This window comes from Paramisgurnus dabryanus, chromosome 5 (assembly GCF_030506205.2).
Source record: "Paramisgurnus dabryanus chromosome 5, PD_genome_1.1, whole genome shotgun sequence".
Classification (NCBI taxonomy): Eukaryota; Metazoa; Chordata; class Actinopteri; order Cypriniformes; family Cobitidae; genus Paramisgurnus; species Paramisgurnus dabryanus.
In genome coordinates, this window is record NC_133341.1 from 30,904,626 (window position 1) to 31,034,179 (window position 129,554).

The following is a 129,554-nucleotide window of genomic DNA, read 5'->3' on the forward strand; positions in this document are numbered from 1 at the left end:
GAGTTGTATGCTGAATATTTTACTTTGATTGTGATGTTTACTTTAAAACTGTAAATATGCACAAGAGCAGTGTTAAAGTTTTTTCCAAAATATGAAACAAATCGAAAATCGAGCAGGACCAAAACATTTTACAGCTGATCGCTGTCAAAAAAAAATCAACTAAATGAATATAACATGGCAAAGATGAATGGACATTTATATATTGATTCAATAGATTTATAGCATTTTGAAAAAAAAATTGTCATGAATTTATTGCATTTTGTGAAAAAAATAATCAGTTTTTTTAATAAATCTTTAAAAATCAAATTATGGATTTGAATTTATAATGTTATTATTACCTAAAAAGATGCTATGTGAAAGTTTGTAACAGAAAACCTCTTGTGGACAAGAGTGGTTTTCCTCTTGTCACTTTCATAATATAGAAAACATGTTTTTACCGAAATTACTGTAGTCAAAATTGCGTTTTGGAACCGAACTCTTAATTTATAATAAATAAACCCAAATTGGTCAAAATCTGATATGTCCCTTGAGTCCCTTGCTTGGTCCCTGGTGTAACGGGTAGCACAACCTGGGCACAGCCACCATAAAATGAGATTGCTGCCCCCACAGCTCCCAAGCACCAATAGGATGGAGTACTGTCAATCGGATGCCTACAGTATATGCCATTGGATCAGAGGGCTATGAGTTATTGCCTGATTCAAAGGTCAATTTATAAATTGGTTCAGTGCCAAGCATACAAAATAATTTTTCTCTTATAACACAATAAAAAAATATATATTTTAACTGAATTGCTTTGTTGAATAAAATGCATTTAAGATGAATTGTGTTGTTTGTATGTAACATTGCATGTAAATTATATGATATTGTTTGGGGGGGGGGTAGGTTGGGGGTGCCGATAGGGGTTTCGCCTAGTCCCTAGGCCTAGGGTGTCAAAATTGCTAGAAATGTCCCTGCCCACAAGCAATGTATATTCATTATCTGACTGAATGACTGAGTAACATTACCATTCTGATTTGTTTTAACCACCATGTATGTGTTAATTTCCCATAATATCATAAAGTTGTGCAACAGTGGATTAAAACGTAACGTTTTTCGCATAATTACAAAAGCTTGAAGCCGTTTTCGAAATTCAATTAGTTTTAGGCAGTTGTTATCTTGTAATAAAATACCTTGGAATGTCACGACTGGCCATTCAGAATCAAGCATTCTGAAATGCCATGAAATAAGACTCGAGTGCATTGCCCAGTTGCGTTAAATAATTATTTGAAACCCTACCGTACATGCTTAACCTGGACAGCTTATTGAATAAAGGTTAAAAAACATCTTGGAGGCTGGAGTAGGCTAATCCGCTTACACCTTTCCAGCTGTAGTACCCAGAGGCTATAATACAACACTTACAGTAATTAATAGAATGTTTATGTGTTTTTATCTAAAAAAAAAACTTTTTAATTAGTCTATATTGTATTGCTTATGATTGTAAAGCACTATGGTAAACAGTTGCGGTTTATAAAAAGTGCTTTATATATAAAGTTTGACTTGAATTATCCTGCTGCTATGTCTAGATCCATAAACCTTTCAGCTTCTAGGGCGATTTTGGATTTGCCGTTTTTTGGGACGTAATGCAAAGCAAACCTGTGAATTGATCTTCAATTTAAATGGACAACCTTTAATTTATTTTGGCACAATCAAAACCTCATGTCAACGTGAAGGTTTTGAGAAACTGCTTTTAGCACTGCTATGTTGTGGAGAAACCATTAACCATGCCATGCAGCCATTCAAACTGTATGAGCATTTAAAAGCCGAGATGCCTGTCCCCCTAAGCTTTAAAGTCAGTTTTGAGCCACTACTCTCTAACAACATCAAATGAGCCAGAAAGATGCTGTAGTATATTTTGAAAAAACTATGATTCATACAGGTAAACACAGCCATGCACGCAAATATTTGAGCACAAATCTTATTTTAGGTTTATAAACAAGATTCAACGTCATTCAGTTCTGATTTATAAAAGACTTTTTGGCGAGATAAATCACACTTTGAATTAACATTTTGCAGTGTAAACAATAAATAAATCAAATAATGTGTTTAAATGTTTATTAAAATGAATATAATAAAAAATGAATATTTAAACCTAAATTTTTAAAAGATTGATTTATCTTTACAAGACCATGTGTGCTGGTGGGGTTCAAAGGAGTAGTTCACCCCAAAATGAAAATTATGACTAGGGTTCCCACACCTTACTTCAAATTCAAAATAACCTTTCAAGGACTTTTCAGGTCCAATTCCCTCAAATTCAAGGAATAATGTGAGAGCAAGGTTACATTGTGTTACATTTTAAGATAAATTGTAACAGTTTCCTTTTGAGGGAACTCGTGCTGCATCACTGCGGTGACACTTTGGGGATGCCTCCAGGGGTAAGTCGGTCTGAATGTGTATATCAAATTCAACCAATGATGAGGCTGAACGACAAAGACAGGGTGACGCGGGAGCCAGGTAGTATATCGCTATCTGAAATATTGCCAAAGACGGCGTTACAGGGACGCAGGAAGTTTAGCAAGGGAGACGCAGCGTCTCGTTCCCTTCTCAAGGAACAACAATTACATACATAACCCGAGACGTTCTCATTGTGTCAAACACAACTATGCCAAAAAGCATTTTGGTATGAATCAACATTCGCATACAGAAGTTATAAGCATTTAAAGCGAACAGTTTAGCACGTGTGCTTAAAAAGTTAAAAATTTGTATGATATTATCCTACACTACACAGGAATTTTTTTTTTTCAGAAAACTTTCAATGACCTGTATTTATGCATGTATATTTTCAAAAACTTCCCAGGGCCTTAAATCCCCCCCACCCAGATTCACAAACTTTCAAGGACCTGTATGAACCCTGTATGACTTTCTTTTTTCAGCCAAAAAATGAATAATTCACCATTTTTATAGCTCCAAAAAACAAATCGATACAGTTATTTTATGTTATTTTTTGTAAGGCAAATAACTTTATAAACTACTGGGTTACAGCAACAGCGTACATGTGTTCACATGACAGTAAAGTATAATATTTTCCTTACGAAAACCCATTGCTTCATTTTGGAATACTTTTTTTATAACGGTAAAAGGACATAAAAGAGACAAACCCAGCCCATTGGGTTGTAATTGCATGTTGAATAATAAAATAAATTCTGGGTTGATTAAACCCAACAGCTGGGTTTGTCCATTTTTGAACCAATGCTATGTTGAAAATAACAAAGCACTTTTTAGAGCGCATGAATTACTTTATTAAAATACTTTTATGACCTTTAAAAATGGGGCAATAAAGCTGGCAAAAGACTATTGATATTTACTATTGGATATTAACAGCAGTTGTGTTCAGCCGAAAGAACAAAGTCATAGGATATTGTGAGTGTGATATGAATACAGGTTAATTATTTCTTTAAAGGCATTGTTAACCCAAAAATGCCTATTTGTACCATCTATTTAGTGAAAATCTTTTGATTCACTCTAGTTTTCCTTAATGGCATACTAACACGTATGATCAGGTGTTTTATCGTATACATAATCTATTAAACCAGTTGACATCTGCTTATAAATCAGATTTAATTTCCACCTCCACGATCCAACTTCAGTGCTTAACAGCTCGCATAGTAAAAAGTAAAAGAAACATTCAGTCTTTTATATAAATACTATTATACGATTCGATATGATTTATAGAAAATGTTCTACTATCTAATAGAAGAAAGTTAGATAGGTGGGAATAGGATGAGGGTGAATAAATACAATTTTCAAGGGCAAACTAACCTCGTTATATCCCTGATGGGTTACATTGTCTGTGTCAGATGTTTACAAGACCTGCAACATTGAAATGGTGATTGAGTGACTCTTTAACTACACATGTGCTTTCTTTACTGCAAATCGTCAGTATAGCGGACCGGATCTGGCCGTGAAAATTCATGAGTTATTGTCCACGGAGTGCTTGAATAAGTAGTGCGCTCACAGGCACAGAGCTGATGGGAATACTGAATAGCAAATCTGGCAGTCGTGCAACTGAAACACAAACTAAGTGACACCTTTTCTACTAAATTATTTTTAACCCAGCATTGGTTCAAAGAACAATGAACTGTTGCCAGAAAATGTTTATATTTGACTTAACAATGGGTTAAAACAACCCAGCAACACCCTTTCGACCCAACGCTGGATTGAAAATCGTTAATGCCTACTAGAAGGATAAACGGGGATATTTTAAAGGGCATTTAAATTCTGATTCCAAACTTCAGACTTGTGTTTGATCATATCCAAGTCTATTTAGCCCTAAAAACCGACCTATGCCCAAGTCTAACATATAAGCCAAATTACATATCAACCATTCTGGGAAAACCAGTCAGAAATACAAATATAAATTGAATTCTCAAAGGAGATTTTATCATTTATATATTCATCTCTCTCCTGCAGAGCCTACAGAGCTTGGCAAAAAAATCTCATCCAGAGAAATACTTCAACATCCTGTACCTGTGAAGAGAACCAGTAATTACATATAAAAATAGATGCCCTGACATTTTGAAGATGATTCCTTCAATTTTGTCAATTGGTGACGCACTGCATCGGCAGTAACGTGTGGGGTTAATCTCTATTGTCCAGTGCCGTTGCACTGTGAAGAAAGGGCAAGCCTACAATGGCTTTTCCTCAGATGTGTGTGTATATTGTGCAAAACAACTTAAAACGTGAACAAAGTGCACCGTACAATAACCAGATCCAAATACAGCAATTTATTGGAATTGGGCAGTAATAAGTTAAATGGAAAGACATTAACATTTGTTTACTGAAGTGAAAGAACGATTTTTCATGACTTTTGTAATCGATATTCGCTTTGGGATAAAGGCCACTCAAATTCTGATGTTATTCACAACGTAATTAACATGAAATCGCAACATTTATCAAAAACAAACGTTTTACCAGAGCTGCAACAAAAGATGCGATTTAATGCGTTTTTCACAGCGTAAGGCGACCGCGTGAATCGAAAGCATTTTTTTTTGCATCAAACTGAGATAATTTTATCTTTGTCATTTTATCAAGCGAGCAAAGCAATTGAAAAACATTTTGTAGCCCTTTTGTGCAGCACCTTTTACGTTTCCTGATTTCTATACAGATTTTTGCTTTTAAGACCAAACTCAGTTAACGGTAAATATCCAAACCCACCCATGACCATCAGCTTATATTTTTGTTCTCAAAGCTTTCTTTAGATCAAAGCTAAAACTACACGCAAGGCTAAATTGTATTATTTCAAACTCAGCACAATAATACAGCAGGACAATATGGGATGAGACACAAAAGTAACTTAAAGTAGAAACTATCCTCACAAAAAAAAAAAAAAACGTTTACAGTACCCTGGGAACAGTGAATTACAGTCATTCAGTAGATATGAACGAACAAATAAATACACCATTCACAGCTCACACAAATAAAATCTCATTCTGCTTTTATCAGACAGTATATGGTTTACATGTAAGTGCATTACTTGATTTGCAAAAGTTTTTTGCTTGCTCCTTTTTACAAACAACTCCCACCAGCACATTAAAGGGTTAGTTCACCCCACAAATTAAACATTTTATTAACAGTGCACACCATAAATAAATAATGCTGGGTTATTTTCAACCCAGTGTTGGGTCAAAACGGGACAAACCCAGCTGTTGGGTTAAATTAATCCAGAAAATGTTTATTTTAACAACCCAGCAAAGATTAAACTATAACCCAACGGGTTGCGTTCGTCTTTTTGACCCGATGCTGGGTTGACATTAACCCAACACTTTTTTTTAAGGCGTACTCACCATCATGTTGGTCCAAACACAATTCTGGAACAGAAGGAATGTTGACAAATTTTATTTCATACTTTGATAGTGAATGGGGACGTACATCATTTAAAACATTATTTTTTTTGATGTTTCACAATAAAAAGTCATTTTATACTTGTTTGAAACAACATGAAGGTGAATAATTTTTTTAATTTTTGGGTGAAATATCCCTGTAAATAGACCAAACCAAAACAAACAAGAAAATCATGAAATAAATAAGAAGCATTCTCTTATAAACAGGAGTGTTGTTCACATAAAGGTCGTCCACAATAGGAGAAAACCTCTGGAAGATCAGCTTTCTGTCCTGTATTCGATCGTTTTATCTCAGTTAGCGTCACTACTTCCTTCCATCTCTCAATCGACAAGCCACAGCCGTGATGAGTGCGGCACCTTTGCCACTGCCGTCCTCTGATTGGACCAGAGTAACGTCACAGTTGGGCGCCAGGTCTTTCAAAGTCTCACGCATGATGGTGGAAAAGCTGAAGAGACGAAAAGATGAACATTTGATGATACTTGATAAAACTCGTTGAATACAGCACATGCTTTCAAAACTGTTCACTTAAAAACAGTTTACAGGATTTTATTTTTCTACAGGTATGTCAAGACATTTCCCCAAAAAATTAATTGTTTTATTTAGAAAAGAAAAGGACTGTACAAAATGTTATGCTTTTTAAAATTGCTCAGGCTTCTCATTGACCTAAAATGTTAAGTTAGAGGTGTCAGGAGGGCCATTTCAAGTATGTGAGATTTACACAATGGCTCTTGTCAAAAGCAACACTGGATAAAACATGAAAAGAAAAGCATTTGAATAATGTTTAACCATATTTCTCACCAGGAAGCCAAGCGTGCTTTAGGGCTATTTTGATCGAAAGATTGCTTTCAAAAGCAAAAGATCAAAATGTTAAAAAAACTAATCGCAACATGACACGACAATTTTATTGTTAAGGCAGGTTTACTCTGATAACTTCACATTCTTAAGACCTGAAGTTAACCTGTCTGTGAAAATGGATCAATATAGATAAGAAGCTAATCTAGCAAAGTTATCCCATTGGACTGTTTAATTGAAACTCCGTATCAGACCACATCTTAAACTCTGTTGTACATCTACATCCTTGCATGACAATGTACATTGTCCACGTTTACATGACAGCAATGTAGTAAAAAAAGATTTTTTTTTTTTAAATTCACAACTTTAATGTGAAGCCCCATTTCAATATGGTGAGGGTGATACAGACATTTTGTGTTTATGACTAGATACTTTTCAAGCTAAATTTATGTTACATAAAACTTTCACGGTTTCAACCTCATTTCCATTCTATGCCTGCATGGACACTTACTGCGGGTGAAGTTTATAAAGTGTGCCGTCCACTCCCACAGTGATTTTGAGCTGATCAAGGTTACGGTTCAGACGTATCTTGTCCACTACGGCCGCCAGGCCGGCTCCACACAACTGGGCGGCGCGTTTGGAGACCACACTGCACACCTCCTTCACTAAAATACTGTCGTCACACGTGCTGGTAGTCAGGCCCAGATGCTGCAGGATGGTGCGAACCTGCCGCAGCGCCAAGCGATCACTGCGAGAAAGGATTTAATTCATATTGCGTATTAGACACCGAACAAACTGTACTGTGCAAGTACACCCACATGACACACAAGCAACAATTTACACTACGGCTTGTCAAAACATCACATATGTATGGAATATAATTACAATAAATATTGTATTAAATCAAGCAAACATTGGCAAGAGGCCTACTGTGTGAATAGTGTTTGTATAATATTAGCAAAAACAACAAACAATGCACTTTAAGAGCTAATTATGTAATTACATGCTAAATGGCCTTAGGTGCCTATACTGATTATCAATGTGCTTAGAATTTAAATATCATCTTTGTGGAACCAGAAGGATCTGGGGACTCTGTAACGATGCCTGCAGGCGGGCAGTTGCTGGACTGTTCACACACCTCTCGATCTGCGACAGGAACTTGGTCTCGAAAATGCCACGGGTCTTGAGCCTCTCTGAGAGTTTGCCACGAAACAGCAGACCTTTGGAGGTGAAATCCAGGAGAACATTTCTGACAACCTCGCCAAGATACATCCCACTGATCATCTTTTCATACCTGAAGGTGTTAAGAACAAGCAGAAAATTATTCAATGTCTATCACTTCTAAAATGAAGAGTACAAATACATAGGCAAACAGAAGAGCAAGAAAAAGCGCTGCCAAGTTGGACGGGAAACTTGCTTTAGATGTAAAAGAAAATATAAAGGCCAGGAAGGAACTACATTATATTAAAGGGGCCATGTCACAAGACTTTTTTAAGATGTAAAATAAATCTTTGGTGTCCCCAGAGTACACATGTGAAGTTTTAGCTCAAAATACCACATAGATAATTTATTATAACATGTTAAAATTGACACTTTGTAGGTGTAAGCAAAAATGTGCTGTTTTGGGTGTTTCCTTTAAAATGCAAATGAGCTGATGAAATTCAAACACTGATCACAATGATGGTGGTTTGTTGCAATTGAAACTCAATTGTGCCGTGAATAATTTTCTATTTCTCGCTTTCTCTCTGCACTAAATGGCTGCACCGTGGTTGGATAGTGCAGATTAAGGGGCTGTATTATTGTAATAAGATCTCATTATGACATCATAAGGAGATTTTTCACGTGCTTGCTGAGAATGGTTTACCAAAACTAAGTTGCTGGGTTGACCTTTTTGACATTTTCTAGGTTGATAGAAGCACTGGGAACCCAATTATAGCACATAAAGTCAGATTTTCATGCCATTGCCCCTTTAATTGTTTTAATGAGCAATATTAGGCAATATTAACAAGAATTTTGTTTAGTGCTCTCGTGAATGTCTTCAGCATGACTTTGTTAAATGCTAACTCCTAAACTAAATGAAATAACATAGGCTGCATCTGAAACCGCCTACTTCCATACTATATAGTAGGCGAAAAGCAGTAGGCAAGGCAAGTAGTAGGTCCGAATTCATAGTATTCCAAAAACAGTAGGAAAAAAGTACCCGAATGACTTACTACGTCCGGTTTGATGTGTGCATACGACAGACACTATCCCATGATGCCCCAGAGAGGAGTTATCCAACAAAGAAGAAGAGGCGTCATCATATTAGAAAATGGCGGAAAGCGGTGATGTCACAGTATGCGGTTTCGGACGCAGCTATAGCCTTCTTCATACTCAATGTTTACATATTTGGAATATTTCATTTAAACCCAATTGTTGTACATCTTGCATTTTCTACTGATTTTAAGTCTTGAAAGCATTTCTTACATACATAATCATGATGATTATTGCATGCATCTTACAGAATGTAGTATCATGTCAGCAATAACCTGCCAACACTGAATGATGTGCCATTTAATTACAGTTTAGGTGCTAGTCACCCGTGTTGCCAGATATTAGTTCGTAAAACAAACAAAATAGGCCATAAAGAAAAAAGTTCAGACCTTGTCTTTCAGAAATAATTCAGAGACATTAACTTGCATGTTCTCACTTTATACATTTCACATTAATGCTTAAACATTAAACACTAAGAGTATTTTTCACAATAGGATCTGGCAACACTGCGAATGCTGCACCCATGGTCGTCATTTTGTGCTAAACGAACTTAAATTATAATTTTTAATTACTAATTAGTCATTCAGTCCGGACATCGATGGCCTTTAACATGGATACGGCCATGCATGTCAAACATGAGGTCTTTAAGTCGAACCTCATTTTTTGCACCTCTCATGACAAAACACGTACGTGACATAGTCATCAATGTGATGCCTTGTTGCTCTGACCTGTATTTCACCATGGATGTGCAATGCATCGATTGCCAAAAAAGCCCTGTTCGTACTGCAGTTGTTTTCTTAGGGGGATAGAAGGTATTTTTAACATTTAAAGGAAGGGGCTAGTAAGTGTTTTTATAGCCGCAGGGGGTTAGTCGGTGTTTTTACTGCCGCCTGAATCCAAAATGTGTGTTTTTCTTCGATCACCAGTGTAAAAATTCCCAGCCGAATTACCTAATGTTTTTTGATAAACACCAAGGTCTTGTTTTAATTTAATTGCAGACCGAATCCACATCTCTGAGTTTAAAGAAAGGGGATTAATGCACAAGTCATTTGTACATCCTGTTCGCATTAATCTGCTTTAGTGTAGCGGCTTTCTTTGCATGCATAACTGAAATGATGAAAAGGATTTGTTTTTATTGATCTTTTATAGTTGCTGCACTACAGTGAGTGGGAGCCAATAAGAACAAAAGGGGAAGGAAATCACAAAAACATTTTAAATTGCCCATTATCATAGTATGAAATGCAATTTAAATGTGTATTCAGTTATACATGCAAAAGCCTCTAAATGCCGCCTCCATCAAAAATGAGGTAATGATATTAACAGAATTCTTATTAGATGTTCAACAAATAATTTTGCATAAAACTTTCTTACTCCCGGCCTCAGGTCAGGCAGAAACACTGTTTTGTTTATAAACCAAGTATCTGGATCATGTGAATGATTATGTGATTAAAGTATTACTCCACTTTTATTAAAAAGTGTTTTAAAGCACACAGTTCTGGTGCACATCCACAACTTTCTGTGCAGTAAATAATTTAGTTTAAGTCTTATATGCATGTTGTATAATACATTTATGTTGTATATAAGGCCTAATATTATGTAGAGTGCGTCATATAGTAGTTTGTGTTCAGTTTGTGTTTATTAACCCTTTAGTTTCACTTCATCACGCAGCTATTCCTATTAGAGGTTTTTGTAAAAAAAAACATTTAATTCATTAATCTAGTATGTGTTCATTTTTCTGTCATAGTTTCTTCAAAAATAAATTTTGAGTGTTTTTAACACAAATATTTCCATTTTCATTTCATGATGCGTACGCCCTGCCTCTTTCAAAGCCCAACCCCCAGTTAATCGAGTACTCCTTTTTCAGACCTAAGGATTAATCGAAATTAAATTTAAAATTAAATACATGCACATCCCTAGTTTCAATCCAGATTCAATCCCAACCGAGTCAGAAGGGTCTTATCTAGCGAAACGGTCATAATTTTCGCCTAAAAACAATTCTAACGTACGTCTTGCACTAGCCGTGTGACGCGCCAGCACGTTCTTACGTATTACCTAATCATGTTGAAAGGTCATGTGAAACGCACACTTACAGACCATTTTAAACAATAAACTGACACAAAGAAATTAATTAGTATCATTCCACACTTGTATCTTTTCTACACTTGTAAACACTGGGGCGGTAGTTTCGCATACGTCATGCGTGACCTTTCGATGTGATTATGCAATACGTAAGGTCACGCTGGCACATCACAAGGCTAGTGCAACACAAAAAGTTGTGGTTTAAAATGACAAACGTTTTGCTATATAAGACCATTCTGCCTTGGTTGAGATCGTTAACTCTTTCCCCGCCATTGACGTGTTATCTCGTCAATCCGAAATACTGCTATTATCCACCAGTTGGCACACTTCCACAACTTATAAAACCTGGAAGTATCGCCCTAGGACAAACAGCTGTATGTCCGTCTAAGTTTTGAGGATCGCTCTGCATCTGATCTCTATCAAAAGTCCTTTATTAAAACAAAAAATTATCTCAAAATTAAGTGTTTTTGAAGAAACCTACCGATATTTGAGAGGTGATAGAAAGAGAACTAATGAAGGTAGGATGAAACTTTTTTTTAAGCAGATGGTCTGTTCTTTTATTTAATATATTGTATGTTTATACATTTAAAGAAGAGCATTTTCTGGGAGGCATTAAAGTTTTGTAAAAATCATGAAAATACTGGCGAGGGAAAAAGTTAAGAGCCCTTTGAAGCTGCATTGAAATTTAAACTGTAAACCAGTTCACTAAATGAAAAAAATCCTGGAATGTTTTCCCCAAAAAACTTGATTCTTTCTCGACTGAACAAAAAAAAGACATAAACATCTTAGATAACATGTTTTTATGAAAGTGGACTATTACTTTAACCACATGAGAAGCACATTTCCAGGTATGCTTTCAGGTGAAGATAAATTCACAAAGAATATGTTTTTTCACTGCGGAGCCATGCAAATGTATTTTCCAGACATCCTCAAAAGAAACAATTACCATCTGAATAGGGCTTTAGTTCAAAATGTTAATCATTTTCTCTCACGAACTAATCGTTTCACTTCAGAAGACATATATTAACCCATTGTAGTCATTTGGATCACTTTAGTGATGAAAGTATGCACTTTTTGGACTAGTATAAGAAGATAACCAAATATAATGTTTTTTCACTCAAAGTCATACAGTAGGATATACATCTGGATTTGCATAAGTGTGAGAAAATTGAGAAGATTAAAATTTTTGGCCAAATTATTACTTTTATTAAACAAAGTGATTTTGGATTTAAAACAAGTAAAAAAGACTAAAAAATCATGCACCTCGACATCTTGTTTAAAACCTGCATCATTTAAAGAACATTTTAAGTTCATAACAGAAAACACAGATCAACAAATGCTTCACACTTGATTGTGTCTATTATTGAGGCACATCCGACATCCTCAGTAAGCTGCAGGTGTCAGCTAAACACAAAATCTCATCTCATCACCTCACTAAAATGTCTCAATCCTAATGATCTGCTTTACATTTTGCAGACACAACCATCATGCAATATAAAGTAGTAATGGCACTTTAATACAATCAATTCTATATGTTTCTTGATGCCATTCAAGCCAGCATAAAACTCAGCACTGCCTACATGTAGCTCTCTTTTGAACGAGCTGCTGCTGTCTAATGGCCTTGGCAATGAATACAAACTGACTTAAAGGGATAGTTCAAACTAAATTGAAAATTCTGTCATCATTTACTCACCCTCATGTTGTTCCAAACCTGTATAAATTTCTTTTTTCTGATGAACACGAAGTAAGATATTTTTAAGGAATGTTTGTAACCAAACAGATAATGAAACTTCTATAATAGGAAAAATAATATTATGGAAGTGAATGGGGCTCATGAACAGTTTGGTTACAAAAACATTCTTCAAATGATGAAGAGTTTGGTTCCAAAACGCAATAAATTCATTTTGACTAATTTGGGTAAAACTGTCTTTTCTATACCCAGAAAGTGACAAGATGAAAAACACTATTTTCTATTAAAAAACTTTCACATAGCATCTTTAGGTTATAAAAACATAAAAAAGTCAAATCCATAATTTGATTTTTAAAGATTCATTATAAAAACGGATTTTTTTTTCCCGCAAAAATGCAATAAAAATCCATACGTTTTTTTTTTCAAAATTCTATAAATCTATTGAATCAATATATAAATGTGCATTCATCTTTGCCATGTTATGTTCATTTAGTTGACTAGTAGTATACACTGATTAAAAAAATAAACATTAAATGGCATTAATTAAAACACTTACATTGTCATATAAGAACACTGTCATTGCTGCTGTCATCCTTGGGACGTCATCCCTACATTTTTTGACAGCAATCAGCTGTAAAATGTTTTTGTCCTGCTCGATTTTTGTTGACTTTGAGTAAAATAATGGAAAGTTTTTCATAAGATCCCCTGGGGTCAATGTGATAGCATGACAGAAGCTTGATGCTGTCGTGTGAGAACAAGCAACAACCGGCATTTTTCCTTCACCCGAGTGCCTCTCACGTAAATTATTAGATTTAGATGGTTTACGTTTCTTCCCGCCACAGAAAACCACCACAAGTTTATCAATGCTATCAAAAGTATTATTTTGTCTTTGTTTGTTTGTTGATCATGAAGTACAAAGTAGATGAGAAAAACTAGGATCTCGTGTATTTAAAGCACAGCCATTATTGTTTACAATGCATAGAATGGTGCGCTGTGATTTGTTGAGCGGATTTATTGCATTCTGGAAGACTGGCATGTCACTGTTTGGGGAAAAAATGGAGAAAACATGCCGTATATTGGATTTTGCGTAAAATTTAGAATTTACCTTTTAAAATTAACCAGATAAAATACTGATTTTGGCGGTAACACTTAAAAAAAGGCATTTATCACGTTTTGGAACCAAACTCTTCATATCTTTCTTTGTTTTCATCAGAACAAAGACATTTACACAGGTTTGTAGCAGAATTTTCATTTTTGGGTGAACTGATCCCTTTAAAATCAAAGAAATCTACAGTCCCTCACACAAATGGTCCATCTGCTGCAAGTCTTACCGCTGTTTGCCTGGGTAAGCGGACTGTTCATCCACACCTCGATCGAACTCTGTGGACACGTCATCCAGCTCCCCGTGGTCCCCGAACGCTCCCCACTCCATGTTCACGCACATACGACCCTCGTCTCCGTCCACCAGCTCAACGTTAGACATCTCCTCCATATAGCATGCATTGGTGCCTGTACCTATAGCATGCAGACAGAGGTGCATTGGTTTAATCTATATAGCCTGTGGTGGAGAATTGTATCAGCAGCACAAAAGATCAAATGCATGAATGTAAATGTGGACCACAAATGAATTTGAGCCTTTCTTTACAAAATAAGACGACAAATGGCGCTAGACCTTTTTGAAGAGCCTTTTCTAAAATGGCTAACTGGTCCCAGTGTGATTTTTAGTGGTCACTTACTCAGTTCACACAATTGTCCTAATGAATGTAATAAGGCAATCGAATACTGCTTGCCATTTGGCTACTACAGGAACATAATGGATGGTTAAAGTCTATTCTCTTTGTTATAATAGGTTCCCGATAAGCGGCATGAGTTCTTCAGTCCTCACGCAGGCTTGGATTCAAACCCACCTACAATGAGCCCAACTTCACACTGCGGGTCTTCATGGCCACACGTCATCATAGTGCCCACGGTGTCATTCACCACAGCGACCACATCCAGATCAAACTCCTGTGAGAGAGCGAGAGACCGAAAGCAATTGGTATTAGCCAGAGCAAATCTACCATGACATTCTTTCAGGACAGCTTTTGTCTGTCTGAACATCTACTAATTACATCTTGCTATAAAAGGCGCTGTAATTGTGGTTAATAAGTGCAGAAATTGCTTTCGCAGCACTTTGGGTGCAAGCGGTAGAAACATTTGGGCTTCAGGGGTGAGGGGGGCGATGCTGACCTCATGGCGGTGGATGGCATCTTTCAGAAGGGTGGCTACGTCCTCTCCCTCACAGCCTGTGGCCTTGAAGCCCTTCGTCCACTTTATCAAAATACCCTATGAGGCAGAGATGTGTAGTTAACATGGATAAAGCTCTATAAAATTTATTCTTTACGTGCTTTTTGTGATAACTGTGAACCAACCTGATCGAGTCTGGTCTGATGACAGGGGAACGAAAAGGTGAAGCCGAGAGGCAGGGATGCTCCCTTCATACCCATGTACTCCAGGAAATCAGCAATACAGTGCACTATATGATCAAATAACTGTGGAAATACATATGCACTCAGGATCATTCATGTGCAAGAGCAATATATCGTATGTGCCATATCTTCTCACAATCACCTGTCACCACAATACATTAGGCACGCTTGCATTAAAAAATAAAACTAGGATATATGCCAGCAACAAGTACTCGGCTGCTCAATTCAATTTTGCGATTCGCCGACTGTACTGACCTCTTTCAAATAAATTGCAAACAGGTGAGAGCACTTCAGGTTTAAAATCAAGTGTATCTTTTCCCAAAAGGATGCAGAGTAGCATCATTGTGATTATCTTGCAATTCAACAAACACAGTGTTTTCACTATTCCGTTTTCATTTCATTTTCCAAAAATAAATTAAATTGTTTCGGTTGTAGATTCTACAGAATCCTCGTTTATCAAATTGACATCATTGAATGAGTTTAAATCAAGTACCTCCTCTCCGGTGCCCTGCATGATGTCTTGAGGGATGGCGTAGATCTTGTTATGCATCTCAACGCTCCGTCTCTTCCCACTCCGAACGCGCACCAAGAGTACCCTGAAGTTTGTGCCACCGAGATCCAGCGCCAAGAAGTCACCACGCTCTGTAGAGCAAGCAAATTAGTTTAAAAAAAAAAAAAGTAGCAGCTTGCAGACACGGTCCAAAAAAGAACTGGTCTATCTCTCGAGTCGAGATGCGCATCCACATACCAATCATCTATCAACTTTTGTCTCCATGCGGTTTAGAAAGTCTTAGGAATTAATGGGTCACGAATTCATGGGTCACTAGTATTGCAAAAGCTACTTTTTGGTTAAAGGAATAATTGATCCAAATATGAAAATGCATCATTTACTCCCGCTCATGCCATCCCAGATGTACAGTATATGACTTTCTTTAATCAGATGAAGAAAATAACATTATGGCTTTGTAAAGACACAATATGTAAAATTTTGGTAATAAAATATAAATTAAAAAAAAAACACTTCCACAGTGTGATATTTACCAAAGTTCCCAAGGATTTGTAAATCCATAGATAATCATATTTTAAATAATGTCTCATCCCTTGTCTCCATTGTTATTGTCTCCCTTAATGCCGAGTTCAGACTGCATGATTTTTAAACTAGTCGGGTCACAGATGTTTTCACATTGCGTGACTATTTGGGGTAGCATCTAACATACAGCTGTTGTGCTTTGCAGGTAATTCATTATGGTCGCAATAAAAATGTGATCAAACGTACAGGTAAAAATATTTACTCTTTCCCCACCAGCGTTTTTTTAAGCGAGCGGCAGTATTTTTTATAATTTTCACAAACGTTTAATGCCTTCCAGAAAATGTTCTTCTTTAAAGGTGCAGTGTGTAAATATTCAGAGCATCTATTGACAGAAATACATTATTATATACATAACTATATTTTCAGCACTGTATAAAGACCTTACTGTTATGTTTTTATGACCTTAGAATGAGCCGTTTCTATCTGCGTACACCGTGGGTCCCTTTACATGGAAGTCGCCATTTTTCGCCGTCATGTTTCTACAGTAGCCCTAAACGGCTTTACAGAGCCCATTTCGTCACAATGTTTGTCTTAAGGCGGCTACCGTAGCTTATGCGTTTCAAAAGGGAGGGGTAAGTTGTGGACTAACCATTTGGTTCTCAATCTTATCTCTAGATGCCAGTAAAATCTACACATTGCACCTTTAAATATAAAAAAACCTTTTTATCCTATCATCATTTGTTCTCTTCTTATAACCTCTCAAACATAGGTAGGTTTCTTAAAAAATACCAACTTTTGAGCAAAAAGCTAAGATAATTGCATTTTTGTAAAGGACTTTTGTTAGAGATCAGATTTGTACACATACACAGTTTTACTGTTTTTGAACCAGTTGATGCTTCAGTGTTTTAGAAGTTGGATAAAAGTGCCACCTAGTGGATAATAGCAGGAATATGGATTAAAAACTCATTATTGGCATGAATGCATTTTCTCTTATTTGACAAAATAACTCAATGGCGGGGAAAGAGTTAATTCATTACCTCACCCATGAACAATATAATTAAACTACATACATCTCTGGATGGTGAATAAAAAAATCTCCCATCAATCCACTCTCTATTATTACGTTATTAGGCTTTGCCTTTATTATTATTATTATTGTGTTATTGTGAAATAGCAACCTCTAGTGGTGAACATCCTACATATTGTGGCTTTAATTAAAAATTATTTGTTTGTGCTCAACTGAAGACATAATCACACAATAATGAACTAATTTTACACAAAATCTAACCTGGGAACTTTAATTATAAATCATTTTTATAAACGTACCAGTGCAAAGTTTTAATAATCAATTTTTCATGTACTTAATAACAGATATTTATTGTTAACCAAAAAAGTTACAAATTGCAGCTTTAGTGTCAAACTATGTGTCCCAAAGGAAAAAAATCTACATTAGGAAAAGTAAGTAATGAACTATTGCTTTGTTTTGCAAACTCTAACCTGTTCCATCCGGTGTGGCCCGGACAAAGGTTGGCAGCATTTTGACGGCGGCCGTGTCATGCGTTTCTTTCGCCAGACCTCGGCACATCTCTTCCTCCATCCTTTTCTTCACTTGCAGGAGCTGATCGCGGCTGAGTCTCAGGGTGTCCAGGGTGCGCTGACGCTCCGCATGCTGCTTAGCCAACCGGTACGCCACAGCGGTAACCATGGCAGCACCTTTACCGCTGCCATCCTCAGAGCGCATAAAGCGCACGTCACAATCTGGCACCAACGACCTCACCATCTTGTGAAGTCGCCGAGCAAACCTGCAGGAGAAGAACAGAAAAAAATGAATTTATGAAATAAGTGGTAGCATGCTGAGGTTTATTTAGAGTACAATTACTCCAGATGTCAAACCAAAAAAAACAGCTGTTCTTTGCTCTGATGAACACAAAGGAAGATATTTTGAGGAATGTTTGTAACCAAGGACCCATTGAGTTCCATAGCAGGACAAAATACTATGGAAGTCAATAGGGCCTCAAAAATGCTTACAAACATTCCTCAAAATATCTTCCTTTGTGTTCATCAGAGCAAAAAATAGGTTATACAGGTTTTTATAACAACAGGTAGTGCTGGGCGATTTGGCCTAAAAATAAAATCTCCGATTTTATTTTTTTTAATTCGACTTCCGATTTTTTCCGATTCCCCCCCCCACTTATTAAGAAAAGCAATAAGTACAAACGGCAGACAACTTTTTGCTTTTTTTTAATCAAAAGCAAGACAAATGTATCCCCCATTTTTTAGATGAATAATAAATAAATAAACTTCCCACTCTCGCCGGTAGCCATGTTGTCGCTTGCTGTTGCCGTTTCGTGTGTTTGTGCTATGATGATGATGTTGTCGCTTGCTGATGCTGTTTCACGTGTGCTATGATGTTGTTGATGTTGCTATAATAACGCTACGGAAGCCCCGGGCAGCCAAAAATGCGCCATTACAAAAAAATCGAATTACTTATTTTTTAAATCGCCCACAACAAAAAATTCGAATTAATTCATTAAATCGATTTTTCGCCCAGGCCTAACAACAGGGAGTGACAGAATTTTCATTTTTGGAGTAAACCATCCCTTTAACCCTTAAAAGGGCACCTCTAACTGGTGTTGCCAGCTGATGACTTTTCCCCCCAAAACCTGTCCAAACCCACTGAAACGCAAAAAAACCCTCCTAAAATGTTTAATCAGTTTTAACTTTTACGGTACATTCACACGGGGCGTAAGTGTTAATGCTTGTTTGAAGCGTGGCCAACAGCCAATCACAGTGGCCGCAACACATGTCTCGGTTTTTCATAATTGGCTGGCTCTACCTAAGTTATTTGGATAATGTTATCTGATTGGCTGACGCTTGCGTTGCCACTTGAAAAGTTTAGAAATGTTCAACTTCTTCCGCGAGCGAAGGCAGTGACGGGGTGCAGACGGATCCACAATTAAGCTTGGCAACGCATGACATCACCCATTAAAAGTGAAAGGGAAGCATTAATGCTTACCATGTGAACGTACCATTAGTTGGGCGTGAGAGATTTTACCTTTAAATGCAAAACAGGAATGGGATGTCACTGGTAACTCGAACAGGATGCTGAAGAACACCGCATCGAAAGTACTGTACATGCACACTTGGGTTTTGTTTACCAATTAACTTGCATAATCTAAGTGTGTGAAACAAGCCAAACTAATCCCAAACCAGCCCAAATTTTTTCCACCTGCCAAACTAATCTTTAAACACACAGTCAAAATTCAAACCCGCCCAATCTGGCAACACTGCTTTGGACAACTTAAAATCAACCCATTAAAATTTTCTGGAATAAAAACAATCAAAATGCATTGTTTCTGAACTTCCCAGGGAACACAAATACTGATAAAAAAATGTTACCCAGTCTGTGAAAACCCAGCTAAAGTCATTTTTTTTGCGATAAAATCATCCTATATAATGTAAAAAACATTCTGTGCTTTAAGTCGCTTTAGATAAAAGAGTCTTCCTACAGCATAAATGTGAATGGGAACTTAATAAGCACTGGCAGCTGGAAATAACATTCTGCCAAGCATAACAATTTAACACTTCTAAAACGAGAAAATTGTAATCGTTTCAAATGCTTTAATTGACCACAATCTAGCTCTAATTAAAACCAGAATTATATATCCTAAAGAAAGCTTTCCTTGAAAATAAACCCTGAGGACAGGAAACTACCACTAATTGAAAAATAATCACTCTCCTACAGCATCGCACTGTAACAAATCAACTGCATTTAAATTTGACATACTGTACATGACAGCTCTCTGAAAGCAAATACAATGTGTCACTTCCTCAACCAATGTCACACCGCGCACATCACACGCCAACACGTCATTCATCCGCCCCACATGCAAACTCAGGTGTGTTTGGAGACAAAAACATGAGAGTTCAATCCACACCTTCAGGAGATTTTCGCAACGTGATCAGTTTATTTCTGCAAGTACACCCTGATGTTAGTTAGCAGCCTAAGTGATGAAAGGTGTGCGGGACTAAAATAGCACACAGCTAATTAACTTTGATGCCAACTGACTGCTTTCATTTCACTGAATATGAAGCTCTGACCTGCACTTTCTGTAAAATGACAAACTTATTTTCCATGTACTGTAGGTAGGCGACATGAATTTTCAGCAGTGACAGTAATGTCTTGTAAAGTGACATGTTATACTAAAGATTCTTTTAGAAGGCATCTTTTTCAGATGACATGAAACATTTGCACTTCAAATCTGCAAAGCCATTCAGCCGTCTAAAAAGTGAAGGAGGTGAACTGTAAACACACTCTGAGGTAAACATGACACGGAAAAAAAAAATTATACACAAAATTCCTTGTGTACCCATTAAGGTAAGTGAGTCTGTGCTGTGTCATGAAATAAGTCATGGCTTTAGTGTTGTTAGGCATGATGAGAATCGACTTATGTGACTTATTTACAATACAACACTAGCCTCCAGTACCTTAATGATTTAATAAACAGTTACCGCACAACACAAATATTAAAGGTCACGTTCTCCCTGATCCCATTTTTAAACCCTGGTTAGTGTATAATGTTGCTGGTAGAGCATAAATAATACCTGTAAAATGATAAAGCTCAGAGTTTACTGCCGGGCGATAAATTTTCTTTAACACAGGGGTCCCCAACCTTTTTTTCACCACGGACCGGTTTCAGCTTTAAAAAAAAATTCGCGGACCGGGGAGGTGAGATTGGGGGGGGGGGTTTGGGGTCGCTGAGTTGCTGTTCAAACGTGCTGAAAATCCTCCTTTTCGAAATTTACGTTTTAAATGGAAGTAAAGATAACAACCATGCATTAGGAAAATTAATAATTGCTTTATTTAGGCTATAGTATATTTTCTATAGACATGTAAAACCATATTTTGGCGAATTGTTTTTTACTTTCATTGTTTTTACTAGTTTGCCTGCCCATTTACTCTTAATAATTAATGGAACCTAAATGAACTTGGCTTGCTGTTCTCGAAGGCAGCTCGAATCTTGGTCGGGCTCGAGACCAAATTCCAAGTAACAGAAGAGAAGAAAAATGCAGTGAAGGAGGAGAGATGCCAGAAGAATTGCGGCTGGGTGCAGAGGCACGGAGACTCACGTTTACCATGATTAATGATGATTGACAAGTTTAGGTTCCTTTCAAACCTACGTTAAAAGTGTAGCTGTTAAAATATTATTAGCCTAATAGTTTATTTTGATCATGGTGCTACGATCGATGGATAATTCAGAAGTTGTTTTAAAGAAGAATAAAATAATTACTTTTCAGTCATTTGCGCTGTCACACACTTAAACGTCTCCGCTTAACTGGGTTAAGCTGGGTCGCGACCCGGTGGTTGGGGACCTCTGCTTTAACAGAATTCGCCTTTCAAAGCCTACGGCAATGGCCGGTTTGAACTACAGCCCTCTACTTCCTGCTTTAATGACGTCACTAGAACAGTTTTTTTACTAAACTCCGCCCACAGGAATACGTCAGTCAGCAGCTAAGCTAACGGGAAGCTAAGCTGCTATCGAATCAAACCAAACTAAACAAACTACACAATCAGAACTTGTTACGTATTTCTGAAGGAGGGATTTCACAGAACAAGGAAAACAGCGCTATACAGATAAGTAAATTGCGTGAAAAATACCACGTTTTTTACACGTGGAACATGAACACTTTATATTGTGCACTGTAAACACAACCAAAGCTTCAAAAACACAGAAAGAACGGGACCTTTAAAGAAAAAAAGAAAAATAAATTATATTTATAAAATCAAAAGTCTTCCTTTGTTGAAAAAAATTGTCCCTGAGTATTGTTAAAATTGCTAAGGGTGCCGCATAGCGATACACAGAATCGTTGGGTGTGAAAAGTTTATTATAAATAAAACGCAGCTACTAACCAATCAGAATCAAGGAATGAAACTAACCGATTTATAAATATTCATATAAACTGAATAATTGCTGCTCATAAAATACATTATGGGATGCTTTTAAATGATGCCTTTTTACTTAAAGGATTAGTCAATTTTCTTAATAAAAATCCAGATAATTTGCTCACCACCATGTCATCCAAAATGTTGATGTCTTTCTTTGTTCAGCCGAGAAGAAATTATTTTTTGAGGAAAACATTCCAGGATTTTTCTCATTTTAATAGACTTTAATGGACCCCAACACTTAACAGTTTTAATGAAGTTTAAAATTGCAGTTTCAAAAGGACTCTAAACAATCCTAAACGAAGCATAAGGGTCTTATCTAGTGAAACAATTGTCATTTTTGGCAAGAAAAATAAAAAATATGATTTTTTAAACCACAACTTCTCGTCTTCCTCTGGTCGTGTGACGCGCCAGCGCGACCTCACGTAATACGTCATCACATCAAGAGGTCACGAGGTTTGATGTATGCGAAGCTACGCCCCAGTGTTTACAAGTGTGAAGAAAAAGGACAGTTGATACCATGTCATTCGATGTCGAATGATACTAATGAATGTCTGTGTAAGTTTATGTTTATGTTTAAAATGGTCCACAAATGTGTGTTTCATATATGTTACACGTGACCTTTCGACATCATTACGCAATTAAGTGAGGTCGCGCTGGCGAGCCGGAGGTAGAAGAGAAGTTGTGGTTTAAAAGTGCTTTTTTATTTTTCTTGCCAAAAATGACAATCGCTTCGCTAGATAAGACCCGTATGCCTCGTTTGGGATCGTTTAGAGTCCTTTGAAACTGCAATTTTAAACTGCATTAAAACTGTTAAGTGTTGGGGTCCATTAAACTGAGAAAAATTCTGGAATGTTTTACTTTAAAAAACATTTTCTTTTCAACTGAACAAAGAAAGACATCAACATTTTGGATGACATGGTGGTGAGTAAATGAGCTGGATTTTTTTTTTAAGAAAATGGACTAATCCTCTAAATTCAGCAGGAGCATGGTAATGTAATCCAACCAATCAGCGTGAAGAGGTGCCTATAAATAGCCTTTCCTCACCTCTGTCCCTTGACAGTTTTTGCAGCATCACTCCACCCATCACCTCACTCTCAGCTAGTACATGTATCACAAATAAATAGGGGGAGTACTCTGGATTCGAAGCCCTCCCCTCGGACAGCACGCCAATTAGGCTTTAATTTATTCCATATTAATTACATGTTAATGCGAACTTGTGAAATCAGTAATGAAGAATTTCCCATGTGACACTATTTGGGGTGGTTTCCGTACAGGGTTTAGATTAATACAGGACTATTAGTAATATTAGGACATTTAAGTCTTTTTTACAAACAAACATTACAAAAAACCAATACTGGTGTGCAACAATGGCACTGAAATATGTTAAGCTATGTCAGTACAAAGTGTTTTTAAATTAAGGCGGCTCAAACATTCATTTTAGTCTGGGACTAAGATAAGCCTTAGAAAACTGCCATAGTCTTTTTTTATTCACTATAATGGTCAAATATTCATACATCGACAATTGTTTCTACTACTGTACATAATTATCTAATTTTAACCATAAAAAATCTAAAAGGTTAGGATCATAAGAAATATATTTTACCCAAACTGACTGCAACATGACAAACCGTACCAGCATGTGTGCTAAAAAATAAAAATAGCAATTGAAAAATTGTAAGGTAGACGGGACACTGTCATGGCACCAGAACTCACAGTGGGTGGTTTTTGTAGACGGATCCATCCACTCCGATGGTGGTGCGCAGCTTCTCTGCGGCTTTATTGTCTCGGATCTGTCTCAGCACAGCTGCCAGCGTGGCGGCACAAAGATGAGCGGCACGCGTGGACACAATCTGACAGACTCGCTGCGTGGCCACACAATCTTCAGGGGACGGGTCCAACCCCAGGCCTTTCAGCACCTTCTCTGCATACACCAGACCTTCATTATTCCTGCAGAGGAGATACATCTCAATGTTAGCATGATGACCGTGTACACGTCACCTGGAGAGGCCGGATATTTTAAAACAAGAGATATGCTACTTTATACCACAATACTTTGGATACATAGTAAAAAAACATTTTAAATATAAGGGCCAGGCAATATATCAAAATGATTGAAATACCGCAAATTTGCATATTGTTGTGGTTTCCAATAACAGATTATACATAACTTTGACGTAATAAAAACAACGTTTTTGGTAGATGCAGATAGCAAAAAAACTAGCGAAACAGAAAGAGCGATGCTTTTGTTTCCCAGCAGGAATGTGAAACATGTATGATGGTTTTACTTCTCATGTTATTGCTTGCCTTTGATAAATCGCTTTGCTGTTTTTTTCCACTCTTTTATAACTTGCTTTGGATAAAAGCGTCTGCTGAATGCCTGCATGTAAATGTAAATATGTGACCCGTGCTGTTTAAAAGAGTTTCTGAGCTACAGGCAAAATAAAGTAAAACTTTTTCTTAAAAATAACTAAATAGTCATTAAACATCTCAAATGATAAGTCCAGTAAATTACTTCCCTCTTTTTGGGACCAACGAAAAGTTGTGATAATTTGGGTCAAAATGTTTACTTCAGAATCTGCTACAGCTTAACAATAAATGTCATTCATTACAGCTTCATTATGAAAGACGACACTAACAAAATACAACTACTTTAAAGGGTCAAAAAAGTTTAAGCTTGTCAGAATAAGACAACTGGACTAAAAAGCCAAAAGCGTTCCAAGTTAAGGACCTCTCAAGCGAGTTTTAAGGCTTACACCGGTAATTGTGAAACGCACTGTCATTTTAACAGAGACCACAGGTGTGCTGCCATCAGCTGTCTCGGTCCTTCAGTTCCGCGGACAGAGGACTAAATATGTGGATGTTAATTGATGAATTGAAACAAGTCTCCACTGGATTCCAGCTGTCTGTTCTCACATTGAGCGCCACATTTTAATAAGGCCACAACGGATGGGGCCGCTGATAAAAAGCAGAAACTTACAGTTCTGACTTCTGGCAAAAGGTTATAAAAGTCACAGGAACAGGGATGCACATAATTACAAAAATGCACGTTAACTTACTGTAGCTAAAATGTCGATAAAGCGACGAATAGATGTTGATAAAGGAGATTTTTTACTACAGACAAACAAAGCCTAAGCCCCATAACCTTATTCTTGGTCTAAAGAGTCACCTGAAAACTACAGGCAGGCAAGGTTTTATCAGGGTAAGAGCTAAAATCTACAGGACAACGGTACTCCAGGACCAACGTTGCCTACCCCTGAACTATTCTATTCTATATCTCATCTATACCTGTTCTGTACCTATATCCAGTCTCTTCTGTACCTATATCCAGTCTCTTCTGTACCTATATCCAGTCTCTTCTGTACCTATATCCAGTCTGTTCTGTACCTATATCCAGTCTCTTCTGTACCTATATCCAGTCTCTTCTGTACCTATATCCAGTCTCTTCTGTACCTATATCCAGTCTCTTCTGTACCTATATCCAGTCTCTTCTGTACCTATATCCAGTCTCTTCTGTACCTATATCCAGTCTCTTCTGTACCTATATTCAGTCTCTTCTGTACCTATATCCAGTCTCTTCTGTACCTATATCCAGTCGCTTCTGTACCTATATCCAGTCTCTTCTGTACCTATATCCAGTCTCTTCTGTACCTATATCCAGTCTCTTCTGTACCTATATCCAGTCGCTTCTGTACCTATATCCAGTCGCTTCTGTACCTATATCCAGTCTCTTCTGTAACTATATCCAGTCTCTTCTGTACCAATATATCCAGTCTCTTCTGTACCTATATCCAGTCGCTTCTGTACCTATATCCAGTCGCTTCTGTACCTATATCCAGTCGCTTCTGTACCTATATCCAGTCGCTTCTGTACCTATATCCAGTCTCTTCTGTACCTATATCCAGTCTCTTCTGTACCTATATCCAGTCTCTTCTGTACCTATATCCAGTGTCTTCTGTACCTATATCCAGTCTCTTCTGTACCTATATCCAGTCTCTTCTGTACCTATATCCAGTCTCTTCTGTACCTATATCCAGTCTCTTCTGTACCTATATCCAGTCTCTTCTGTACCTATATCCAGTCTCTTCTGTACCTATATCCAGTCTCTTCTGTACCTATATCCAGTCTCTTCTGTACCTATATCCAGTCTCTTCTGTACCTATATCCAGTCTCTTATCCAGTCTCTTATCCAGTCTCTTCTGTACCTATATCCAGTCTCTTATCCAGTCTCTTCTGTACCTATATCAAGTCTCTTATCCAGTCTCTTCTGTACCTATATCCAGTCTCTTATCCAGTCTCTTCTGTACCTCTATCCAGTCTCTTCTGTACCTCTATCCAGTCTCTTCTGTACCTATATACAGTCTCTTCTGTACCTATACCTAGGGATGGGAATCGAGAACCGGTTCTACTTAAGAACCGGTTCCCAGTGAATCGATTCCTTTGAACCGTAAGCATGCCTGCTTAACGATTCCGCTTATCGGTTCCGCTCGTTGCAAATGTGTCATGACGTCACACACACGCTGTGTTGTTTTGGTTTAGAACGCCAATAAGACAACTGGGTTAAAAAGGCAAAAGTGTTCTAAGGACCACTCAAGCGAGTTTTAAGGCTTACACCGGTAATTGTGAAACGCACTGTCATTTTAACAGAGACCACAGGTGTGCTGCCATCAGCTGTCTCGGTCCTTCAGTTCCGCGGACAGAGGACTAAATATGTGGATGTTAATTGATGAATTGAAACAAGTCTTCACTGGATTCCAGCTGTCTGTTCTCACATTGAGCGCCACATTTTAATAAGGCCACAACGGATGGGGCCGCTGATAAAAACCAGAAACTTACAGTTCTGACTTCTGGCAAAAGGTTATAAAAGTCACAGGCACAGGGATGCACATAATTACAAAAATGCACGTTAACTTACTGTAGCTAAAATGTCGATAAGCGACGAATAGATGTTGATAAAGGAGATTTTTTACTACAGAAAAACAAAGCCTAAGCCCCTTAACCTTATTCTTGGTCTAAAGAGTCACCTGAAAACTACAGGCAGGCAAGGTTTTATCAGGGTAAGAGCTGAAATCTACAGGACAACGGTACTCCAGGACCAACGTTGCCTACCCCTGAACTATTCTATTCTATTCTATATCTCATCTATACCTGTTCTGTACCTATATCCAGTCGCTTCTGTACCTATATCCAGTCGCTTCTGTACCTATATCCAGTCGCTTCTGTACCTATATCCAGTCGCTTCTGTACCTATATCCAGTCGCTTCTGTACCTATATCCAGTCGCTTCTGTACCTATATCCAGTCGCTTCTGTACCTATATCCAGTCGCTTCTGTACCTATATCCAGTCGCTTCTGTACCTATATCCAGTCGCTTCTGTACCTATATCCAGTCGCTTCTGTACCTATATCCAGTCGCTTCTGTACCTATATCCAGTCTCTTCTGTACCTATATCCAGTCTCTTCTGTACCTATATCCAGTCTCTTATCCAGTCTCTTCTGTACCTATATCCAGTCTCTTATCCAGTCTCTTCTGTACCTATATCCAGTCTCTTATCCAGTCTCTTCTGTACCTATATCCAGTCTCTTATCCAGTCTCTTCTGTACCTATATCCAGTCTCTTCTGTACCTATATACAGTCTCTTCTGTACCTATACCTCAAGTATCATTCCTAGCAATATCAGCCTAGAAAAATCGCAACTTTTAATTTTCCGTCTGTCTTAGTACACGATGTAAATACAGAAGAGCCATGTTTTAAATAGGAACAATATCAAAACTCTTTGGTTATTCTTTAGCGCAATGCTAATTGTCTAATCAGATTCAATTAATTGTGCTAAGCTATGCTAAAAGTGGTACCGCCAGAAATGGAGATCAGCTGAATGGATTCCAAAACGGTAAAAATCCAATGTTTAACTCTAGGGGAGCTGGAAAATGAGCATTTAAAAAAAAAAAGTGGAGTGTCCCTTTAATATCTTTAAATCTAGATCAGGTGTGTCAAAACAATTAAGGCTGAGGGCCAGATTGGAAAAACAGTAATAAATAAATAAAACCACTCTCTTTTTTCAAAGAAACATTTTGAACACATTTTAATTAATACAGTCAATTACCTAAGGGAAGAAAATGCTATGACTGAGTTTGCTCTGCATTACTTAATAATTATAATTCTCTCTCTAAAATGTTAATTAAATATCTTGACTCAATGTTGCACTGTGACAGTCTTTTCTCTTTTGGTAAAATGTGACAGCTGTTTCTACAGTAGATGCTACTAGATCATTTTTGGGGTTTTTTTTCTGTTTGGGGACGTAACCACAACAACGCACGTGCATCCAATGAAATTCTATTTTATTGCTGTTTTTATATAATATGGTACCAACCTTTCATTTTCAATGGCAGAGATGACTGAGGTCTGTAAATGTCCGGTGGTGAGCAGGTCTGGTGTGGTGTGACCCTGAAACAACAGACCGTCTTTGGCCATCTTCACCAGAATAAGTCTGACCAGCTCCCCCATGTACAGTCCACTGATCATCTTTTCAAACCTACAGTAAAAGAAACAAAATATCCAGCATTTAGAGCCAAAGGATGTACATGCCCTGATGCAATGAGGTGGTACGGGGGGACGGTCGTACAACAATTATTGATCCTTTCCTGGGGCACCCCATGAGAGTTTTTCAATCATTATTATACTCTTGAATAACACACTTAATCCCTGGTCGCTTTAGGGAGATTGTCCAATCAGGAGTGTAGGAGCAATTTGAAAAGGAGGAGACATTCACTAGTGCATGCATGAAGTACCATCATGATTATTTCTGGGATGGAAACATTTCTAAAAACTTGTACCCGAGTGATTATAATGACTGGTGTGCTTTTAAATGCAATTTAAATGATTACTAAAGAAACCAGAACTGTTATTATTGCTCATATTTGATTATTTTCAACCTAAAATAACCTAGTAACCATTCAGCAATGCTCTACTAACCTCTTCTGCTTCTGTAAAAGCTTGTCTTATTATTGGGAAAATTAAGAGGTTTGCACTACTCTGGAAAATGTATCACATATCAGAAGGCAGATATGAAGGATAACAAAATTTGACAAAAAAAATAACAAAAATATATACTTTCGAATATTAAATATTTTCTGTGCGAAATAATAAAGTGAATACTTTTAAAAATTAAGATTAACATGCTTAAGACAAAACCAACAGGCAATTTACTCCCTCTTTATACTTAATACTTTACATCTCAAGTATAAACCATAAGTCGTCAATAACTCAACTATTTTAGATCATAAGGTAAAAGTTCAAAATTAGAAAACATATTGAGAAATCAGATTTTTTTTAAATATATTGTCTGCAAAGGTTATGGGTTAATTAAACACACACTTCAAGATGCTTTGCTTAAAAGCACAAAAGTGCAAATAAGGACCACAATGGAAATGGTTATTCTTTTACGTTATTGTGTTATCCTTGAAAAAACCGTGTTAATTTCCAATAAAAATCAAATAAAAAAAATCAAATAAAAATGTAACTGACTTCATAATTGTAAATTTAATTCAAAAAAAAAAAAAAATTGTGCGTATAAAATTGCAATTTCAACTGTCCTGATTTATTGAAAGCAAACTCAAATCAAATAAAACTTTTGTTATTTTCATCCTCCGGTGCTGTCTAAAGATTTACATTTATGCTTTTGCAGATGCTTCTATCCAAAGCAAGTAACAAATTTTAAATTTTGTCTAAGGAGCCCACAATAAATGTTGCTGGATCCCTAGACAGGAAAAGCCATACTTGTGCTATACTACATACACATCAGAAATGTTTTTAAAGATTCATGAGCATTCAAAAACTATCAGAAAATTAAAAGTGTTTATGAAGTTAAAATGATGATGGACAGGATCAATGGCATTAAATCTAAAGACCTGTGAGAGTCCAAGATGGTGTCGTTGCCGGAAGCTAGTTATTATAGTGTATTAAGTTTGGATTTTTTCTTACAAAATTGCTTCGATTACCCACAGAAGACCTTTATTGACCAATTGGAGCTGTGCGGATTACTTCTGTGAAAGATGGATGCACTTTTTTTGGCTTTAAAGTCAGAAGTTGCTTGGAAGAGCAAGGACATTTACTAAATTAACTCCAAATGTGCTCATTTGAAAGACGATGGACATACAGTCATGTCCATAAAGTCATGGCCAAAAGTGTTGGTACACTTGATACACACAGACACACACACACACAGGATTATTAGGAACACCATACTAATACTGTGTTTGACCCCATTTCACCTTCAGAATTGCCTTAATTCTACGTGGCATTGATTCAACAAGGTGCTGAAAGCATTCTTTAGAAATGTTGGCCCATATTGATTAAAAAGCATCTTGCAGTTGATGGAGATTTGTGGGATGCAAATCCAGGGCATGAAGCTCCCGTTCCACCACATCCCAAAGATGCTCTTTTGGGTTGAGATCTGGTGACTGTGGGGGCCATTTTAGTACAGTGAACTCATTGTCATGTTCAAGAAACTAATTTGAAATGATTTAAGCTTTGTGACATGGTGCATTAACCTGCTGGAAGTAGCCATCAGAGGATGGGTACATGGTGGTCATAAAGGTATGGACCGAAACAATGCTCAGGTAGGCAGTGGCATTTAAACTATGCCCAGTTGGCACTAAGGGGCCTAAAGTGTGCCAAGATAACATCCCCCACACCATTACACCACCACCACCAGCCTGCACAGTGGTAACAAGGCATGATGGATCCATGTTCTCATTCTGTTTACGCCAAACTGACTCTACCATCTGAATTTCTCAACAGAAATTGAAACTCATCAGACCAGGCAACATTTTTCCAGTCTTCAACTGTCCAATTTTGGCGAGCTTTAGCCAAATTCTAGCCTCTTTTTCCTATTTGTAGTGGAGATAAGTGATACCCGGTGGGGTCTTCTGCTGTTGTAGCCCATCCGCCTCAAGGTTGTGCGTGTTGTGGATTCACAAATGCTTTGCTGCATACCTCGGTTATAACCAGTGGTTATTTCATTCAAAGTTGCTCTTCTATCAGCTTGAATCAGTCGGCCCATTCTCCTCTGACCTCTAGCATCAACAAGGCATTTTCGCCCACAGGACTGCCACATACTGGATGGTTTTGCCTTTTCACACCATTCATTGTAAACCTTAGAAATGGTTGTGCGTGAAAATCCCAGTAACTGAGCAGATTGTGAAATACTCAGACCGGCCCGTCTGGAACCAACAACCATGCCACGCTCAAAATTGCTTAAATCACCTTTCCCATTCTGACATTCAGTTTGGAGTTCTGGAGATTGTCTTGACCAGGACCACACCCCTAAATGCATTGAAGCAACTGCCATGTAATTGGTTGATTAGATAATGCATTAAAGAGAAATTGAACAGGTGTTCCTAATAATCCTTTAAGTGAGTTTCACAAGAGAATAAATATTAAGAAACACAAAATCCATCATCACAGTGGATAAACTATAGTTCAGATGTGCAGCAAAAGATTGTTAAGCTATGCAAAATAATACCATTTTATATAAAACTTAGTTCCTGGAAATCTTGTTAGGACGCATTACGTCATGGATTATATTAAATACCAACAGATAGAAAAGTCAAAACCTGAGTTGCTCTGCTAGAAATCTTATAAATGGGTCGTGATTAAATCTTTCTTCACGACATTTGTTCAAAACAAACATAAAAACAAAAATGGGTCACTGAGCACAAAATCAAGGTTCTGCGACAGCCATCCCAGTTTCCTGACCTGAACCATACAGAGAATGACTGAAGATGAGAAAGCAGCAACATATGAAGGGTCTGGAGAAATTCAGTATGAAGGAATAATCTAAAATCACCAGCCATGAATTCTTTAACCTCATCAGACAATATAATAAAAGACTTTGAGCTGTTATCCTTGCAAATTAAGGTGGCAAAGAGGATTAAATGAAGGGGTGCCAATAATTGTGTCTAGTGTGTATAAGAGAAAAGCATTTATTTCATAATGTAATTCCACCCCCACTTTGTTTTACTTTAGTAAAAAGAATCACAAAAATATGATGTTTTATTGAAGCTTAAAAGAAGAAACATTCTAGATTTGTTTTATAGCTTTCTTTGCTCATATTTACCAAGGGTGCCAACACTTTTGGGCATGACTGTACATGTCTCGGATTTCTTGAGGGTGAGTAAATCATTGGGTAATTTTGATATTTGGCTCGAGTATCCCTTTAAACATACTCCACAACGGTATGTTGTCGAAAAGAGGCGGAGATCGGTTTAAAACTTTTTTTTGTTTTCCACAAAAACTTTAATATCATTTCGACTTTTAATAAATGATTGACTTTAAACTATCATGAAAGTTTTGTTTTAAAGCAAACTACTCCATAGTACCAGGTGTAAATGGCCACTTTGCCTGACAGGAAACAGGAACATCTGGTACTCTTAACAACGTTTACACTTTCCTATCAAAAATGATCCCGCAAGATCTGGTATAATGTGGCCACGACTTGCATCGCCATGGTTACAACCTTTCTTATTCTCTTGCAGTTGCCTAGTTGTAGTCAACTCTATGAAAAAGACTTCACCGGATTTTACAGTCTCAGCAGAAGACTTCTTGGAAGTGGCACTAACTGTCAAAAGCAGGAACGGTCACTCACAGCTGTTTGCCTGGAAAGAGGGAGCCCGCGTCGATCTCTCGGTCGAACTCGGTGCGCAGATCGTTAAGGCTCCCGTCGTCTCCGAAGGCCCCCCACTCGATGTTCACACACATACGACCCTCGTCTCCATCCACCAACTCCAAGTGTCGCATCTCTTCCATGTAGCAAGCATTGGTGCCTGTACCTACAATGTGTCAAAATGCAAAGGTGTCAAACTCATTAAAGGTCAAAAGGCTGAAGAGGAAAAAATTGCAGTTTTCTTTTAAAAGGGTTTGGAGGTAAAGAAATTCTTGGAAACATAGAACAAATAGTAACACTTTTAAAGGTGCAATGCATTATAGTGGCATCTAGTGGTGAGATTGCCAATTGCAACCAAGCTTAATTTCAAAACGCAATGAGAAGCTACGATAGCCGCCACAAGACAAACATATTGTCGTTTTTTAAGACAATGTTTTTTGATTTTATTTATTATGTTAATAAAATGTTTAATACATTTAAAAATGTTAAAGGCGCCCATTCAGTCTATTGTCTGGTTCCGCAAATGCCCCATGTTAAATACAACCTTATAAAACCATGTAAATTATATATATATATATATTTTACAATTTCCACTGAAGTACAAGTTATCACACCCTGCGATAAGAATGACTGTTAAGATTTTTCGCATATTTAAACCCCCTCTTAAGGTGATTGCAGAATGAGAAATTCATGAACATTCCTGGTGTGATGGATCACAGTGGGAGATTACTACTCTTGTTAATAAAACCTTCATATTTTTCATTTGATTATTATAAACAGAGTTCTCACACCTAATGACCAATGAATTTTCATATTAATATACTTGATTACTGGATATTAAGCAATTTCAGAAGCTATTTTTAAGAGAATGGACTTAAAATGAACAAAACATCACTACAGAAATTTCCAATAGACTTTTACCGCATTTTCAGATTGCATTCATTCCATTTCTTTTCCAGATCTACAGTAAAAATCATCATTTCAAATATCCTGATAATCTAGCTTTTCCATAACTGTTGATATCTTCTACAAAGGATCAATGTGGCACATTCATGGCTATGGTTGTAGAGCTATTTTCCATTATGCTCTAATTAACATATTGCAAAATCCTTAAATATTAAATGCACCATTAACCCTGACTTTGTATTAACCAAAACAAATAAATACGGCACAACAAACCTAAACCCTGAAATACACCCTCAATTACACAAGTGTTTCAGTTAAATGCACAATTTCTGTTTTTCTGTTTTTTTTCTGTATTTACCCAGACATAGATGAATAATAAATGCTCTGTACACAGTAATGACATATCGTGAGCCTCAAACACTATTGTTTCCCCTTCTTATGTAAACCTTGTGCATCCAAAAGTACGCTGGAAAACAGGCCAATCTCAACATAACACCAAGATTGACGTTACAGTCAAGATGTACGGCCCCAACATTAAATTACACATTAAATTAATTACAAAGTTGTTACAATTTCGTTGCAGAATAATGTGAATCTCAAAAGCATATGAAGTGTGGTCTTGCGGTAATTTCAAAACGCTGAATGGCTTGCGTAAAGCCACTGTAGTTCAAAATTGACTTTTGTGTAAGCGCTATATGCTAATTAATGCTATATGCTAACATTTAGGCTGAAGTCCTACAATCGATGTTACGGCGCATTCACACGGGGCGTCAGCGTTAACGCTTCCCATTCACTTTTAATGAGTGATGTAATGCCTCGCCAAACTGAATTGTGGATCCGTCGGCGCCACGTCACTGCCGTTGCTCGCGGCAGAAGTTGAACATTTCTCAACTTTTCAAGCGGCAACGTGTGCGTCAGCCAATCATATCGCCTTAAGCAAATAACCTAGGCAGAGCCAGCCAATTACGTTTATGGAAGACCGGAGCTTGTGTTGCGGCCACAGTGATTGGCTGTTGGCCACTCTTCAGACAAGCCTTCCGTTAAGCGTTAACGCTTACGCCCCGTGTGAATGTACCATTACAGTTATTTTTTGCAGGTCCATACTGCCACTCAGAAACGTGCATTAACAATTTCCAAACCATTTATTATTCCTCAAAATCTTTATTTTGTCTGATGCAGGCTCAAGCATAAGGTCTGTTGGCTCAAACACAGAGCTACTGAAATGAGCCACAGCCAATCAGAGCAGAGCTCAACATTATTATGCATGGCCCTTTCAAATAAGGTAATAATAGACAAATCCTAGGGTTGTAAATGGACATGGAAAACGGTCTCTGGATCATTTTTGCACTTAATAAGGTCACACTTTTAGAGAACAATGTAACATATTGTATCAATGCATTCTTTGGCACCTTTAAATCTGTGGATTTGAAAATTTCACCTATCATGCACTGTAGCATACATAAATTAAACTGCTAATGTTTAGTACTGTTTAATACGGGCATTTTGCTGTTTGCTGTCTTTATTAATACATGGTGCACACCACTGCGGTAAGATCAAGTTTAGGGAGATTCATTAATTATAGCGTCATCCTCTGCTTGCTTGGATTTTATTACCCATTAAGTTTAGACTCTCTGGTATTTGTTAGATTGTTAGATGCACTTGTATGTTTATACTTTGCAACGTGCTGTGAGCACAGAAAGTAAAAAATTAAGTCAATATTATTATAGGATGCACTTATACAAAATTTATTTTTCAAAATTATTTAGAACAGAGCTGTCAAAACAGGACTGTCATAATTTACTTACTGTATAAATGTATTTATTCTGATGAACACAAAGGAAGATATTTTGAGGAATTTTAGTAACCAAACTTTTGGGTGAACTATACCTTTAAGAGGGCCGAAGTTTATTACGCTGACATTAACCATACAAACTAAAAGACAACTAAAGAACTGAATTTTCTTACTTGATTAAGCCATCTTAAATTAAAAATGAACACAGAAATAAATAAAACCATTAACTTTTCTTTGCAAATAAACATTTTGAACACATTTTAATGAGTACAATCAATTCCCTAAGGGAAGAAAAGGCTATTATTGGGTTTGCTCTGCATTACTTAATAATTATATAATTTTCTCTCAAATTTCTTTTTATGCCAAAATGATTTCATTGTAAATTAAATATCTTGACTCAATGTTGCACTGTGACATTGACTTTAAAGATTCACAGTCTTTTCACATTTGGTAAAAATGCTACGAGATCGCTTTCCTTTCCCATTATAAGCTGGCATACTTATTTATACCTGCAAGCGTCTCATAGTGACAATTAACACTTTCCCTGCCATTGACGAGTTATCTCGTACATTAAGAGAAAACATTTGCATAAAAAGTGTTCCTGATAATTGTTTATGTTAATCTGCAATACTGCGATTTATGAAAAAACTGAAGCAATGTATGTTTTGATAATCGTTCTGAATCTGATCTCTAACAAAATTCCTTCACAAAAATGCAATTATTTCAGCTTTTTGTTAAAAAAATATTTTTAAAGAAACATATTTAAGACTTTATAAACAAAGGAAAAAATATAGATAGGATAAGTTGTTTTTTTCCGTTTTGTTTGTTTATTTATTGTTTGTCTGAAAGCAGAGTGTCTGTTCTTTCATTTAATATATTTGTATGTTTATATATTTTTAGAAGAAAATTTTGTGAAGACATTTTGGGAAACTTTTGTGAAAATCACAAAAAAATGCTGGCAGGGAATGAGTTAATGATGAACATACCAGTCACTTCACAAACAAAAACATATTTTCTATATCTCCTGAAATTTCCGCCTGTCAAGTTCAACTTTTCATTTATTTTTTTCGACACTTTCAAGATCAAATAGGCCAAAATGAAAGAATATAACATTAAATCTTCTATTTTTTTATCTTTAGAATCAGATTTATGTAGGCTAATCCAAACTCGCACCTGACATCAACACCCTACTTTTATGGACAACTTTGCTCCTTTTTTCTGGCTGACAGCCACTAGCAACCTAACACGTTTTTGATAATAAGGAACAGTGATGCTGCTGAAACAGTATGTGCTGTCACTAAAGCTGAAATCCTGACAGTGCGTTGAACAACTGCTGTGTTGTGCAAGACACAAGCTGTCTCGACGTTCAAAGTGCTTGCTGGGGCTTGTAGTACAATGCTGCACGTTCCGAACGGAAGTGGGCCAAGATCAGTTTGGATGCAAATGCACATCGGGCCTGATTTGGCACATTTGACTCAGGGAGACATCTACAGATACCGACAGTTGTGCTAGAAATCCTAGAAGTACTAGAGGTCTTCTCAGGTCCAAAGAAATCTACCCAAACCACTTTGGATCTGTGCATGCTTCAGATGTGTCAGTCAGTGCGAGGAAGATCGTTTCCATGTCTTAATAATAATAATAATAATAATAATTAATAATAAATTGCTTTAATAACTCTTTTGACATCAATCAGGTCCTGAACTTTATCTCTCTTTATAACTCAGGGTTCCCATACCGTAGTTAACCTCAAATTCAAGGACCTTTTAAGGACTTTCCAGGTCCAATACCCTCAAATTGAAGGACTAAATGTGGGGACACATTTCAAGTGAAAGCAAGGTTACATTGTGTTACCTTTAAAGATACATTGTTACAGTTCCCTTTCGAGGGAACTCGCACTGCGTCACTGCGGTGACACTTTGGGGACACCTCCAGGGGTAAGTGCGTCTGAATGTGTATATCAAATTCAACCAATGGTGAGGCTTAACGACAAAGACAGGGTGACGCGGGAGCCAGGAAGTATATCGCTATCTGAAATATTGCCAAAGACTGCGTTACAGGGAAGCAGGAAGTATGGCAAGGGAGACGCAGCGTCTCGTTCCCATCTCAGGGAACAACAGTTACATATGTAACCCGAAATGTTTTCATGTGTCAAACACAACTATGCAAAAAAGCATTTTGGTATGAATCAACATTCGCATACAGAAGATTTAGGCATTAGTTTAGTTTAGCACGTGTGCTTAAAAAGTCTAGAATTTTTATGATATTATCCTACACTACACAGGGAATAATATGATTTTTTTTCCAGAAAACTTCTTGCATAAAATAGATTCAAGCACTTTCAATGACCTGTGTCTATGTATGTATATTTTCAAAAACTTCCTAGGGCCTTCAATTTTTCCCCCCTGAATTCACAAACTTTCAAGGATTTCATGGACCCGTGGGAACCCTGAACATCAAGCGAGTCCTGCACTATTCCTGCATGTTTTAAGACCGAAACCAAAATGTCAGGAGCATGTGGATGGACACGCATCTTTGTATTAAATAAAGCATTTATAGGACGGTACACCTCTCAGAAAACGTACAAATAAAGATAATTTTAGGTGTTTAATGACTATTTAGAGTATTGAGATCGCCAGTTTTCATATTTTTATGAAAACCTCAATTTTGACATTTATACTTTCTTTTGCCTCTAGCGCAAAAATAGACGGTGCGCATTCCGACTCATTTTGCCAGCACGGGTCTCTCAAGCGTATTCTTAATGTCCTTACTTAAATCTTAGCAGTAAATTACAGTGCATAATTGAGTCCTTGACTCTTCTTCCTTTTGAGCACCACTTCAACACCTCGATGCCAAAGACCTTCTTCAGTTTTTCACATTAGAAAGATTAAATTTAGTCCACATTAAGTGTCACCTATTGTGAGAGTGACGGTAAAATGATGTACGAATTAGTAAGCATAATAGCGGAGGCGCGACCTACAGAGTTTGCGAACGTCTCGAGGTCTTTTATTCAAACCTCTGTAATTGCTATATCTGAATGACTGTTGTTAAGAAGAAAAAGAACCAACAACCATTTCATTTTGTTACAGTGTATTCCCTAGCATTCATTGAACCAGCGACCTAAACAAATAAGAGAACAAAAGGTTTATATAAAGCACAAAGGCAGACCATTAGCCCGACAACCCCACTGGCACCCCTGACTGCCTTTCCCAGCCGGTGAGCGAAAACACAGAAAACTGACTCACCGACAATGAGGCCGATCTCGCAATGATGATCGTCATAGCCGCACGTCATCATGGTGCCAACGGTGTCGTTAATCACGGCAACAATGTCAATGTCAAAGTCCTGCGGAGAGAACACAAGCTTGTACATCAAAGTCATGTAAACCATGTCAAATAAAGCAATTGTGGCTTATTATCATGCAAAGTGAAATCACTATATAACTGTATGGCTTGCATATCTGCCATTAAGAGCAAAACAAGAGGAGACGAAAGTCATTTGATTAGAAATTAGGATTTCGTGCAGGTTTAAGAGATCCTGCTTTTGCTCAAGTGTACGTGGAGCCCACACTAAATACAAAATTATTAAAAGCTGATTATTTAATGGTTTTTTTAGTACTGCATACAAATTCCTTGTATATGCAATCATTATACCATTGCAAAAACAAATCTAAATCACGATGGCTAGCACAGTATAAAGTTATTTTACTTTGTGGCGTTTTGTGTGAGCTGTTTTTCTCTTATTGTCAACAATGATGTATTTAAAGGAATATATCATTTTCTTAAAAGAAAAATCTAGATAATTTACTCACCACCATGTCATCCAAAATGTTGATGTCTTTCTTTGTTCAGTCGAGAAGAAATTATGTTTTTTGAGGAAAACATTGCAGGATTTTTCTCATTTTAATGGACTTTAATAGAGCCCAACATTTAATACTTAACACTTAACAGTTTTTTTCAACGGAGATTCAAAAGACTATAAACGATCCCAAACGAGGCATAAGGGTCTTATCTAGCAAAACGATTGTCATTTTTGACAATAAAAACAACAAATATACACTTTTAAAGCACAACTTCTCGTCTAAATACGGCCCAGCGCGACCTAACGTAAATGCTTAGTGACGTAGGGAGGTCACGTGTTACATATATAAAACGCACATTTGCGGACCATTGTAAACAATAAACTGACACAAAGACATTAATTAGTATCAGTTGACATACAACAACGTAGGAACGGTCCTCGTTCTCAACACTTGTAAACACTGGGGCGGAGTTTCACGTTCGTCCTCTGTGACCTCTTGACGTCATGACGTATTGCGTGGGGTCACGCTGGCGCATCACGACCGGATTTAAACGAGAAGTTGTGCTTTAAAAGTGTATATTTGTTATTTTTATTGTCAAAAATGACAATCGTTTTGCTAGATAAGACCCTTATGCCGCGTTTGGGATCATTTATAGTCTTACTGTTACGTGTTGAGTTAAGTGTTAATTGTTGGGCTCTATTAAAGTCTATTAAAATGAGAAAAATCCTGCAATGTTTTCCTCAAAAAACATAATTTCTTTTCGACTGAACAAAGAAAGACATCAACATTTTGAATGACATGGTGGTGAGTAAATTATCAGGATTTTTCTTTTAAGAAAATGGAATATTCCTTTAACCCACCTATCTGACATACTACACAACCCCAGTGACATCTGAAAACATTCTTACCCCTCTTTTGTTAATGGCCTTTCGCAGAAGACCTACAACGTCTTTCCCTTCCACTCCACTCGCCTTGAAACCTTTGGTCCACGACACCAGAAAACTCTGGACAAATGCAAACATTGTGACATGCTTTGAGAAATCCCTCATTTTTAATTTTCATTTAATCTTTCCCCTTCCCATCTCACCTCGTCCAATTTGGTCTGCTGGCATGGAAATGAAAAGGTAAAGCCGAGAGGCAGCTTCTTGTCTTTGATGCCCATTTTTTCCAGGAAATCGGCCAAGCATTCAGCTATGTGATCGAAAAGCTGGAAAAGCAACATAAAAGGATTCAGTTTAATGCCGACTTAATTGCATTTGTCCGTTTTTGAGGACTTGCATTTAAAAAAGACACATACAAAAACCTTTAATTATTACGGATGAATAATTGTCAAAGGCTAAATGAAACAAAATGGTGCCGATAAAGCTTCAAATGTACAGTCAAATGCGTTATTATTTTAATCTCTTAAATAGGGATTCTTTCTTTTTACAGTTGATAAAAAAATTATAAGCACAGGTTAGGCAAGGTATAGTAACAGAAATAGACATTTCTTTATTGATTGAACTGGTTAAGCTGGTGAACCAAATGCACAAACATGCCCAAAGAAGCTTTGAAAGTAAAAACATACAAAAGAACCCAAAAGGGAGACAACATAAGTGGTTTGGTGTTCTTGGGTCAAACCCAGAGAGGGAGAGCAGCCGTGTAATAACTGAAAGTGACACGGGAGACCCAGCCAAGGCATCCCCATTTCTAGATCATGAGGCCAGTATATGCATGCATCAAAAACCCGAATCATCTTTAAAGGTTGAAATTATGTATCCGTGAGGCCAAGGAACATAAAGTACCAGGTGCAACCCATCAAACACTGCCTGCAGGACATCAAATGTGCCGCTCACACTTTGGTCACGTCCTATCAATAAAGGACTCATATGGTGGGGGTGGTGAACAAACTTCCATTCAAATAAGCACATTTATGCTTTTGGCAAATGCTTTCACTGTGGGTGATCTGTGAGTGCAAGAAAATGTGCATTTATATTTCGCTCCACAATGTATTTTATGTGCGCTATGTACTATAATAATGTCATGATTTACAAAACATGATTTTTTTTAGACCAGGAGGAACAATTTGTCTCGTTTTTATCTGGGAGAAAAAAATGGTCAAAATGTAAAATGATTCAGAATGATGTGGAGTAAAAGGACATTCATTTTCATTCAAATCCAAAGCTTGTGTTAGCAGACAATTATATGCAAATCAACTTGGCATATAAGTAAAAACATTTTATTCAGCATAACTTCATACCAAAGAAAGTTTTATTGGTTAATTTTAACAGAGCATTTAGTAAAAAATTAAGATGAAATAAAACACTGTAAAAGGCTTAATGCTGCGTTTACACCAACCACGGTAGAGGCGTGAAGCGCGAGTGATTTCAATGTTAAGTCAATGTGAAGACACGCGTCTGGCGGTCCCGCGGCACAAAAGAGGCGTTTGGCTCGGCGCGAAAGACGCGTTTCCGCCTCATACGCACGTCTAGCTCGCACGAAAGGCGCGAATTGGGCGTTGTGCACGGTACGCGCGAATGGTGCTTTTTGAGCATTTTGAGGTTCACACAAATTTGAACTTTGGCGGAATTTCACGCCGCGTTAACCAATCAGGAGCCTGCTTGCGGAGTCACTCATTCAACCAACGCTTGATATTGTCCACAAGCAGTCACCTGGAGCTATACGACAAGTTCTTATTTCTATAGAGAAGACAGAAATAAAAAAGGACCTCGCTTGAAAGAGTGTCAGTGAGGACATTGGGCATTGGCAACCTGGTGAGTTGTAATACACAGTTCACTTTTGAGTCACGTGACGTTTATCGACCCGCGCCGTTTATTTTCCCCCTATAGTAAGGTTACCAAATACAAACTGGTAACTCTCTCGATAAATGCACAATCAACATCAGTCATCTTACAAACAGACAACCGCATAGCACTTAGCCCCTCCCACAAGAAGCGGAGTTTGCCTCGGATGCGTGTCAAATGCTTGGTTTTTCCGCGCGTCTACTTCGCTCTACACGCGCGAATGCATTCAAACTGTTTAAGCTAGGCGCCGTAACTAACTGTTTTAACTAGGCGCGGTAGACGCGATTTTGATGCCTGAAACGCAGTTGATGTAAACTTAGCAAAAAGGCGCCAAAGAATGCATTGATACAATACGTTTCAATGTTCTTTGATATCTGACTTTATTAAGTGTAAAAATTATCCAGAAACGGTTTTTCATGTCCATTTACACCTCTAGGATTTGTCCCCAGAATTTAATGGTCGATTATTACTTAATTTGAAAGGGTCATGAATAATAATGTTGAGCTCTGCTCTGATTGGCTGTTTCTCAGAGCGGCTCATTTCAGTAGCTCTGTGTGTGTGCATCCAGACCTTATGTTTGAGTCTGCATCAGTCGAAGATACAGATTTTGAGGAATAATTAATTATTCAGAGATTGGAAATGGACGTTTCTGAGTGGTAAGTTTATGTTTTCTCAGTACGGACCTGCAAAACGTAACTGTGACATCAATAGTAAAACTTGGCAGCCTAAACACTAGCATATAGCATTAAGTGGCATATAACGCTAACTCAGCAATTACAACTTTGTTTTTAGCATTGTAACAACATTGTACCTAATTTGATGTGTAATTTAATGTTGGGGGTATATCGCGACTAAGTCACAGTCGGTGTTATGTTATGATTGGCCTGTTTCCAGCGGTCTTTTGCATGCACAAGGTTTACATTGTAAGGAGTTTGATATTGTACTGCACCTTTAAACACAGATTCCACAAGTTTTACAGATCAAGTATGTAACTGTACTAATGAAAAAAGCATTAAGCATTTAAAGGGACACTTCACCCAAAATGTTTTATTCTGTTATCCTGAAGTTTTTACAAACCTGTATTAATTTTATTGCTCTATTAAACACAAACTGAACAAAGAAATGGATACGTGTTTGAAACAACTTGAGTAAGCTAAATGATGACAGAATCATAATTTTTTGGCGAACTATCCCTTTAAGTGTAAAAAAATCTTAACGGTGAACAAATGTAAAAGAAAGAAAATGAATCAAGCCATTGAAAAACACATTACAAACAATCTTTACTCATTAAACCTTTAAAGGTCAGCAGATTAGATCCATCTACGGATGGAAATTAGCATTGTGCTAAATCCGGTGTATTTACGTCAATTCTTATTGTACGTTCATTAATATGCATTGTCCCATCTAAATAAAATTAGAGTTGTCTAAAAGCAGATGTTAGCAGATAAGAAGCATATTTTGTCATGCGCTGTGAGAACACAAGTGAATATGTTAACGCTCATTAAGGTAAAATATATAAAGCTTAACGTACAAGAGAAATAAACATCAATAAATAAACGTCAATCAAAGTTTACATGAGGGAGATGTCAATCAACTGTGCAACAAGAGAAGCAATGATTATATATGTTATATATGTTTCCATTATAAAATCAAGCATGGCAATTTAAACAGCAGTTAATGTCGTCTTCTGCATTATTGTTACTTATTTTAACATACCGGAAAAGAGATGGTAAAAAACAGAAAGGCAAATAACACACACAGACACATTCAGAAAAACATACTGTACACTGTACAGTACATGTGTTACATTTTGGTGAATGTCATCTTGGTACAGCAATCAACAAAAATATAGGGTGCAGCACCATATCCTACAATGCAGTGTACTCACTTGAACTTTATTTTCTGTGTGACGAAAGAATGGAGAATTCAGTTTTACAGAACTGAATGAAAATTGCAACATACAGGCATGTGATTGGCCAAGGACAAAAAAAAAGGAGGAAGGAAGGCCGCAAAACCGACATGCACACAAAAACACATATACAAAGAAAATACTTGTTCCAATTTACTAGTTATCTAATTAAATGTGTTGATTTACTAGTGATTCTCTACTAATGGGTGATTCACTACTAATTTAATTTGCAGTAATCTTTACAAAACTGAAAAAAACTGTGGGCTTAAGAAAATTCCAGAAGATGGTGCAGCAAATCTATACAGCACTATCAGCGTTTAAATCACAATAAAACGGAAGTGGAGTTTGTTTTATTTTCCGTCATGATGTATATCCGAGTGAAATGTTTCTAAAATAAATAAACGTAGGGCTATTATTTGTCTATTGAGAATTGATTAGATCGACGGAAGTTGGGTCATGATGCTATTTGTTAATCAGCTGCGATCTTTAAAGGGATAGTTCGGCCAAAAATGATATTAAACCCATGATTTACTCACCCCCAAGCTGTCCGAGTTGCATATGTTCATCGTTTTTCAGACAAACACATTTTCGGATATTTTAGAAAATGTTTTAGATCTTTCAGTTGATTAAATGTAATGTTACGGGGTCCACGACCTTCAAGTCAAAAAAAGTGCGTCCATCCTTCACAAAATAAATCCAAACGGCTCCAGGATGAAAAACAAAGGTCTTCTGAGGGTAATCCGCACGGTGTTGTTGTAGAAATATCCATATTTAAAACTTTATTAACGTAAATAAATACCTTCCGGTAGCGCCGCCATCTTAGTCGCGTCCGCATTCAGGATGAGAGCTTACGCAGCCTACGGAGGCTACTCTGCTGCTGCTCTGTGCCCCCGCCCTCCGAATTTGTCATACGTCACTAAGAAAAGTGCGTACACTACGCTATTACTCTCTCCTGAATACAGAGGAGTCTAAGATGGCGGCGCTACCGGAAGGTAGTTATTTTTGTTAATAAAGTTTTAAATATGAATATTTTTACAACAACACCGCGCGGATTACCCTCAGAAGACCTTTGTTTATCATCCTGAAGCCGATTGGATTTATTTTGTGAAGGATGGACGCACTTTTTTTGGACTTGAAGGTCGTGGACCCCGAACATTACATTTAATCTACTGAAAGATCTAAAACATTTTCTAAAATATCCGAAAATGTGTTTGTCTGAAAAACGATGGACATATGCAATTCGGACAGCTTGGGGGTGAGTAAATCATGGGTTTAATATCATTTTTGGCCAAACTATCCCTTTAACAGACCTTGCATTTAGCCACCAGAGGGCGATCAGAGAGCCAGCAGCTTCACTTTTTAGGACGTATGAGGCACAACGCATAAAACACAGAAAAGGGGCATGTTGACTTCACAAGGCGGCACAAGAACCCAAAGGAAGATGACATCAAGGCACCGCGAGAGCGATTCGAAATCAGACACTTTTGTATGATTTCTCGAATCGTTCTCATGGTACTTTGATGTCATCTGCCCGTTCTTGCGCTGCCGCATGAAGTCGAACAAGCCTTGTGACATGAGCATGTGACGTCATTGACAACAAATGTCATAATCGATTTTTAACGATTTTATCGATTAGTTGTTGCAGCTCTACTTCAGACAACAGGGACAGCCATATAAGACACCCTTTTTATAGACAATACTGTATTGTTATGGCCTGTAACATCTTGTGATCATGACAATGAGTGACAAATTGTATAACCCCCGCACACACACACACAAACACACTCCTCACCTCTGTCCCATGCCCCCTCATGATGTTCTCTGGAATTTCATAGATTTGGTTCTTCATCTCCACCTTTTGCTTTCCATTACTGGACACCTTCACTAGCAGAATACGGAAATTGGTTCCACCCAAGTCCAGGGCCAGAAAGTCACCCGTTTCTAAAAGCAAAAAAATACAATGTACGTTATATTTGACAGCATAACTGACATTTCGATTGTTGTGGTTTGTGTTTCATTGTTATGCATGCGTGACAATGGTCACACTTAAAACAATGCTTATTTGCTTTTATATTAACATATATTATATGAGCTGGTTATTGGTTTTTTAATAGATTACTTCACAAACAGATTTAATGGATAAACTTAAATGAATGTAACTAAATAAAAAACAATGAATACCTACAATTAGGACTGGTTGGTATGACAGTTACATTAACTTGAAATAAAATTAGAGACGTAATTTTCTATTCTGTGAATACTGTGTGATGTAAATAAGTGGGTGTGGCCAACTTTGCACTCCAACATGTTAAGAGTCAGTTAGACTGAATGTAACAGAAAAACAGGAAATAATCCACTCATAACAAATGAAAGTGATTTCTAAAATGTCATAATGGGCAGCAGCGAATCCACCGCAGGTCTCTCCTCCCCTCGCTCGTTCATACGTTTTTTGAACTTTAAGCAAGCCAAGAAAAAACTCCCGTTTATATCAGTGACGGGTGGGCAGCTGGAGCGATGTAGTTTGACGCACCGTTTGCATATAGTACAAACATATTTGATCAGAAAGAAGAGAAAGAGATGCAGCGGTTATGATGCAAGTCTATGAAAGTAAAGAGCGACAAGACCATCTCAAAACAGATTCCATGATCATCGCCTCAGAGCACCTGTCTTATTTATAATCTCCATATTTAAAGATCTCTTATACAAGTATTTTCCCTGCTGGTTTGTGCATATTCATACTTGTTCGCTTTACATGCCTATTTTTATGCATGAATAAATACAAAATATAATGCATACTATATCTTCTATATTCTACTAAATAAATAACTGATTTAAAAACAAGATTCTGTCTATCAAGGATTACCTTTTGGTATCTTTAGTGCATTTTCACTTTAACACAAACTTTAACTTCTTATATTTTTAAAACTGTGGTGAGCATTAGTTAAAAGCTAATTAGTTAGAGGCACATTTGTATATTCCAAAAAATATATAAACAAAGCTGAACATATATACCATGAAATATACCGTTACTAGGGATGGGCATTTGATAAAAAATTTTTAGTCGATTGTCGGGAGAATTAACGATCGACTATCGATTAATCATTAATATTTTTATAATAAAAAATTATTATTTAACTTTTATAATTAAAAAATGTTGAATACAAAAATACAGCGTGTTTTTCTCCATGAGACCTTTATTACAAGATCAACTTGTGGCAAACAGTTGAACTACATTTAGTTAGACAAACAGAACATAAATGCGCTTGAATATGCGGTGCTCTAAAGCAGCGGAACCTGCAGCTGTGAGCCGCATTCTTAAACAGAGACCTCATTTGTTCCAAAAAATCATGACCTCTTCATGATTATTTTTTTTTTATCAAAACGGAAGGTCACAGATAACGGAGTATGGCGTCAAATATTGCACCCTGGTGGTAAAATGTTGAATTGCTGCCACACAGTGAAATTCATTTAATTGCTTCAAGACACACGCTACGCTAGGCAACGCAACCTGCATTAGATAAAAAAAGTATTCGATTAATCAATAACAAATTAACTTCATCGACTAAATTCTTAACGATCAATTATCGATCATCGATTAATCATGCCCATCCCTAACCGTTACCGTGAAATAAAATGGCTTATTCCGTGAAATTGATTTTTGGTAATACCGCCCACCCCTACCTTCAATGCACTGCAAGTTGCTTTGAAAATAATTTCTGCCAGATGCATGAATATAAATATAATGTACATTTTCTGACAGTACAACAAGCTTATTTATTCCAAAGGACAAGGTAAAGTTCCATTTTTCACGATACGGCAGCTTTAAACTTCAATGCTTATATTCAAATACATTTTCCTCAAAAGCCTTTCAATACACCTGTGCCTAAGACACTTGACTCTCCACTTTACAGATTTGAACATTTAGATAGGATAAACTTAAATGAATGTTACCAGATGAAAAACAACATACCTTCAATGCACTGCAAGTTGCTTTGAAAAAAAAAAACACTTTCTGCCAGATTTTATGAATATAAATGTAATGTACTTTTTTATGATAAAACCAGCTTATTAATTTCAAAAGACAAATTACATTCTTCAAGATACGGCAGCTTTATAACTTCAATGTTTACTTTCTAGTAAATTTTCCTCAAAAGCCTTTCAATGCACCTTTCCCTAAGACACTTGACTCTCCACTTTACAGATTTCTCAGGCCATTTCAACACTTATAGCATGTAGGCATAAAGCAGATGCTTTTATCCAAAGCGACTTACAGAACTAAGGAAAACAATAAAGCGATTTCGTCTTTCAGCTTTTAAACACTTAAGTCTTCTCTTTGGGCATTTCAACACTATTTGAGTGCAGCAAGAGGCAGCCAAATAAACTATGGCTCTGCAATTAATCATTTTTTAATTTTCAATTTCGGATTTAAACATTATAATTGAGGTTAAACAATTACTGTGCGATTAAAATATAAATTGCGTGCTGCTGGACTGATGTGTTTGTAAGGCACTTCAAAAGCACCACTGCTTGACACATGTAGCCTATTGTAGGGCCCTATGGAAGCGTTTAACTTTTTCTCAAATTCCGTTTTATTTATTCTCAAATTCCATGTTTGCGGTTTTCATTTTTCTGGATTCTGGCTTTAATGGTTAAATTAAATTGATCAAAAAGCTTATCTTATCAACTGAAAAAATTAAAAGACTACAATTTAACAACAATTTATTGAAAGTTTTATTTAAAATTACATAAAGGCCGATGTATTTTGGCTATCAATACAACTATGCTACTGACAAACAACTAAATCTTTAGTTTTTTTTTTTATCACAAGACTTTACTCATCGTGTTTTTACCTTTTCAGGGATCTGTATTAAAATGTAAAAAATTTGTCATAAAAATTGCCCGTCAACATTCTATGATTTAACATTAGCAATTAGGGATGCTCAGATCAATCGGCCACAAATCGGTATCGGCCGACAAAGGCATTAAATGACTCGATCGGTACTTGCTAAATTTGTTGATCGAACCGAAGCATTTTTACGTAGCGCGAGTATTTTTATAACCTGTTGCTCATGTGCGACGTGCAAATTTGGATTTCTCTTTGTCTTTACAGCGATATGTGTATTTTCTATAAGGACGCACTTCGGTCACGACACGTCTTCACATCCCCATCAAACAGTGTATTCAATACATATCTACCGTGGACAATTGCATGCTCATGCCGAAAGTTTATTATTTGCATGCGTTTTACTGTGGGTTCACACCAGCCGTGGAAGAGGCGGCAAAAACGTGCTATTCGCGCGTAGTTGGACGCTTGAACATTTGAGTTCACTCGCTTCATTCTCGCGTGAAAGCCGCGGGAGAAATTCTAGTCATTCGAGAAATTCACGCGGAAATCCGTGTCATGGGAGGGTGCTTCTGCGACTCCGCGGAGACTACACCACTCCGCTCGCTTCCTGTAATCACGTCACTACTACAGCAAGCTCCTGATTGGTTAACGCGTGGAATTCCGCCAAAGTTCAGATTTTTGAAATCGCGCGTTTCCCGCGGCAACGCTCAATTCGCGAGGAACGCCCCGCGGCTACCGCGTGTACCGCGCCGCGGCTACCGCGCCGCAGGATGCCTAATCGCGTGTTTGCATTGACTTAACATGTAAATCATCCGCGCTTGCCGCTTCTTCCGCGGCTGGTGTGAATGCACAGTTAGAGTTTTGAAAGTTTTTACCTATTGTGTGAATGCTTTGTAAGCCCTCATGTCTAAGGAACACATACGAGCTATACATACTGGTAAATAAGAAAATGTCAAAAAGCGTCGCGTTGGGCCCTAGGGTGTGAACACAGTTTATTCACTGCATTGGTGGATCCGCTCATTTTCTTCATCTTTTCTAAATTTGTGAATGTTCTGTAAATATACTTTCAAAGTGATGCACGCGCACACATCTGCAAGGTGGACGTGGGAAGAAAGTATACTGTAAGCTCTGTGTCCTGGGCTTTGACGAAACATGCTTGCGCTCTGATGAAGTGCTTGTAATAGTTTGCAATGTATGACGAGAAACGGACGTATAGACCTTTCTTTAAGTCCAACCCAAAAGGAAAATCTTTCCTCACATTTCTGTCCTTTTATTTGCCAATTAATGAGTTATAATGGGTTTTAAAAAGAATTGAATCCAAAATTTGCCAAATTCCATGGCATTCCGTATTGAACAGTAAATTCCATTTTTATGCTTGGATTCTGTGATTACGTCCAGAAATCATAGGGCCCTACTATTGCAACACTTAACTGTGATTATGATTTTGTCCATAATCGAGCAACCCTAGTGTGTAAACCATAAAAAAAATGAAAAGAGATGACCTAGAACTGTAAGAAGTATAACTGCAGTCGAGCAAACAACTTGTCAAGCGCCACATCATACAAATAAAGTCCTGAGCAAGCAAGTACAGCAAACATTTATCATGACACGCGTCCACCCTCGCCTTGCAGATCAGTACGGTTCCCTTGGCAACACTTCCTAGCAGCTGTCTATCCGTGGATCACACCCACAAGACCTATTTAAGACTACAGTTCAGTGTGAGGGCATTTTCCAGAAAATGAATTGCTCATCATAGATTGCTTGAGACAACATGTCATATGGCAAACACCCTCAGAGACAATATCATCTGCAATTGCGGAGTCAGTCATAGAAATAAAACACACACACAAACACGCCAAGCGGTGATAATACCACACCTGTAGAGTTAGATCAATAATCTCTCACCTAACAACTCAAGACATTCAGGAACAATACCAGGACAAAGTGTCTTCTGAGGCATACAATACGTGATTTTTCTGGGTCAAGCTAAAGACAACACTACATTTCATCTTCGACAAGTTCCTTGATTGTCCTTCGACAATTCAATTTCCTCAAAAATATCATTTTTATTACAATTACTATTACAATATTTTATATTTCCCCCGCTGTTTGCCCGCCTAATTTGTCACACCACATAATTATTGTTTTGTGGAAGAATTTCAATAAATGTTGGAAAATTGGACACTTAAGCCACACTTACGAATATCTGGCTGTGCAATGCTGAAATAGAAGTCAGTAAATCGAACCAAGTTACTTCGATCATAGTTTAAAAAAAGTATTTTATTTATTGAAAAAAAACATTCATATAAATTATTCAAAATGAAGAAGATAAAGTAGTTAAACTAGTTTTTTCAGCTGAGCGCCAGCTTTCTTGCTTTGGTAGCTGTGATACTTAAGCTGTGAGCCGGTTGGTTGTTGTGATACTTGTCCCGCCCCTCCTCCGCTGTGATTGGACGGGCAAGCGGAGCTTTTTACCCAAAGTTGGTTTCTTTAAACTCTCGACATTCAAAGCTGAGCGTGCAAAAAACGGTAAGCGGCGGCTTTCGCCACGAAAAAAAAACGCTAGCTGCTGATTTATTTAAAAAATGCGAGCTTCCATTGGAAACAATTGAAAACATGCGCCGGCCCCGGGCGTAAAAGCTTTGGTGTGCACGCCCCCTTAGGGTCCAGCAACCACAGAGGCAGCTGTCCTGTCAATCAAATATTGAAACGTGAGCGCTCTTTTGACCGTGATCGAGGGTGAGAGGTGCACAAACCCAAAGGAGAGTGAGTGCAGTCAGGTTATTCTCTTTAGCCCCACCCACCAATTTGCATACGTAATAGGAGGTTAAAGACACGACAATAATCTCTTTTATTATACAGTATATTGAGACAATGTAAATTACCGGTTCCATCAGGTGTGGATCGAACGAAGGTGGGCAACATTTTGACGGCCGCAGTTGGGTTAGTGTCTCTGCCTAGACCTTTGTCCATCTCCTTCCTGAAGCGCCTGGAGACGTCCATCAGGTTCTCTTCAGATAACCGCATGTGATACAGGTACTTGTCCACCTGGAAAGAGAAGATGAAGGGTCAACATCTTATTCACACAGCCAGCCAGTTTACTTAAACTTGTCTGTTTAATCAATTCATCAATTTAATGCAACAAAATATTTACTATTACACGGCTGTACCGGACTTGAATGCCTCTTCAGCTTGTTTTTATGCAATGACCGCTAAACTGTAATCGAACTTACCCGACAACCAATTTTCTACCCTGCGCCAGTTTCATTTCTTCTCAAATTAGCAAACAACTTCAACCTGAATATAATTATTTCATGCATATTTATTGATCAAGCAAGTAGCCCCATAATGCACCAGATAAATTAAACTCAGTCATTTTTACAAAAAGTGGGTCGCTGTGCATGATCACTTACTAAATATTGTGGGCTATGACACGGATATACTACTCTAGAATGCTATGCTATTAATACACTATTGCATTATGAATATACACTGTGCATGGTAAGTACATTTTTCTGTATGCATGATATACATGATAATGTTTCCCACAATGCAATACAATGCACTGAGTTTATCCTTTCATATTTTATTCAGAGTGATTTTTAGAAAGTAATGAAGCTTGTGTCCAGTGCCTGCCTCACAGCCCATCTATGAAAAATAAATAAATACGAGTTGCGTAAGAAAAACGGATTTAAGAAAAGCTTTCAAGACACTAAATTCAGGTCTAATGATCTAAAAAAAAAATGTAGCAAATATTTATTCTTAGTTAAAATATTTTACTCAAAAACTATGTTATGGCCCTTGGATGTAAATCGTGACCTTCACATATTGAACTGTCTACATAGAAGAATAAAGGTCTTCATAAATATTCTGGTTTATAAATGCAGTACTAGTTTTTTACACTAAAATATTTAACATTGTATTTTGCATACTTTTTAGATAATAAAAAAACAAGTATACAAGTATGAAGTTTACTTTGCATTCTGCCAGTACAGAATGCAATCTGTTCTGATCATTTGTGTGCACAAAGTAAAAAACATCAACTTGTGGATAAAACACAATATTTAGCATGATAAAGTTATATAAAACAGTTTATAATAAAACAGCAAGACAAGTTAAGATTGTGTCCCCAAAGTATTCATTAAAGTGTTGGTCTGGTACTGCCAGTCACAATGAGCTACAGATCTGCTGTGAAGGCCGACGGTAACCGGAGAACATCAACTAGACTTCACATTACAAGAAAGGGAAGCTGGAATGTCCCACATTGCAATAAAAGGTCAGATGGCCATTTCATCAAAAGCTCATGAGAGCCATTATATCAGGTGGGAAAAGGCCTGCTTTCGACAATGTCCAATATAATATTGTGTATTATATAAGTAAGAAATAATTGACAACATGCCGTCAAATTATTCAAAAATAATGCACACCCAATGTGGCACCCACACCCAAACAATTATTTTCAAATTATTTCAAAGGGCCGGAGTCAAACACTTAACGCAGACATTGCTCTGGTGGTTATTTTCCGTTTTTGGGTCAACTACTACCGAGTATTCTATACCTTGTAATTTGAGTTTAAAATGGTTCAATTCTCTTCTAAGATATCACCCTGGGGAGTATCATCCAAAGAGGAACATAAACAAGACACCATTCAAACCCACCCACAGGCAATGTTCACAATTCTCGCACAAATATTTCACCTCAGCAGGAGAAATGACTTTTTCAACGTAAATACTCACAAATACCCGGAGAAGTCAAACCCGCAAACCTGCTTCTAGATTGACATTTAACACCACAGGGGGATGAACACATTACACAACTGCCTGACATAAGAAAGAAGGCCAGGATCACACCATAAATAAATAAGCTATGAACTCATGCATACATGAACATGTGTGGAGTATGCCTGCCTTCAGGCATTACATTAGGCAGTCTGAAAATGATTTCCTGTTTTAAAGCCCAGAAGTTGTCGGAAATTGAAATTTCGGAGAAAAAAATTGATTATCAAACTAGATGAAATGGGCTTGATTTTATTCCGCATTTTTAAATCATTTTTTTCTGTGTATTTTCTGTAATCTGTGTGAGAAAAGGGCTAAAAGAAGGTGGCCAGCATCAGAATTTTTAAAAAGCCTTGAAGCCAATTTTTTTTTTGCACATATAAGATTAATGTCTGAACTTACTATAAACATTATTTTTAGAGGATTTAAAAAATATTTCCTATATAATTATTTACATTTTTTATATTATCATTATTAAAAATTATCATTACCGCAACATGATATTACATTAAATATATGCATTTACAAACTCATGTTTCGGTAATGAGAACTAAAATGTTGTCTAGGTACTACGACAAATAAAATTTCAACTTTTATTTGGAGAGAAAAATAAGAACTGCTTACCTGTTAGCCATATTGAGTGTCACAGTCAATTATGTCCCTTCCAACATTTATTTTTTAAATCTTAGTTCCTTTAGGGCTTAAACAATGATTGAAAATTGTTGCGGAGGATGAGAAAATTGGTCTTGGACACATTTATATTCCTTATTATTGTCTCTACATTTACCAATGATCACCAAATACCACATGTTTCTTTACTGTAAATGTTTATAGTATAACATGCACTGAAGCTTTTTATTTTTTAGATTTGTTAATTGTTTTCCATGTCAAAGAACCCAAATCCAGTCATGGACATGTTGCGGTAATGAAAATTTTCCCCTTAAATGTGGAAAAAACTACAAAATTGGTTTATATCAGGGGTTCTCAAAGTTTACATTCAAAGGTCCGAATCTGAATTCTCATAATTTTCATAGGTCCGGAAAAACTTTATGTAAATCATTTGTTTATATAACAAATCAACACGAACAGTTTGGGAAAAACATAAGTGTATTTTGCATTTAAAGTAAAAAAATTTTTTAAACATAAACACAAGAAATATGCAAAAAGTAACCAGGTGCAAAATACAAAGCAATCTAATTAGAGAAATGGCACAGTTTGTTCTCCATCAGATGCATAAACCATGGCAAAAAAGTGTGGTTGGTAGGCAGAGACACTGACCAAAATTAGGGGTGCACCTATTAATTGGTTTATGATGCTTGCCATGCTTCTCATGAATTACGGTGAAATGCCGCTACATCCAAAAGCCAGGGGGCGCTCTCGGGCAGAAACTTATTATGCGCTGCAGACGAAGAACAAGACACACGCAGCTCCAGGAAATGTCTTAAGGATATATTTATATTGCTGTTCTTCAAACCTTTTCAGGTATTTTCATGATAATAAAGAATATGTATAAAGATTATGTTTGACGATTGTTTCTTTTTCAAATGCATGTTTTAAACGACTCAAACCAACAGTGATTGCAGATTGATAAGGACTTACTGATCAAAAGCCGTAGTACGTGAAGTAGCTGTGCATAATTTCTGGGTGTGATGGCTACAGCGTCACACAGGAAAATTTTAAATAACTCGTTTTATTTTCGGACCAAGAATACTCTTAAATCTAAAAAGAAAACAAAACTAAACGAATGGTTTACAAGTTCAATATGCATTTGTAAAGTAGCAAATGCTCTCGTTTAATCAATCACATAGAAATTAATGCACTTGTAATATGAAGTGGACGCGGGTCCGGATCAAGTTCTCATCGGGTCCGGATCCGGACCGGAGTCCGGACTTTGAGAACCCCTGGTTTATATGATGTCATTTTGAAATCATGTGCAAAATAGTACATGAAGAGATGTTTGTAACTGTATGCTTCTTATTTTGATAGCATTTACTTTTTTATCAAAATGTTTCACGAGAATCACCAGGGTGTTGGTTTCAGATTTTTCAACTCTGAGACCCGGTTTAAAAAAGCGAATATACGGGTCAAAAACACCGTAACCGTCTAGACAAAACGATGATTCAATAAAAAATTTGTACATATACAATCAAATGTGTTTCCGTTTGAACAGGCTCTTAGTCACTTGGGATAAAAACGTCTGCCGAATGCACAAATGCAAATGTTAAACGCCTTCAATCCTCATAAAGAATCTATTTAAATGCATAGGCATGCTTTGAAACTGCTTGCTGTAAAACTGATCTAATGCTGTGAAGTGATTCAGCCTTCCAGAAGTTTAGATTCCTTGAAAATACAGCATTCCGGCATTGAACATGTAAAAAAAAAGAGCAGGACTGTATGTACAGACTAAGTCACCTTGAACTCAATGTCCTTTCCCTGCTATAATGTCTCACTCTCAATAAATATCTGACTTTATAATAAACCTCTGGTACAGGAACAGGAATCAGGTGCATGTTACATTAGACGGCGTGAAGGCGAAAGTATGTAAATATGGGCCACAGACAGTCCGTGCGAAGATCACGGACATAGAGGTTATCTCTATTAACTTAAAAGTAATACAGCACCTCAGGATCTAAATATCAAAAAAACATGTGCACTGAGACCCTATGTGGGCCCCAAGAGTCCCATGTTATATCCCAGCACAGAAATATCACATCGATGAAGATAGACTCAAGGCAGTGCCTCAAAATTGCAAAAGTGTTTGGGGTCATTTGTATGAACGTGATTTCCTTTGAATGGAAATTTGAAGACCATTTATTAAGCATACTCATGACCATTTGACCCCAAAGCATGAAAGGGGAAACAACACGCCTATGAGAAAGGAGCGATCTTCATTTGCACAAGATGGTTTTATGACTCTAAAACTAACAACAAGTGTTACAGCACCAGGAACTGATCGAAGTCAGAGGGCAAGAACTGTAAATCTGACTGCATCCCAGTGCAGGCAGGGCTCATCTTAAAGGACTGCAGATGGCCGGAGGCCAGCGTGAGAGACGCTCCGGGCAGTAAACAATATATTTTATGCCTGTGGCCTTTTGTCTCTATGTATTCTTATGAAATGTTACCACCGAGACACATTTTAAGCATTGCGAACGTTAACTTCTCAGCAGTGTCATGAGGTTTCTTCTAGCTTTTTGGTTGTTGTGGACACTGTTGCATGTTACATCAGGTGGTAAAACAAAACCTCGAAGCTCAGGAGAAAAGCTGACAAGCACATAGCCTGCATGGTGTCTAAAAGGGTTGCCTATACCTTTCATCTGGTCCACTGAACATCAGTGCCGAGATGTATGAATTTTTTAAGCGCATCGAGAGACATATCAACACAGCATATTAATAACACTGTTTTATTAATACTGGTTTATTATCTTCCTTAAAACAAGATTCCTTTGATGAATTCTCCATTTCTGTGCAGTGTAAGTCCTGGTATACCCTGAACTTTTGACCCTGATGAAAGTATTGTGACATTTCAGAATTAGTTTTTACATTTAAAATTGCCAATTGTCTTAAAGGAACACGCCCACATTTTGGGAATTAAGCTTATTCCCAGTGTGGAGCAGAGAGTTTGGTCAGAGTTGTGCAAATCACTCCACCCAATTATCAGTGCTTTGCCTTCTGAAAATATAGTTCCCAGTATGTATACTGTTAAAAGATGTCTGTATGATCTTGTTATTTGTACAAATCACAACACATAAATAGGAAAATTCTCGTGTTATTTTGTCACTTATTGGGAGCAGTTTGCTAGATGGAGCCATTCACTTCCAGTCTTTGTGCTAAGCTAAGCTAGCGGGTCTGCGTCAGACAGAGTTACAGCACGCACAGAGATGAGAAAGGTATGTTTAGACTTATCTAACTCTGGGGGATACTGGGAATAAGCTAAATTCCCAAAATGTGGGGGTGTTCCTTTAACAAATGATGAATAAAAAGTATACATATACAATTGTATTTGTTTTGGAATTATTATTATTTTAAATGTGTGACATTGAAATCTTTTTTGATGGGGCTCCATGCTGAAAAAAACAGCATACCAGCAAGACCAGCATATGTTGTGTTTTGGTGCTGGTTTTCTAGTGAACACCAGCTAAACCAGCTTCAAACCAGCATCAGCACCAGCACCAAACCAGCATCAGCACCAGCATTAGCACCAGCTAAACCAGCACCAAACCAGCATTAGCACCAGCTAAACCAGCATTAGCACCAGCATCCCATGCTGGTCATACCAGCATATGTTGTGTTTTGGTGCTGGTATGCTGTGACCACCAGCTAAACCAGCATAGACCAGCATAATTCCCATGCTGGTTTGATGCTGTTTTTTTCAGCAGGGCTAGTAAAACTTTTGGCAGAGCAAGTTAAAACCTGAACCACTGGTCCAGCTGGGCCAATACAAAAAAGTATTTGCATTGAGCCCTGCAGTGGATTATTTACTGCCTCCTGTACATAAATATCCAGAAATGCAACAAGGACACAATGCGGCGACATAAATCAGTGGGGCTCGGACCACACATAACTTCCAAATTTAAACATCATGTTTGGGTTACTCAGACAAGGCTTAGCTAAAGCCTTAGTAAAATTAAGACGTTTAAGCATTTTTGATAAACACGCCTTAGAAAAAGATGTTACTGGTGTGTATCCTAAGACTAGAGATTAAAATTAATGCAACAGGCATATTTTAAAATCAGTCAGTGCTTGTTATTTTCAGTTGAGACAGATCAAACGTGTTTCGTGTAGGAGTAAGCTTAAGCTTTGTTTGTGAAATCAGGGGAATATCCACTATTTAATAAGTAATAAGGCAAAAAACAATGTGAGAAATCAAACTTTTTTTAAGTGAATGTCACTTGTATTCAACATTTGGCATTAGTGCACGAGGACAGTAGCACATCTCCTAAAAGACGACGTGCCTAAAGTCACAGAAGTCACGGCACTGTGTTGTAATAGCAAAATTATGCGTCATTAATGCCGCGAGGGAGTGATGCGCGTCACCGGTGCCAGTGTCTCAGGTTACAGATGAGTTAACGCGCCTCAGTTAAAGATACATCGTGGCAGGAAGCAACACAGATTACTACTACTGAACCAGCTAGTTTACCCACAATAGCTTGTGTTTGTTCTCAGTTAACGTGACAATGTGTGTCACGTCGACGGCCCGACAAAGGCGGTACTAGGTCGTATCGTATTTGAACAGTATTTATACGCAGTTCTCTTATGAAAAATAACCATGATTTTACTACATTAGATGCAGTAACTATGTTACATTTTTGTCAGACTAATTACCAGTTTTATTACAAACATCATGGATAAACTATACTTATTGTAGAGACATAGTAAATAACATAGCTAAGGTAATAAAACCACGGATCGTTTCAGTAAGGGGAAGTATGCTAGTAAATCTGCATAGTGCATACTTAAAAATATGCGGAAACGGGGAGCCAGCACACTGACGTCAATGAACTCATTGACACAAACCCCTAAACCCAATTCAGTGTGATTCACATAATGATATCTCATATATTTAACATCTAAGTCCCCCATCCAAACAAGTACCAGATCCTGTGGCCTGGTATCAGTGTGACTTATCTTTTAAGATGTATTCGACCTTGCGAGCCCACGTCACGTGTGTAGTTAAGGGATGCGAACGACAAATACAACAGTACCGCTAACAACAAACTTGTATAGCTTAACTATTTACAAACAATGGCTTCCATTATTCGGATGTTGATTCAGATAGATTACATTGATATAATCTTGATCAGCCGGCTTTGGGTACTTACTTTCTGAACGTGGTCATGGTGTAGCTCAGTGAAGTAGTACGCCAATAAATGAGAGGCGATCATCTTCTTCAGTCACCTTCGATGTTTCGTTCAAACTTTCTTAACTTTCAAAGTCTTTGGATTCTGGTCTAAACTGATACTGAGTCACTTTGGATGCGAGTTCATGTTCTTCAACTTTTTCTTTGACTCGCACGACGATGATGAGAAGTGATGTCACGATTCTTTCGCCCCACCTCGCGCAAGTAATTTGAGCGTATTGCGTCATTTGCATCATCGCCGATGATTGGATGTAAAGAAGGTGTGTCCTGCCTCCAAACCCAAGCCAGGTTGGTGAAGCGTAATGCATACTGAGCATAAAAATAAGAAGTTTTTACCAAAAGTTTTCATTTTTTATTTAATAAAAGATAAATAACGGAGAAAAGGGTATAAAGTATCAAAACATTGCTTACATTTTGTATTGTATCAGATAACGGCTGTAACTTTCTCTAAAATGGTGGTTAATTCATTCAGGCTTTTTGGTAAAAATCTAATGCCATTATTGTCTATTGATGTATTTAGAAAAATGTGAAAAGATTGCATAACACCAAGGCTAATGACTCAGATGTGTCCAACAGGAATTTAAAAGTAATCCACTTATATTGAACACTGCTGACTTAACAAAGAAAGGAATGAAATATTAAAAAATATGAAATATCTGAAAGAACAATTTTGCAGGTAATTGGTATTGAGTAGGCCTATGCACCTTTTTTAAAAGTGACTAGATAAAGCACTGTCTCCTTAAATCTAATACAGCAGAATGAGAAAAACGTTTTTTTTAAATGTTCTGCATTTTATGGGAGCTGTTTTTCAATTTCAGACATTCCTCTTTTGCTCTCACATATTTGAGAGTAAAATGTTCATAATGCTTAAGTGTTCAAAAGGTCAAAGCCTGGGTTTGCCTTTTCAGTATAGTCAATATTTCTATGAATTCTTAAATTTTTTCATAACCCAAGAGAGCACACAAACCAGGCATTTCTTTGTCAAGGAACTTTGCTTTAAGTTTCAAATGTCAACTGGGTTTCTGTTTTCAATGCACATTTAAAATACCAGCATTGCAATCTTTTGCACATTTGATTTTCATTCTTATTATAATTTGGATTAAAGCAGAAATAAAATAACAATGTTCTTATACAGAGTTGGTTATCAGATTAACACGGGGTTGAGTTCTTGACATCCTACGGGATGGGTGAATGTAAGATTGTAATGTAAGAGAGCAGCTGATCGGATTTCAAACCTACGATGGTGCCTCAATTGTTCACACAAATCTAACATTGATTCGAAACATCAATGAGGACACCTACGGTTTGTCCGATGAACAATCAAAAGACAGACTCAGTTTTTGAATTGTTTTCAGTCTCTGTGCTATTATGTCAACAGGATGATGTTCAAGTTATTTCTTTAATCATATCAGTCATTCATCTATCCAAACTAGTTTATGTCAAGTATTTCAAGTATCTCCCAAACTTTGTGATGTCTTTTGTTTTGTGCTTCAGTTGATACAATAACTGCTAAGTATATTAAAAATGTTAAATGATAGAAAGAAAGTTATCAAAAGTCATCCAAGTTTTATTAAACAGAAAGTGTTGCGAAACTACTAATTCTTTCTAGAATGTATAATAAATGGCCTAATATAAATAAGTGAATACACATTTCAGATATAAAAGAATAAAACTAGTGTCTTAACATTTGTCTTTAAGGGAAACATACTTCAATTCTTCAGGCAATAGGACACTATTAAAAATAAAGGTGCTTAAAGTTGCAATGAAATTAAAATGAAAATCTGTCATTTGTTTTGGAATATTGTGGTATTTTTTTACAAATGACTTATCTGTGAGCTTCATTATTTTTACAAAATCCATGTGCCCTCACAATCCTTAATAAAAAACGCAAATTCCCTCCCTTCCTCCAAACGATTCCTCTTTACTTCCGGTGAAGAAATTAGCAAATAAGCGATTAGCAAATGGCAACATGACCCAACTTCAAATGAATTTAAATCCAGGGCTGCGTTCAGCCCCAACAAAACGTTGCACAACGTTTTTTAAACAGAAACAGTGATGTGTTGAACACCCTGTTGTGATGACGCAAGAGTTGCAATTACGGTAGCTGAGAGGCCATTCTTTGTGTTCCTTTTTTAAATGTTTCTGGAGTCTGATGAAATCAATATAAATTAATAAATACTGTTACGCTCAATGTTACAGTCACTGCCTTTGCCGTCCAGAATGAAATAAAATATTCCAACTTGAAACCATTGTGCGAGTTGTCTCTTTAGTACCGCGTGATTTATTTACATGTTGCTGCTGATTGGACTGCAGTTCTGACATCCACCAAACAAGAGAAATTATCACATCGGTGCACATCGTTTCCAGGAAACATGTCGTTCAATCCAGAAACCGTTTTGATCTTGAACGTGCCCCAGCCCTACCTGTTTTTCATTTGAGAAGCCGTTTCACTCAGATATCACCTCAGGGAAATAAGACAATCGCTACTTACGTTTCATGCCAACATTTTGTTTTCTCAAAAAAAAAATTAATTCAGTCAAAGGTTCTTCGAAGAACCATTTTTTCACTTTAACAACTTTATTCACTACAAAATAAAAGTTTTTTTTAAAACAGAAAGGGTTTTTTGGTGTAAGGGTTCTTTATAATTTACCATCCAGCCAAAAATAGTTCTTACTGTATATGGCATTGTAAAGGTTGTTTATTTATGTACCCCAGCTGTCACTGGGGCTGTGCCATTTCAAAAAGTACAGCTTTGTACCTAAAGGGTTCAAATTAGTCCCACAGAGATGCATAAAGGTACCAATAAGTGCCTCTCAAACAGGGCCGAGGCAGAGTAGGCAAATGCCTAGGGCCTCAAGCTTGGAGAGGGCCTCCATAACTCCTAAATCCATGTGCGCTAGTCTGACAATCACTACTGACAGCAATAAGTAAAGTTTTAAGGTGAGTTCGACTTTATGCAGAACCGACGCCGCAAGAACCGCAGCCGCAAGAACCGCAGCCGCAAGAACCGCAGCCGCAAGAACCGCAGGCTGATGACATCAAAGTAACGCGAGAACAATTGATAAGCAGACTCCTCTATATGATTTCTTGATTCGCTCTCGCAGTGATTTGATATCATCCACCTGTCGGTTCTTGCAGTGCCTCGTGAAGTTAAAGAAGCCTAGATGAACAGCATTCAAATCTCATGACCGACTTTGAGTGACGCTGAAAGCGGCTATCACATCCTTTGATTCCTGCTTAGCAAAAGCGGCATGCAAAGACAGTTCAGCGCATGATGCATGCAGGTATTTTGAAATAAAAATAAACTTAGCTTTGTTCTCTGTATCAACGTCATTTCAGGACAGATCAAACTTGAGCGCTGTTGACTCTGTTTAGACACTTTGAATGCATGTGCACGATAGCATCACGTGGGAAGCTGACTATCAAAATAGTCAAGTTAAAAAAGTTTGTATTTAAAGTCAAACAGCAAACAAAACAGCATACCTAATGTAAACTGTCTATTTTTCCCTGTAAGTCCTCTACACTTTATTTTAGTTTTTAAATCATGAAAACATATTTATTGAAAAAAAAAACTATTTAATTATCCTGCTTAGTAGTTTGTTTAACTTCCAGTGGCAACTGATGGATATTTAAGGTATAAAAAGGTATTAAAATACATATGAATATATACATAGTCTAATAGATAACTTTATATATTGGTTCAGTAAGAGGGGAATTCCTCTTCATACCCAGTTAAAATAAAAAACAACAAAGTTTTCAAGGAGGTGTTCATCTGTACACTGTAAAAAAACTTTGCTGCCTTAAAATTGTTTGTTGAATCAACTCGGATTTACAAAGTCATTTCAACTAACTACTATTTATCTAGACTGGAGATGAGTTGTTATAACTACAGTTGAGTTGTTATAACTTATAAAATGGGGTGGTGATGGCGCAGTGGATAAGACACTTGCCTTTGGTGTGAGAGACTCGGGTTCGAATCCACTGAGACACACCATTGTGTCCCTGAGCAAGACACTTAACCCCTAGTTGCTCCAGAGGCGTGCGACCTCTGACATATATATATATAGTGCAGTTTTTTACAGTTAGGGTTTTTGCAATGTTTTTTCTTAGTGTTGTGTTTGTGTTATCATGTGTTATCACAAAAAGGTGGTGTTTTCAATAAGTTACTGCATCCACAACAACAACAAATTTGACCTGCCTTAAAATTATTAACACATGTAGTTTTGCATCATTTCTAATTAAATTTTAACATAAATTTAATCAATTTGTTAACTTTATAAAACAGAAAAGTAATGGGGAAAACATGTTTAATTACTGTTGTGGTCAAATTAATTCTTTCAGGGTAGAAAATAAAACACGTCCCATCCAAATTAAAGGGGTGTGAGGGAACCTCCAACATAAATTTTGCCTAGGGCCTCCAAATATCTAGAACCGGCCCTGCTTTCAAAGATACATATTGGTACCAAATGCAGACATATGACTATAGCTTAAAGGTCACGTTTTTCCTGATCCCATTTTTCAAACTTTAATGTTGCTTTTAGAGCATAAATAATACCTGTAAAATGATAAAGCTCAAAGTTCACTGCCAGGCGATATATTTTCTTTAACAGAAATCCCCTTTTAAAGCCTACAGCAAACTAACCCTATAGCAAACTAACCCTAACCCTAACCCTTGGACTACAGCTCTCTACTTTCTGCTTTAATGAAGTCAGTAAAATAGTTTTTTGACTAAACTCTGCCTACAGGAATACGTTCTGCTAAGTTAAGCTGCTATTGAATCACAACACACTAAACAAACTACACAAGTGAAAAAAGCGATACAGAGATAAGCAGTGTTGGGGAAAGTTACTTTTAAAAGAAATGAATTACAATATTAAGTTACCCCCCCAAAAAGTAACTAATTGCATTACTTAGTTACTTTTTATGGAAAGTAATGCATACATTACTTTTAAGTTACTTTTGCTTTACTTTTTCTTACTTGGCTGAGGTTTGATCTTTTTCAGTCCTTACAGGTGTTTTTTATGATCGCAAAAATGTCAAGCTCTGGCCTGCCATCTCCGTTTCTGACTCAAACTGTTCCCGCTCAGGCGCAGAGAGTGTGTAATTCTACGATAATATATTCAGTTAAATTAAGTACATTATTTTATTTTTAAATTGAATTAATTAAACTGAAAAGTAACTCGAAATTACTTTTTAAAAAAAGTAACTCAAATATTAATGTGTACATTTATAAAGTAATGCTTTAATGCGTTACCCCCAACACTGGAGATAAGTAAATTGTGGAAAAAATAATACGTTTTTTTTTTCGCGTGAAACATATGCACATTATATTGGCACTGTAAACACAATCTAAACTTTGAAAACACAGGAAGAACGGGACCTTTAATGTTACATATTCAGACTTTTTCTCATTTTTTCTGACAGTGTATGAAGACTGATATTATGCAAAACAATAGATGTTTTGAGAATATAGGTATATAAAAGCATAATAGCATTTTCAGATTGTTTATAGCCAATTTATTCTCAAGTGTTGGGGTTCATAGGTGTGGTTTCATGACTGTGAAGAAACAGGAAACCAAATAAGCTGATGTCGATTATTTCTACCAAAAAGATCCAGTTGTTTGATTCAGAGGATGATGTGTCATCATAAGCATTTTCTTTAAGAGGTAGTGGATTCTCAAGAACAAGCTCTAATCTTTTTTTAAGAATCAACACATTACATGTTTCAAAAGAAAGATGAATTCCTCTTAATCTGATCATAAGGGAGGATTTCTTAAGAAAAAGGCTAAATAAAGATGCAAAGCAGGTGCACGAGTTCAAAGTAATAGTGCAAATAATTATCATCAATGCTTTTAATTCCATGACCAAATAGGTAGGCTATTTATGGTGCTTATTTCCACTGAATGAGAAAATGGGAAGAGATTTTGAATGAAATACTCCTGACTATAAACATAGAGAGAAGGAATAAATTGATGCATAAATGAAGATGCATGTTCAATGTATAATGTCAATGCATGATCAGAAATAAAAGATTATTAAAAGATTGTTAAAAAAAAATAAAAGTTTGCCAAAATATAGTCCAATTGTTTACGCAGTTGTGTACTGCAAATATGCCCTTGGGTTTAAAAAGTATTAGCGGGACTTTATTTACTTCGTAAATATTTTTCATGGGTAGGTTTATATTTTAAAGGTGAATAAGAGCTTGACAATAAAGCACATCACCTAAAAGAGACAGACACTACGCCATCTAGCGGTGAACATTCATATAGCACCTAAATCCGACAGGTGCTCCACGTGTGCGCTATCATTAAAAGATTATTAAAGTGGGCGGGGCTTTAAACACAGGTGAATTGAATTTGAGACGTTTATTATCACGTGATTGGTCAACTTTAAGGACTATACAGTCCAAAACAGTGTTAGTACAGTTTGCACATCTTTATTACAATAAGTTAAATAGCGAATGCTGCAATACAGACTACACACATCGTACACAAAATACAGTAAACGTTGCAATGACTAATAGAAAATTCAGGGCGGTGTTGGGTCTAATGAAAGTCCCCGAGCGCGAGCTAATGGGTGACATTTTATTGCGCGAGAGCACTGAACCGTCACTCCCTGTGCACGTGAGCATCGGCAAATTCGTCCGGTTGGAAGACGGACGATATATTGATACAGAAGACAGGGATAAAGCTGTTAAAAGACGACAGCTTGCCAATGCCAAAGAGAGATTGCGGGTGAGAGTTGTGGTGTAACAAATTAGTCTTGAAATTTGTGGTGTAGTCTTGAAATTTGTGCATTGTTGCCCCCTTGTGAACAGTAAAGGGTGTTGCAGGGTTACAAAGTTTAGCCAAGTTTATCAGCTATAGAGGTTGTGCTTTTCATAATTACACTTTTTTTTTTTATTCCTGTACCTAATTCTGGTCCATTAGCGTCACAAAGGTTAGAAATTTTTAAAATCTTTATTGACTTCCTTAAACCCATTGATTGAAATCTAACTGCGTATGATGTTAGGAATGGCCTGTTTGCATCTGTTAATGAAATCAGGTGTTCCTCATTCCTTATTCCTTTGGCTTTTGTTTCCCTTCCTGGAACTCTCTTTATACCTCTTCCGTCTTTGAAAAGCAATGATGTTTCCTGGAATGCTAGACGTAGTTCCTGGTATTAGAATGGAAATAATGGGTTCTGATAGATGCTTAGTCCCATTGACAGTCTAATGAGAGGATTCCAGATATGCAATGTTGTCAATGAGTTTAATAAATATATTGATAAAGTAAAATCACCCATGTCAATTTGATCTGTCACATAAGTGTTTGAGTTCATTCAATGTAATAAGCCAAATAACAGTGATTGACATCGATTCCCTATTGCACATTTAGCTGGAGAATCAAGGACAATTGGTTCTTTGTATTATCCTTTCATGCCAGATTCCTACTTTCATGTTTCACGTTTGCATGAATGACAGTGGCTCTATACTGTAAAAAAGAAACATAATTGACTTTCTTGTTAATTTGCATAAAGCTGCTGTATGGATGGAGTATGCAAAAAACTTAAACTATGTATAACAGTAAAATGGACTTCTGTCTCCATTCGCTTTCATGGAAGAAGAGCAAAAATGTATCTATTGTTTCACTCAGGTGAGGAGCTTGAACAGTATGTTCTCGTACCTTCGGCGTATCGTGCCGGTGATGCCGCAGGACCGAAAGCCCAGCAAAGTAGACATGCTTAAGGCCGCGACGGAGTACATTCGGCTCCTCTCGGCTGTCCTCAATCACACCTCATCCAGCGTAAGTGCGGGGCAGCATTGCCTCTTGTTCTGATCTGAATAAACTCAATTCCACTTCACAATGTCTCAATATGTGCTCTTTACAGGATAGTGGGAATGCAGATGTTTTCCTAGAGCCTGGGTTCAACTATTCAAACATCGAGACTGACTGCTCTGATATATGGACTATGGAAGATGTGAGGGCTATGTAATGATTTCTACCTATTTTAAGAGCATTATATCTTTAATATTGACTGTGTAAGGTCATGTCAAAGAGTGAAATCAACTTTGATGCTTCTAATCGCAATTAGATTTTTAGTGTTTTTGTAGCTTTTAGTAAAGCATAATGTCAAGATTTGAAGTCTGGGAAACGCAAAATGTTGCATAAGTCAAATTTGAATTAAAGCATCTGGCCACAACATCTAAATAGTGAATTAAAGGTAACTGGTTTTAACCTTTTCATGCTGTCAACGCACCTGTTCTCTACTTCAGGCGCTGGAGTCAGATTCCAGTCCATTTCTGTCTGCAAGTGTGACTGCCCCACTGGTAACCACGGCGACCGGAGCAGATGATGATGACGACATGGATCTCAACAACATGACGGTGCAGTGTGTCGTACCAATGTACATTGTGCAGGTTGGCTCAGACCAAACTGTGGTAACAGGACAACTTCCCTCATAGACACTTGGTATCCTGAATTAAGTTTGTACTTTATTTATTTCTTCTGTGTGTGCCTTTTAAGATAAACTTTATCCTATTGGTGCAGTCACTGTTTAATATTATGGAAATATTTGGTTTAACTGTTGATGGTTGGCTGAGCTGCATTTTTTTTTTCTTAATGCAATATAAATTTGAACTCTCCTGAGAATATGAGAGGCGAATGTATAAAGTTTATTTATTTTGAGGCTCTACAGCTCACTTGTATTATTTACACAATGTAATAAATTGTAAATGGTGTTATTGGTGGTGTTTGTTTCTACAAATGAGAAATATACTGGTCTAATATATTCCTTATGTCTTCCGAATATTATTATATTATTTAATTATATTTTAATACTATATTTTAATACTACATTTTATATTTTATATTTTATATATTATATTTTATGTATTATATTTTATGTATTATATTTTATGTATTATATTTTATTATATCTTTTATATATTATATACTACTTTATATATTATATTTTATATTATTTAATTATGTTTTAATATTTTATATTAATTAATATTTTTAAACTATATATTTTATACATTATATTTTAAATTATGTATTTTATATATTATATGATATATTATAGACGGTTTCATCGGACGCACGTGATACACGTCTGGATCCGAACCTTACTTCCTGTTACGTTTTTTAATGGTCTGACTAGTTGCTAAACTAATCTCTTGAACAAATGCCTCGTCGAAAATAACAAATGTTTGGTTTCCTATATAATCTATGTTTTGTTTTGTTTGCTTGTTATATAAATAAACTATGTTTAAAGAACTTTGTTGTTATTTAACATTAGCGGAGTTTACCGGAAGTTACGTGCGTACCGCGACAGCGGCTTGTTTATGTTGTTACTGCTGAAACGGTCTATAAAATACTTTATATTTTATATTAATTAATTATATTTTAATACTATATATTTTATATTATATTTTATATTATATAATATATGATATAATACTTTATATATTACATTTTATATATTATATTTTATATATTACATTTTATATTTTTTATATTATATTTTATAAAATATTATATTTTTTATCATATTATTATTATTATTATTGTTATTATTATTTTGAAATGCATTGTGGTCCCAAATTTTGGAAGAGGTTCTTGCAGTACATTAAATCCACCAGGAGATGGAGCCAGTGCAACGCCAAAGTAATCCGCATCTGCATCATTTTGTAAGCAAAGACATCCAGAATAAATCATTCGTCATCTCACTGTTTTCAGCGTTTGATAGTGCTAGACGTTACGTTGTCGTTTAATGGATGCTTACTAGTGCTTTACAACACTGCTAGAGAACAAACACGGTGCATTAAAAAAAATCCCAACAGGAGCTGAATGTAGCCAGTAAAGCGCGGAGGTCCTGATGCTGGCAGGCGTGGTCGTGGGCTGGTCTTGCCCGCAATAAACGTCAAACCGAGGGAATGCGAAGGTCTAAGAAAACACAGACCCAAAACAATACTCTTCATACTGGAAAGCGAGATTGAGCGTCGATTGCGTGGTGCGCCTGCTTGGTGTTTTGGAACGGCTACATTGCGTTGCAGTGTTACATTGTGACTACGCGGATAAAGGACAAAGAGGAGATGTTGTAAGGTGAGCACCTCTTGCTACATTTATTGTTGCGTTTCCATTGTATTGTGAATAGTGAGATTAAAGCTTGTATTCACCCTCTCGTGCCGGCAAATGAAGGAATTTTGGACTCCTTGCATCCATATTAATTGTGACTGCTGGTTATAAGAATGTGCACTGCCATTGCATGTATTTACCACACGGTGCAATATTACTAGTACGTTTTAATTGCGCGAACAGCGTACAAGAAAACATATGGTTGCGTTAGAGGAAAATCAAAAGTGAATACATTCCTCTACCCATGAATCGTTTACAATTGAGATGCTTTATGTGTTCCTGTTTTGTTAAACTAATTTGGAGGCCCCGAGGCCTTATTTTCATGTAAACGTTTGTGCATGTGCGATATACATTTTCACACGACACAATTCCAACTTTCAGATTCATCTGTTGTTTGAATCTAATGTATACTTGTATTTACTGATGCCTGGAGGCTGAGCCCGGCTGCGCGGCTGGTGCTGATGCAGCGGTGCGCGCGGTGTTGCTAGGCAGCCGAGTACAGGCCGTGCCGCGTGGACACTTGCTGTGCTGAGCCACAAAACTTTATAATAACACTACGTCGATTAAAGAGAATAACATTTTTTAAAATCGTTATTGTTTTAACGGTTACCAAATGAATATTCTCCCGTTCTCACATTAGTCTTGTTGTTGTTTATCTGTATAAGAAGTGGGCGTGGCACCTGCACATTTCCCCCCGGAAAATGAGCCATAACGAGAAAGGGCGGCACAGCCCTGTCTTCAGCAATCCAAATAGTGACCAGATAATAACCTGACACTTTTTAATTGAGTCATCAGTTCCTGTTCTCATTTAAATTTTTGGTAAAATAGGGTTGTCACAAATGTATTCATTTAATTTTGTGTTTCTGTGAGATCTGGTAGTTTGTTCTGTGTAGTAAATTAGTAAAATAATATTTAATATAACTTAAAAAAAAATGCAAATATATGACATTCAAAAATAAATATTCTTCAAATTATTAAAAAAAATATTAATCTTGCTTTGTGTAACATTTATGCACGTAGTTTTGGGTGTCTATCGCATCTTTTGAGACTGAAAAATGCTGACACTTTTGGTTTATGGGTTTAGTTTGACAAATTTTTTTAAGTGGGTGAAGACACGCCCCTCCCATCACTTGTCCAACTGCAAATGCATTGTTTTTGGCATCTAGCTATAGTAGCCTGGCATACATTCAGATTTTTATCCCAAGAAAGGCTAGATTTGTAAAGAAGTTTAAATATGTAGTTTATTGATTGGTGTTACCGTATGTAAATTTTACTGTATGTGAGATTTTTTCATGGGTCATGATGCATCCACAGCCACACATTAACTTAATTAAAAAACCCATTTAAAATCAATCAAGCATTACTTTTAACCATTATGCATTCCTTTCAAACTTCTCTCTCCCTCTTTTCCTGCTTCTTAAAAGCATCAGGATCTCTTAGTGGGCTAGAAAGCCTTCATCCGGTCAGGAAAGCATTGTTTCAGAAAGATCAATAACTGACATATACGTGCATGTGTGTTTTTTGCAACATCTTTCTGTATCTCTTCTCTTCCCAGAAAATATCAAAAGCTCACTTTAGTAAAATACAAGACTGTGCATCTTTGAGATTACAGACAGGAGTGGATGTACACAGGGAGTGGATCACTGTAATAGCAGTGGAACTTGATTAAATTGGATTCACTAGAGTAGAAAGCTGTGTTTGAAACCGATCCAAGGAACGGCACAGGACGGCGCCAGTTTGGTGTCTGGATCCAGAGTGTCCCCAGCCATTATGAAGCCTCCCCGGGGAGACGCCATCTGAGTGGGGCTCCCAGAGCACCTGAGCCCCTGCTAGACAACCAAACACAAGGATGCTGTGACTGCTAGTGCATTAACTCATAGACTTATTGGATGCATTTATGAGATCATATTTCAAATGAATATGTCCTCTATGACCCAAACAGAACGTAGCATGTTAACTTGAATACTTAAGAGAAATATGATTTATTTTGTGCCAGCAAGCAATAGCTGTCATTTTACCATCTAGGTATAGACCTATAATCCGGCTATAAGTAACGCACTTCTTGCTGATATAAACTTAAATTTGGTTACATGTCGTTTTTGCCAAAATTACTTGTAAGATGTTTGATATCCCATCATGTAAGCCAACAGTGATTACATGGCCATTATTTATTTATTTCATTTTTTGGGGCTATGTTTTGGTTAGACGTCTATAATTTTCCCTGACAGCCCAAATTTTGCCTTATTGTTAAGCCTAGCTGTCTGGGCTGTAAAATGTTTTTAAACACAAAAATGTGTGCTGGGTAATAGCCTTACTTTTCTTCACTCCTGTGTAGTGTAAACAGTGTTCGATAAGTTTAAAGTTTAATATGGGAGCGAAAAGTCCATTTTCCTACTGGCTCGAGGAACGGTTGTCTACTTTACACTTGGACTGAACTTGTCCTAAGACAAGAACAGGTATTGGTTTTAAGTCAACTTTTATGAAAGGTTTTGATCTACTTCAAATGTTGACTAGATACCTCTTAAAAGATAATATTGGACAGTTTCACAAAATTTTGGACCCTTTCAGGCAGTTGTATTTCCAGCCTGATCTCACGAGAAATTGTATATATTTTACAAGCTGGCTAATTCGTATCAATTCATATGAAGTTAACCGTGCAAAATTGTACAACAAAAACAACAACGAAACCGAACCCCTAGCCCCGCACCTTACCCCATCGTCACTGGGGTCAAGGCAAATTGTACCAAAGCTTACAAATGTGGTTGTATGAATTAATACGAATTAGAATATAAGAAAATTATTCCTGGATTCTGTTATTATTCTACACTCAGGTTTTTAAAGGTTGTTCGTTTAAAGCAACACCAAAGAGTTTTTTTTACCTTAAAATAACGTTTCCAAAAAAGTGTCAGTCGTTCATCCACTCGAAACAGGCTGAACGGCACTTTCACATTCGCTTTGCAAGCCCTCTATCGGCCGAAACCGCACTAAAGAAGTTTCCAACCGTCGGGTCGCGGTCCTGTAGTTCGAGTGAAACTACAAAAACTTGCTTTACGGCAGACCTACAATCCAATCAGAGCAAGCTATGCTTGCAGTATTTAGGACAGTGGTAATGGACAATTATGCTTCTAACCTGTAGGGGGAGCAAAGAGCAAAAACTCTTTAGTGTTGCTTTAATGCTACACATTTGTTTCAGTTTTTTTGTTCAAAATAAATTTCAATCCATAAAACTGCCATAAATATAGGTAACTCTTTCACATAACTTAATATCTTCTCTAGTTAAGACGATTAACTGCTCAGTTTACTTGGGCTACACTGCAAAAAAAAAATTCAAGAAAATATTTTCTAAGTATTTTGTCTTGTTTTCAGTAAAAATATCTAAAAATTCTTAAATAAAGATGCTTTTTCTTGAGGAACAAAACGAAGTCTAGTTTTTAGACCAAAAATATAAAATGTAATTGATTTTGTGCATAAAACAAGCAATAAAATCTGCCAATGGGGTAAGCAAATTTTTCTTGACATTATTTTGAATTTAGTGTTTAAGAAAAATGCTTGTTTTTGATATTTTTACTGAAAACAAGACAAAAATACTAAGAAACTTTTTTCTTGAAAATAATTTTTTTGCAGTGTATATTTACCCATGGCGGCTATTTTCATAAACGGACGTTTTTAACCTCTCCGGCTTCAAAAATAACATTGTGCACACATGTCAGTTTTTAAGAAAAGTGTTAATTTACAAGTACCCATGTATATATGCCGTCAGGAGCATGCCAAACCTGTAGGTGGCAGTGTAACGAGAAGTTCAAGCACACATGAGCCAATCAGATTTCCGAAAATAGCAACATATCACTTCCTCTTCCACTTTTGAACAAGTTCGCACTGTTGACGTAGGTGCGAGCTCTGGCGCATACTGTGACGTTGGCTCTCTAAACATTCGTCTGTTTACATTCAACCATGCAAACGAAGATTTTTAAAATCTCCACTCTGGCCGGAGTTTTTAGCAAGAAACGGTTTCAGAGGCAAATTCTCCGTTTGTGTCTAAACGAAGGGTGCAAACGAAGGGAAATGTCACCGTTTTTTTTTTTTTTTTATAACCATGTATGTGTAAACCGGGCCTTGAATAAGATTTTCTCAATTTAGATTTTTACAATCCTCCAGCTCATGTTCAAATAAATCAATTTAATTGTGTGAAAATAGGTCTCATAATTTTATTAAGTTAAACCAACATTCTATTTTTTTTTTAAATCTATGATTATTTTAAGGTTGAATATTTGACACAGAGCCACATTGCATCCACTTTTTGGGATGTCTGCCAATAAATAGTGTACTTGTAGCCATCTGCACATTACACTGTCAGATAAAATGGTCAAAAAATGGTGCCTAGCAATCACTAGGGCAAAATGCACACCGTTACACCTAAAAAGTTTATATTAGTAGTAGTACATCAGAAGTACATTTTGGTACCAAAAAGTGCATATTAGTACTTCATACTGGTACCAAATGTACAGTCTTGTGCAAAATAATAGCAGAACAATGTGACTAACCAGAATAATCAAGGTTTTTAGTATATTTTTTTATTGCTACGTGGCAAACAAGTTACCAGTAGGTTCAGTAGATTCTCAGAAAACAAATGAGACCCAGCATTCATGATATGCACGCTCTTAAGGCTGTGCAATTGGGCAATTAGTTGAAAGGGGTGTGTTCAAAAAAATAGCAGTGTCTACCTTTGACTGTACAAACTCACATTGAATATCACATAAACACACATTGTACTGCTATTATTTTGAACAAGACTGTATATATCTGTACCTAATTGGTATATATTGATTTATTTGCTGAACAATCAATCACTTTTACTAATGGACGTAAAGAACTATATGTCTTTGTAATTGCAGTGCACTATATGATACTATTAAGGGCACTTGTACTGAGTGTTTGACAGTTAGTCCAACTCATCACATTGCTCTGGGTGTGGTGTGCAGTATTGCTTATCTAGTGTATGCAGGACTGTCAATGTGTGTATTTTTCATGTTTGAACGTGACTACTGTATACTGTATCCTCATTCTTTCAATGCAATATGTTCCAATAACATTTTGGTACTCCGTAACTAACTAATTAATCTTATCTTTTTGTGTTTCCACCCCATCTAGCCATCTCACCTGATTCAGCTTGGCCTATCCTTTCTTTTTGCTCTCTTTTCCATCTGTCTTTCCTATAACCTATCACACTGGGAGAAAAAAGATGAGTACCTCCCCGAGCCCTAAAGGGACCCCGGTACAGCACAGTCCCGTAGACGGGGAGTGTTTGGAAGCGGATATGGTCCAGTCTCCCCAGCAGTCTACGCCATCTAGCAGCCTCAAGAAACGCGTTTCCAGTCTCCTCCAAAGCCCTGTGAGTGACGAGTCGTACGGTTTCGTAATAAATGATGCCCATATATTTGCTTTGAGACTAGGTACATATTTAAAGCTATTAGAAGTCTTGGCTCTGGAAGTATTGTTCTTGTTCATTCCCTTAATAGGGGTTTTAATAAATGCTCAAGAGTGCCAAGCCATGAACCAAACCAACCAGCTCTAAGATTAATTATAAACTTGTAAGGTAACTGGAGGAAAAAACTAACTAAAGTGAAGTTTAAAGGTTTTTACAAGACATCAAACCTATCCGAAAAGCATTGAAAATGATACAAATAAATCAAAAATGACATTAGATTTAAAGTCACAGACTATAAATCAGAAAACTGTATTTTTTATTTTATTATGAATTATTAGAATACAAACGTAGTGTAGAGGGAATGACTTGATTTTGGTTAGGTAATCAAGTTAATGTGATGCATTTAGCATCAGTTGCAATGCATTATGGGAGGGTCTGCAGTGAGAGGATTGGTGGACCTCTCCATTTTTACTTTGGGAATCCTGCTGTTGTGCCCTGATGTGTGAATAAGTCGCTTATATATGGTTTTAAAAAGATATCATATCTCTCATCATCAGAAAATCCGCTTTTGCCTGCTTGCCCCTTTATATGTTCTGTGCCCCCTTTAATATCCCGGGCCAATCCTTATGTCCTCTGTCCCCTGCCCCCTCATAAGGTTTCCAAAGATATGATTATCTGAACAGCTCAGATATAATCTGCCCTGAATCACCACTGACAGCTGCAGCTGGAGAGAGAGAGAGAGAGAGAGAGAGAGAGAGAGAGAGAGAGAGAGAGAGAGAGAGAGAGAGAGAGAGAGAGAGAGAGAGAGAGAGAGCTGTGTAATATAAAACAGAGATAGTGCCGTAAGTTTGAGGTGGTGGTGCAAAACAAAAAACACGCGTTCACAATGGAGTAATATTTTGAATGACACAAATGAGGAGGTCAGTGGGGACGATCGGTTCATTCCTGCACTCTTGTGGATGGATTTGGAAGCTGTAGCTCAACTTTAGCCACTTGATTTTGTATGTTTAAAAACATTTTTTTATTATGTATTAATGTAGCAAATGTGTGCTTGTGTGAGTGCTCCATTCAGCTGTTAACATTATTGACTTATTTAGACTTTGTTTGGAGATGTGCTGTATATCAAAACTTTAAAAGAAATGGCAGATGCAACTTTAAAAAAGAAAATGTGTTTACAATCCACAGCAGTTACACCAATAAATGTTGAATGTTAATTAACACCAATTTTTGTTTTCTTTAAAGTGCAAATCTAGTAACACATGGAGTTATAGAGACTACATGAACTGGTCTTTTCAGTAGTACACAGTGAAAAGTTACAGTATTAAATAAAAAGTTACAGTATCTAACATACAATATTTTACTGTAAATAAAGCTTAATATGTGTGTAATAATCATTTAAAATGTAAACATGTCATATAAAGCTATCTTTGTGTGTATATGTGCTAAAGTCTTTCAGAGAGGAGCTGGATGTGTTGATTCAGGAGCAGATGAAGAAGGAAGGAAGCTCGTCCAGTCTGTGGGCTCTTCGACAGATCGCTGACTACATGGCCACTCATGGATCGCCCGCCTCCCTGCCCGTCACCCAATCTAGTATGTAATACCCAATGCTGATGCTGTTTCGCAGCTGTTTACCTGATGGTTAAACATCTGCTTTTTATCCCATATGGGGTGAATTATAAATGATCTTTACCCACTCCTGTTTGCATTGGGGTGATTGTCCATGATAATGGTATTGGACGTAGTTTTTATAAAATAATTTGCTGTACGGCAGATTTTGTTGTATTTTAGTTAGGGCTGTCAAAAGATTAATTGCGATTAATCACATACAAAATAAAAGTTTGTTTTTGCATAATATATGTGTGTGTGAACTGTGTGTAATTATTTTGTATATATAAATACACACACGCATGTATGTAAGAAACCTTTACATGTATATTTTTTTATTTTATATGTAGATAAAAAATTAGGGCTGTCAAAAGATTAATCGCGATTAATCGCATACAAAATAAAAGTTTGTTCTTGCATAATATATATGTGTGAGCTGTGTGTAATTATTATGTATATTTGTACATACTCACATACATATATACATTTCAGAATTTATATATATATATCGTGATTAATCGCATACAAAATAAAAGTGATTTTTAGCAAAAATCACTTAATAAAAGTGATTTTTAGCAAAAATCACTTTTATTTTGTATGCGATTAATCACGATTAATCTTTTCCCAGCACTAATATTTATTTAGATTTTGATATATTTTGTATTCTATATAAATAAAAAATATGAAGAAAAGTTTTTCTTAAATTTATGCATGTTTGTATTTATATATAAATAATATTTACACACAATACACACATAAATATAATATGCAAACACAAACTTTTATTTTGTATGTGATTAATTGCAATTAATCTTTTGAGCCCTATAAAAATATATACATAACATTTTTCTTAAATGTATACATGTATGTGTGTTTTCATATATACAAAATAATTACACACAGTGCACACACATATATTATGCAATATAACAAACTTTTATTTTGTAAACGATTAATCGATTAATAATTTAATTATTTTCAGACATTTATCTATCATATTATTTCTTTAAAAATAGATACCTTTACACCATAGTTCACTTTAAAGTCTGCGTAAAGAACCTGAATGGATGCTCCTGATTGTGTTAGGGGCGGGGCTACCATTTTAGCCCCACCCAAATAAACCTGAACACAGAATTGTGGAAAAACAAAAATTCAGTTCGAAACGCATTTCAGTATTACATTTCTAATATTTATAATGTGTTTAGAAACAATTTTTCTCTCTCTATGCATTTAAAATCACCTTATCTTTTATATTAGAGACGGATAAAAGTAAATTATATTCAATCAAATGTGATTTTGTTGAATCTAGTCTGTCACTTAAACCCTGATAGATAAACCAACTTTGTATCTTTATGTAGAGTCATTCATGACTAACACACATTATCTTGTTTTTGTGTTGCTCTTACGAATGCCTGTGTAGCCATTACCACGGTGACCCCCATTAATGATCTGCAAGGATGGGAACCAGGCTCCATGGTGAAGGGTGAGAGATTGATGCGCTGTAAGCTAGCTAGTGTACATCGTCTGCTGGATCTATACGGCTGGGCTCAGATTGCCAACACACGTCTTACAGTAAGCAAAACCTGGGTTTGGATGCTTTCTGGTAAAAAATTGTGCACACTGTTTTCTTCCTAAATATGATTTGGTTAATTTACAAAATGCCTGTACAAAATATCTGTTTAAGCTCTATGTTGTGTGGCCATGATGAAATTGTGTTTTCTCGTAGAGTCCCAGACAGCAGACGACAGCTGTCTGGGAGTGCATTTTAAATGCCTTCGCATAGTGGGCCTTTTATCCATCAGTAGGCCTACGTGTGTATCTGGGATCGAACCCATGACTTTTGTGCACCTGCACTGTATGCCACATTTAGATAAATAGATACATTTCAGATCCAATATGCTACTTTTGATGTGGTCAAAGCTCACGGTTGGTAAGCAGAAGGTTATTAGTTGTAATCCTGCTAAATCCTACTTCTACTCGCTCCAGGGGTTTGTTGCAGTAATAAACGTATCGTAATTCACTTTGGATAAAAGCATCTGGTGAATGACTACTTAGCTTCTCTCTCAATTTCTCTTGTTCTCTGCAGATACGCGTTAGTAAAGAGCAGGAACATTTCCTGGTGATGCCGAACGGTCTCGCTTACGGGGAGGTGGCTGCCTCAAGTCTGGTGAGATTTTACATGCTATCTAAACTTTTTACATGCACTTTTTGTGTCTTGTGCAAACACCTTCAAATAAAAAAACATGACAATGAAAGGTTTTATTGTATTCAGGATTTTACTGGACACATATTGTGCTAAGAGGATTTATTTAAAGGGATAGTTCGGCCAAAAATGATATTAAACCCATGATTTACTCACCCCCAAGCTGTCCGAGTTGCATATGTCCATCGTTTTTCAGACAAACACATTTTCGGTTATTTTAGAAAATGTTTTAGATCTTTCAGTTGATTAAATGTAATGTAACAGGGTCCACGACCTTCAAGTCCAAAAAAAGTGCGTCCATCCTTCACAAATTAAATCCAAATTTAAAACTTTATTAACAAAAATAAATACCTTCCGGTAGCGCCGCCATCTTAGTCGCGTCCGCATTCAGGAAGAGAGCTTACGCAGCCTACTGAGGCTCTGCTGCTGCTCTGTGCCCCCGCCCTCCGAATTTGTCATACGTCACTAAGAAAAGTGCGTACACTACGCTAATACTCTCTCCTGAATACAGAGGAGTCTAAGATGGCGGCGCTACTGGAAGGTATTTTTTTTTGTTAATGAAGTTTTAAATATGGATATTTCTACAACAACACCGCACGGATTACCCTCAGAAGATCTTTGTTTATCATCCTGGAGCCGTTTGGATTTAATTTGTGAAGGATGGATGCACTTTTTTTGGACTTGAAGGTCGTGGACCCCGTAACATTACATTTAATCAAGTGAAAGATCTAAAACATTTTCTAAAATATCCGAAAATGTGTTTGTCTGAAAAACGATGGACATATGCAACTCGGATAGCTTGGGGGTGAGTAAAGTTTAATATCATTTTTCGCCGAACTATCCTTTTAACCACGATAATTTGCACAAATTTCACAAGGTAATTCATATGAATTTTGTACAAAGTAAATCATACAGGAACTTAAGAGTACTCGGGAAAAAAAACATGAATGATATGGAGGACTGATCCTGAAAAATTATAAATAAATGTAAAAATATATAAATTCATAAAAAATGTATAAAAGAATAAATAAAAATGTATATATAAGTACATCAATAAATAAATGTGTGAAAATATTTATTATAATACAAAAATAAATAAAATACAAAAATAGAAATGAAAGTAGCAATCTTCATTTATGTTTGTTTTTTATATTTCTCTGTTGTTTTATATATTTCTTTGTACATTTATTTATTTATTTATATTTCTCTTGATATTTGTTTTTGTATTTATTTATATTTTTTGTATATTTCTTTGTACATTTATTTATTTATTTATATTTTTTATCTTTCTCTGCATATTTGTATTTGTATTTATTTATTTATATTTGTTTTTGTATATTTTTTGTACATTTATTTATTTATTTATATTTTATTATATTTCTCTGCATATTTGTTTTTGTATTTATTTATTTATTTATATATTTTTTGTATATTTATTTACAATTTTTGCAGGATCAGTCCTCTATAAATAATATCGTAATAACACAATCAACTTCAATCAGATTGTCCTAAAGAATCACATAAAATCAAAAGTTTATTTAAAAAACGATAAAAATTCTACTTACATACTACCAGTGGCGCCTCGTGACTGCTCATCCAAGGGGCACTAATTCAAAATAAGTGTTCATGTGTGTTGCTTACGTTTTCAAAATATGTGTTTGTTGCGTCATGTAAACCATGTGCATCACGTGTTTTGTTAAAATAAGTGCATGGTGCACACGCGTCAAAACCGTTTATGATAAAAGAGACGCTCACGTTCACAAAATACACGGAAGACACTCACTTAACAGTAAACTCTGATTACGCATAAGATTATGTGAGTATCTGGCAAACGCAAGCGTCTCTTTTATCATAAACCCTTTAGACGCATCTGCAGCAGGCACTTATTTTGACAAAACACGTGATGCACACAGGATCTCTCAACGCACAGAACACATATTTTAAAAAAAGGAACCACACACATGACGGGCGGCTACATACATGTTGTGACAAACTTTGCATCGAGCACCCTCGAAAAAAGAAGTCACCGGCGGCCGCCACTGTATACTACTGTATTGATGTTTCTTATGGAAACAAGATATGAATGTCAATATTTTTGCTCCATTTTCTCAGAAGAGAAATATGTATGTCTGCTAAAAGTTTATTTGGTTAACGTTTAGAAATGCCTTTAAAATGCCTTTAGAGAAAACTTCAAAAACCATAACACTCATCCACTGGAAAAAAGTAAAAAGTTGGATCAAACAGTTGGATCAACCTAAAAAGTTTATTCAATTGGTAACACCTAAACAAGTCAAAATACTTTTTGTAAATTTTTAGGTGTTCCAATTGAATAAATTTTTTTGGTTTATCCAACTGTTCACTTCTTACAGTGTGATGGTTTAAGGGCTCATTAAAGTATGTTTGGCATGTTTGAAAAGCTTTAAGCGTGTTCTCTGTATACTGTGCAGGTAAAGGTGAATATTCTTGGTGAGGTGGTCGAGAGAGGCAGCACTACACTGGGAGTGGATGTATCTGCATTCAGCCTGCATTCTGCCATCTACTCCGCACGACCAGACGTCCGATGCCTGCTACACCTTCACACACCAGAAACCGCTGCTGTACGTCTCTCTTTCTCTCATATAATACATATCAGCTAATAAAGCTTTTTTTACAAAGTCTGTACAGTTTTTCAAATAAATATGTAGCATTTATTCTAAATGTTTAAAATGGCAAAATAAATACTAGAAATTAAATTATATAATTGATTTTTTAATTTCTTCAACAATTAAATTCTTGCTGCATTCTCTCATTCCTTTTTGATTTCAAGATTTTAACGCACTACGTGTTGTTATAACTAGAGCGGTCAACAATTAATCGCGATTAATTGCGATTAATCACATATAAAAGTTTATGTTTGCATAATATATGTGTGTGTGTCCTGTGTGTAATTATTATGTATATATTAATACACACATTCATTTATGTATTTAAGAAACATTAACAGCTGTACATATATTAATTTATATTTTTCGATATTTTATAATATATATGAATTAAAAATATGGATATATAAATATAATTTTTCGTAAATGTATACATGTATGTGTGTTTTTATTTATACATAATAATTAAACATAGGACACACACATATATTATGCAAACACAAACTTTTATTTTGTATGCGATTAATCGTGATTAAGCGTTCGACAGCACTAATCACTACACATCACATTGAATCTTTCAAAGGTATCAGCCATGAAGTGTGGCCTTCTACCACTATCCCATGAAGCCCTGCTTGTGGGTGATTTGGCTTATTATGACTATAATGGAGTCATGGAGGAAGAGGAGGACAGGGTGGAGCTCCAGAAGAGCCTGGGGCCAACATGCAAGGTTATATAAAACTTAATATTTTTGGTTATTATGTCACAAAACTTTGGCAAATTTTATAACTATATGGCTGATGTTTGTTTTAAAAAGGGGTTGAAATATTTTCATTCTGCATACGACCACCATGAGAGCTCTGTCTGACTCCAATGTGTTATACAGGTGTTGGTTTTGAGGAACCATGGGATTGTGGCCCTGGGGGAATCAGTGGAAGAGGCCTTTTACACAATTTACCACATTCAGAATGCCTGTCAAATACAGGTAGGCATAAGATCAAACCCTGCATTTTACACTTTATGCATTTGGCAGATGTGACTTCCCACAATGCAATGCACTCTGATGTTTCGTCTAAAATTGTATGCCAATTAATTTGCACACAGAATTAGATTAACAAAGAAGAATAATGATTTGTATTTTAAAACTGGATGCCACTCACTGAATTAAACAATACAATTTAATTTATAGTGTTCCTGTAGCTCAATTGGTTTAGCATTGTGTTAAAGGAAAACACCACCATTTCTCAATATTTTACTATGTTCTTACTACAACTTAGATGAACGTACATACTTATCTTTTTTCAATGCATGCACTTAATCTTTGTACAGCACGTAGTGAATGTGTTAGCATTTAGCCTAGCCCCATTAATTCCTTAGGATCCAAACAGGGATTAATTTAGAAGCCACCAAACACTTCCATGTATTCCCTATTTAAAGACTGTTACATGAGTAGTTACACGAGTAAGTATGGTGGCACAAAATAAAACTTTTTTTTGGAGCCATAGGAATGATTGAGGCTAGGCTAAATGCTAACACATTCAAGAAGCGCTGTACAAAGATTGAAAGTGCACGCATTGAAAAAAGATAGGTATGTATTGATTCATCTAAGTCAAGGTAAAAACATAGTAAAATATTGAAAAACTGTGGTGTTTTCCTTTAACAGCACATTGGTTTTGGGTTTGATTCCCAAGACAAATACTAATAATGTGAATGAACTGTAAATGGCTTTGGATTAAAATTTCTGCCAAATGGATGAATGTAACATACAGTATACAATACAAAACACAGTATTCAGTGAGTAGTAAGCTAGTTTTTCATTTCAAACACAGGCCACACTCGCACCCAAGTCGTTCACACTGAGATATGTTGCAATACTCTGATGTTCTGGCAGGTGGCAGCACTGTGCAGTGCCGGAGGAGAGCAGAACCTAATCATGCTGGACCGCAGCATTCACAAGCCTGTTGCTACTGGTACTGTGGGCTGGGCCGGATCCACCTTCGGCCCATTGCACAAAAGCAGGCTTGGAGAACACGAATTTGAAGCATTAATGAGGACGCTGGACAATCTGGTTAGTCTAGTAACTGTAACTCTACTGTTTGAGGTTTAATAATAGCCCAATGTAACTGTTTTCCTTAACGCTCTCTAGGGTTACCGTACAGGATATGCCTACCGTTTCCCAGTTCTACTGGAACGCTCGAAAACCAGAAGAGAGATTGAGGTTCCTGCTACTGTCACATCTTTTTCCTTCCATGAAGATGGCACTTATCCACACCCGCGTTTCCAACCTCACACCCAGCGGCAACAGCAGAAGACCAGATGGCTTAACACCCCAAATATCTATCAGAAAGTTAACCAGGACCAGGCCAGCCCGGGACATAGGGCTACGGTAAGAGGAATCCATCAACAGCTGCCTAAAAGCATGCTTAAAGACCCATTGAAGTTTTTTTTAAATGCACAGCTTTGTGACAGACTGGTCTCGAGACCGATTTCTGCTTTCATGGACTCGTCTCGGACTTGTTCCTTCTCGGACCACAGTGGGAGGAGAAGAACTCATAATTTCAGACTGAGTCCTCGAGACCAACGCATTTTTATGTTCATATAAAAAAACCACACAACACACAACAACAATAATAAAATGCAATGTTGACGGGCATTATTTGAAAATGACATGGTGCAATGCAAAGATACTCCCATCAGCGCCGTTTATTTATTTGTAGAAAAATAGGCAGAAGATGATGCATGTGGTAGGGATTTTTTTGCTGATAGTAAAAGCATAGTCCATATTAGGACGTAAAAACTGCTCCTCTAAACAATTCCCAATCTAGCTTAGTCTGTAGGCCTAACTGTTGATTATTAACTGGTTTTTAACATGTTTTTATGGTCTTGGTCTCGACTCAGTCTCGACTCCTAGAGGACTCCTTGCTTCCTCAAAGACTCGGTCTTGACTCGAACTCGACTGTATTTGAAAATCAACCGACTCAGTCTCGATTCGGTCTCAACCCTTCAAAGACTCGGTATTGACTCGGCATAGGCGGTCTCGTCCCCATCACTAGCCAATAGCGTCACAGCCAGGAATCTGATGTGACGCTGTATTGCAGAGTGATGTCATAAAATCATTGATCCCTACTAACCTTCTACTTCCGGATAAATATTAACGTGTGCATTCCATGGACACATTTCTATTCGATGAAGCCATGGAAGATTATCATGTGACCTACAAGATTTACTATACTTTTTACTCTGTCTCTCTCTCTCTCTCTCTCTCTCTCTCTCTCTCTCTCTCTCTGTTCCACCCACTGCTTTACTCCCTCTCTGCAATGCAGGGGAGATATTTCATTGTCATAAAACTCACTGCAGTGCTCACACTGCCCTCTGCTGGCTATTTTGTATTTTTCACATGTTCACCTGTAATTTCCAAACTGCTGTCTGCCTTTATTTGTGAGATATTTGACATGTTATTATCTAGACACTGAATTTTTCCTGTACTGGTTTCATTTTTTAAGTGGTTAAAGGCAGAAGAAATGACCCAGGGAAGTGGAAAAGGAATCAAGATAGAAAATCCAAACCAGTTTGTCCCTCTATTCACAAATCCGAAAGAGGTGCTTGAGACTAGAAATAAGGTACAGTGAGCTTTCTCTCTTTAATATTTGTCCTGTTGTTTATAGAGTCACAGTGGATGTCTACATACTTTGAAACAGCAGGTTGTGTTGATCATAGATATGTATAATGAAGGCTAGATATCTCAGCCGCGCTGCTGGCCAATTGAGTGGAACGTCCGCATTTAGCGGCCATCTTACCACAGGGCGTTCGCTCACTCCTAGCATTGTGTTTTAATGGTGCATGTACTTTTAAATGACCATAACATGCATAATTTTTTACCGATTGTTTGAAACGTTAAAGATGTACCTATGACACTGCATACTTATTCTAAAAAAATATTCATGAAACATGTTAAAGCATCCAGAATTATAGCCACATTAATAACGTTTGTAAGAAACCAAACCATTTGAAAATCTGTAGAAAATTGAGCAAGTTATGGTCATTTACTAAGTACATGCACCATTAAAACACAATGCTACGAGTGAGCGAGCTGCCTGTGGTAAGATGGCCACCAGGTGATGACGTTACAGACTCCGCCGCATTATACATATCTATGGTGTTGATGACATTAAAATATATAATAAATCATGCATTTAAAAAAAACTTTCACGGTTTCAGCAGTAACAACATAAACAAGCCGCTGTCGTGGTCCGCACGTAACTTCTGGTAAACTCCGCTAAGAATAATTAACAACAAAGTTCTTTAAACGTAGTTTATTTATATAACAAGCAAAAAACAACACATAGATTACCTAGGACACCAAAACATTTGTTATTTTCGACGAGGCATTTATTCAAGTGATCAGTTTAGCAACTAGTTAGACCATTCAAAAAAGGAAACCGGAAGTAACGTTCAGATCCAGACGTGTATCGCATTAGCGCACGTGCGTCCGATGAAACCGTCTATACTGTTGTGTTTTTTCAAGAGAGATCATTTTAGTTCTTTATAAGAGCACTGTCACAAAAAATTGAGGTACAAAATTGTATATTGTTTTGTCGATGTGGTGGTACCTTCAAAGGTACCTATGGGCATACAACACGATTCACGCGTTGAGTACTTTTCTCCTGCGGATCGGATCACAGATCGAGTACACCACCCCCTTCAATACGATCCAAATTTGCATCCAATCGAACTCAATCGTATTGATTAAGGTGTTTACATGAAGGCTTTTCAATACGATTGGGCCATCAATACGATTACAAACGGATTATTTGGTTGCATGTAAACGTACCTAGTGAAATATTGCAAGTTTTGGGGTGATATATTTTATTATACTCTAAGGACATATTGTAGACATTAAACACATTCACGGCAGCCTTTTTTTTTTAAAAATTGCCCGCCAGCATTTTTTGTGATTTTCACCAAAGTTTCGCAAAATGCCTTTCAGGAAAATTTTCTTCTAAAAATATATAAACATACCAATATATCAAATGAAACAGCAGACTCTCTGCTTTCAAACAAACAATAAACAAACAAACAAAACAGGGAAAAAAATGTTTCATCCTATCTATATTTTTTTTCTCGGTTTATAAACGTTTAAATATGGGTATTTTTCGCATATTTAGAGATTAGATTTAGAACGATTATCAAAACATACACCGAGTTTAAAATTAGTAAATAATTTTTGCTTCAGTTTTTTAAGAAATTGGGTAAGATTATCTATTGGATAATCGTGGTATTGCATATTAACATAAAACCTCATCAGGGACACGTTTTTTCATGCAAATGTTTTCTCTTAATTGACGAGATAACTTGTCAATGGCAGGGAAAGTGTTAAGGACCTATTATGTGGCAGTTAAATGTTAAGGGTATGGCAGGTGACTTTTTTCAAGGGTGTACGATGCGAAGCTCATCACAACATGTATTCAGTCATGTGTATGGCTTATCATGTCAAAATATGTGTTTTGCTCATCATGTCAACTCAAAATATGTGTCTGCTGCTGACGCTTCGACAGGGTTTATGATAAAAGAAATGTTCACGTTTGCCAGATACTCACTTAATCTCATGTGTAATCAGAGTTTATTGTTAAGTGAGTGTCTTGAGAGTATTGTGTAAACGTGAGTGTCTCTTTTATCATAAACCCTTTTGATGAGTCTGCAGCAGACTCGTATTTTGACAAGAGACGTGATGCACATAAGTGTAATGTGTACATGATGGGCCGAACACATATTTTAGCATGACGAGCAACACACATGACACTTCGAACACATATTTTGAATTTGTGCCCCTCGGAAGAGAAGTCACCGTCCGCCATTGGCTACAAAACATTTAACTGTTCATTTAAAGGTAGCCGACACAATAGGTCCTTAAGGTAGAGTAATGAACACAAAAAAGGTACAACATTGTATTATGTTTTGTATACCTGTAACAGACCCTTAGGGTACCACCCCAGTGACAGAAAAGGTACAGTTTTGTGCATAGGTTACTATGCCAAATATCAGTTAAAATAACAGCAGATAGAGTACATTTACTTCTATAATTAAGCAATGTGAATGGAATTAATGCAACGTGACAACCAACAGATTTTTCCCAAAAATATCTTCACACTACATCTCGCCAACTGTGAGCAGAAGTCACGAAAACACCAGAAGTGTGGCAACATGTTGAGTGTTTTCAGATATGCAGAAAAATATGGCTGTAAAAGTACAATGCATAAAACATTCATTATTAACACGTCCAACAGTAAATTAAGAATGCAAAACCCTCTAAGTGCATCTGACATGTTTTCTTGTAAATTAGCATATTTTTATCAGGCTCTTAATGGATTCTGCCAGCTAAGCAGTATTTCAGAATGATTTAGAATTTAAGCAAAAGTATTTGCTGATGAATAATATGTGCCAAAAGCATTTGATTAATATGATCTCATTTTTGACGGCAGTGGCATTTAGAGGCTTTTGCATCAAAAGTTTATGCATCACATTAGCCAAGATCCTCTTCTCTAAGTGGTTTATACAGAATATGAGTGCTTGTGGAAGTTGAGAATAATGTTTCTCTTTCAGATAAGGGAGCAAAATCGTCAGGACATGAAAACAGCCGGACCACAGTCTCAAGTGTTAGCTAGCGTCATAACAGACAACAGTCCACCGGTAAGACTACAGAGCGGAATTTAGTCACTACCAGAGTATGTGAGTGGAGCGGAGCAGCAAGAATTTCCTCTTCATTTCATAATTCTATCCAGTTCCGCTCTGGGTTTACCATTTACTGCTCCTTGCTTCCATATTTGCTTCCCATGGTTGCATTATGGGCAGTTGTGCTATGATTTAGTGGAGTTAAACAAAACCAACAATGCTTTAACTTTCAAAAAATCCACTCCTAGCTCCAGGCAAAATCGCGCCGCCGCTCTGCAAATATACTCTAGTCACTACACATACCCAGTGTGTTTGTGCAAGGATAAGCTCTGGACTGTGTGAAAATTAATTGTGTGTTTTCAGTCTCCAGAGAAGGAGGAGCCCAAACCCCCAGCCACACCTGAACCTGAGCCTCCGAATCCCTTTAATGAGCTGACGGATCAGGCGCTGGAGGAGTACCGCAAAGAGGTGCAGCGCAAACAAGACGGAGAGCAGGACGGTATGAACTGACAGTGTCTTAACATGACATGCGTAGGTAGTGTAGTCTCACTTGATCTGACTTCTGGCCCAAGCATCGACATTTTATTGATTTCTGCACTAGATTAGAGAAGTGAACTCAATGTGTGCCTTGTGCAGAAATTGACAGGACACTTTGTTACAAAACACCTTGAGATAAGATTTTTATAAGCCTTTTAAGTGTGAACAGTTACAGTTTTTAATTCAGTGGGTAAAATGGGTAGTTGATGTATGACATGCTATATTTCCTATGGATTTTTCAAAATTTTGAATTATTATAATACATGCATTTATAAAGGCATTTTTTATGATTTCATATTGTAAGAGACTATGTGGAATATTTTTGTACTTTTTAAATTATGAAATTAGACAATTAGTTAAGTACATTGCACAAAATGCTAAAATGTGGTTAAAAACATTAATAAATTCAATTACTTTGTAAGTCGACTACCCAAATTCAGCATGCATTTATTTAATACTTTGAAGTGTGACTGGCAATAAAGTTTCATGGAATTTCAGTATTTTTCCCGTAGAAACTTTAAGGTTTAGTGTCCTGTCTTATCTTTCTTCTTTATATCCTGTCTGGGCCTAAAAACCTTTCAACACAAACACTAAAATTCAAGAGCTCCTTCACAACTCTTCTTCACTGTACATCAGAGTCAGAAATTAACCATGGTTTGCAAAAATGTCTCCAAAAGTGAAAATACTCCTAAATCTGGGTATTTTTAAATTACTCTAACATTTTATACACTCCCATAAAGGATTATTAGGAACACCAAACTAATACTGTGTTTGACCCCCTTTCGCCTTCAGAACTGCCTTAATTCTACATGGCATTGATTCAACAAGGTGCTGAAAGCATACTTTAAATATGCTGGCCCATATTGACAGGGTAGCATCTTGCAGTTGAAGGAGATTTGTGGGGTGCACATCCAGGGCACGAAGTTCTCGTTCCACCACATCCCGTAGATGCTCTATTGGGTTGAGATCTGGTGACTTTGGGGGCCATTTTAGTACAGTGAACTCATTGTCATGTTCAAGAAACCAATTTGAAATGATTCGAGCTTTGTGACATAGTGCATTATCCTGCTGGAAGTAGCCATCAGAGGATGGATACATTGTGGTCATAAATGGATGGACATGGTCAGAAACAATGCTCAGGTAGGCTGTGGCATTTAAACGTTGCCCAATTGGCACTAAGGGGCCTAAAGTGTGCCAAGAAAGATCCCCCACACCATTACACCACCAGCCTGCACAGTGGTAACAAGGCATGATGGATCCATGTTCTTATTCGGTTTACGCCAAATTCTGACTTTACCATCTGAATGTCTCAACAGAAATCGAAACTCATCAGACCAGGCAACATTTTTCCAGTTTTCAACTGTGCAATTTTGGTGAGCTTGTGCAAATTGTAGCCTTTTTTTCCTATTTGTAGTGGAGATGAGTGGTACCCGGTGGGGTCTTCTGCTGTTGTAGCCCATCCGCCTCAAGGTTGTGCGTATTGTGGCTTCACAAATGCTTTGCTGCATACCTCGGTTGTAACGAGTGGTTATTACAGTTAAAGTTGCTTTTCTATCAGCTTAAATCAGTCGGCCCATTCTCCTCTGACCTCTAGCATCAACAAGGCATTTTCACCCACAGGACTGCCGCATACTGGATGTTTTTCCCTTTTCACACCATTCTTTGTAAACCCTAGAATTGGTTGTGCGTGAAAATCTCAGTAACTGAGCAGACTGTGAAATACTCAGACCGGCCTGTCTGGTACCAACAACCATGTCACCCTCAAAATTGCTTAAATCATCTTTCTTCCCCATTCTGAAATTCAGTTTGGAGTTCAGGAGATTGTCTTGACCAGGACCACACCCCTAAATGCACTGAAGAAACTGCCATGTGATTGGTTGATTAGATAATTGAATTAATGGGTAATTGAACAGGTGTTCCTAATAATCCTTTAGGTGAGTGTATATATTTATACTATTTCACATAAATACACCATTTATGGTTTTCATTTGGTTTGATTAAAATATCTAAAGGGCAAAAAACTTCTGACACTGTGGTACACAACCCCTCTATCTCCCAATCTTTCTGTTTTCCCTTCCTGCTTTTCACCTGTTCTCTCTCCTTCCCTTTCCCTAATGTTATATAAAAGGTGTAGAGGAGGTGGTGAATGACACGGGGACTACATCCCCCAATAAGACCCCACCATCAGGTGAGACCCTGTGGTGCCGTATTTAAGACCTGTGCATGTGAACATCACACTGCAGAAACACCTGCTATGGTCCCACATGCTGATTCATGTGCTGCATCATCAACTACTGGTTGACAACCCCTGTTACTAACAAAACTAATACGAATGATTTGTTATTCAAAAAGCTTTTCCCTTTCAATGGGCTCACATTGATCAGTGCAGGTAATTTATTCCTACCTTTAAATGTAATCTTATTATTTGACCCAGAAATGTAAAAATACTGTCCCTTATGTAATTTTAACAAGTAAGAAATAAACAATTTATGGTGGGGTTTGTTTGTTTTTTTGGTGGGGGATGCTTTACAGACCTGGTCTATGAGCCCTTGTTGTATGGAAAGGATGTGATAAAAAACTATCCTTTTGAGTATGTTTACAGAAAAATAACAGCATACAGGTTTTTGTAAAGAATGACAAAATTTTCATTTTGTTTCTTTAAATGCAAGGGTGATGTAACATGGGATGTCCGTATTCAAGTCTGTGTCAGTGTTTTTAATTTGAAAGTTCGTGTTTCTTTATGTGTGACATTTTCAACTCTGTACTGTGACCTCCATCTGTCTTCACATCTTTGTGCTTTCTGTGTGTTTCTGTCCTATTATGATTTGTAGGACAAACGTTTGGTACTCAGATCTTGTCTCACTAGTGAGTATATGGAAACTAAAACATTGCACACAACTTGGATAGGCATGCTGGCCAAAACTCTCATGTCATAGCAGCTGCTTCTGTGCCATGGATTAAACATTTGAAATAAAAAATAATTAACCGTTTACCTGTTTTTTTCCTTTTTGTTTTGTTATACTTTTTTCTTAAATTTCATTTACATACAGATGAACAAACCACAGACATTGTGCAGAACGATAAAGGCGAAGAGAAGAAAAAACTGGAGGAGCTTGAAAAAGAAATGAATGCCCTGACGACCACTGACACTTCAGAAACCACGCCCTCTGAACCGCCCACTGTCCTGCCCACCAAACCTACAGGCAACACCCCAGAGGGCTCGCCTTCCAAATCTCCCTCGAAGAAAAAAAAGAAGTTCAAAGCCCCTTGTTTCTTAAAGAAAAGCAAGAAACAGAAAGAGAAAGCAGAAACCTGAACTGTTCTTCACTAATATTTTCACAACACGCTCCAAAACATAGAGCACTCGAGTGTTTGTAGACTCTCAGCCAAGAGAGTTAAACACAGATTCACTCTTCCAAACAAAACACACACACACACATTCACATCTATTCACTGTGTATCCACTTACTGATCATCACATACCACACATGTTTTTGATTATAGGTTTGAAACACGTTCTCTCTTTGCAAATAACACGACCTGCTCTTGTGACCCCGCCCTTGCTTTGAAATGAAATTGCACTTAGCGAATGCATAGAGAAAAAAGAATGTGGCATTGATTGTTCATGTCTATCGATTCTGATTGTTGTCCTTATCATCATCAAACACATTAAACTACATGTGACAACTGTGTCCAAGTTGACTAAAATCTGGCATAATCATCTAACACCTTACATTGTTATAATAGCAGGGATAAAATAAAACAATAAAGCCCAAAATAAGCAAGATAGTGGCTTGTTGCTGCAAAGAACGTCCAACTTTAAATGCACGAATTGATTCTTTGTTTTTTGTTTATATTGTTATTTATGGTCTTTGTTTTGTATGTATGCTGGAAACTTCTTTGCAGTTGTAGGCCTATTTATTTTTATGATCTGTATGTTATTGAAATGCTTTTGTGTGTATATTAGCTGGTTTATAAACTTGATTCCATGTCAATATTAGAATGTATAATGCTAGGATGGGATGTACACTCAATAAAAAATCACTTCCATGTAAAGCTGTTTTTAGTCAGTATTTTGTTGTAAGTTTTAATGGCATAACTAACTGTGAGATAAAGGGTGTGTGTATTTCTAAAAAAAAAAAATTAAATAAATCAGCTTGGCAATTCTCAGCGCTTGATGACGTCACGTGCACTCGCAGAAGACTCTGTGAGGAAATATGCCCTAATTATTTGTTTATTCACTAATAATGCAGTAAAGCATTACCATAAAGTCATTTTTGTATCCAGAGTGCGTTTAATTTTAATTTGACAAGAAAAATTATATTTTGTAGAGCGAACGTAATGCGTGGTAGGAACAAAACATTTGAATGGTTGTTTCGACGGATTTATTACAGCGGTGCACAGTTGATGGCGACTAGCAGACGTTTGTGTCTAGAAATTTCTGCGTAGGTCGCATTCCGTGGTAGTTTTGTTTGAAAGAAAATAACCTAATATATACTAGTTGAATAATGGTGAGGAGCAGGAGCAGAACACCACCGCGGAGAGGTAGGAATTAATATTTTTCTTCAATAAAGGAATCGTCAAGTGTTTTCGGTTTACTGTTTACTACCATCACAACAATCATATAACGTTACAGATCTTACAAATTATCTCTTTTATTATCAAACTCTTCCTGTAAGTTAGTTTGTAGCTTGTGTAATCCCATATAATGAATGTAAGCATATTAAAACTGGAAGTATACTGTATGATTACATGCCTATGGTCCAAAGCATGTTCTTAATGAAAATTGAGACGGCCGTTGCAAAATGTCATGAAACTTCTAGTGGCCTGTTTTGAAAAAAAAAAAATAAAACAACAGAAAATGTTTTGAACAGAAAATAAACAATCTATGTTTATATATATATTACACGACTTTTCTATAATGGCTTTGCAGAGAGACGCCGTTCACGCTCAACCTCTCGAGATCGGGAACGCACTAGGCGCAGGGAGCGCGACAGGTCTCGATCACGAGACAGAGACAGACGGAGGTCACGCTCGCGCTCCCCCCACAGGCGCAGATCCAGGTAAGCTCTTTGGCATTAACATTGGAAATGATATAACACATTTGGGTGTCATTTAAGAGCCGTTCACGTTAAAACGATAACTATAAAATATATATTTTTAGAAATCGTTGTATGTTAAAGAGAATAGCGGAGTTCGCACCACAACTATTAGGTATGATGACAACATTTTTAAACCCTCTAAGCTTAAAATGTATCCCATGACTAGACAGAGCAGACAATTTCCTTTACATAGAGCCCAAAGAGATTAAAAGAAGTAAAAGTAAAAGATGTATATATATTCATGTCAAACTACTAGATTCACTGTTTAAAGTTAAGCAACACGCAGCGTGTTGAGGACATCTTCTGGTTATACCTGCTGTGTAAATGCAACATGAACAGCATATTTACACATTCAATGACATGCAAAATATGCCATTTTAGGTAATGCCATTGAAGGAAAAATGATTTGCGTGAGTACAATAAGGCTGTATTTCTTAACATTAGTAAATGCATTAGCTAACATAAACTAACAATGATCAATACTTTTCAGCATTTAATAATCTTAGTTCATTTTATTTTCATCATTTACTGATATATTATTCAAATGAGAAGTTGTAACTGTTAACATTACTTCAAAAATTTTACTTTTTACATGTTTTAGTGCTATAAATGTGTCCCCAGTGCTTCTATCAACCTAGAAAATGTGAAAAAGAACAACCCAGTAACTTAGTTTTGGTATATCATTCTCAATAAATAGATAATTGAAATTTGTCTCCCCTTGTGATGTCAGAAGGGGATTTTTTTAATAATACCACCCCTTAATCTGCACTATTCAACCACGGCACTGCAGTACAGAGATCAACTCATTTGCATTTAAAGGCAGGGTGCATGATTTTTGAAAAACACTTTGGAAAAGGGAGTCGGGCCGAGTACCAAGCACACTTATAGCATGTCTACTAACCAACATCGTTGCCTGGGTTGCGTATGTGTGGGGCGGTTTTATCAAAAGAAGGTCCAGATTTTATTAGGGTAGGGGCATGTTGTTTAGGTGATTTCAAATGTCAACATTGGCTTTCAAAGATCATGCACACTGCCTTTAAAAGGACAATCCAAAAACTGCACATTTTTGCTCACACCTACAAATTGGCAATTTTAACATGCTTTCAAAAGTTCGCAGTAACATGTAATTGATAGGAAATGAGAAAGCATATTTGCTGTGCTGTCCGAGGGATGGGCTCCGAGCTTGCAATTTTAGCCCTAACCGAGAGTATTCCCGACTGAGATAGAGAATAGCTGAGAGTGAGGTGATGGGGTTGGAGGAGGGATGCTGCAAAAACTGTCATGGGACAGAGGTGAGGTACAGCTATTTAAAGGCACCTCTTCACACTGATTGGTTGTATCACATAACCATACTCCTCCCAAACTTAGTTAAATAAACTTCATATAACACATCATCTGGTATTTTGAGCTAAAACTTCACATGCGTACTCTGGGGACACCAAAGATTTATTTTATATCTTAAAGTCTTGTAAATGTCCTATTATAAATATACATAATTAACTATTGGCATTAACTAACATAAAGATTAGTAAATGCTGAAAAACTATATTGTTCATTGTCAGTTCATGTTAGCTAAGGCATTAATGTTTACAAATACAACCCTATTGTAAAGTGTTAACCATTAGTTAAAGATGAGTGCTCATGGTCTAGTTGTTGATAACCTTCTCTCCAGCTTTGCACCTGTTTTGTTTTTGCAGATCTCCACGAAGACACCGCTCCTCCTCCCTGTCTCCAGCGCGACAGAAAGACAGAAGAGATGATGAGAGAAAAGATGCTAAAGAGAAACCTGCAAAAGCCCATCAGATATCAGGTATTTGTTAATCTTGGCATCATACTCTTATACAAAATGATTCAAACTAAGACTTTCTGCTTCGTGATCTTGTTGAGCAAAAATCAAATGGCTATTTAGGCAATAAATTAATATCAGTAGTTCTTGCATAAATTTTATATAGATTAATGATAGTTTCCCGATATTTCCTCTGATATTTAAGAATTTTTTTCCCGTTATTGGGTATCAGTTTTGTAATATTGGATTGACCGATAAACACCGCCAGCTTGTGGGTATTTTGAAAATTGCGCGATGGACTGACATTTCACCACAGCATCTGAGGAGAGGAGACAGAAACAGCGTGCACAGCAAATATGACGATAGAGTGACGTGAAAGGACTTTGAGTATACTTACTTAGCTTTAATAATTAACTTTATTTAACATAATAGCCATTAATGCACAGATAAGATTTGTTATAAATGCCTGATATGCAATGTACGCAGCTTGGCTAAGAAATAGAGACAAACTCACAGAGTCACGTAGACCGATCCATCAAATCCTGTCTAAATAACGACGTAGCATTACATGAACAGCCATAAATGAATGCTTGTGGGAAATAAAAATGCTGAATTAAATTTGTTTTTCTGTTATTTATGCTCATCATAAGCCTCATAAAATCACGTTCATATTCACTCACCGTGGTAAAAGGCTGAAGCACAGCTACCCCATGTAGCTAAATTCTAACAAGATTTACCCTGAGTTATATTTAACATTTACTAGATAAACATTATTTCGCTAAATATTAATTCATTGATTATTACCTCTGTGAGCTATCACAGTTTGGTTCAGTAAATGCATAGATAACAGCGCTGTGTTAACAGCCATTTCATACACTAAACAACAAAATATTAATTATTCTGACCTAAAATACCAGTTAAGAATGCATTGATATTGTTTTGTTTGTTACTTTCCTGACAATGTATAAAATTTCAGTGATATTATTCAGTTAATTAATATTATCCAGCCAATTATTCTTCACTCTTTTCAAACCCCTCTATGTATTACTTTGTATGCAAAGAGGGAGTGATTATTATTATTATTATTATTATAAGGGTTTGTTCAGTTCAGTGTTGTAGTACTTTTTAAAAAACAGAAGTATAATAATAAATACAAATCGGTTTAGCATATCCGTTATCTGGCACATAAGCATCCAAATATTTGGTATCGGTTATAATGATGATGATGATGATGATAGATTTGCACATTTGTATTTCATAAATGGCCTTCAGCTTCAACATTCCAGTTAAAAAGTGCATCACACTATAAATGGGTATGCATTGATACAAGATTGAAGAAAATATATCACTTGCCATTGAACTTTGAGCTTTATAATTTTGCAGGCATTATTTATGCTCTAACAGCAACCTTACATACCAACTTACGTTTAAAAAGTGGATCACTTAAGTGGTTAAAAATTGCTTTTATCTGCTGATACATTGGTGCATCCATAGTTATGAATGTGGTGTCATGAGTAATGGGGAATAGTTTCAGATTCTTCTTTGCTTATTATAACCACATATAAAGCTTTTGAATTTATGAGCCATCTCATCTGTTTGCTTGTGCAGCTGAGGACATGCAAGGGAAAACTGAGGAGGAAATCGAGATGATGAAAATGATGGGCTTTGGATCCTTTGACAGCACAAAGGTGAGATCTCTTTTTATGAATGGTGTCGGTGCATCCTTAAAACAATATAGAGCAGCACATACACATTGGATACTAAGGTTTGTAATATTTTGTAGTCATGCTTTTTAAGCAATACAACGTTCATATGCTTCAATTTTAATGTTGCACAAACATACATGCTGTTTCACAAACTCGATACAAAAAGCTGATCCTCCAACAAACCACAAGGTGGCACAGCCAGATAAAGCATATGAACAAAATATTACTCCTAAAACCAATTCATACAGGTTTAAAGATCGAGATAAGATCATAAATATCCTGTTCTGTCCTTATAGTATTCACAAATATTTTAGTGCACACTGTGTAACAACTTAATGCTCTATAGGGATTCTTGTCACGATCTTTGTTCAACAGGGCAAGAAGAAAGAGGGTTCTATTGGTGCGTTTGCCGTCAACGTGTCTCAGAAGAGAAAATACAGGTCTGTGCTTACTGTAGGATTGTTTTTTTTGTTTTTTAAGAAACCTTACTGTTTATACATGCTTTATATGTAAATTTCCCCAAATCATTTGATGTTATGCATCCTGTACTTAGTTTATGAGCTGATTCCTGGCTTTATTTTTCATATAAAGAATTTTTAATGCGCAATTGTCAAGCGTTTTGAAAAGCAATTTGCACAGTTAATATCCCAGCAACAGTTAAATATGTGGCCAATCACCTCTGCAGGTACTGCACAGCCAAGTGACGAACATTCTCATTGGTAGGCAGTGATGTAATGTTTTGGTGCAGGAAGAAGATCAATGATGTAATCATATTTCTCTTGCAGGCAATACATGAACAGGAAAGGTGGTTTCAACAGACCCTTGGATTTCATTGCTTGATCGTGGGAAGTCAGGAGGCACGATTTAACAACTTTTACTATAGTACAGCAAAACATGTTTATTTTATGCCTCAGTTTATGTAAATACATGTGCAAACAGTTTTTCTTCTGTTTGATTTTTTTTTTTTTTTCATTCAAAGGCTTTAATGTGTGTTTATTTAGTGTGCAGTGAATAAACTTCATAGCTAATTTTAAGAGAATGCCAAGTTGTTAGCTGTCAATATAATTTTGTGAAAACGTTCAGTAGTAAATAAATTCAGAACAGTTGATGGATGTTTTGGTTTGTTTTTGTACATTAAAAGTGTTGTATTTGTATTATTCTTAAGTCATTTTGCTTCATTTGGTATTGGATCATTTATAACAATTAAAACTGTCCAGAATATGTTTTAACTAGAGCCCCTGCACAAGTATGAGCATATCTATTTAACGCCACTAAAGGAAATGAGAACAATTACAAAATAAAATTGCATGGTTAAAACATAGAAATCATGTGCCGTCATGTTATCAATCCGCATGTACGTGGGGGGTGTGGCTGTTGGGAGTTCCGGAACGTCTTAAGGCGCCCAATCAAAGGCGACAATGATGTGACGCTCCATCCAATCGCCGCATAACAACAATACACGATTTGCATAATAATCCTGTTTTGCTCAGGAGCAAATGCCAGAAATACTACGGCACAGGTTGTACCCTCGCTCCAAAATGGCGCTACAGTAATGCTTAGTTGCACCATTATCTTGCGGAATCACATTACAGCAGTCATATATTCACGCTTGAAAACGTCCCTCTGCCATTGGCCCGCTCCATAAACGGTCTTATAGATTGACAGCAGACGCATCCAATCAGAGACGTGCTTCCTGTACCGTTTCTCCAATCAAATCACAGCTTCCCTCAGGATCTCTGACAGGCGTACAGTAACATGACAGCAACTAGCAAACATCTCATCTGCCTGAGACAGGGACGTTATGGTTTTGGAAGCTGCGTGTATTTTTTGTCCTGTTTTTGTTGAATTTTCCTAATTTGCACACATTGCGTGCACCTCGAGCTGTTTGACAACAAGCCAGGCAGTCTGTCACGCTTAAAATACCGAAACCAGCGATTGTTTGGACTTTGAGGCCGTCCAATCTCTATTTTTAAAGCCTATTTTCATCGCGTTTTTTTCCAACGACCAATCAACGTTTTTTCTTATTTTTCCTTTTTTATTACACGGCAAAGTATTGCTTACCACCTCGCTGACAAGGCATATCGAAATTTTACGTTTTTAATAAAATATTACTAAAAAGGAATCGAGGTTTGTTTTTCAAACGCAACCAGCACAGCAGCAGCAGAAAAAGCTCAAGATACAATAACCAAAATAACACCACCAGCTGCTCAAACTCAACTTTTTTGGTCAAATCTGACAATCATCAGACCTGACCGAGCTGTCTTACGTATTTTTGTCTGATTTTCCAGGCTCAACGACGCACACTGCTCTCTAGTTAAGAGATTATGCTGTCAGTATCAGAGTCTAAAAATTGACCAAGTATAGTGAGCTCTTATCTGTTTGACAGCTCATCTATAAAAGTATTTAGACTTCTGACTGTCACCACTTACATGCTTCCAGGAAAGGTTGCCCTGATTTTGCAAACCTGGAGGTTTTTCCTGTGTGTGTTTTTTTCACGGTCGTATTGCTTAGGTTCTCATATTTGTAACATTTGATGTCCGATGTCTCGTTTAATATGAGCAGGATAAGTTAACTTGGTTAAATTCAGGCAGCTGAGGGACATTTTTATTCCGTTTTATCACCCAGCTTTCTTGAAACCAACGTTAGTCGTGTTTTTGTTTGATTTTTCGTACATCATCTTTTTTTCCTCACACATAAACCAGCCCTCACATCTAAATATTTCCCTCGCTGCCTTATATTATCAGATTTTATATTTATTCGTCTGGCTGGATTTTTTTATTCTCCTAAAAAGAGGAAAGACCGTGAAGAAACGACAGGCTGCTGGTGTTTGTGCTTGTTTTTGTCCTTCCCGTTTCTGACCCGGATTGTCATTTTTATCGGCTTTAATCGCGGAAAATGACGGCTATCGAAAAACTGCAGATGTTGATCGAAGCAGCTGAATATCTCGATCGACGAGAAAGAGGTAAAGTAACGCACGTATTGCGATTTAACGATACACGTTGACATGCAAATGAGTCCCAACACTGTTGCTATGGCGCTCGTCTGTTAGAAATAAATAAAATTGGGCTTTAACCAGGAAATGCCTGTTTATTTGACGCAAATGCATGATGTACGAAGCTTTTTCTCTTGTTATGACATTTGGGGAAGATCAAAGCATGCAGAAGTGGCCACTTCAGTCGTCTGAGTCTGTGTGCTGGCCAGTCATACGTTTGAATTTTACAGGGGAATCTAATGTGATGTTAAGGCTCTCTGGGGATAAAATTCACTGATTGTGTCTTATAGATTTGTTTTAATGCTGCTTGCTGACATATTTTTATTCCTATGTAACATTGAAATCCATTTTTCAAGCTCTGCTGTTGGTTTATTGTGGAGGGTTTCCTGGTGCAACCCCCCCTCCCTGTATGTGTTGTGGTTCGGCTGGCTATTGGGTTTACTCCAGTTCAGATGACATCATTGACCCAAGTGTTAGATATTTTTTTTATAAATTGCTTCTTTGGCGTGTTATTTATTTTTTGGTTATCCTCCAATGCATAAATGGTCAATACCAATGGCTTTGATTTATTTTAGTGCTGTGTGGTCTAATGAGCTTCTGTATGTCTGTGTTTGATTTTGCAGAAGCGGAGCATGGCTACGCCTCAATGTTACCGTTCACCAGCAGCAAAGATAGGGATGGCTCGAAACGAAAACTCAAAAGCAAGAAAAATTGCAGTAGCAGGTACTTGCACATAAATTTCTTCAACAGTAAATCCCAGACTTCCGTAACACAGGAATCATGACAGATCTTCTCTTCTACTGTATTTACAGTCACCACGCTGTGATTGGGCAATGTGTTTACCTACTTCACATGCCAAAGCATCTGCGTTGTGTTTTTTGTCTATCATATCCCCCTACGCCCTCTTACCGGGAACATTTTGTTCATATTCATGATTCACACGTCACTTGACGTGTTGTCCCGTGAGTGATATCTAAATCGGCAGACCTGAATGTGTTTTCAACTAAAGTGTGCGTGACAGGAAAATACTCAGATTCGTCCTCGTGCAGATGCAGTCGGGACACGCCATCCCACATTTGACATGTAGTGAGACATTCGGTTTCTTCCTACCCCCATGTCCCTCAGTCACCATTTACTGGCTCACTAGTCGACACTTCAGATTTCATCACCACATCCGATTAGTAAGCCTGAAACGATGGGTTTCCTTCCTGTGGATGGAATTAGTTGCCCCATATTGGTTTTAAAGATTACAATCTGGGTTAATGTTAATCACCAAACCTCATCCACAAAAAAGCATCACAGATTTCTGCTGAATTGGAACCCTGAGTCATACACAAAATGTGTTTTATCTCACATTTATTTATTACATATTTAATTTGGATTTCATCTATGAATAAGAGTCTGGATCTATAAGCTATATTTAACACATTCTATAATTTTATAAGAAATTTGGCAGATTTTAGCACATAATATACCAAAAAAGATGCATACAGTAAATCTAGGAGTTAAAGATTTATTTATATAAATAAAAGGGCTCCTCGTGAACACATCAGCAAAGGCTCTGAAAAAGAGATTAACCATTTTATCAATACGATGTTGAGACCAAATGTAATTATTGTGTTTTTCTGCTGTGATACTGTAGAAATGCTAATAACACGCTACGGCTCTAATCTATGGCTTGTAACTGGATACATAGCAAGATATTAAGGGCTAACAAGGGTAGCACTAGGCCTGTGGCTATTTATATACAGCTATTTGTTGAAAAAAGAAATCATGCAGGTATAGGAGCTTTTCCTTCCTGTAATGGCCTGTAGGCGTGCAACTTCAGAGCACAACTGCCCAAACCAAATTTGGATTTGATGACATCTCCTTGTGTTATAAAGGAGCCATGTTGTGTCCACTTTTTAAGCTTTGCATAGGCTGGTTACCAGTTTCAAGGTATAGGGAGATTTTAAAGAATCAGAGTTTCAAAACCACTTAGATTTTCTGTGGTTGCGTGAAATTAATTAAATCATTATGTAATTCATTGGATGTTTACATTTTAATATATATTACAAAAGAATATTATAATTTATTTTTACCTGGCATATATGTTATATGTTGCTTAAAAATTAAATGTATTCCATGTTCCTCCTACAGTATGGTTTGTACTTGGCACATATTCATGGGTAATTACTAAAGATTAGGGATGTACAGATACAACATTTTTGTGTCTCCCGATAAACTATCCATACCGATAGTTTTTCTTTTTTCCCAATTAAAATTTATAACACATGACAGTAGGAATTCTGATGCAGGTTTTTTTTTTGCGCGCCAATTATAGGCCGATATATCTGTGCATCCCTTCTAAAGATTTGACAAAATATCTTTTAATCAGGAAGTTTCCCTTCAAATTTGCATATTGCACATGCATTGCGTAATGTAATTTTCTTAGCAAATACACTACAGAGATAATTTGTGATGTATAGTTCATTGAGAATTTACTTGAGAACATGCAAACAACGCACATTTACAACCTTAGCACTGCTGCTAATGCATCATGGATGAAACACTTTGCTCTAGTATGCCGCTGATGTATCTGCGCTGAATAATCTCCTCACGTCTCTACAATTGACTCAGTAGACGGCTTCCCCATGTCTATTCATATCGCATACGAGACTGAACGGGAGCTTTGAGGGTTCATATAATGACACATGTCTTAAAAATATCTAGGGATATACTTTGTAAATAACAATTCTAAGTATCCATGCTTTACTTAACCTTTATTATATGTAGGTCAGGTGGGTCTCCTATCTAGTGTATCTCCCTGCAAACCTGCTTTCCATACTTGCGTTTCCTGATGGATTGTGGGGGAAGGGTGGCAGCGCGTGTCCCTTATGTGTATACGTGAGAGAGAGAAAGTAGTGGGCTAGTGCCTTCCTCTTGCCCCTCCTCCTCTTTTTCATCTTCATCCACGAACCAGCACAGCTCCAACACCCCCATTATTTATATGGCATGGCTCCTCCCACCTCTCACTTATGATCAGACGGTATGTGGGCTAATGCACATAACAGCAGACGTGGGTTCCTCGCTATATAAATGTACGCAGCAGTGCTTTTGTATTTTCTTCCTACGTTTGCCGAGCCCACTACACAGTTCGAAAGGCGTGGGCGCAACACAAACCTTCATAGTGTGAACAGGATGTATGTACAGCAATTCCGACCAAACTTCGAGTCCGTTTCCTGTGGGGCACCAAATATGTTTTTCCATTTGCCCTGTTATGTGTTGGAACAGGTGGCTTGGCACGTACAGGAGCGCCAAAGGCACACTGGCCGGACTTACGCAGTGAAACGGGCTGTTGTGTCACTAGTATCTGTCGATCCCCTGCACCCACCTCCCGAGCGAGACACCAGCCAAGCAGTTCGGCTGATCTCTTTATGTGTCGCATTAATATAAAACACATTAGAAAGCTTGTTAGGTTATTTTAACCAACCAAGATGTCATACCATGGCCTGCTTGAGCAGTTAGTCGGCCATATTTAATTAGTCTATACTGAAAATGGGATGGATAGGCGTAAAACAGTCGTAAATACAGGTGCTGTGCATTATACATCTTTTCAGGCTATTTTTAGTGATCAAAGAACTACAGCAAATTCAATAGATCAAAAAATTAAAGTCTGCTTGTAGATAAATAATGAGAAAATGTATGTTTGATACAAGTTGTTTTTAAGCTTGATGTCTGCTTTCGGTCCTGACAGACAGGTTGAAAGGGGTGTTAGGAGAGACGCAGGCATGGGAAGATATCCTGTTCACTAAGGTTTGGTTTATTTTTAGAGCTGATGAGTTCATGAGGTCAGGATGGATGAATGAGGAAGAGACGAGACTTGTTAGTTTGTTAGTCGCTCTGGATAAAAACATCTGCTAAAGGAATAAAGGAGGAGCTCTGATGCAAAAGCCGCTAAACGCCACCTCCATCAAAACTGCGATAAATATATAACCAGATGCTCTTGGCACATATTATACGTACACCACATACTTTTGCTTCAAATCCGGCCATTCATAAATACTAGTTTGTTAAATTAAATTCTCATTTACAAGAAATCATGTCAGACGGGTTTTGCATCTGTGCTCATCAAAAGTAAACGTAAAATGAGATGTGTGCCTTCTGAGCTTACTTTTTAAGTGCCAGTGAGGTGCACAATATTCCCCATGCTTCAGTGCTATTGTAATCTTTTGTTAGACATGTACATTTTAGAGCTGAAGGATGTGTACGTGTTTATGCAAATGCATGTCTATATACGTTTTATACAACATTTAGTTAGATAAGACAAGCAGCGTTCCAAAAATACTGATGTTTAACAACATCTGAGTCTTTCAGTGTGTCTTTAAGTTGAGCTTTTTGGCATAGTGGTTAACAATCAAGCTGATAACTGGGAGGTTATTGGTTTGATCCTATCATTATAATCCCCCTAAGCAAGGTCTTAATCCCACATTTCTTTTTTTACATTTACTCACTTGGCAAACACTTTTATCCAATGCGCTTCAAGGTACATTTTATCAGTATGTGTGTTGTCTGAGAATCGAACCCACTATCTTTGCAACCCCTGTGCAATGCTGTACTACTTGAGCTAAAATAATGCTCTTTCTGTATGTTCACACCGCTGCCAGCGAGAGCGTAAAAAAACGCTCTGTCTGCCCTGCCAACGATGCTATAGAAAAATAGTAGAGGACGTTTTGACGCCCGAATGCATTCTCTGGAAGCGAAAGGCTTCTATGGGTTTTTGTCTTATGATTGGTTGCCGCTGAACCACATCATTTTAACTCTCCTCGGCACTCACATCTTTGACGCTTTCGCTGGTGGCAGTGTGAACGCACAGTTATACTATGTACACACCAAATTCGGGGCATCGCGTTACTCGCTCTTGATTACTTGTGGGATATAACTTAATGTCATGCTAATTTTTTGCTTGAGTTGAATATTTTCAACTTGGACGAATACTGCATTTGGGTCGAATAGCGCGTTTGAGGCGAATAGCGCGTTTGGGGCGAATAGCGCGTTTGAGGCGAATAGCGCGTTTGGGGCGAATAGCGCGTTTGGGGCGAATAGCGCGTTTGAGGCGAATAGCGCGTTTGAGGCGAATAGCGCGTTTGAGGCGAATAGCGCGTTTGAGGCGAATAGCGCGTTTGGGGCGAATAGCGCGTTTGGGGCGAATAGCGCGTTTGGGGCGAATAGCGCGTTTGGGGCGAATAGCGCGTTTGGGGCGAATAGCGCGTTTTCGCGGCAACCGCGCCGCCCATATAGCGTCTTTCGCATCGCCACATGCGAGGTCGCATCTGATCCTTTGCATTGCATTGACTTTGTATGTAAAATATTTGCGCAAATCGTTGAACTCGCGTCTGGTGACATGTCCTGTAAGTTCCTTTGGATAAAAGCATCTTGTGCAGGCACAATGATGGCAATCTTGCTTGCTTAAAGAAAGATTCCCAAATCTTAAAATTAGTTTCCAAATTGGTATTTTTTTACTTTATTGCTCATCTCTTCCAAATGTTAATTTCTTTAAGGCGACACGAACTCCCTCACCATTGAGCACTTGTCATTTCTCAGGTCCTTGTCTGCTTTCAACTCCTCTATTGATCTAGCAGTGGTCGGTCTGAAATGAGCTTTCATTCACATAATGTGTGAAGCCTCAACCCCCCACCACTGTCTTGTGTCTCAGGCTGGTGTTTCTAGTTACTGTTGCTAACTGGGGCCAAGGGCCTCTATGTATTTTGCAAACGTAGCGACGGAAAAAGAGGACAGGGTAATTTGGCTATCCTCGATTTGCATTTTGGCAACTCCTACATCTTTTAAAGAAGCCCGGGGGCCCTAAAACCCTCTGCTATTTCAGAGTTGCATCCTATACACCACATACAGGCCATTTTATCTTTGTACCGAACATTCAAATCAGCAATGAGCACCCGACACACACCATGCGATTTCCAACCTCAGAACAAGGAAAGTGATGTTGAAGTTGTATCCTGTTGATTTATGCATAACATAATTTCCTGAGTTTATCCAAAAATGAAAATTATCTTATAATTGACTCACCCTCATGCCATCCCGAACATATGTGACTTCTATACATCTTTAAAAGCAGTACGATATGTTTATAAGAGAAAGGGATTCATAATTTCAGCTTATTAAGTGATCAATATGCAGTGTATCAAAAGAAATGTCTGTGAAAATATAACTTACATTTTCTCAAGACTAGTTGAAAAAACATCCTATAAATTATGAGACATGACAATATTTTTGTGTTTGGGTGAACTATTCCTTGAATAAAAGTGCAAAGCAAACAATTAAAACTTAATTTAAGCTTATTGCTGCTTGACAGTCCAAAATTCACTGCTGTTGTATTTTAGCACTTGCACTAGCAGTTGCTGGTGTGTTTTTAGTGGTTGCAAAAAGAAATCCCACCCCAAATCCCTGTGATATTTTTAGATAACATGATCTGAGTGTTTTGCTATCCAGTTACTAGGTGGATACTAAGCCATTTTGGGTAGTTGCAAGACATCTGGAATAGATAAGGTTCAAGTACTTCCTAAAATGTACATTTATAAAACCGGTTTCGTCATCTGACAGGCCAAACTCATAATGCTTTGTAAACAAATACTACACGTCACTTCACCAAAGTGCATAATTTAAACAATAGTAATAGTGCCTAACAAAGCCAGTGTTTAATAACATTTCTCTGGTTTTGTCTTTACAGGTCTACACACAATGAAATGGAGAAGAACAGGTATGTCCATATCTCCATTCACGTCACTGTCGCTTTCATTTGCTTCTATCTCTAAACTCGCAGGGTTATACCTCATTGCATCCTCAATGATGAGATTAAGATTACATTTCAGTAATTGAAAGCTAAGTGACCAGGAAATGTGACCAAATGCCTCATTTCAGTATTTTGGAGTCTTCTCTTATCACGTGCACCCAGATAAGACTGAGAGATAAGTATTAAGGTCAGTCAATGAGCTCATGTTGTCCATTCAGTTTTGACCTAGAGAGAAATCCTCAATAAATAGACGACCTTAAATTTAGAATGTGAAAGATCTCACTAATGTATTTTGCTCACAATCTCCGTCCCCAGTGCTCTGTGGTTTGGGTAACACACACATGGAGCGCTCTGAGCTCAGCTTGCCGAAAACATTGAATAATACATGCTGGTAAAGCTAAGCAGTGAGCAAAACCAGGGCGTCTGGACTTTTGACTTTAAACTCGTAACAATGCACGCAGCTAAACTGTAGTCACAGTCCTCTCTGCGTCTAACACTAAAACGTGCTTCCTGCATACATCAGACCGAACTCGTGCAGAGCTCTGAGGACACAGAGCCTCAGACAACCGATCCGCTGTTTATTTCTAAAGAGTGCCTTTCATCTCCTGTTAGGATAATTCAGCTAAAGAAGGACGGACAGCCTCCCTGTGTTTATTCTTTTGTGCCACGCTGACTCAAAATGGTGTCCAGGGCCGATATTCATAAAGCAACTCAAGTTGAAGTGCATTTGTTATGCAGATTTGGAAAATTTGACGGGCGACTGATCTGGGACCATTACAGCTGTGTTGTCATGATTTAAATAACTTCTCTAGTTAAAAAACAAAAAGGAAGGCAACTACTGTTAGTGTCATGGCCTAATGGTAGCACATGGACAATTATATAATTACAGGTATATTTTGTGTACAGAGTCATTCTTTTCTTATGCTGCTTTTTAATGTTTAATCATTTGGTACATGGTTTAGATTAATCCAGGACTAGGTCTTGGTTATATTAGAAAAATAGAAAAACATAGCACTGATATATGTCAAGATATGTCAGTTCAAGCTGGTTTCAGTTAGGAGAACTCAAACAAGCATTTTAGTCTTGGACTAGATTCAAGCCCTGTCCAGGAAGTTTAAGCCCTGTCACTGTCAAACTCTGTTACCGAGGTAGAATAACAGTGTACAGTATGTCATAGAACTGCCAATCATACCCAGAAATCTCTCTCTCATATCCACCTTATTTTTGACGTAATTGTGGGCGCCGCCATCTTTGATCTCTTTTATGTAAATCTTCCAGTGAGCCACTAAAGCTAATGGATTTAGACTGGTTAGTTAATGTTTTATATGAAATCCAGAAAGACCGGCATAATTTGTGCATGTTAGAGGTTGCCATAATAGCAGTAAATCTCTACAAAACATTTGTTTTGATCATAATCCATGCACAAGAGCTGAATGTGGATGTGGTGCACATGCACCCATGATCTGTATCTACGCATCCATCCAGTAAAACCTTACATAGAAAGTGCCAGTAAGCAATAAATAAAAAATTGTTCAATACAATATTATGCTGATTTAGCTGGTTTATTTATTCTGCTATTATATATTAATACAAATATATACACGACTTAAACAGCTTATTAGTTAATGCTTATAATAGTTCCTAATGTGTTGCATGTACTTTTGTTTTAAATCAAAAAACAAATAATTTTCTAAATTTCCTGCCTATGTCTCCCTGTTGTGCGTGATATAATAATATTTTGCATAAAATCATGTTTTGTGCATGCTCCCACGACACACTTTTTATCGGCCAGATATGGAAATGAAGTCTCTCTCGCACAAAAAACATCACTACTTCCGTGTTCAAAAATAAGGTGGATACAGTATATAAAATAAGTTGTATATATATTTATTCATTTGATAAAAGCAAAGAAACTTTGGACACCAAATTTACCTGTAATTTATATAATCACCCATATTGAATCGTTGCGGTTTCAATGTGGGAGACAACCACGATACTACGACATTTGGATTAGGATTAATAATATAGGTTAAATAAATAATAATAAAAAATTTGACCGTAGCATAAATACAGACAGACAAGTTGTACACCAAAATGTAATGTCTAGTTTTATTATGGGGCTGGTTGGAATTCTTGATTCTGATTGGCCAGTGGTAGGGATGCATAATGATTGATCTATAGTTCTATAAGTTTTTGTTTACATCATATGTGTGTAACATACATTATCCCTTACTTGTTAATTGTACTAAAACTTAATCATAAAAATGAGCAATATATAGTATCAGTTTCATAAAACTAATCAATTATTGAAAAAAGCAGGTGCTAAGCGTTTCTTTCAATTTACTTTTAGTTGAACAGCTGGTGTTAAAGTTAAGCCTTACCTAAAATGCCCCATATTGAACTTACTACTGGGGTATATCAGTATCATGTAAAATTTCACACACCTGTATCGTGTAAAACTGTTACACTCGGCCCAGTAACCCCCAGGTCACACATGCTATAAATTGTCTCCCCTCACCCATTATGGGCCATATGTAATGCACACTATGCCCTATAGGCAGATTGAAAGGGTGGCTTCTATAGCTTAACAGCCTCTAAATGAATACACAAACAACAGCTGTAAGCAACATTCTGTCAACACGAGTCACAATAGCTCACACACCAGCTCAAACAGAAACACGCTTGCTTTTATCTGCGAGATGGCGTGTTTGTTCTCAAGATGGACCTTGTATGCTTGTGGCCTATTTGTCTTGGGGGACAGGTTTCAGAACTGTAATCGGAGACGTAGGCCGCCCTGGGTGCCTTTACGTGTACACTTCTCAAGTAGGGTTAAGACAATTACTTCGAGGTCGGAGGTCAAAGGCCAGGAGAGGATGACGATTTACTGCAAAAGTCATATGGCTTGAATAGGGAATGGGTGACCTGCAGGTGTCCAACTGTCCTGTTTAAGATCAGATGCACAGTGTCTTTCGGAGCATTTACTGTTTTTTTTATATAAAATCATCCTACATAATTAAAATATAACCTTGATATCTTTAATATCGACTGAGTAAGGTCATGTCAAAGATTGAAATTGATTTTAATTTCAAAATTAGATTGAGACTTTAGCCTGGATTTCACAGAGAGGGTCACATGCTCTATATTGGTTTTTAAATTTTAACTTTGGTTAATTTGAAACCTAGATTGATCCACATTATTGGGCTTTTTACACAGGGTTCCCACGGGTCCTTGAAATTTTTGAAAGTTTGTGAATCTGGGGGGAAAATTCAAAGCCCTGGGAAGTTTTTAAAAATATACATAGATACAGGTCATTGAAAGTGCTTGAATCTATTTTATGCAAAAAGTTTCTGAAAAAAAATCCATATTATTCCCTGTGAAGTGTAGGATAATAAAATTCTATAATAATATATAGACTTTATAATAATAAAAGACTTTTTAAGCACACATGCTAAACTGTTCGCTTTAAATGCTTATATCTTCTGTATGCGAATGTTGATTCATACAAAAATGCTTTTTTTGCATAGTTGTGTTTGACAAATAAAAACGTCTCTGGTTACGTATGTAATTGTTGTACCCTGAGAAGGGAACGAGACGCTGCGTCTCCCTTGACATACTTCCTGCATCCCTGTAACGCCGTCTTTGGCAATATTTCAGATAGCGATATACTTCCCGGCTACCGCGTCACCCTGTCTTTGTCGTTAAGCCTCGCCATTGGTTGAATTTGATCTACACATTCAGATGCACTTACCCTTGGAGGCGCCCCAAAGTGTCACCGCAGTGACGCAGCGCGAGTTCCCTCGAAAGGGAACTGTAACAATATATCTTTAAAGGAAACACAATGTAAACTTGCTTTCACTTGAAATGTGTCCCCATATTTTGTCCTTGAATTTGAGGGTATTGGACCTGGAAAGTCCTTGAAAGGTCTTTGAATTTGAAGTTAACTAAAGTGTGGGAACCTTAGTTAACCTTAGATACAGTGTTGCACTTCATTTGATTAACATAAAAAAATCACTGTTATTTAATCGCTCGCTGTTTTAATAAAAAAATTTGCCTGCATTCGAAAAACATGACCGCAAAAAGTGTATATATATACATCTTTCACCAAATTAAAACGGTTGTCTGTGCACAGCCAAAAAATCTATTTCTTTATTGATTATTATAGATTTATAGATTAGTTGTGCAGCCTTAGTGGTCTCCTTAAGACACCTCATAAAATGACCCCAGCGAGGGAATAACCTGGTCCAGAGAGGAGTGGAAAAAACAGATAAGAGAAATGAAACCCTATGCGCTTTCGTGCTATCGGCCCTGATCCACGCAGCGACAAGGCGTGTGTAAATGTCGGGCAGAGCATGCAGTCTGTATTTGTTTAACAAACACCAGGCAATGTCATGGCATCGGTGGCAGATTTTCAAGTTATGTAATACTATTCCTGCCCTTTTGACCAGACAACCACACGCAGTAAGAAGTGCGGCAAACATGATCCTTTGTCTGGGTGTGTTCAGTAGTGAGTGTTTATGTGTGCGTGTGTGCTGAAGAGGCAGGTGTACACACAACCCATCCTTTAGCAGTCGAGCATATTGCCGTCCTTGCAAACATAAACGCGTCCGAGCTCTTGTTTAACTCGCTCATTAACTTGTCTGCTTGATTCAGTGGCTCATGTGGCCTTGAGCTGCAAAAGCAACCTTTAAGACAGATGTGACGATATGTGCGTAACATAAGTACCTGAATGAAAGCTAAACGCTTAAAGCTTTATACTTCAATCAATGAGGTACTTAAGGTTTGCTGTTGTGAATATTCTGTAGTCATGGTGGCTACATAGCAAAATAGTGCTGGGCATGTAAAGCAATATGATAATAGGTGGCGTCTATAAAGGATGCATTGTGATGTTAGAGTAGAAAGGTGAACAAGTGTTTTGCATTTGTGTTTTGCTTTAGTTTAATTGATTTGATATTATATTATAACACGTTTTTGCAATGTTGCATTGTATCCAAGCAGCTTTGCATAAAGGAAAATTGTCTTCATAAATAGATTATAATCTAATAAAACTGTATATAACTTTCTTCGACTATCAGACATTTAGTTAAGGGGAATGCTATGTCTATTATGCTAGTTTGTAATTCATGTAAATCTGGTTTCTAAGGAAGCAGTGTATTATTTTTTTAATTTGCATGATTTAATCAACATTTCCATGTGGCCAACAGGACACCATTTTGTTTTCACATGCTTTCGTTATCAGTTTAAAGCTTACCATAGTGTTTTTAAAGAGATGCCCGGAGCAAACAGGCACATGTTTTCTCTTAATGCTTACACATAGACGCTCACACGCAGTGTCTGGAAGGTAAAATAGCTAGGTTGGGATCCACGTCTCTATACAAACACGGCCGTACAGTAGTCTGCAGTTTCTGGCAGGTTGCATAACAGGTCATGTGGTTGCTGGCACCTATTTTCACCACACCCCAGCAGCTGTGAATCTTGTCGACTCACGTACACGATAGATAGAGAAAGTTAACCTTGATCTTTTTTAATGTCAGAAAATTTACCATTGCATCTTTAACACGATGATTATTATTATTATTATTTTCTGTCATATTCATTGTCATATTAAGCTTTTCATATAAGGAGACCATATAGAAAATAAATATAAATCGCATTTAAATCTGAAAATAAAGCTTTGAGATTTTTTAAATATTTGTAGCAAAGACAAGTCCTGCCTGTGAAATTTGGAGCATCAAAGTTTGATTTCAATCATTGATTTCAATCTTTGATGTAACCTTACTCGCCCAATATACAAGATATCAAGGTTATTTTGCACAAAATTTTCTTTACTTTATGTAGGGTGAGTTTATGTAAAAAACAGTAAATCACACAAACTGGGTCACATATGATAAAGAAATGCGTACAATTTTGCACAATTTCCTGGTCACTAATCATATATACACTATCAGAAAAAATGTACAGAAAGGTCTAAAAGTTGTCACTGGGGCAAAAAGTACACTTTTGTACCTCAAGGTGCATTTTGGTACCTCAAAGGTATATCTGTACCAAAATGGTACATATTAGGACCTAGGGATGCATAATGATTAATCACAATTAATCTATAACAGAATAAAAGTTTTTGTTTACATCATATACGTGTGTGAACTGTGAAAAATAATTATGTATATATAAATATGCACACATGCATGTATAATTTTAAGAAATAATATATATTTATATATAAAGTATTTATATATAATATAATTATACATAAATATACAAATGTATGTACACACGTAAACATTTCTTAAATATATACATGCATGTGTGTGTATTTATCTATACAAAGTTATAATACACAGTTCACACACATATATATGATATAAATTAAAACTTTTATTCTGCTATAGATTAATCGTTATGCATCCCTATTAGGACCCGTTTTAAAACGTTGTACCTTTTTTCTGAGAGTGTATGCACAATTTTGACAAAACAAAACTAGGCAATGCTGTAATATATTGTATAAAATGTTCAGATTGTTGTCACAGTCCTCTTAGTGTGATGATCTATGTTGTTTCTATAAAAACTGCTTATGGAAAATACCATGCAGTGTTGGTTTTGACACGCTCTGTCTCTTTCTGTCCTCGTGTTACTTAACCCAGGAGGGCACATTTACGACTGTGTCTGGAACGCTTGAAATCCCTCGTGCCCTTAGGACCAGACTCAAGCAGGCACACAACCCTCAGTCTACTTATGAGGGCAAAGGAACACATTAAGGTATGTGCGTATGTGCATATGTGCCTATGGTAATTAATTGTGTTGGCATGAAAGCGAGAAGAATTTCTCGGAAGACCAACTGCATCCGTGCAATATTACAGCAATAATTAACAAGAGGCTCTGCATTACAGCATTTTTTTTAAATCACTTTTATCACCAACAGCACAAGTGCGTTGGTGAGCGAAAGTCTTTCAAGGAGTGTTGATAAACATAACATTAATCAGAATGATTATAACCCCCTTAACTACGGTTAAACAGGTTTTCCTGGGTCAGAATTCTCTTTAGGTTTTAGTTAGGTAGTTTACAGACTTTGAGTGTGAGTTAATTAAGGTATTTTGTGGGTAATCAATGAGGTATTGTAAGATAAATATCCATGAACTAGACGCCATCTTGGACTCACGCGATTCAGGAGAGTCACTGCGCAACATACTCATGGCAACCAACGATCACTACGCTAAAACTGACAAGAATAGCGTGAGTCCACGGTGGCAACATTACCGGATGCTAGTTACAGTTTATCAAGTTTACAAAATTGCATCAATTACCTGCAGAAGTCCATTATTAACCCCTTGTAGCCGTGTGGATTACTTCTGTAAAGGATGAATGTTTTTTTTAGGGTTTAAAGTCAGAAATTGTTCCTTGATCCCTGTTTTCTACCATTACAAAGCTTGGAAGAGCAAGGACATTTACTAAAATAACTGCAAATGTGCTTGTCTGAAAGCAATCTCGGATCATTATTTTTATTTTTAAATCTTTAATTTTGATATTTGGCTGGAGAATAACTTTAAGGAGCACGGGTAAATTTGTATCAATAGCCACAATACATAGTATGGGTCAAAATAATACTTTTTTTATGCAATATATCATTAGGATATTAAGTAAAGATCATGTTCCATAAATATATTTTGGAAATTTCCTTTCATAATTATATCAAAACTTTATTTTTGTGAGTGGATGCAGATGCTTAGGACTTCATTTGGACAACTTTAATGGCTATTTTCTCAATATTTTTTATATGTTTGCACCCTTAGATTCCAGTTTTTTTAAATAGTTGTATCCCAGACAAATATTTTCCTATCCTAACAAACCATACATCAAAGGAAAGCTTATTTATTCAAGTTTTAGACGCGTAAGACTGGTTTTATGGTACAGCATCACAAATGTAACCCAAGATATTTTAAAAACACTAATAAATTCCCCTCATAAATTGTTTGGAGATTATCAATATGAATTTAATAGCCTATTCAATATAAACATATAAAATAACTTTTACTACAGTAAAACTTGATTGTAATAATAGATGTAACATGCATTTTGAAAAGTCCTTCAGTTTATGTTGGTGCATTGCACGGTGCTTTAAAATGTGGGGGCTGTCAAGCTGTTACAAATTTACATGCATTTGGCAGTCGATTTTATCCAAAGCGACTTAAAGTGCATTCAAGCTATACTTGTTATCAGTCCCTTGGATCTATAACCCTGGCATTGCTAGCCTCATGCTTTAACAGTTTTGGGTGTAGGTGAAGACCTTTAACAAACTAAATAGTGTTAACCATAATGACAAGATTATTGGCGTGTATTCAGGGAACACCAATGTTAATAAAATGTATAGCTTAACTGCACTGTAGGTAGCTATACTGTAAGTACAAGGTACTTTAGGTAAAGGTGTCTGCCAGATGCAATAAAAAATCGACTTTTATTGACAGTGATGGTTAAGCTAAAATGATTACTTTCAATATGTCTCACGTGCTTATATATTTTCACTTTATATATGGCTTCAGACATGACTCGGCCAATCAGATTTTAGAGCTTAACTATTCTTTTATTAAAAACTTTTAAACGCATATGTGCAGAGGCTGGAGGAGAGCGAGCGAAAGGCCCAGCACACTTTAGACCAGCTGCAGAGAGAACAAAGACACCTGCGCAGACGTCTGGAGCAGCTGGGAGTGGAGCGCGTACGCATGGACAGCATGGGCTCCACCATCTCTTCAGACAAATCTGACTCCGACCAAGGTAAATACACACTGTTACGGACAATATCAGTAGCAGAGGAACATCAAAATTGTAGCCAGGTGGTCGATGCATGCGCTCCAAGGCACAAACACTAACCACTTGGCTACAAGAGCCTTGGTGCTTTAAATCTCTTTCCAACTCCCATAGTTTCCTGCTGTCTTGTCATCTGGTTATATGAAATAAAATGTGACTCTAATCGCGTATAATAACCATGTATGTTATTTTGTCAAAAGATTAATCGCAATTATTAAAAATGGTTAGATAGAACTGCACAAACTTTTCATCGTGTTTTTATTTTTGTTACATCGTCTGGCAATATTTAATTTGATGCCGCCATGCAATTGTAAGTTCAAAAAGATCATTGAGATAAAGCGAACAAGCTGCTTCTATCATCAAATAACCTTTTTTGTTTTTACAAAGAAACTTTTCTCATTCCGAGATTTTCGAGAAAGTTTTTTTCGTGGTAACAGTTTTACCTAGAATTACTGGTCATCCACCGGCAAGTTGGGGGTCTGTTGCGTTGTCACACCAAACGCAATATTAGTCAGATGTTTTCTTGGTGGAAATGTACAAATTTCCCAGAATTCGCACTAGTAATGTTTTCAGGAGTTTGTTTTTTTATTGTGTATGTGTTGTGGCCTGTCCCATAAACAGATGGCATGTAGACAGACTGCAGCATGCATTATGCTTGAAGTGTATGATGAATGCTTTAACACCTAAATTGGAATGTTGCCATGGAGATAATAGGACGGCTTGACTAAACGTAGCGCACTTGAAAGCGCACAGGAAAATGTAACAATGATTGATTGAAAACAAGTTCTTAAACAAATTATAGGTCGCAAGTTCACAAGCATTAATAAAAAGCATGTGAGCAGATTTAACATTTTTAAGATAAAATTGCAGTGCTTTCCTGGCCTGACAAGTTGTTTATTTTATTTTATTACACGGCTCTCTGGAATGCTTGATTCTGATTGGTCAGTTGAGACATTTGCAGGTTTGTTCTTTTCGAATAATAACCGCTCCAAAATAATAACGCATAGCCGGTACTACTTTTACGAGTAAGATCGCTCCGCGCCAATAAAGATCAATAAAGATTACTGTTTGTTTGGCGCCATCTTGTGACAAACACTGGACAACCACGACAAGACACAGACAGCTTACTGAGACTGAACTTGACAAAATAGAGCATGACAGCTACGAAGCCAACACACAAAAAAATACAGAATGGGCATTAAAACTTCTCAAAGACTGACTAAAAGAGAAAAAATGGAGACAGACAAGTATGAAGCAGAGGATCTTAATAAGGTATTACGATCATTTTATGCATCTGTGCAAAGTTTCGCGGAAGGATAAAAATTTTCATTTAAAACAAATATGCCAATAAAATGTTTCAAATTCATATTCATGTCCAGTTTTTTTTCTTATGTGACAAGTAGCCGTGTAATAAGCGGGATAATGTAGAGTCAGCCGGTAGTTATCGGGATATAAGCCCCTTCAGTGTGATACAAGACCCTCCGCTTCGCGTCGGGTCCTGATCACACTGTCGGGGCTTATTTCCCGATAACTACCGGCTGCCTCTACATTATCCCTTACTTAACATATTTTATACGTAAAAATTGCGTATTTTATACGTTAATAAAACAGTTTTATGTGTATAAATAGAGCTAGATTATAGAGCTAATGCTTTATATGATCAGAACATTACTAGTTAAAAAATACTGTGAAATTTAAATTAAAACAGGATCGCTTCCTTTATAATTAACAAAGAGAGTATGCTGTTGACACTTCTATTGATTATATTTGGAGCGACCTAGTTTGTCTTGTCACACCGCTTGCTTGCGGTGTAGACGCAGATTATCTTTGTTAACATAAACAAACGTAAAAATTGGAGTTCATCCAATGTTTTTACGTTAAGTCATTATGTATGCATTCAGTGTACAGTTCATTGTGGTTTTATACAAAAAGATGAAGTCGTCAAAGTCTGACACATGAATTTTTCATCCGTTTGCTTTACAGAAGAGGCGGACGTTGACGTGGAGGGTACGGACTACCTGCTGGGAGATCTGGAGTGGAGCACCAGCAGCGTAAGCGACTCGGACGAGCGGGGAAGCTTGCGCAGTAGCTGCAGCGACGAAGGCTACTCCAGTGCCAGTCTACTTCACCTCGCCAACTCTCAGGAGAAGAGCCCGATTCTGGGCTGCAGTCTTTAAGAGCACAGATCACCACGGTCCTCCGCCACTCATCACCTACCTACCTACCACCTCAACCTGTACCTTCGATCATCTCCTGCCACGTCCTGCTCCAATACTTGAAAAAGTGTAGTCTCCTTTGTGACCGAAACGGCCTTTCTCGACTTGCTCTGACAAATCCAGTCTGTTGTGTGTGTGCGTGCAGAGTCCAAAGGAGATCGCATTTAGAAAGTATTGAAATTTGACCGTGGCGTCCACCAAACAGACCTCACGTATGCAGTGTGAGCCTATCGCCGATCCCACCGACCAATCAGCATTGGAGGAGGCAGAACGTTATCGCCTGCCGCCTTAGCTCCATCAGATGTGCCCTCCTCATCATTCCCTCCTCGAAAGACCCTACAGAGACCCTTACAGACCTTATAGCCAGATGAAGAATGTGTACCATACCACACCCACTGCCTACTCACCGTCTCACTCTGGGACAATCGCATCCAAGGCCGTCCTTGACGGCTTTTATCGTTCCTTCAATCAGAATGAATCGTCTAGAAGACACAGGGCTGGGTCACCTGACCAGTTAGCTAACCTACCAGAGCATGGTATTTTGCACTTAGATAGAGAGTGGCCTTTTACGCTCATCCGAAGCCAGTTTTGCCCCGTCCCGCAAAATAAACACGGACGGGATTCGGGAAAGCTGCAAGAACGGAGCGAAACGGCTACTTTTACCGTAAAGGCAAGGATCGCTTTGTGTCAAAAGATGTACTGTATCGTTGTTTCGTTTCAAATGTCTCTTCCACGGGACTGCAGCTACTGTAGTGATGTATCAGGCGTAGTGTGTTAGCTAGTCTTAAAAATATCTACCTGCACTGTCTAATACCCGCCCGCATCCCCCATCACTGTGCTGGGAGTAATCACTGATGTGTCGTTGTCGTGTGTTTATTTTTTTTCCCGGCGAGCACTTGTAATATTCATGCTGTGCAAAATCATCAGGGCGGTAGCAATACACCCCTCTACTGGACTAACTGGTGGATCCGTCAGTTTTTGACATCCCGAGTGAAAGGAAGCCGTCGTGGGGTTTGAAATCTCTTTTTCGTTGACTTTTTGTAAGCGTACGCTTTTAATCGCCCCAAAAGCTGCCACCTTGAAATTTCTATTACTATCGGCGGTGATACAACGTTGTGAAGAACAATTTGGTGCATGAGGTTTTTTTGAAGGCTTTGTAGGTGGGTTTTATGAATGGGGGGGTATAGTCTGGATCTCAGGTACCTCTTCCTCTCTCTCTCTAAGGACAGTGGCGTTTTTGTGTGTGGGATTCATCCATAAATTTTTGCGTCTTTTAATTGTCTCGACTGTTTAAGAAGTACAAGGGCGATTGTAAAAGCACATTCCATGATAAACAGAGCAGCATAGTTATTGCGTGCGCTTCGGACAATGCTAGAAAGGCCTGAAGCTTCGGGTTACCTATGAGCAATGAATCCTTTCTGCTTATGTGCCATCAGGCGTGTGTGTGTGTGCGTGCATGCATGCGTGTGTGTGTGTATGTTTTCATGGTGGCTACATCACTGCATTGCAGTTTTACTTCTGCACCCAGCTAGAAACTATGTACTCATGATATGTATATAGTTAACAGAAATAAGAGAGATATCTACCCTATATGTACGTATATTGATAAAGTATTTATATTTGATCTACATATATGTTTAAAAATAGACTATATATATATGAGAATATATATTTAAGTAGTGATTGCTTTTAGTTGCTTTTGTTTTCCCTCTTGTTAGTTTCAGTTTTAATTTGTAGTTTTGCACTACAGTAAAAATAAATATACATACATATATTCTGATATTTTACATGACTTAAAATCTGACTCGGTGCTCGCAGAGCCAAAAATTTTTCATTATCTTATTTTTCCTGCACAAAAATGAAAATGTTTACAAAAAAAGCATAAAAAGTTGATAAAACTGCATTAAAATGAATAAGACGTATATGTTAGTGTGTTGGTGGTATTGAAATGGTGATAAGTGGTTATGGGAATGAAGTTGTGGTGTTGTTCGGTTTAGGGAGAACAGGCAACTATTTGTTTTCCTGTAACGCTCGTGAGTGAAATGGTGTGGGTTGTGTAGAGATTTATGTGAGAGATACATGTTTGAATGTAGTGAAAATCCTTCACTGATGCATTACAAAGCCAAGATCAATTCATATTTTACAATATATCTCATTTTTATGGAACGGAATGGATGCACCAAAAAATCTTTATATAAGGAACAAAAACAAACGATTGTTCATTTTTAACATATGGAATGCTGCTGATGGAAAGTTATAAATATAAAATGTATAAAAGTATAAATTTTGTGTCGTAGCAATGAAAGCACCGTGTATTTTGAAGAAGGGGTGTGTATGTATATATATATACAAGTATACGTTTGCTTGTAACGTCACTGTCCACAGACAGAGAGAAAGGGCTCGATTATCTTTTATGTTTTTTTCTCGGGAGGGTGGGGGGAGTTTAGGGCTGTATGCATTTTGTATTGATATGCTTTTGTCTTGTTTTTATTTGTTACAAGTGTTTTAAAAAGAGTTAACTTCCTACTAGAGATTGTGTCTTGTTCCAAATTGGTGTCTTGAAGTTTCTCACGGCCCAAGCCAACCGAAGTCCCCTCAGCTTTTGGGTTTTTGTTAATTATCTTCTGTGAACACCGGTAAGGGACATGACGTTTACGAACGTTTCGTAAAAGACTCTGGTGCTGCCACACACCGATGTGAATTCCTGCTTTGACGCCACCTCGTACCGTGTCCCGGTGCTGCGCTTATCACGGTCAATGATGTCACCACGGGAGGGGGGGTAGATGTACTACATTGATTTGTATATAAGGGTTACACACCGTACGCTGAGTACGAAACGGCTAGAGCCTTAAGACATACAAATGTATGACACCATAGATGTCGTCAGAAACGGATGGCAGACGTGGTCCACGTGAGAAGAGCCCATCGCCAGTCATTCCCATTGATTGTGACTGCGTTTCAGGTGTTTCACACCTTTACAAATATACACAGACACACGCACACGCTCATCCTTTAACACATACTGCCTCTTGTAAGCTACAGTCAATGAAAGAGGTTTATGTCTGTTTTACATCCAATCAGAAATGGACATTTCTATGCTGTTACTTTTTAAGAATTGGGCTACTTTGATGTTGACTGCTAAATGTGGTTAAAAGGAATGAACTTAAAATAAAAAAACATTAAAATGTAGAGCGGGTGTGTTTTTATTTGCGATAAAATTTAAAAATAGTGAGAAAACTTAAGGACCATGTTAAATGATAAAGCTAAAGCGTGTCATTTTTATGATGTTAAAATTACTTATAACATTATTTTCCTCTTTACCTTAGTGGAAGAGTAATGTGCTGGGTTAAAAATGTACCCAATGCTGGGTTATTTTAACCCAACCGCTGGGTTATTATACCCCATGGTTGCATAACAACAACCCAACAGTGGGTTATTTTTAACCCAGCAACCATTTGTGCTGATACACTTTAAAAATGGCTGGGTTATTTTTCACCCATAAGGGGTAAATATTGGACAGAACACTGTCCAATATTTACCCCTTATGGGTGAAAAATAACCCAGCCATTTTTAGAGTGTATCAGCACAAATGGTCATGGGTTTGAACCCAGGAAATACACATAAAATGTATACCTTGTGATAAGAGTTGCACTTATATATCGTCCAATAATCTGGGTGATTCTCACGAAATCCAGATTTAGAAGGTGTCCAGCATCAGAATTTTTAAAAAGCCCTTGAAGTAAATTTTTTATTTATTTATTTGCACATATAAGATTAAGGTCTGAACTTTTTATAACAATTATTTTTAGAGGGTTTTAAAAATATTTCCTATAGAATTATTTCAATTTTTTTAGATTATCATTATCAAAAATTATCATTACCGCAACATGATATTACATTAAATATATTCATTTACAAACTCATGTTTCGGTAATGAGAACTAAACAAAATTTCAACTTTTATCTGGAGAGAAAAAATAAGAACTGCTTAGCTGGTAGCCATCTTGAGTGTCACAGTCAATTATGTCCCTTCCATCTATTTTTTTTTTTTTTTTAGAAAATGTTAGTTCCTTTGGGGCTTAAACAATGATTTAAATTGTTGCGGAGGATGAGCAAATTGGTCTTGGACGCATTTATATTCCTTATTATTGTCTCCACATTTACCAATGGTCACCAAATACCACATGTTTCTTTACTGTAAATGTTTATAGTATAACATGCACTGAAGCTTTTTATTTTTTTTTATTATAAATATTTCCATGTCAAAGAACCCAAATCCAGTCATGGTTGCGGTAATGAAAATTATTCCCTTAAATGTGGAAAAAACAACAAAATTGGTTTGTATGATGTCATTTGAAATCATGTGCAAAATAGTATGTGAAGAGATGTTTGCTTCTTATTTTGATAGCATTTACTTTTTTTATCAAAATGTTTCATGACACCTCATAAGTCTAATTTCGTGAGAATCGCCCATCTGTATCGGTCGATAAAAGCAATTTTTAACACTATCGGCCAATAGTCAAGGCCGATATATCCTGTCAATCAAAAGAGAACAGGAAAATGCAATGAATTTATGCTCTGTGTATATAAATGTAGAGAATTAATGGTAATTAACTTTCAGAAAATTTTATCTTCAGAATTAAAGGATTACTCTGCTTTCTTAAAAAAATCCTGATAATTTACTCACCCCCATGACATCCAAAATGTTATTGTCTTTCTTTGTTCGGTCGAGAAGAAATTAGTTTTTTTTTAGGAAAACATTCCAGGATTTTTCTTAATTTAACCGTTCACAGTTTCAATGCAGTTTAAAATGGCCATTTTAACACAGCTTTTTAAATGGCTACAAATGATCCCAAACGAGGCGACATCGACATCTACCCTTCCCCCTAACATCCATCCATCCTTTTCCTCTCATCTAGTCATGTAATTTTTCCGCAAGAAAATTAAAAAATGTGCACTTTTAAACCACAACTTCTCTTCTTGCACCAGCCGTGTGAGGCGCCAGCATGACCTTTTGTATTGCATGATGAGCACGTCAAATCGTTCGTTATATATGTGAAACGCACAATTGCACAATATATCAAACAATAAACTGACACAAAGACATTAATTATAAGACGACGTCGGAACGGTCCTCTTTCTTCACACTTGTAAACAATGAAGCGGTAGTTTTGCATATGTCATGCGTGACCTTTCTACGTGCTCACGCATTATGTAAGGTTGCGATGGCGCACCACATGGCTGGTGCAAGACGTGAAGTTGTGGTTTAAAATTGCATATTTTTTATTTTTCTTGCTGAAAAATTACATGACACGATGAGAGGAAAAGGATGGATGGATGTTAGGGGGAAGGGTAGATGTTGATGGGATTAAAATGAAAGCAATGGACCAGATGAAGAAGTATGAGAGATGGGGTCTAGTTGGATTATAGCTTTATAAAGCTTAAAGGTTTCTTTTCACTGAGCCCTCTTAGCATGAAAAATAACATTATTTTAAAAACGCTTTATCTTTGCTTAAGAGCTATTTATTTAACCACAACTCAGTTTGATAGTAAATATTCTAATGTTCGTGGTAATTTGTATATGGACTGCTGAAATCCTGTTCTTAATATTTTGGTGTTCCTATAAAATATTTGTATCCTTAAAATGAGATTAACTCACCTGAAGCAAATGCATATGCTGCTGCTGTTATTAATGCTTAATGTGTATATTTTGTCTTTTTTCTTGTGTTGTCAGATTTATAAGGTGAATTATAGATCTATCATGTAAGGAATAATTGATGACGGGCCATTGACTTATTCAAAAATAATGCACATCCAAGGTGGAGTGGTAATGCGGCGCTGGCACGAAACGTTTGTGTATTATTTTCAAATAATTTAAAGAACCAGTCAATTATTCTGCTTATACCACGGTTACCACAGACATTGCTCCGGTGGTTATTTTAAGACATTTGGCAGGTTAGGTGTGCGTTTATCAAAAAATAATGCATACCCGTGGAACATTTCTCAAACAATGAGAAGTATTGTAAAACAGCCCCGTGGTATAAATAATTATATGTGAATTATATTTGGCTGAGATGCAACGAAAAAATCAAAATATTGATCAAATCACCTTTTAAAGTTGTCCAAATTAAGTCTTTAAATGAAGCTATTACTGCAAATATACCAGCGCAACTTATTACAGATTTTGTGGTCCAGGGCCAAATTATATTAAGGTTAAAATGAATTTAATGCTCTGCAGAAAACATAAGATAAAAATTGTACACAATACACATTCAAAGCCCATCCTCTAAAAATAAGCATCTCTTATAGTCCATATAAGCAGAATTGTATATATTTTTTAATGGATGGGACTGTTCTGTATTATTTTTACAGTAGTTCTGAGTCTGAGTGTCTAATGAAGGTAAATTGGTAGAAATTTGTGGGTCAATAGCGTGTGACAAAAATTTTGCATTCGTGCTGCCATATCTGGATGAAAGTGTGTGTTTGTGTCCTTGTGCGTGTCCAATGTGTGTTTGTGAGGGTCAGAGTCTATTTGACCCCTCGCTCGGCTGTCAGATTAGACAAATCCCACAGCTTATCCAGCAGTCGGCCAACAGTGACCTACCGCATACACCCGACGACACACCACGTCCTGAATAAACACACTCAAATAACTGACTTTCAAGCTGGCATTTTCACGGTTGTCCAATTCTGCTCCTGAAGGATCACTGCACGGTTTACTTCCAATTTCAATCAAGCAAACCTTAACCAGCTAGTTAAGGTCTTCAGGATCGAAATTTGTCAGGTGTGTTTAAAATTGAGGTTGAAGCGAATATATAACATATTAGAGAGGCCAGTCAGTTGAAGATCTATTTAAAGCAACATTTTGTAATTTTTGGCCCTTTAAATAATGTCTCTAAAATTATTCTTTATCTAAAATCTACTTCTGCTGCTGCACCCTGAGTATTTACTCAATTCCGTTTTTTTCTCTCATGTTGCGCAGATGGGATATAATTACACAAATGTAAGCAGGAGAAAAGCGCATAGATTACGATATTCTCCAATCGGTTTTAGGCCTCGTTTATATGTGGAAGTGAATCGGATACATAAATTAGGGTCCGCACTGTAAGTGGGCCGATCGGATATTCCAATCTCATTTTGTCTGTGTCCATTGCATATCGCTACATTTTACTTCCTCTGTGGTTTAAGCTGGGTCAGATTTACCTTCAATTGTTTAGTGAAAATGCTGATATCGGATACGCTTTTAAAAAGTATCTTTTGCAGTGATTTTTGTGTGAGCATATCAGTGAACACCCCTGACCACTCAGTGAGTTTTACGTCTTTGTAAATGAAAGTTTAATGCATTTTAGGAAGGATTGTTTCAGTGCACCTATAGACCCATTGTAGAGGTGGGAGGTGATACAACAAACACCCGAAAATTCTCGGGCCAGTATCATATGTCCAAAATTCAGTCAAAACCGTTCTATTTCATCATAAACAATCTGAATTACAGGGCTTTAAGTGTAAAATACCGAACTTGTCCTTTAATAATAAAACAAGGTCAAACCTGAGCCATTCATGCTTTACATGTATATTAGATTTATACGAGTCAAGCAGTCAGTGATAGCAGATCGTGAACTGTAAAAGTGGGCAGTAAGCCTCCTTCCTTCACAGTCAAACAGGAAATAACACAGTGATGCTGCCACAGGCCTGTGAGCTAACAGATGGAGAGCAGAGAGACTGAATGTGGGCTGTGATCTCATGGGAGCAGAACTGAGGGGGAGAGAGAGGTATAAGGCAACAAACAAGAGATCCACCCTGTGCACATGTGAACACACTGACAGCCATTTACATCACAGGATCAGAGGAAATATAGTATAGATGCGTTTTACGTAAGAGAGAGAGAGAAACAGAGGGGCTGGAATGGGTTATGTGGTCACAGATGCCGGCCACTAGATTTCCTTTCCTGCCCACCCTATTTATAAAGGGTGTTTGTATTCCCATATTTTAAACGTTAAGAGGATCTACTCCCTTCCTGGATGCATTGCCTCTATTTTAGTTCAAACACACAAGAGCTTGAGAATAGTCATGTACACAAAGTGCAAGTGTGCGTGTGTGAAGGGAGGAGATTTTTTTAGACATTAATAATATTGACGACTGTAACCGACTAAAACATTTTGGGTGAGGTCTGTTTGTTTTGGTGTTTGTACACAGTGGGACAGGGTTTCTTATATCAAGGAGTCCCGGGGGGCTAGTTGTCACATGTGTTCTTCCCAAATAAATATTTCTCAGAGTAAGTTAACTTAATCTATTTTTGAACATTTGCACCATCATTAAAAAGGCATAAAAAATACAGTTCATTTAACACATGTTGGCTCAGCTTGTATGGGATAAATAGTCATAAGGGGAACCTGCATTCAGTAACCCCCAATTTTTTCTTATAGTATGACACAAATGTACTTTTATTCTGGCCAACATAAATTCTAATTACAAAATTTGTTTCAATGTGTTAAATGTGAAAAATGTCCCTGACCTGAGATTTATGAAAAATATCCTTAATGTTTAGATTCATATTTACACTGTGTTGCTTTATTTCACCTTTTACCCAGCAATTACAAAATTATAACAATATTGAAATTTTGTTTAAAAATATAATTTTTTTTACAATTTGTTTCCAAATCACCAAAATTATACAATTATTTTAATTTAAGACAGTTTGTGCTTGACATCAACATACAAAATCACCACTCGAAGATACAAACATTTGGACTCGTTTGACAATTTAGCCAAAGTAAATCCTACATAAAGAGTAATGGGTAATGATATTAATAATAACAATATAAATGGTCTAACTACATTATCAAATGTACAGTTGCACAATAAATATAAATTTTAAAAACGTCCTGTCACCGACAGTGACAATATTATTTATTAACAATCCGCAATGTATTTACAGTAGTTAGCAAAACCAAGTAAGGTCCACTCTCATTGAACTATACGCCCTCTAGTGGTTGATTTAAGGAAGTTGAGAAATTTTAAATTTTTTCAACATTCAATAATTTATTGTCATTAATGTTTATTTTTCAATATTGTTAAAGCATTATAATTACTTGTACAAATATGTCTGTCTAAAAAATAAACAAATATATAAAAAACAAATATGTCTGTCTGTTTATTTAGTAAAACCGAGTAAGGTCCACTCTCATTGAACTATAACGCCCTCTAGTGGCTGACAAACGGAAATTGCGAAATTTTTATTTTTACCAACAGTCAAGAGTCAATAATTTATTGTCATGATTGTTTATTTTTCAATATTGCTAAAGTATTAAAATTACTTGCACAAATGTGTATATCTAAAAAATAAACAAATATATAAAAGACCAATCTGTCTTTCTGTTTGTTTGTCTTGCAAAACCAAGTAAGGTCCACTCTCGTTAAAGTCTAACGCCCTCTCGTGGCTGATTCAAGGAAGTTGAGAAATTAAAATTTTTACCAACAATAAAAAGTGACAATAATTTATTGGCATGATTGTTTATTTTTTTATATTGTTAAAGCGTAAAAATTACTTGTACAAATCTGTCTGTCTAAAAAATAAACAAATATATAAAAGACAAATCTGTCTTTCTGTTTGTTTGTCTAGAAAAACCAAGTAAGGTCCACTCTCGTTAAACTCTATCGCCCTCTAGTGGCTGACACAATGAAGTAGAGAAATTACAATTTTTACGAAAAGTCAAGAGTCAATAATTTATTGGCATGATTGTTTATTTTTCAATATTGCTAAAACATTAAAATTACGCAATGTAGCTACAGTAGATAGCAAACCCAAGTAAGGTCCACACTCATTGAACTATAACGCCCTCTCGTTGCTGATTCAAGGAAGTTGAGAAATTTAAATTTTTTACCAACAGACAAGAATCAATAATTTATTGGCATAATTGTTTTTTTTTTCAATATTGCTAAAACATTAAAATCACAAATTACTAGTATAGAAACAGACAGTTTAGAAAATAAAGTAAATAAAATAATAAAATAACAAATAAATAAAAGACAAAAACACATATCTGTCTGTCTGTCTGTCTGTCTGTCTGTCTAATAGATAAACAAATAAATGACAATAAAATCTGTCTGTCTGTCAATATAAAAGACAAATAAATAAAAGACAAACATATTACTAGTTGTATAGAAACAGACAGTTTAGAAAATAAAAATAAAGTACTAAATATAAGTTAAAAAACACATATCTGTCTGTATGTCTGTATGTCTGTCTGTCTGTCTGTCTGTCTGTCTGTCTGTCTGTCTATCTGTCTGTCTATCTAATAAATAAAAAAGACAAACAAATCTCTCTAACAAACATGTCTCTCTATCTATCTATCTATCTGTCTGTCTGTCTGTCTGTCTAAAAGACAAACATGACTCCCTCTATGTCTATCTGTCTGTCTGTCTATCTAAAATATAAAAAACAATCATGTCTGTCTGACTGTCTGTCTTTCTGTTTGCATAAAATCTATCTATCTATCTATCTATCTATCTATCTATCTATCTATCTATCTATCTATCTATCTATCTATCTATCTATCTATCTATCTATCTATCTATCTATCTATCTATCCATCCATCCATCCATTCATCTAAATATAACAAATAAGGACAAACATGTCTCTCTGTCTGTCTGTCTGTCTGTCTGTCTGTCTATGTAAAAGACAAATAAATAAAAAACAAAAATCTTTTTGCCTGTCTGTCTGCCCATCCTTCCATATCTAAATACAATCATGACTCAGACAGACAGACTGACAGACAGACAGATCAATCTTTGCTGAGTCATGACTGTATTTAGATATGGATGGATGGAAAGATATTTGCTGTCTGTATAAAAGATAAACAAATAAATAAAAGACAAATTGGTCTGTCTGTCTATTTATAAAAGACAAACAAATTTGTCTGTATGTCTATATATCTATCAATATAAAAGACAAACAAATCTGTCTGTATGTCTATATATCTATCAATATAAAAGACAAAATAAATAACAACAAACAAATCTGTCTGCCCTTCCGTCTATCCATATCTAATACCAGTCATGACTCAACAAAGATGAATTGCTGATTATATTGCAAGTGTTAAAATTACGTTTAGTAAATATACCATTTAATAAATAAATAAAAATGAAGCAAACATATTATCTGTTTTTTGTCTCTGTCTGTCTCCATTCCTGCCTGTCTGCATCTACCAGTCTCTTTCAGCATCTATCAAGCCATTTCTAACCTACCCTGAGCATCAGACTGCCACTGGTCCAGCCATGAATCTTCTCCTTAATTCTGTCTCTCCTCTCTGTCTTGCCTGTTTTTATTCCACATTGTGCCAATATCTGCTTCACTGCAGTGGTCTTCATCCCTGTCTGCCTCAAACAGAGAAAAAAGCTATGTCTCAGGTCTTTATAATCCTCTGCCTCAGGTCTGACAAAATGCTGATTGAATGCAATGAGGCCTGCAGCATGTCTCCAGGGGTTTACTGGTGTGATCATGCTAA

At 36.9% G+C, this 129,554-nt stretch overlaps 5 protein-coding genes across 9 annotated transcripts; 4 read left to right on the top strand and 1 right to left on the bottom strand.

Moving 5' to 3' along the window:
• Window positions 1-4,745: 4,745 nt before the first annotated feature.
• hk2 (hexokinase 2) lies at window positions 4,746-59,641 on the bottom strand. Its single transcript, XM_065250877.2, has 18 exons — window positions 59,426-59,641; window positions 51,717-51,879; window positions 45,778-45,926; window positions 40,381-40,500; window positions 40,202-40,297; window positions 38,737-38,836; window positions 32,779-32,962; window positions 28,504-28,665; window positions 23,850-24,083; window positions 17,687-17,991; window positions 15,653-15,801; window positions 15,103-15,222; window positions 14,921-15,016; window positions 14,599-14,698; window positions 14,023-14,206; window positions 7,808-7,963; window positions 7,181-7,417; window positions 4,746-6,322 (listed from the first exon to the last, which is right to left on the bottom strand). The coding sequence occupies exons 1-18, from the start codon at window positions 59,486-59,488 to the stop codon at window positions 6,181-6,183; spliced, it is 2,760 nt and encodes a 919-aa protein (XP_065106949.1). The 5' UTR covers window positions 59,489-59,641; the 3' UTR covers window positions 4,746-6,180.
• Window positions 59,642-65,880: 6,239 nt separating this feature from the next.
• On the top strand, window positions 65,881-68,210 carry figla (folliculogenesis specific bHLH transcription factor). The gene is made up of 4 exons (XM_065250878.1): window positions 65,881-66,197; window positions 67,098-67,247; window positions 67,333-67,422; window positions 67,718-68,210. The coding sequence occupies exons 1-4, from the start codon at window positions 65,976-65,978 to the stop codon at window positions 67,904-67,906; spliced, it is 651 nt and encodes a 216-aa protein (XP_065106950.1). The 5' UTR covers window positions 65,881-65,975; the 3' UTR covers window positions 67,907-68,210.
• A 901-nt stretch (window positions 68,211-69,111) lies between these two features.
• On the top strand, window positions 69,112-92,708 carry add2 (adducin 2 (beta)). 5 transcript variants are annotated; one of them, XM_065250885.2, is made up of 15 exons: window positions 69,112-69,551; window positions 74,733-74,973; window positions 76,458-76,599; window positions 78,035-78,186; window positions 78,701-78,781; window positions 81,265-81,414; window positions 82,043-82,186; window positions 82,343-82,441; window positions 83,348-83,524; window positions 83,603-83,842; window positions 84,960-85,076; window positions 88,057-88,143; window positions 88,489-88,624; window positions 91,494-91,527; window positions 91,713-91,850. In XM_065250885.2, coding segments are annotated over exons 2-15 (1,710 nt in total). In that variant the 5' UTR covers window positions 69,112-69,551; window positions 74,733-74,823; the 3' UTR covers window positions 91,714-91,850. The 5 variants fall into 5 exon arrangements, with proteins under 5 accessions (XP_065106957.1, XP_065106951.1, XP_065106952.1 ...); XM_065250879.1 differs by lacking the exon at window positions 91,494-91,527 and adding an exon at window positions 90,791-90,850 and having other exon boundaries at window positions 69,113-69,551; window positions 91,713-92,708; XM_065250880.1 differs by lacking the exon at window positions 91,494-91,527 and having other exon boundaries at window positions 69,113-69,551; window positions 91,713-92,708.
• A 339-nt stretch (window positions 92,709-93,047) lies between these two features.
• On the top strand, window positions 93,048-98,413 carry snrnp27 (small nuclear ribonucleoprotein 27 (U4/U6.U5)). The gene is made up of 6 exons (XM_065250887.1): window positions 93,048-93,207; window positions 93,596-93,725; window positions 95,462-95,574; window positions 97,159-97,238; window positions 97,632-97,696; window positions 98,042-98,413. Exons 1-6 carry the CDS (start codon window positions 93,171-93,173, stop codon window positions 98,094-98,096), a joined length of 480 nt encoding a protein of 159 aa, XP_065106959.1. The 5' UTR covers window positions 93,048-93,170; the 3' UTR covers window positions 98,097-98,413.
• Window positions 98,414-98,995: 582 nt separating this feature from the next.
• mxd1 (MAX dimerization protein 1) lies at window positions 98,996-121,239 on the top strand. The gene is made up of 6 exons (XM_065250886.2): window positions 98,996-100,218; window positions 100,872-100,971; window positions 106,976-107,005; window positions 113,677-113,791; window positions 115,642-115,801; window positions 117,818-121,239. The coding sequence occupies exons 1-6, from the start codon at window positions 100,152-100,154 to the stop codon at window positions 118,009-118,011; spliced, it is 666 nt and encodes a 221-aa protein (XP_065106958.1). The 5' UTR covers window positions 98,996-100,151; the 3' UTR covers window positions 118,012-121,239.
• Window positions 121,240-129,554: the final 8,315 nt, after the last annotated feature.

What these genes read in the sequence shown, in the direction of transcription:
- hk2 (XM_065250877.2), bottom strand. Translation starts at nt 59,488, where the DNA reads ATGATCGCCTCTCATTTATTGGCGTACTACTTCACTGAGCTACACCAT. An exon ending in TGAAGTTGGGCTCATTGTAG is followed by an intron (nt 14,207 to 14,598) that starts GTGGGTTTGAAT and finishes TGCATGCTATAG; the next exon opens with GTACAGGCACCAATGCATGC. An exon ending in TTCCTGTCGCAGATCGAGAG is followed by an intron (nt 7,418 to 7,807) that starts GTGTGTGAACAG and finishes CCTTTCTCGCAG; the next exon opens with TGATCGCTTGGCGCTGCGGC.
- figla (XM_065250878.1), top strand. Translation starts at nt 65,976, where the DNA reads ATGACTAATAGAAAATTCAGGGCGGTGTTGGGTCTAATGAAAGTCCCC. An exon ending in ATGCCAAAGAGAGATTGCGG is followed by an intron (nt 66,198 to 67,097) that starts GTGAGAGTTGTG and finishes TGTTTCACTCAG; the next exon opens with GTGAGGAGCTTGAACAGTAT. An exon ending in TCAATCACACCTCATCCAGC is followed by an intron (nt 67,248 to 67,332) that starts GTAAGTGCGGGG and finishes TGCTCTTTACAG; the next exon opens with GATAGTGGGAATGCAGATGT.
- add2 (XM_065250879.1), top strand. Translation starts at nt 74,824, where the DNA reads ATGAGTACCTCCCCGAGCCCTAAAGGGACCCCGGTACAGCACAGTCCC. An exon ending in AGAATGCCTGTCAAATACAG is followed by an intron (nt 82,442 to 83,347) that starts GTAGGCATAAGA and finishes ATGTTCTGGCAG; the next exon opens with GTGGCAGCACTGTGCAGTGC. An exon ending in TAACAGACAACAGTCCACCG is followed by an intron (nt 88,144 to 88,488) that starts GTAAGACTACAG and finishes GTGTGTTTTCAG; the next exon opens with TCTCCAGAGAAGGAGGAGCC.
- snrnp27 (XM_065250887.1), top strand. Translation starts at nt 93,171, where the DNA reads ATGGTGAGGAGCAGGAGCAGAACACCACCGCGGAGAG. An exon ending in GATCCTTTGACAGCACAAAG is followed by an intron (nt 97,239 to 97,631) that starts GTGAGATCTCTT and finishes TTTGTTCAACAG; the next exon opens with GGCAAGAAGAAAGAGGGTTC. An exon ending in TCTCAGAAGAGAAAATACAG is followed by an intron (nt 97,697 to 98,041) that starts GTCTGTGCTTAC and finishes TTTCTCTTGCAG; the next exon opens with GCAATACATGAACAGGAAAG.
- mxd1 (XM_065250886.2), top strand. Translation starts at nt 100,152, where the DNA reads ATGACGGCTATCGAAAAACTGCAGATGTTGATCGAAGCAGCTGAATAT. An exon ending in TCTCGATCGACGAGAAAGAG is followed by an intron (nt 100,219 to 100,871) that starts GTAAAGTAACGC and finishes TTGATTTTGCAG; the next exon opens with AAGCGGAGCATGGCTACGCC. An exon ending in AATGAAATGGAGAAGAACAG is followed by an intron (nt 107,006 to 113,676) that starts GTATGTCCATAT and finishes TACTTAACCCAG; the next exon opens with GAGGGCACATTTACGACTGT.